Source organism: Heloderma suspectum, chromosome 3, assembly GCF_057233095.1.
Source record: "Heloderma suspectum isolate Gila_16-S chromosome 3, 16-S_ref, whole genome shotgun sequence".
In the NCBI taxonomy this organism is placed as follows: domain Eukaryota; kingdom Metazoa; phylum Chordata; class Lepidosauria; order Squamata; family Helodermatidae; genus Heloderma; species Heloderma suspectum.
In genome coordinates, this window is record NC_139460.1 from 85,787,800 (window position 1) to 85,911,411 (window position 123,612).

The 123,612-nt window shown below is 44.0% G+C and overlaps 2 protein-coding genes across 7 annotated transcripts; both read left to right on the top strand.

Moving 5' to 3' along the window:
• The first annotated feature begins 35,913 nt into the window (after window positions 1-35,913).
• On the top strand, window positions 35,914-73,587 carry IFNAR2 (interferon alpha and beta receptor subunit 2). 6 transcript variants are annotated; one of them, XM_084843632.1, is made up of 11 exons: window positions 35,914-36,235; window positions 44,551-44,650; window positions 50,313-50,354; window positions 51,743-51,869; window positions 53,847-53,924; window positions 55,604-55,711; window positions 56,395-56,567; window positions 57,876-58,018; window positions 60,457-60,619; window positions 60,857-60,978; window positions 65,401-68,504. In XM_084843632.1, the coding sequence occupies exons 2-11, from the start codon at window positions 44,611-44,613 to the stop codon at window positions 66,052-66,054; spliced, it is 1,650 nt and encodes a 549-aa protein (XP_084699758.1). In that variant the 5' UTR covers window positions 35,914-36,235; window positions 44,551-44,610; the 3' UTR covers window positions 66,055-68,504. The 6 variants fall into 6 exon arrangements, with proteins under 6 accessions (XP_084699758.1, XP_084699762.1, XP_084699763.1 ...); XM_084843636.1 differs by lacking the exons at window positions 60,857-60,978; window positions 65,401-68,504 and adding exons at window positions 71,820-71,864; window positions 73,467-73,587 and having other exon boundaries at window positions 35,940-36,235; window positions 53,790-53,924; XM_084843637.1 differs by lacking the exons at window positions 60,857-60,978; window positions 65,401-68,504 and adding exons at window positions 71,820-71,864; window positions 73,467-73,585 and having other exon boundaries at window positions 35,940-36,235.
• A 6,763-nt stretch (window positions 73,588-80,350) lies between these two features.
• Window positions 80,351-106,176, top strand: IL10RB (interleukin 10 receptor subunit beta). The gene is made up of 7 exons (XM_084843646.1): window positions 80,351-80,831; window positions 85,691-85,814; window positions 88,498-88,658; window positions 96,906-97,078; window positions 99,672-99,831; window positions 104,253-104,395; window positions 105,583-106,176. Exons 1-7 carry the CDS (start codon window positions 80,780-80,782, stop codon window positions 105,802-105,804), a joined length of 1,035 nt encoding a protein of 344 aa, XP_084699772.1. The 5' UTR covers window positions 80,351-80,779; the 3' UTR covers window positions 105,805-106,176.
• The last annotated feature ends 17,436 nt before the right edge of the window (window positions 106,177-123,612 follow it).

A 123,612-nucleotide genomic window follows, 5' to 3' on the forward strand; every position in this document is an offset into this window, starting at 1 on the left:
TCCCCTCTATACACACGTACATACACCTAAAACCACGTCTGAAGAGTTTAGGCCAGGCTAAAAGTTTCCTTTTCACCATTAGAAGGACATAGCTGAGTGGCAGTGCATCAGTGCAGGCCAGGTTTGGTCCACAGGCACCAGCTGCCTACTACCAAGTGACGAGAGGAAGGGCTGTAGCCTAGTGGCAGAGCACCTGCTTTGCATGCAGAAGGCCCCAGGTGCAACCTCTGACATAGGAAAAGGAAAGACTCCTGCCCGAAACCCCGGAGAGCTGCTGCCACTCAGGGTAGACAATACTGAACGAGATGGACCAATGGTCTGACACAGTAGAAGGCAGCTGCTGTGTTCCTGTGAGCTTCTTGCGGTTACCCTTTCAGATCACAGTGCGCGAACAGCTGGGGCTTTGCCTTTCAGCGCCACACAACAGAGGCTGAAATTTTCCTTCAAAATTGGGCTAGCTTTCAAAGAGTTTCCTTTTTCTGATAAGGGAAGTCATCTGCAACTGTAAGTGCCTTAGGCACAAATCTTTGTTGTTTACCGTGGTGCACGTTCGAGTGTAAGTGTTTGGACTGCAGGCCTTCACATTTCTAGTTTATTTCATTATGGGTTGGATACAGGATCTGCCTTCCAGGGGAGGCTGGTGGCTCCAGTTTCAGAGGGGCGGTGAGTCTCTTCTGGGTTTTAGTTAGAACCTACCAGAACTCTAAAGGTGCTGCACCCTATCCCCAAAATGGGCTCAGTACCTTAGATAACACCTTTAGAGCTCTGGCTGGTTCTAACTAAAACCCAGAATGGAATCTCTGACCCTCCAAAGCTGAAGCCACCAGCCTCCATTGCTGCCTTTGTGGAAGGAAGGGCTCTGCCCACAGAAGGTGCCTCCACCTGATTTGAGGGGATTCCCCCCTGCATCACAGCTCACTCTATTCAGAAGGGTCCCCCAACCCTCCCTGTAGCATTTTCAGGGAGCTGGAGAGGATGCTGTGGGACTGGGAAGGAGAGGAATGGGAAGTCCGCTTCTGTCAAACCAGTTGCACAGGCCTCAATCTGGATCCAACCCATTGATCTTTAAAATATATTCTTATTGCCAATCAGTTACTAGAGCTAAGCCAACAGGAGGGTTTCTATAAAGGTTAAAAATGCATAGCTTTTAAACAGTTTATCTATTTTATATTACCTTGCTATCAATCAGTCACAAATGTAGCTATGTCTGAACTAGGACCCTCATCCCAGAAGCCAACCTTAGAGATGGCCAAGCTGAGCAGGGCTGTGCTCATCTCAGTACTAAAAGGTATGCCACTCCCAGCATCCTCAGAAGAAACAGACACAAATGGCACAGTGATGGGCTTGGTAGTCTTAGTTCCAGCCCAAGAGGGAAAGGATCCTCCACTGGAGTCCTGGAGCCTCTCCCTCTGCTTCCTCCCCATCTCCCTGCCCCAGGTAAGCTTCCGGGCCCACAGGGGTCAGGAGAAAGGGGAGGCAGCAGTAGTGGTGGAGGCGGTGGTGTAGTGGTAAATGTTGAAGTGCAAGGGATCATCATGATAGTCCCCATAGCCACACACCCCAAGGCGAGTCCAAAAATGAAGGCTTATAGATGCGTTCTGTAGGTCTTTTGTAGAGCCGATGGGTCTTAATTGCCCATGCAAGACCAAGCTACCCCAAAACACTTTGCATTGCAACAAAGATCACTCACAGCAATATATTGTTGCTGGGAAAATCCATTTTCCCACCAATTACTCTGAGGACTGCAGCTAAGCTCAGAGAGAACAGGGAACCCTGAAGGGTGTGGCTGATGATGTTTGTTTGTTTGTTTGTTTGTTTAAAATATTTGTATCCCGCCCTGTATCATTAAGAACTCAGGGCTGTGCACAGATAAAATCAATTTAAACAGTACAAATCAATAAATAATTTAAACAGTTAAAAACGTATTAAACCATTAAGCAAGCTCATATCACCCCTGAGAATCAAAAAGTCTCAGCGCTTCAACCCTGTGAGCCTGGGTTCCACTACACTGCTTGAAGGAGGAGGCCGTTTGCAGGACTGAGGTGAGCACAGCCCTGCTCATCCCGCTTGAGCGCCTTGAATAGGTGGTGGCAGAGGGTGTTTCAACCATCCACGAGTCTTTTACAAGCACTCAGATCGAGGGTTCGGAAAAGGCTCGACCCCTTATGGGTCAAACAAAGAAATGCTCATTGTAAGGAATTTATTTTAGTCATGCCATTGTGCTCACGATCGGAGACACTTAACATGCTCTGGCCCTGCTTGAGGAGTCTATAAATCTCACCCTGCCAGCAAACCTGGTCCAGGGCTACCTCCTGTTCTAAGGACTGAACCACACAGCTGCTGAACCCCAAACAGCTACCCACAACTTGTTGCATTTGATAGTTTTACTGACCAAAAGTGCTGTAGCGCTACAAATCAATACATGAATTAAGGTACCATGGTACTAATCGGCCAAACATAGAGCAAAAAAGTTTAATAACTAAGTTTTGAACAAGGGATGAGAGACCACAACATACAAGTTTACAACAACACATCTCAAACATTTCCCCTTACAGATCCTGCTAGCAGAAGTGACCCCCGCTCCTGCCAACAGAGGGCAGGGAGGGGAGCTGTGGAGAGGTCCTTGTTAGAAATGGTGCCAGGGCCAGCCCAAGTCACTTTGCTGCCTGAGGTAAAAGACAACACGTTGCCCACTTCCATTCCATGTACAAAAGCTGGCCAGAACCGCTGTTAAATTCTACTTCAGCATTGGCAGCAGGAGAACATCTTCCACTGCACCTGAGGGCAGGAGGCTTGCTTAGGGGGTACAGGGCAGGCCAGGTGGCACACAGCTTGTCCTTCAACATTTTGCCACTGTTCCCTGCCCCCCCCCACATCTGCCTCCTGAGGCAGCTGCCTCACTCCACCTAATGTTAGAACCGGACCAGAGTGGTTCCAAATTTATGGACCGTTATACCCAGGTATTCTTGATTGGTGTAGAATATAATGGCTTTTAGGTGACAAGTGAAGGCTTTTTTTGCTTGCCCAGACTATTTAAAATGCATGATTGCTGCTGTCTTGCCGCTTTTCATTATTTACAGTGCAACCCTATGCATTTTTACTGTGTTCAATAGGGTTAACTCCCAAGTAACTGTGCAAAGGATTGCAGCATTATTTTACCTGCTGTGCGCTCTTTTTAAAACTGTTCTGTAGGCTGTATTTGGGGGGGAAGGGTATTGTTTTAAATGATTATTCTTAAATTGTAAGTTGCCTTAGAAGTTGTTAAACTTCAGTGAAGGCGATAATTGTTTAAAACAAGCAGACAAATAAATACAGCATAGTTTGAATCCTGGTCTTTTAAAATGACTAGGTTATCTTAATATCTTTTTCTCTTGACCTCTTATCCAACTAGCCTTGTAAAACTGTTTCTATAGACACCTACGCCAGCCCTGAAGAAATGCTGTTGCAGGTTTCAGTATATAATGGTTCACAAATGCCTACAACTGATCCCTTAGCAAACAGAACCACAGTCTCCTGAAAGAACAAGATCTATAGAAAGTGCCCTTTAAGGTGCAGAACTATTGCTTACCCATTGCAATCATTTTCCTTGATCTCTTTGCTTGGTGTGTGTCTTTATTCCCCTGTGTGCATTTGTGTGTTTGCTTGATTGCTTAAAGATTACCATGACAAAGAACAAAATTAAGATTTCATTGTTCGAAGCCTTTATAATGACATTTTAGAGAACTTATAGTGTTTCACAATTATGTACATAGTCCATACCATACACACAAGACATGAATGCAAATACAGAGAATGCAAATCCAAGTTATCCCTTTTTTCCTGCACAAATTTAAAAATGCCATACTAGGGCATCTGATTTAGCTCTTAGCCAAACAGATATAGATTGTAAACAGTTAGCACTTTACTGTCCAGGGCTTAGACACCATGGGAACTGATCTCAAGTATATTTTTTGTAAAGTTCAATTTATTAGCTAACCAATAAAATAGATTCAATCATTTTTCCCATGATTAACAAACATTGTTTCCATTCAATATTATTACACTAATTGTGATCTTTGCTGAAAACTAGATTGTCTATGGCAAATGGTCCATTTATCACAGTTCAAAACTGCCTCTTTTTTTTAACCATCTTAACTTTAAATACAATAATCATATATTTATTCCCTGTTGATTTCAATGGGCCATACTTTCAATTACTTGGGTTTAAGATTTGGTATTTGGCATTCTGCATATTAGTATTCTAATTGGTTAATTCTTACCATTTTCTTATAGGTGACTGTAATTTCCTAAAAGTAATTTTGCTCTATGTTAGATTTTTTGTGGAATTTAAGACAGATAAAATGGAGTGTTCCTTTTCTAAAAGTAAAACTCTTCCACTTAAAATAGAATAAAATAACGAAGTGCTCTTTTTGTCACTTACCCTGTGGACTTGAGGCTAGGGGTTTGCTGTTACAAAGATATGACAGATTTGTTTGGTTAAAAAAAAAAAAGAAAGCAGTGAGAATGGCAGTTTGACAGTGTCCTGTCACCGTTAAAATGGGTCCTTCATGTGACCCAGGCTTGGACGCTGATGCTCTGTACCCATTAACAGCTGAAACTGCATCTGCCATGTTTCGTGGTCCCGCCACTCCATGCTGTGAGGCCAGCTGCTTCTGTTTATGCTAGACTCATTGCAGCCTTCTGGCTGGGCTACAGTGTGCAAGAGCCTAATATTCCATCACTGGCCGTCTTCATTTTTCCTCCCTAAAGGAAAAGCCGCGTAGATTGCTTCGATACAGTGAAATAAAGTCAAGTTACATCTTAAACTGACATTTCCTTCTTTCAAACTGGGAAATGGCATTAAAAAAAAACCCAGTAAAGAAAAACTGCTTTATGGAAGTGAAATTCATATCTATGAATTAAATTAAGTGAATCATCCGATATAGGTTTAGCACTGTTGAAGCTGAAAAGTGTAAACAATATATCTCTGTTTAGTCAGTCACTTATTTTCATATATAAAATAAAATAAGAGCCAGTGTGGTGTAGTGGCGAGAGTGTTGGACTGGGAACCGGGAGACCTGGGTTCTAGTCCCCACTCGGCCTTGGAAGCTCACAGGGTGACTTTGGGCCAGTCACAGACTCTCAGCCCAACCCACCTCACAGGGTTGTTGTTGTGAGGGCAAAATGGAGAGGAGGAGGATTATGTACGCCGCCTTGGACTCCTTAAATGAGGAAAAAAGGCAGGATATAAATGTAATAAATAAATAAATATGTTAACCTGCTGTTTGATAGTATCCTACTAAAATTCAGAGCTGACTTGTTTGTAGTGCAGTTCGGCTGTTTTTAAGGCAAAGAAAAAGAGGGTAGCTGAAGTATTTAAACCTTGTTGATTACAATAACATTCTATTTACAAAACCAGTTGTTGTGCCTTAATGACACGGATTTCACAGTGTTGACAAACGGAAATAAAATCTATGTGATTCTAAACAAAGGAGAGGCTTTGAGGCAAGTTTCATGTATATTATATACAGGGTCATTTTTAATATAAGTAGCACAGCGGCAAGAGTTCTCATGATTGGATTACAAATTTATCAACATTTAACAAATCATTAAAGTGACCAATGTATCTCTTCAAAAAAGATGAGGAAACAAAGAATTTTGGGCACAATCCATCAGGATGGTTTCCTGAGCAAGGCCCTTTAAAATGAATTCATTTAAATGGGGCTTGTGAATGAAAAACTTCAGCATGGACCGTATGTGCCCTTTATCGGTGTGCAACTTTTGCTACATTGTACAAATCTCAGTTAAAGAACGATGGTTAAAGAACATTTGAATAATTCTGTAGGTCCCAAAATTATCCATCCCACTATCTTCAGAGATCTTTTTCAATACTTAAAAAAAAGAAAGAAAGGAAAAAAGAAAATGGCTGTGGTGGAATCAGTGAACACCACTGCAGCTTGATTAAAGACTTTGGTTTCATTGTTTCCCCTTAATAAAAGTTTAGCTGTCACCAGTTTTCTGAATGATTGGACTGATGTCCCAGGTTTTGGATTTGTTTGCTCATTTGAAATGTCCCTTTTTCCAAACATCATGGCTCTAGAGCATCCCTTAATTTGGAAATATTAACCTGGCAATATTCCTACGGAAAATAAAGGGGGCAACGCAGCTGACATTGTGAGTTTCCCCTTGAACGGAGATTTTCTATGCCAGGATAAATTTGTTAGTCTTTAAGGTGCCACAAACTCTTTGTTGTTTTTTCTGCAATAGTTGAACATGGCTACCTTCTGGGAACTAAATATAATGTTTGAAATTAATACTATTTTTACTCAGCATGTGAGAATCACAATATTGTTTGAAGACATTGCTGTTGGCATCCATGTCTCAGCAGCCTTCACAGTGCTGGCTGTAGTTTCTGAGGGCCCTTGGGCAAGGCACCCCCAATGGGCCTCCTCCCCACCATTGTCCCTAGCTGACAGGCAGGAAGCCAGTGAGTAAGTAAGCAGTAGCATCTCCTGCTCTTCCTTCTCACCACCAACGTTGCCTGGGCCAGAGTAAAAGGCACATGAAGAGAAGACGCAACTCCAGGGGCTCTTGTCATATTCCTGCTGGGGTATGGGCCCTTGGCAGGACCCTAGTTAGGCCTACTTGTCATGCCAGCCCTGAGTGTTCACCAACCGAGTGTCCACTGGATGTGTTGGACTCCAGCTCCTATCATCCCCACAAAACATGGCAAATGGATTATGGGAGTTGCAGTCCAATGCACCTTGAGGGCACCAGGTGGGAGAAGGCTGTCTTAACGTATCAGCAAAAATAAAACATGTGAAGGTGAATACCAGCACCTTATTTCTGAGACAGCACAAATTGATTTCCTGAATGTTGACCTACTCATGTCTTCTATTTGAAATAGATTGGACAGCATTATTCTTTCCATATTACATTTTTCACACATAAAACACAGATGTGTAGACCTTTGTCTTCTACTTGTTTGTCTGCATCCCAGAACAGTACAAATTAAATTGGTTGCATATTGCTTCATAGGGGTTATAGTCTAATGATGTTGTGCCATTGACTGCTTTAAGGATGCAGTTCTGGACACTGCACTTTAATCAGGATGCAGACAAGCTGGAGCGGGTTCAGAGGAGGGCAACAAAGCTGATCAGTGGACTGGAAACAAAGCCTTATGAAGAAAGACTGAAAGAACTGGGCATGTTTAGCCTTGAGAAGAGAAGACTGAGGGGATATATGATAGTGCTCTTCAAGTCCTTGAAAGGTTGTCACAGAGAGAAAGGCCAGGATCTCTTCTCAATCATCCCAGAGTGCAGGACACGGAATAAGTTACAGGAAGCCAGATTCCTGCTGAACATCAGGAAAAACTTCCTGGCTGTTAGAGCAATACGACAATGGAACTAATTACCTAGGGAAGTAGTGGGCTGTCCCACACTGGAGGCATTCAAGATGAGGCTGGACAGCCATCTGTTGGGGATGCTCTGATTCCTGCATTGAGCAGGGGGTTGGACTCGATGGCCTTGTAGGCCCCTTCCAACCCTACTGTGATTCTATGATTCTGTGGTGGTATCATTTGTTCCCACATGGATGAGAAGAAAGGGATACCTGTCAGTGGGCTTTATGAGTGGAGGCAACCCTTCAGTCACATCTCTAATCCACCCTCCTGGGAGACAGCATACCTGGTAAGTCCATGGGTTTTCATGACATACTTGGGTTTCAATCCCACACAGCAAGGAGTCTCCCACAACTACTACTCTTCTCTTCTTGTTGTTGTAGGCCTTGGTTTCATTGCCTCTGCTTGACTGACCTTCAGCCTCTTGCTCGCTCTCATGCAGGGTACCCTGTAATTCTTCCTCTGCAGGCTGTCCTCCAGTCTCATCCTCAAGTACCTGAAAATGGTTCTATAGTTCCACTGCTTCCACTGGTGCAGAGTGGCTTCTAGTTCTTCTGCTCCTAACTGTCACACTTTTCCAAGGAGTATCCTCTACTTAATTTTTCCTTGCCTCAGTATTTTCCTCTTCTGCCTCAGCTTGCTGTTGCTCTTCTAGCTTCTGTACTTTGCTTTGCTGCTGTAGTTCTACTGTTCTGTCTAAGAACTCTTCGTCTTCTCTTATTCTCTAGAGGGTCAACACTCGCTGCTCCAGTCCTCTTACTTTTTCTTCAAACAGTGCAATCAACTTGCACTTGTTGCACGTGTAGGCCATGTTGATCTCAGGCAAGAAAACAAACATTGCACAGACCTTGCAAGTCACCACCACTGATGCACACACCATTGCACATACCTTGCAGGTCTTTCCCTTCCATAGCCTCTATTCCCTTTATGTTTCTAGCTTTCTGATTGTACTGGGATAGCCTGTGCTATGTCCTCTATTCACTGGAGGTTAACAACTGAGTCTCACTGGCATGGAAGTCTGTGTTACAAGAAAAAGAAATTTTAAAAAATTGTTAGGGACCTTCCCCTTGACCTCCACTGCTGAACTCCCCTGCCAAAATCCAGTTTGCTCTCCCTGTTCACTCACTCTCTGGGAGCTTGCTTGCTTGCTTGCTTGCTTGTATAGCCCCTAGACCAGCTGAAGCAGCTTCCTGCCTTCCTCTGCTCTGCTCAGCTAGGAGACAGGAAACAGGTTCCTTGAGGTTTGCAGGGGAAGTTGGTAGCATCTGATGGCAGTTAGCCTGATCAAGGCAGGAAGACCTTGGATAGGACCTTAGATAGCTCCAAGTGGGTCCTGCTGGCTGGAATGCTCTCCTACTAGAACAATAGGAGGATGTTGTCTCAGCAGGGACCTAAAGCCAACTGAAGCCTTATGTAGGCTGACAAGACTGGTAGTGTGGTCCACTCCATCCCTCCTGGAGGAGCTGACAGGACTGGCAAAAGACTGGACTGGCCTTGCCTGATTTTGTAGCCTGAGACTTCTGTGAGGCTGGGAGACAGTGTTTCTGCTGGGGATTCATCCTCTGAACCAGAGGACAATTGCAGGACTGTGTCCTCTGGCCAGGAGGGCCCTAAATAAGGCACTGACTGCCCTGCCCCCAAGGATATAGCCTGTGCCTCATCCTCAATAGAATCTTCCACTCCACACTGGAAGGTCTGAAGGTTGGGAGTCACGACAATTGCATCCATGTGGAAGAGGCTCTTCATGGTAAGTGTGTGTGTGTGTAGTGGCTTGCAATATGATGCATTGGTTGTCACCTCATAGTTTGCCTTCACATTTCTGGGAAGCATGCCTATCGGTACTTTGCAGTGGCATGTGAAATAGCCACAGGCTATGGCTGGTCAACATAGTGAGCTATGTGTAATGGCTGACACATGGCTACAATTTTAAGCAGTCTCCACATGGTGGACATTGAAGATGAAATGGGCTTCCATCAGTCACATCTTTGGAGAACTGAGAGCCAATTCACATGTAGCATTTTCTTGACAGCAGAATACAAATGGATTTGGAGCCATGAACAGGAGTTGGCAGAAATCTACTATCCTGCTTGAGGAGTATCCATGTGGATTTTCAGTCCAACATATTGAGTGTGTAATCCTCTGCGGACCCAAAATATCTCAAAATAATCTTGAAGAAAGTTTTCCCAGCTAGGTCAGAGTGTGGATAAAGCAAGCAAAATGTCCCTGTCAACAGATGGCCCTTGCTAAGGCAACTGGCTTAAATTAACCAACAGGACATCCGGAAGGCCCTAAGCAGAGGAATGGTATGAAGGACTTGCCATCCTGCTGGTAATGGGTACAGCCTTAGCAGCCAGATGTTCAGCCAAGGGGATCCCTAGACTCAGCAGGGCAATAGGAGAATGACAAACAATGCAGCCGTGTCACTTTTCCCCCCACCTTCCCCGCTGCTTTTTTACTATTTCAGGCTTCCAGTGGAAAAGGCCACTCAGCAAAAAAGAAAAGAAAAAGGTTTTGCAACAACCCAAGGACATTCCCCACTCATAATGTGAGGTGGAAGACATGCTATACTGCAGAGCAAGCACCACCATCCACCAACCTCAAATGCTGTCAGTCAACGCCCCCTCGCTGCCTATCCAAAGTGACAAGTTAGAGATGCAGAGTTAATCGGAAACAGATCAAAGAGAGATCAGAGCTTTCCTTCCCTTTTAAAATGCACGTGAGTGCCTTTTAATTTGACCAGTTAATAATTTCCTCTTCGCTCTCAGCTCCGCACTGTGTATGTGGTAAACAGCCATTCTACTGAGTATAAAGTGAATGTCCACATCCTCCTCCCTTTGTCATGTTTGTCCTTCTTTCTAGCTGTCCTTCATTGTCCCAGTAATTTTTGTGTGTTTACTTAACACATGCACTTCCTCCTTTCAGGACTGTGGGCTCAATAATTTTAAAAGTGTACATTAAATTAGCATTATCACCCATCCATGAGTGCATATCATTTTGCTCCTATGCAAAATAGAGGTGGGGAACCTTGATATATCTCCATAAGAATGTGAATAAGGCCCAGTTCATATGTTAAACAGGCCTGGGGTACAGCACTTAACTATGTAAGCATTCCATGTTCACCCCATCATGTTAATGCCCTTACCATGTGCGTTGGACCATTTTTTGTGTAACGTTGGCATGCCCATGATTAGTAGCCCAGGTGGATATTCTGCTGCTATGTTAACACTAGAAACAAATGTGCACATGGGAATAAATACATTAAAACATGATGAGGGCACATGCAGAACATTTGCCTTTCCTGTGGCCCAGATCACATGTAAATCGGACCTTGGCTCCAGTTGTGCATGATTAGCAGCAACTCTTCCCAAAAAATTAGCAAAAGTAATCAGAGAGGTTTCTATAGCAAATTGGTAGATATGAATATAAATTTCACTAACATCATTTATGAAAGATAAAAAGATTCCACTAATAACTGAGCAAAGGTATAGGGGAAATGAATGGGTGAATATGCACAAAACCAGTTTTAAACAGTAGTGTAGTGGCAAATTCAGACGTGCAAAGTCCCCTCGTGACAGTCACAGCCACGCCCCTTCTAAGATTGTACAACCTTATAAGATATACAGCCTTCAGCTGGGATCCAAAAACAGTGCAGCTGAGAGTAAGGCAGTGGTATTTCAATTGGACATCTGAGACAAAATGCAGGGGTGTTAAAATCTTTTTCACCCACTCACTCACTCAAACACAAACATTTTAGGTTTTCAAAATATGATACTCTATGAAAGCTTCACCATCTCAGCTCAGCCCTCATGGACAGATCTCTTTTCATTTAAACAGCCCCCTTGCACACTCCCTTAGCACCCCAACATTACCCATTAGCCTTCCCTAAGCTCCTTCATTATATGTCCCCCTCCCCCTCCAACAGAAACATCCTCACACCCAGCTGGATTGAACTACACACACACACACACACACACACACACACACACACAGAGTGGTGTAGTGGGAAATCTGGAAATGCAGGAGCTCATTGTGACAGTCTCTAAGGGCAGTCCAAACATTTCAGGCAGCTGTGTTGATCCATATCAACAAACCAGTTCTAGGAGTTTTCATCTCCACCAGAAGCATGTCTTTGGTAAAGAAACAGGTCTGAATTGCCCATTCTAGACCAGGTCATCCCAAATACTTTGCATTCCAACATGGAACAATATACTGTTGCTTGGAAAATTCATTCCCCCCACAGGTACATTGAGGATCGCAGCTAAGCTCAGAGGGAACAGGGAATTCTGAGGGGGGTGGCAGATGACATCAGAGCCCCTGCTGATGAAAACATGCTGGGGCTGCATCCCTGCGAGCCCCGCCTCCACTACACCACTGGCTTTAAACATTTTAATGTGAAATGGACTCCAATAACCAAGGACAGCATATGTGAAATGAGTGGATATGTGCAAATGCAACTCTCTGTCTTTACAAAAAGAAAAGAAAATGGTTCTGACAGTGAAAGAGGACAGTGAGACAATGGCCAGAGTGAGGAACATCATGAGTCCAAACATAAGTATTCAGAGACCATGAATAGCTTTAGAGTTCTGACTGAAACCTGGGGCGGATTCACCACCGCACTGACATCAGAGCCAGTGCAACAAAGGAAAGGCAAAACCATGAGAAACAGCATGCTAATTGGGAACAATCCATTCCCAGAAATTGGGATGAGGCTCAGGCTGCAGCACGTCCTCCAGGGCTGGCCCTGCCATGCAGTAGGTTGAAGCAACCCGTTCCAGGGGGTGAAATCAGGAATCGGTGTCTGAATGGTGCAGCAAGACTTTTTTAAAGTCTCAGCTCTAACTAGGTGTGGGTCAAAAGCACTGCCTGCGTATTCCAATTCCCCAACCTGATGCCCTCCAGATGTTTTGTACTTCATCTCCCATCATCCCTAGCCAGCATAGCCAATGGTGAGGGATCATGGAGTTGTAGACTAAAACATCTAGAGGGCCACAAGCTGCCAAGCCCTGCTCTAGACAGAACCACTAGACCAGCCTTCCCCAACCTGGTGCCCCCCAGCTGCTTTGGACTCCAGCTCCCAGAACACCTGACCACTGGCCATGCTGGCTGGAGCAGATGGGAGTTAAAGTCCAAAACATCTGGAGGGCACCAGGTTGAGGAAGGCTGCCCTCGACCCTGACTGTGAAACTGTGTTTTTGCACACAAAAGGACAATTCCACCAATTGCAGCTTCTATTGTCACTGAAGCGTTGTATACTGGTGACCCTATGGTCACAAGAGGGCAAATAGGACCAAGAAGTAGTATGGGTGTATGGGAGGGATGAATTTTACATATTGATTTGTTCTAACCAGTCCATTATTCCACTGCAGGCTTCTGGTATTATTGTAAAGTATTTAAGAACCTTGTTTACCAAGAGTCAACAATGCATATAGAAGGGCACTTGCAGAGTACTTCTCAAATCCTAAGAGTGCTCAAGGGTTTTGGACATAGAGATATATTTGAAACCCACTGACAATTTGTTCCAAATGTATGGTAATGATGGGATCATTCTGGACAAAATATTGTTACGGTTGGCAGCTAATGACGTGGAAAGTTGCTTTTCAGTTTGTTGATGCTAATCCAGCATGTTGCCTGAAGATCAGCAGTTCTTGGGATCCACTGTCAGCCCCTGTCACAGCATCACAGTAATGCTGAATCACACAGTTGCAAGGTGAGATAGGGGGCAAAGAGGTGAGATCGTTCCATTCCAGGCAAAGATGAGGATCATCCAGCTGCCTCCAACCTACCATAAACCTACCACAGATCAACACACATAGAAAGCAGACCACACAAGGAGATAGCAGGTGTCTACCAAAACCTGCTTCTGGCACAAATAGCTCAAACCAGCAAGTCAAGACGTAATAAAGCAGAAAAGAAGGGGGTCACAAAACGAACTGATGAGTTTCATTGATGCATCAGCTTCTGGACAGGTATCAAGAATAGCACACATTAGCAACATGAATAACTGTCACTACATCTGAATCAGACAAACCTTGTGGAGTTGATAAACAGTTGTCCTGTCCTGACAAGAAGCCCACAACAGGGCCAGGCAACCAATAGTTACTGTACAGACCCATATTTATTGATTGATTAATAATATTTGTATACACCTCCCTATCTAAAACAGATTTTGGAGAGGTGAACATAAAAGGTAAAATACTAAAAGGATAAAAAGATTAAGACACCATATTAAAATTATGCTTTTTAAAAACAGAATGCCAATAAAAACCATGGCTGGTCAGTTAAGGAATGCCTCCTGGAACAGTGTTGTTTTCAGGAGGCACCGGAAGCAACCCAGTGTTAGTGCCTGCCTGACCTCCAGGGGCAGGGAGTTCCAAAGAAAGGGGGCCGCCACACTGAAGGCACTTCTCCTGGTGGACTCCAATCAGGCCATAGGTCCATGTGGAACCACCAAGACCATGCCCTCTGATGACCTCAGTGACCAGGCAGGTTGGTAAGGGGAGACCCATGGAGAGCTCCAACGGAGCAAATTGCTTGAGGACCAGACTGAAGCCTCCTGACCACATTTGCGCATTGGGTGTCCAATGGCAGTGATGGATCCAGAAGCATTCTGAGCTTGAGCATCTCCAGATGTGTTGGACTGCAGCTCTCAGGATTCCTGACCATTGGCTATGCTGGCTGGGGCTGATGGGAATTACAGTCCAATACATCTGGAGGGCACCTCCAGGAAAGGCTGCACTTCATCCAGAATACTCGGTGATTCTATTACAGGACCTTCCAAGGGAGGCTCTTAAAATGATTTCAAGTCATTACTTGTCTTTGCTTTTCGGGATTATCCTGCTCAGAAAATTCTGTAAGGAAAATTCACTCCTGTAGTCTTCTCAGCATTTAGTTAAATATACTGCATTTAACCAATGTAAATGTAATGTCAGGACTTTGTTATTTCAGTTTAAAACAAAAACCCTCTCACAACCCAACAACATACTTTGTAATAAATGCTGACTTGTATGCAAATCAGCATCTAATTGTATAGTACTCCCCTGTGGTTCTCTGCATGCTGTAACTTTACAGATGTTCTCAAATCGCTCCGTGGATTATATAAAGAAAAGGCAACAATTAAGGGTTGTCTTATTTAAGGTCCACATGCACCATTAGTTCCCGCCAGCTTATGTGCCTTCAATCAAGCAGAGATTTGATATACATCTGCTTCTATCACACCATCCTTCCAAGATAAAGAACAACAACAGGATACTTGTTTGCTGTTTCTTTTCAGAATAAAGAAACACTTGTTTCTTTTGTTCACCAAACAATAATTTCATGGCTGGAGAGCTGCCAGTTCGTTCGGCAGCCTGTTTGCAGCCGAGAGATGCATTGCCTTGAGTAGGTGTCAGTTGTGGGCTGGATAGGAGTGCGTCTGTTACTCTACAACTAGTGAGCGTTGTGTCTGTTCTGACTTTAGAGTCACTTTGCTAATACTACAGCTAAGTTGTTTCCAGTCATTGGGATAGCCCAGACAACATAAGATGCCTTCCATTTTTATAGGTGGTTACATCGAGACCTGCTTCTCCTGCGATGATACAGGGGATCAGATGGTAACTGGAGGAATAAAAATGAAAGTGATAATTCAGAAAGAGAAAGCGACATGGACTCAGGGCAGCAATTTCATATCATAAAGTTTTTTAAAAGTATTGAGGTGAGGTCTATTTTTTTTATTTTTTGTCTTGCATGACAGTAATACATGATTATGCCTTGCACGTTACAAGACAATTGAGCACATTTGAGATGTTCATTTTAATCAAGCAGCATTTACATATGTGGGGCTCATTTGTTGGGGTATGCTTCTGTTTCAGGGACAGTGCATTTTCCCATTTATCCAACCTATATATACACATTTCCCCAGGAGAGAGAGTGAGAGAGAGAGTTGTTGCTGAAATGTGATCCTTTCCCCAGCTATCAAGGATACTGGAATTTGGTGTGCTGTCTGAAATCTTGTGTGAATGCTATGGGCACCTGCTGGACAGTGCTTGTGACCTCAGTGTTGAGAAGACTCAGCTCCTCCTCTGCCCTGCCCCACCCGCATTGACACACCTCTTGCTCCATGTTGAATTGGGAGACTTAACCTTGTTGTTATCTTCCCATGCACAGAGATGAAGCTTTCAAACAAGCCATGACCTACATTCCCAAAAGGGAAACCTTTTGGCCTGCATTCCCCATCAGCCCTAGCCAGCATAACCCACTGTTCAGAAACTTCAGCCAGTCCAGAATGCTACACCCAGACTGTTGACCAGGGCCAGTTACAGGGCACATGTGATTCCCTTGTTACAGCAGCTTCACGGGCTATTGGTCCATTTCCAGGCAGAATTCAAGTGCTGGTTTGACCTCTAAAGCCCTTTATGGCTTGGGACCAGGAAGCCTGAAAGAACGCCTTCTCTCATACAAGCCTGCCTGGGTCTTAACATCTTCTGGAGAGGCCTTTCTTTTGAGACCACCACCTTCAGAGCTGCATTTGGGCCTTTTTGGTAGCCGTTCCCAGACTGTGGAACTCTCTCCCAAGGGAAGCTAGGTTTGTTCCCTCTCTGCTGTCCTTCTGCTGGCAAGCAAAGACCACATTATTCAAGAAGGCCTTTAGCCTGTAAGTGCGTCTGTTAGGTTGGGTGCTGTTTTTAATTCTTAATTTTTTAAAATTTTGTTTTTCTGTAATTGTTATGTTTTTATTATATTCTAATGTATTGTTTTATTGTTTTTATCCATTTTAATTGTGTAAGCCACCTTGAGTGCCATTTTTTTTTTTTTGTAGAAAGATGGGGTACAAATCAAATCACATACATACATACAGTACATACAGAGGGCCACACATTGCCCACGCCTGTTCTACATGCATATCTGACTTGGTACAGCCCTATGGGGACTGTACCATGCACTCTACTGAATCTTCAGTTCTTAGTAACTTTACAAGGCAGCTTCCAAGTATGTAGAAAGGAAGCAATGCTTCAGAGTTCCTTTACTTTTTATACTGTTTTCACAAGTGATGAGAAGGATTGTGTTCCTAATTAATCTATTTAATTTATTATCTGCCTTTCCACTACAAGTGTTCAAGGCAACGAACAACAATAAAACATGAAATAATATACAAAATGAAAACATAAAAAACAAATAAATTAAAAACACATCCATAACAAAAGAAATAGATAGTACCCACCAATCAAACTTACTTCATCAAACAAGTCAGCTTAAAAACCCAAAGCCTTTCTGAATGAAAATGTGTTTGCCCACAGAAGGACAACAAAGATAGAGATAGCCTGGGGGCAGGGGGATCTTCACGACAACAGAATAAGTGTGTTGGAGTATTACCCAGATTTTTATGGGATCGGCTTTGGTCCATCAGGGGCACATGAAGCAAGAAAAGCCAAGCATACCGTACTTTTAAAATCCACTCTTCATGGGTCACACAGTGCTTGAAAGCAACATACTTCCAGGTTGGGTGTGGGGAGTAGAACTGAACGTCATCAACTCAGCAGCTGCTGCTCAACCAATGTGAGAGGCTTATTTCTCACCCCTGTCCAGGCTCCCCCCAGCTACGACATTTTAATCTCCAACAGCATCTGAAGGCTCCCCATGAAAGCACCCCACCAGCGCAATTTTGCCCCTTTCCAGCTAACAGTCAGGGAGTTAGAGCTCCCAGCCTCTTTCTCCTTTTCCAGGGAGTAAATACAGGGATCTAGCCACTTCACCCAGCTTGTGTTGTCCAGTCATATGCCCAGTCATAAAAGTTGCGTACTTCCAGGGTGTAAATACAGCAATCTAGCTGCTTCACCCATTCTCAGTCTGTTGCCTGCTCCCCCCCCCCTTGAGAATCTGTAGCATCTTTTTCCCACTGAGAAAATCAGAGCCACAATGTTTCAAGCACTAGCTATCTAGCAAGAGGAGGCAGCCAGAGGAGCAGAAGCCTGCAGCCCCAGTATTTTGCTGTATCAATAAGGCGATACAGTGGAAACTAGAGAATGCAGGAGAAGGAGAGGAGGCAGCTGGCAGAGGAGGCAGCAGCAGCACTAGCAAAGGAAGGCAACTCCAGCCAGCCCTTTCCCTCTGTGCAGAGAAGCAGCAAAATAACACAAGCATCAGAGAAGCGCATAATCATGGCTCCCAACAGGGATGGGCTAGGAAATGGAGGCTAGTTACTCCCACTGGCAAAAAGGAAGAACAGCACAATTTTGAAGGCAAGGAAGAGCACTCTAGTGCTTTGATGAGTTGGAAAGGCAGGGTAGTTACTCTAATTACCTAAGTTACTGATGGCCAGGAGAAAAACACACCCCTAGGAATGCTACATCATACTGAATTTAAAGCGGAGGGATGGGCACAACAGAGTAAAAGTACTCTGCAAAAATGTAGCTTCCCCACAGGTAAACTTCAGGGTGGCTGTGGACTGGCCAAGATGTGATGTGCCGCAAAGGACGTCCAAATGGTCCCAATCGGTAGCAAATCACCCTTGAAGGCCCCTAGTCTGCCTTGGCAGGGAGTTTCAGAGCCTGGGAGCAGCCACCCAGAACTATATTCCCACCAGTGGAGGCTGGTGGCTCCAATATCAGTGGAACAGTAAATCCTCTCCAGGTTTCAGTCAGAACCCTAAAGGAGCTATCCAAGGTATGAAGCTTTGCACCAGCCTCCACTGGTTCCTGCCAGTGATTCCCTCTGTTGGTGGCAGGAGAGAGAAGAGCCTCTCCTGGGGATCTTAACATCCAGGCAGGCTCACATTGAAAATGTGTTCTGAAGTCGGGGTGGGGGGTTAAAATTGCTAATATGGTTGCTGTGGTATGTAACACCTTTAAAGTTGAATGTTGGCTCTAGAAATATCATAAGCATGCAGGTTTCCTATTCCCATAAATGCACATTATTCCTTAAATATGTGCTTATTTGCCATCAGGCACTGTGTAACCCCATAATCTCAGAGAGACTTAGAATATGGATAATTTTCCTGGCCTCTTTTGTATTAGAAAATAGGGGTTGTGTGATGTTGTTGAGAGCGTCCATGCACCATACAAGTTGATGTGACAGCACTGCACAGATAAACTCATTTCTTGTGTAAGTGCCCTAAGGCAGGATATAAATGCGTTTTAAAAAAAAAATTATAATCCATGTACTCATAGCAAAATAAATGTTCACATTGTGCATTCTGAACATAAGGGAAACTAAGAAAATGAACAATCTGGAACTTTCCTTTTGGGAGCAAAAATGCAACAAGTCTGCAGTGTGGACACTTGTCCTACAGGTGTTTGCAATGTCTTCACAGAAATCCAGAGGATATAAATGGCCAGACTACCACACAGTTAAAATATTTCAGCTTTAGGGCACAATCCTAAGCATGTTTACAAAGAGAAAAGGACTACAAGTCCTAGCATTCCCCAGCCAGCCTTGCTGGGAGTTGTATGCCTTTTCTCATCTGAACATGCACAGGATTGTGCCCTTAATAATGTAATCAACTGATTGATCAGTTAAATTGTGCAATTAGCATAAACTTGCATATTGCCCAAACCACAAGATTAGTGTGTGGTGATTTCAACTTCACCTGTGAAAATGCCATTGGGCTGCAATCTTATGCACACTTACTTAGAATAGCGTGCATAAGATTAAATTGAATTAAGTTGTTGAATTGTTGAATTAAGTGGGATTTACTTCCAAGTAATCATGCACAGAAATCAGGCTGTTGGTCTTTTTCAAACAGCTTTGTATTGATCCACATTTTCTTAGTGATCTTCCATGGAACAAGTTTGCACACAACCCGTTCCAGAGTTGCAGCTCAAAAATGAATGGAAGCACTGGTGCCCGGCAACCCTAATCACCACGTGCATTGTGAAGTTTCACTGAGGCTGTTGCACCAAAGTGGCAGAAGCACACTTCCAGGCTTGATATAAAGCAACTGTTAAAAATTAAAATAATTACCTGAAAACACTGTACATGTTTCTTTCAGCTAATTAGGCAAATTGCCCAGGTGTTTAGCACCAAGGCATCAGTGCCTTAATTGGAGCAGCATTAATCAAAAGCAGAAGTCTAGCAATAATTAACCATGTATCATTACCATAATCCAGTCCTTTTTATATAAGATTCACAAATTTCTTGATGTATCACAATAACCCTTGTTAACAATTATTTCCTGACAAAACTACAAATTAGCTTTTAAATTAAATAAAAGCTGATAGAACCAAATATTGTATATAAGAATGTGGATCACTCCAAGGCCAGGTGAATGGCTGAAAGGTGAGGAGATTGTTGCTTGTTTTGTACAAAAAAATAAAAATTTAAGAAACATACCTTCTGCTATTTCACCCTGTGTGATATGGGAGACAGGAGGACAAATTGCTGACCCCTCTCATTTCACAAACACGTATATATTTATCCACACCACAGACACAGTCCAGCCAAAAGCAAGCACCTGTTTTCAATGGAAGAGTTATCCATGTGCCTAAATCTTTCTCAATGAAATCAGTGGAACTTAAAAAGACTTTAACATTGGCTGGATCATGCCCACACAATTGTAGCTTCAGGTCGCCAGCCTAGGCACTTTCTAGTAACCCAGTCTTAATGCTCTGGTACATATTCTGCCTTAATGTGGTTATCTTCTCTGTTCCACAGGTCAATATTTTTAAATTTTAGCCTGATCTTCCTATACATTTGTTCTGTATCCGTGTCCAAACTAAGCTCCTCTCTTTTTGCTTTGTGTGGCAAAAACAAAGAAATATATACTTCTGCAGGGAGCTGAAAATTATTTTCACGTGTAGAAGGGCTGCAATCAGTTCTTGCCGGTTGAGCTGTAAATTACATTATTATAACATTAGCCATGATTTGCAGAATGCTGACACACCATTAAGTGATTATTCACAAGAAGGAACACAAAGCAGGACAGAAAGAATTAAAATGCTTATAGTCCAATTTTGGGGACCAGGGGATCTAATTCTTCAGACTAGCACAACATGTACAGATGGTCTTTATTTATTTTTTAAGCAAGTGGAACAACTTTTCACAGAGCTCTAGCGCTGATCCCACAGCCATACATCTGTACAAACATAATGGAAGTCGAAGGAATCTTGCTGCAGGAAAGGAACCCTGCACACCATCCTAAATGTGGATTAACAGTGGCATGCCAAAGCTAAATCTTCTGCATGCATGTTGGTGGATGAACTAACTGGCTAGTGGTGGCTGGAAGTCCACAGATAGGATTTTCTCACAGGCACCACATTCTGAAAAGGTTGTCAGGACTGGCCATTAGATGTGATGGCCATTTGAACCCTCCACCACGTCTGCCACCTTTCCATGGGTTTTCTGTTCATTCTGCTACACATTTCTACCTGCTAGCCCATCTCATTTTTCCTACTAGTCCTCCCACTAGGACAGCAGATAGACCTGGCATCAGCACCCAGCATACTCAGGCAGTTGGTAAGGCCCAGCTATCCTGGCAGGGCCCACTGGGATTGATGGCTACCCCCCCTCCACCATTGGGTCCCGTCCCATCTACCACTGTTGACCATTGCCAACAGTTGTGGCTGCCGACAGCACTGCTCTTTGCTTTCTTACCTGCTCTCTCATCAGCAGTGGCACTGCTTTTGTGTGGGAGTGGGAGCCAAGCAGACGCCATCTTATATCTCCCCAAATGTAGTATGTAACAAATTTTATCTCCCCAAACGTAGTATGTAACATCGAAGGGCATTGTACTTTGGGAGATGTAAGATGGCAGCTTCCCAGCTTCAATTGGAGTCAAGTGACCGCTCAGCTCCCACCCAAAAGCAACCACTGCATACGCAGGGGAAAGCAGCAATTCTGCTGGCAGCCCGTTTTTGTGGCAGCCAATGGCAATGCCAGAAGGGGTCCGATGGTTCAGCATCAATGGAGAGACAGAGGCAGGGGCCCAATAAGCATGGTGGGAGTGGGAGCCTGAGAGGACAGGGGCCCAGGTCAGCACAAGGGGCGGTGGGAGCATTGGCAGCACTGAGGGCCTACTTAACCCTGGTGCCAGGCCTAGCAACAATCCTCCAGAGTAATCTTGTGAAGCAAAATGTTGTTTCTTTGCCTCCATGACCTTGTTGATCTATTGTATGCTGAGAGAGCCTCCCCACCCTCCAGGGGCTGAGACCTCGAAACAGAAATATACAGAGAATGCCTGGAACAGTGACAATAGTACCATGCTCTGGGAAGTCATTTTATGATGACCTTGGGAGGCTTTTCAATTCTCTCGCCTGTGGTCCAAAGCAGTTTCCTTCTAAATGTGCATCCTGCATCTTCTTCCTGTTGAAAAGCTTCAGTAACAGCATCATTAGTGGACTGTTCTCCAGAAGTGGACAAAGAAAACCCAATGTAAAATAGCTGCAGTTATTAGGTAGCCTGACTACTGGAGCACGTAAGGGATTTATTTGTGGTTTTAAAATCCAGTAGCTTGTTGTTATGCTTCAGAAGAAGAAGAACTAGGAAGAGAAACCAGCCATTTCAGTTGGCCTGTGTACTAAGAATAATTGCCATCAATACTGATTAGTCCTTAGGGGCCAAGCTGAATTTGAAAACTGCAGACGGTGAAATCCCAGCTGATGTGTACACCACTTATTATGGTTCCTATGTTTAAACATCTCCGAAAAATGTGAAACTAATGGCCTTGGTTCGGATAAAATGTGTTATCATGCAGCAAGCCTGCTGTTGCTTGCCATCTTAATCCTGTCACCAAATAACACATTCCAGAAGGATAACCACGTTAGTCTATAACAGTAAAAAAAAACCCAACAACAACCCAGAAACAAAGACATCTTAAAGTCCAGCCAATTTATTTTGGCATGTGCTTCTGTAGGCTAGAGCCTGCCGCATAAGATGCATGAAGCGGCTTAGAAAGTGGGCAGATGTATAGTAATGGGTAGTGTGAAGGAAAAACGGTTTTACTAAGTGAAGGTAAACCAAACGCAAGAGATTACAATCAGACAAGTCCCAATGTTAATTATGCCTATGGCTGCAATATTATACCCACTTACTTGGCAGTAACCACACTGAAGTCAATAAAACGTATTGTGATTGCACTGTAAGAGCCAATTTCATGTTTTGAAATCAAGTACAAAATATGTGACTAAAGGCACAATTCTATGCATGTTTAGACAGAAAAGATTCATACCACTCCCAGCATTTCCAAGCTGGCGACTTAAAAAAAAAAAAAATTAACTGATGCACAAATGAGAAAAAAAATCCACCACCTATGGCCAAAATCTTACTAGAGAGTAGGCCTCATTGCGCACAGAGGGACTTACTTCTGAGTAAACACGTACAGGTTTGTGCCGCACAATAGCAGCATAATTCATGTTTCCTCAGAAATAAGATCCAGTGTGTTCAATCAGACTTACTTCCAAGTAAGGGTGGTTCTGATTACTGTCTTAATCAAAGACAACATCCAAAACAGAGTTCTCACAAATACTTGCAAAGCATACAGGGCTTCATCAGACATCTATAAATTTCAATAGAACAGGCCTGAGGGATTTCCCTAGGGAGTGAATTTCATAATCAGGGGACTGGACTAGATGATCTTTGAGGTCCCTTTGACCTCTGTGATTATAGTATAGTACATGAAAAGGCCCTTTTCCTAGTGGAAGAGCACTCAGGGCTGGCCCTACCATTAGATGGAGGCAGCTACCTAGGCAGCTGATTTTGGGTGTCATGAAAGAGCAGCAAATAGTTATTTACTTACCGTTGTTGTAATTTTATTGCCATTGGAAGGGGAGAGGTGTTTGTGGGATTTTCTACCTCAGGCGCCAAAATGACCTAACTGGTCTTGAGTACTATGCTCATTGACTTGGGGGTAGGGACCATTTGTACTCTGGTTCAGGCTGCAAAATATCTTGGGTTGGCCCTGCTACTAGGGATGGGGAAGAAATTTCTTTGGTTTGCATTTTAATGCCAACTATTTTTGCACTTTTGAACCTATATGAGAACCAAAATTCAATTATCCTTCTAAATTTGCACATCATTGAATTTTGCAGTGGACTTCTCCAATAAAAACAAATGCATACAAAAATGGGTATAAGGGGGAAACATGCACAAAAATGCATATACCAGGGAAAACACCATTAAAAATGCATTGGATTCGGGGAAATTGCTTGCAAAAATGTGTATATTAGGCAATATTGTGTACAAAAGTGCATGTATTAGTAGGGCAGATGCATAAATATGAGTATGAGTTTTCATGCAAACTTTTTTTTAATCTCAACCTAATGTAAAAACAGCACAAACCGATTTTGAGATGGAAAAATTAGGAACTGAGAGAAACTGAAATTAACAGATTCATCTATCCCCTTTCTCACCTTGATCTTCATTCATGTGGGCAAGTTTAGGTTTATATATGGGACAAGGCACTCCCTCAGGTAGCTCAGGCTATTTGGAACTTTAAAGGTTATCTAATCCAGGTGGTGCCCGGTGAATACCTTATTTTCCCAGGCATTTTAATAACTGTTTCTTAGTGCTTTTAATATTTTATTCTGCTGCTGGTTTTAATTTGATTTTATGTGCCAAGTCGGTTTTATTCCTTGCTGCTGGTTTTATCTTGGTTTTATTCTGCATTGAGCAGAGGGTTGGACTCGATGGCCTTGTAGGCCCCTTCCAACCCTAGTATTCTATTCTATGATTCTGGGGTGGGGGGGGTTGTTTTTTGTTTTGTTTTAATGTTTGTATTTTGTTTTTAATGCATTGTACACCACCCAGAAAAAATCAGTTATTGGGCGGTTTAAAAGTACATTAAATAAATAACATAACGTAACATAAGCAAAAGCCAGTTTGTCATGTGAATATATTTAAGACTTCTTTCTTTTAGTAAACTACTCTTCTCCACTGAGGTTTTTCTAGAGAAAACTAGAGAAACAGTGTCACCTACAGGCCACAACCGACTCAGGCATTAATTGGAAATCAGTTTTCTTAACAAACAAGGTCTAACCACATGCAAAGTGTATATTTCACCACAGCAACCCCTTTTGTGGGGCTAGAAGGAGGCATAATTTACAGTGGAGAAGCTGCAGGAGGAATGCTTAACCATCCATGCACATACCCATCCTCATGGCTGTCCTGGTGCAGTTACTCCTTCTTAAGGTGGCTATTCCTGGGGGAAAATAATGGCCTAGTGGGGTTCAGTTTCAGTGGTAACTTCTAGTTAACCCCTTACCAGTGAAATCATATACGTTACTACTCAAGAAGTACCATTTGGTACAGTTGGGCTTTCTCCCAGGTAAAGGGCACAAGACTGCAACCTAAGCATATTATTTTCTCCCAGTTTTAGCAATAACAAAGCATATAGAATGTTGACTGTTCATGTTTAATTTTCTCCATATTTGTACAAATTACAGACCTGATTACCTCCCCTCCAACATTATTCACAGTAAGGGATGTAAGTGTAACGTCTACCACATCCCATTAAGCTACTGCTGGAACCATAAAAATGTACATTTCCTTATTTTTGGATATTTCCATTCTGTACGTATTTTAATGTGTCATGCAACGTCAGCTCTTAAATGCCTTTGTTTTCAGAATTGCAATACATAAAAATAGAAAAGCTTAAAAATGCAATACCCCAAAAAAGGGAGGGTGGGAAGCAAACAGCATGACACAGAGACAGAATAATTCGCCATATACAATCAACTATGTTATTGACAACGCTTCTCTAGAAAAGCATAGATAAGTGTAGTCATGTTTTGTCGCTTTATGGAGAGAGCCAGAAGGTCCAGTACAAGCAGGCAATCTGATCAGTGAACCAGGAGAAACCGTTCACTTTTGCAGCGGAATCCTCTGTGTGTGGTTAGGCCTGCATAATCTCCTCAGAAACAGAACAATCCTGAGCCTAGCTTTATAAATTCACTCCCATCTCCACAGTGCTAAAATCACATTAAAAACTATTTTAATGGGGAAATGGGAAAAGCAGAGAAACACTGGGGTAAACTAAATGGTGGATCCACTTAAAAGAAGATGGAAAAACAGCTGAGGTGTCTGAATGCAGACTGACTCAAACACATCGAATATTTCTGTGTTTATCTCAAACATCCCAGGGGAATTCTGGGAAGATAGAGGGGAAAAATGGAAAGCAACTAGAATAATCATGACTTACCACGATGTTACTGGGACTCAGCAAGATTACAGTTTGAAAAACGAAAGTGACACAAAGAACTGCAGAATGCTCCTCCCTTCCGTTATCTGTTAGTCTGGTTATCACCCAGACCAAATGTCTTTAATATTCTGAAAGTGCCACTGTTTGCCATTGTCCAACATTACCTGTAGCCCATTCTTATTCAGCAATATTGCTGAAGTGTCCTAAACAATCAGCAGACAGCACCATTCCTCAAAGTAACAGTGAGAAAAAGCATTAATGCGTTTGATATCTGTGCTTTCTTAAATGCCTTAGATTTTCATTAGCATTCCACATTCTCTTTGCTCAGATGCTTACAGAATATCCAAGTTTTTTAATATGTTAAAGTAACATAATGTTGCAGAACTCAGAGTCAGAGAGACCACAGAGTGAAGGAAAAAGAGTTTCTTTATTTAACGCGCGGGCTTAAGGCTGGAATCACTTCCAAAGAGCCAAAAGCCCCAAGGCACATTAACACATTGCTTTTATAGACATTATGACACATATGAAATGGCTCCTCCTCTCCCTCCCTTGTGGGGTTGCAGTCCTCAACATTTCTTCTCCTAGCACCATTGTTTATAATACAAGAAATGGGTTATAGGGTAGCCATGATAAGTAGAGAACAGCAGAGAACAGCAGAGAACATGATATACAATTCTATGACCTTAGCCTTTGTTGACAAGATAAGAAATTCCTGTGTCTCGTCAGCTTACAAACATATATTTCAGAGAGCAAGAGCTCAGCAAGAACATGAAGCATGAGACTGCATGAGGCTACTTAGTCTGACCCCCGATATGGCTGCTACAATAAGAACTCTTTTGAGTTTCAGTTTTGAATAAGTTCCAAAGTCCAGGGTCAGGCAATATTTTGTGCCAACCCAATACACACAAAATAGCAGGCAATCTCTCAAAAATCTCTTCTTTGGGCAAGAAGTTACAAAAACTGGGGAGGGAGAGAGAAGCGGGGGAAGGTTGCCTTGATTTTGAAGTCATGAAGTCTGCATGCTCAGAGTCTTAAGATGGAGTGGAGGAGGAGGCACAGACCTAAAGGGATTAGACTCTACTAGGTGTCACATAGGTTTCAGGTTACACCTAGGGCTGTTGCGACAAACGCGTAATTTCCCCACTGTTGAAAATGTAAAATCCAGTTCTTTAGAGTTCTCTCCAAACTTGGGCAAACACACACAGGTCCCTTGGTAGGTGGATAACTGAAGTAAAGAGAAACACAGTAGTTTTTATGTTAGCAAAGCTGTTATCTGTTAATGAGAAAAGACTGATTCACAAGTGACATTGAGATAGTCTCTTGCTGACATCGCTCTCAACTGAACATGTAACCATTTCCCATTGAAAAATATGGGTTCTGGAATAATATGAATGTTTTGTGTCTGTGATTTTTTTCTGTGATGGCTGATTCATACACGTAAGTCATCACATAAATGTGTCAGCTCATACATCTGACCCTTCACCTCCACCCCTCAGTGGCCATGTGAGAATGAAAAGCAGGAGAGGGAGGCAGAAAAAAAATACCAACACCACCATCCTGGAATAGCACCTTCTACTTCCCCATTCCTTCATGCTCAGATGAACTAAATATCCCCATGTGTGGGAGGGTTTTACTATTATTGTTACTGCTGCTGCTTTCTAATTTGTATATAAATTCATTGTTTTTAAAATTCTGATTGTAAACATGCTTTTCTCTTTCCCCACCCTAATTATTTTCCTTATGGATCCATTTCTTTCCTTATGGATCCATTTCTTTCCTTATGGATCCATTTCTTTCATGGTTTTATTTATTTGAACAGCAAGGTTTTTAATGGGATGATTTATTTATGAAAATTCTAAGCCACCGTTCACCCATCAAATTGGATTCCATGGAGTCTACACACATAAAATTGGAGTATACACACATAAAATTACACATCAAGAACATAAGAATAACACAATAGAACACCAATGCATAAAATTGAGAAGAATTCAACAAGATTCATCAACCACACTGAAGCATATCTGGAAGAGCCAAGTACATAAAGGTTTAGGAAAAAGATTATTGTTTCATGCACTTACAACCTGATCGTATACAGCAGGGGTGGGCAACTTGTGGCCCTCCTGTTGCTTTCGCCTTCAACTGAAATGGCACACTTTAAAGCCCAATTCCTTAAGTGCGATTAAGCGATCAAGCACGAGCTCGAGGCTCCAATTCATTGCCTTAGGAAATAACTACTTCAGACTTCCGGTCGGAGCCAATGTCGCCCTGGCAGCATTCCACGGAGCCTCCACAGAATGCTATCTCAAACAGCTTTTAAAAGGTTGAAAAACCTTTTCATCTTCCCCTGGAATGAAAAGGGGAGGCAAGAGAAGCATCTGGATGAAGTCTTGGAAGAACAGCCCTCACTGCAAAGCAGCAGGGGGGCTGGGTTCCGAGGCAAGTCTGCCAGAGCTTAATCACCACTCAAAGTTGTTTTGAAAATCCTAATTAGGAGAAATCAAGGCTGACGTGCTCCAATGTAATTTATGAATTAAGAAATACCAACAATATTTGAGGACCCACAACATTTGTTTGAAGAGAAGGATGTCTACATCAAGGAGGAAAAAAGGAGCAGGATCTCCACGTACCCCCCCCCCCAATACCTCCCATGGCAAAGGCTCCGAGAAGTGAAAATACAGAGGAGTTACTTGCTCTGATAAAAACTTTGTCTTTGCAATTTGTTGAACAGGCTAAGAGACTGGATACAATTCAAAATTTCATCACCGCCCTGCAAGGGGCTGTGGACTTAACACTTCTTGGCAAAAAATGGAGGCGAAGGTTAACAAGTTGCAAGATTGGGTGGCGGCAGACAAAACTGCATCACAAGCTTTTTATAGCAATTTCTCTGCCAGAATCTCCCAACTTGAAGCTCTCACATGCAGGGCAAATGTACATATTATTAGGGATGGCGGAGAATTTCTCCCCGAAACTTCGGGGGGCCAAGCGCCAACGTGTTCAGCCCCCCGAACAAGTTTCGGGGAGAAATTCTCCGCACCCCCCCCGCACCCCCCCCGGGACGGGACTTACCTTTGCCAAATGTCCCTCCCGGCGGTGGGTCCGGCCGGCAGTTCGGCAGATGTTCGTCCGGGGCGGGAGCGGCAGCCGGTCTTTCGACTGGTTGCCGCCCCCGCCATTCCAATAAAAGAAAGAAAAAAAAACGCCCCCATGATAGGCTACGTGACGATTAACGTAGCCTATCACGGCTACATCTGCAAAGTCAGCCGTGATAGGCTACGTTAATCGTCACGTAGCCTATCACGGGTGACTTTAAAAAAAAAAAAAAAAAGCGCGTACGGATAATGGCGGCCCCCATAGGGAGCCGCCATTCCCGTTCCTTATTTGGTCGCTGTAGTCTACGTAAAGATTTATGTAGACTACAGCGAAAATAAGGGCAATGCTATTTGCATTGTAAGTAAGATCTACCTACTGATGTAAATTTGTCTACTTTTGTAGATAAGCTTCTGCATGAGATACTCCCTGTGTCATCTGGTTATTTACTTGATATTGAGCAGACATTCCGTGTGCCAAATGCCAAAGGGACAGGTTGTACGATTATAGTCCAAGTTGCAAGAGTTGCCACAAAAAATTATATCCTGCATTTGGCAAGAGGGGGTGGAAGTCTTGTTTGGGGATCAAAATGAGAAAAAGTCATGTTATTTCCGGATTACATCAAAGACATTGCTGATAAAAGAAGGCAATTTACCAAGGCGAAAAACCTGGCAAAACAAATGAACTTACAATATCATTTAAAATATCCTGCTACATTTTGTATTTTTTCTGAAGGTGAGATGAAGAAGTTTCTAAATCACAAAATGGCGGAGGCGTGGCTAATTGGAAAAACATGTGAGACTTCTGTTCCAGCCCCATGAACTGGAATTTATAAACATGTTTTGTTAACTGGCTATGTTTAGTCTGTAAGATCCAGGCTAGGCCAGTGAATTCCAGTGAATTCGGCCTCCCGGAATCCATGGCGGAACGGAGCAACCCGCCCCACCACCCCGCAAAAGCCCCCCGGAATGGAGCCTACCTGGCGGTGTCTCCAGCTGCGGCTTCAGCTCCAGCGGCGGCGGCTCCAGCCTTTGCTGCGGACGCAAATGGTGTCCTGAGTAGGGGATGCCATCTGCGTCCCTATGGTAGCCCGTGATAGGCTATGTCACGGGCTACCATAGGGACACAAATGGCGTCCCCTACTCAGGACGCCATTTGCATCCGCAGCAGCCCGGCAGCGGTTGGAGGCCCCACTGCAGGTTGGCCTGGCCACGGACTGGAGCTAGCCGGGCAGGATTCCAGGGGGGAGGAGCGGATCGCCTCCCCCCCCCCCGTCAAGGATTTCAGGGGGTGGGACGGAGCGCCTCCCCCCCACCGTGGATGTCCCTGGATGAAACCAGGTAAGTGTTTCATACATCCCTACTGGTTAGTAATATTTTAAGCTGGTTAAATTGTTAAGCTCTACTATTATATGTTAACTGAAGGGCAATATATGGTTATTGGAAATGAATTATAGGCCTACTTCCTTGCTTTAAGACTGATTATATGGTATTGAAATGTAAGGTTGATTATCTATGCTGTACTGAATTGTAATATCACCAGTGTTATAGGTATAACTTTTAAGGAGAATGGTATTTGAAGTTTGTGTGTAATGGAGTTTAAATTTAATCTTTTTAAGTAACTTTTTAATATTTTTTCATTCTCTTTCTTGATTTCTTCTTCCTTCTCCTTCTGTTTTCTTTTTTCTCTCTTTTTCATTATTGCTGCGTCCTCTTAAGAATACTATATTGTTGGGAAACTGTAGATGCTGATTAAGTTGTTGGTACTGTTTATTTCATCTATAAAGATAAAAATAGAATAAAATGTGTTTAAAAAAAGAAAAGAAAATAACTACTTCACAGCTTTATTATAGGCTCTCTTCACACTTGAGGTTTTTTTAGCAGGATCATTCTTCTTTAATCACTGCTTTTCACAGGAGCTTTAGATGACGCGTCTGCTCTCCCACAACTTTTCTTCCCTCTTCTTGTGTTATCTGAGGGAAGATAACCCGGCATCTTCTGTGCTTGTGATTGAAATCATAATTTCCCCCCTGTGTATTTCCCCTTTAGCGCTTTGTGTGGGTGTGTGCTCGGAGGTGTTGCTGGATGGTGTTAAATAACATTGTCATGACAACAAATTGGTGGGAAGGGGGGGCAGGTCACTGGTGACCGTTTCTGCCTCTCCTCCATTCCACTATGGGCTCCGAGATCCCCTTGAACACAACAATGCTTACTTCCGAGTAAACTCATTGGCTGTAAGGCTTTCCTTTCCTGGGAGTGCCACTGAAATCTGTGTGGCTTGCTTCTGAGTAGGAACGCATAGGAGTGCACTGTAAGTCTACTTAGAGTGGCAGTCTTAAGGTCTCCCATCCCCTTCAGTGAATTAACTTGGAACCTCCCCCCCCATTGATTTCACTGACTGCTTCTTCTCCCTTTTGCTCACCATATTGAAGGGCATTTTTCCTCCCAGGGTGGATGGGGGCGTTTCTCTTCTCAGCCACGCGGGAGAAAGGCTTGACAGTTAGGATTTCAATGGGTATTAAAAATGCATTTTCTCCTCCCCTGAATAAATTAATCATGCAGGGTCGACATGGTCATTTTTAATAGTTTCCTTTTGGGGTGTGGAGTTGTTTTAGATAAGGCAGTAATGCTGAGGTGGTTTTCCATAGTACTCCCTCCCACCTAGCCAGCCACTATCTCTTCTCCCAGCCCACCTTGCAGGGTCATTGGGAAGCCAAAATAAGGGGAAAGAGCAACAACAGCATGAGGGGGGGAGATCAAATCAGGTCTAATGAAGGTGTCCCCCATGAAGCGGTCACCTGTGGGGGTGGGGGCTGCTAGGGGTGGCTTGGTGCATAGACTGTATACAAGTCCGTTTGTTGATTTCTAACTTCTGTAGTTGGGAACCCAGAAATCGGTATACCCTTCAAACTCAGTAGTGCAAGCAACATACTGCATTTAATTCCATCACACACTGACATATTTAGCAGAGAAGGACTAGCAGCACAGCAATGCCAGGGTAAGCCACCAGGAAGACTCTCTCTCCCTCGGAGGAAGGAGGGGACCGGCTCCCATAGCCCCCTATCCAGGCCACTAGAAGTGCTTCGGACTTCCCTCCTGCTGTGGAGGAGTGAAGGGATGGGGCGGAGCCATCAATCATGTTACAGGAACCAATGATCAGGGGAGGGGAGGGGAGGGGAGGGGAGGGGAGGGGCATGGGGCCAGCAGTCCCCTTCTGTCCTGATTGTTCCGTGCAGCTCAGCCCAGCAATTAAAAGATATAATGAGGAGGGAAGTGCTATGAGAGATGCCTGTATACAGGGCCAGTCTAAATCCCAGAAAGGATCAGGAATCAAAAGGAACAGTTTGTGGTGGAATAAAATGCCAGGTGTGAAGAGAGTGTTAGAGGGACTCGGACCATGAGTCCCTCTAAGGACCCCTCCTGCAAGGGATACTATCAAAAGTATGGGGAGGACCACAATGAAATGTTTGCCCCGGCGGTAAAGCACACCAAGATTAGAGTGATGCTGAGCGTAGCAGCTAGCAGGAAGATGCAAGTTCAGCATCTAGACATCAAAACAGCATTCCTGTATGGTGAAATAGAGGAAGACCTCTACATGATGCAACTGCCAGGAATTGTAGATCCAGAAGGGACAAGGAAATTGCACAAATGCATTTGTGGACTTAAGCAGGCTGCCAGGGCCTGGAATGAGAAAACTAATGGAGTCCTAGTAAATCTTGGCTTCACCAAGGGGAAAGCAGACTCCTGCCTCTATACCAGACAGAAAGGGGGCAGGTGGGCATACATACTGGTGTATGTGGACCATTTGGTCCTATACTATGAGTGGGAAAGCGATGGCATGGAAATTATGCTCAGACTGAAGCAGAACTTTGAAATCAAGGACCTGGGTCCGTGAGTATACAGGTCGAGAAGGGGGACAATGGGAGTTTCCTCCTTAGTCAAAGACAGAAGATTGAGGGGATGCTGCTGGAGTTTGGAATGGCAGAGGCGAAGGGGGTCAAGACTCCCATGACCACAGATCACCTGAAGGGGCGAGATGACATCCCACTGCTGCTATTCATTGCAATAGTGACCAAGCCAGACATAGCTGCAGCCATGGGCATCCTGAGCAGGAAAGTGGCCCAGCCATCTCAACACGACTGAAATGGAGTGAAGCGTGTGACGCGCTACTTGAAAGGTACCACACATACAAAGCTCAAACTGCCCAGCAGCATGCATGCAGGGCTGATCAGGTTTGTGAATGCAGACTGGGTGGGCGATGAGCCAGACCGCAAGTCCACATCAGGAAACTGTTCGCATACAGTGGCAGGACTATCAGTTGGGCCAGAAAGAAGCAGGAAGTTGCGGCCATGTCTTCGACAGAAGCAAAGTATGCGGCAGCAGCCAGTGCATGTCAGGAAGTGATTCGGCTTAGACAATTATTCACTGATATGGGACTGGAGAACACTCAAGCCGCAGTGCTATATGAAGACAATCAGGGGTGCCTAAAGCTGGCATCGAGCGAGAACCTGAGGCCATGGACAAAGCACACTGACATGAGGCATCAACTTAGTAGAGCAAGAGGTGATTGAACGACGTATTGCCCAACTGAAGAAATGGTGGCAGATGTGCTGACAAAGCCTCTGCCGAGAAAACTGCAGCAGTGCCACCCGAAGGGCATGGGATTAGTACAGTGACCCATTGCCCTCGAGAAGGGGCGTTAGAGGGACTTGGCCCGTGAGTCACTTAACCTGGACTTGAAGGGTTAATATGTACCTGGGTCAGGTGGGAGGGGCTCTCTGGGAGATCTGATTGCCTTTTCCTTATCTTCTTCCCCTACTCTGGTGTTCTCTTCCTACTTCCTTCTGCAAGAGATGCTGTCCATGAGGCTGACCTCAGCCAACTTACCTCAAGATGTAAGCTTGTTATATATCAAGTAAAGTCTGTTCTTAACCCACCACTCGAGTGTGTTTTGTCTACATCCGTGGCTACTGACTGGGCGGGGGGGGGGGGGCTGATTTGGACTTCAGAGAGCCATAGATATCCTGTGGGTTACAATGGGGGCTGGTTTCTGTCTTTGGGCATCCCTACACCGGCCTAAAATCCTGCATTTAAAACAGGGCTTTCTGCTTCCGTTCTAAATGCAGGATCATGATGACTCCCTTTTTCATGTGCTTCCTTTTCCCCCACCCCCTTCCCCCTCCTTCTCCCTGTATCTGAGTCTTCCATTATCTTTCATTGGTCTTGCTCCTCTTGCAGCTTTTCCTCTTTTCATGGAGGGAACTCAAGCCGAACACAAGGGGGTAATTTGATAGCTCATTATCTGTGACCTATTTAAACATGGAACAGAGAACATTTAGCGCAGGAGACACCTTGGATGATCACGGTGTCATGTAAAGAGTCCGCAAACTTCTGTGTGAAGGAGCAATCTGAATCGCAGGATAAAAGCTCCATGTGAAGAAAGCCTTTGTGTTCACTGCTCTTTCCCACAACAAATCCATTACTGTCTCCTCAGAAGTAACCCCTATTGTGGTCAGTGAGGTCCTGTGGGTTAAAATGGGGGCTGGTTTCCATCTGTGTGTTCTCCCCCCACCTTTCCCAGCACAAGCATATGTGTGTGTACTTAGAAGTAACTCCCATTTGCTCAATGAGGCTTACTCCTGAAATGCAGATGCATCTGCACTTTAAAGGGAAAGGAGAAAGGGGGGAGGGGAAAAGGCTCTCTTATTGGTTGAGCAGCCTCTGCCAGTCAGATGAAGTTCACTCCAACCCCCAGCCCCACCAGGAAGTATGTTCTGTGAAGCGACTTTTACTGCTGTGGAGAATCTGCTTGTGAAACCCTGCTCACAGCAAAGCCGGTTCCTTTTAACAAAAACCCCATATTCCTCCATTAGCTTCTCCTTCCGTTGTCATGGAAACACAGCCCTACATCCATGTTTTTGTGCCATGCTGCTGGTGCTGTGAATCACCGCACATGATTTTTACCATGCAGTCTATGGGCTCAGCTGCAATCTGTGATTTGATTATAGTTTTTCAAGGAACTATATAAAAATCATGCAAATTCATAGGGATCTGTGCCTCAGATCCATGTTTCTGTGCTACAGTGGCACTCCAAAGTACAGGATCCATCGTTTTTATGGTCAGTCCATGGGTGCAGATGTGATGTGTGCTTTGACACTAGGCTGGGTGGCATGCCATGTAAAAAAATCATGAGTATCCATATTTTTTCACAATGGTAGTGCTTGAAAGCCCTGGATACTGAGACTGATATGGTTACAAGATGGGGGATACGTGGCTCAACCACACTACAAGCGAGAAGGATCTTGGAATTGTTGTCGATCACAAGCTGAATATGAGTCAACAATGTGATGTGGTTGCAAAAAAGGCAAATGCTCCTTTGGGCTTCATTAATAGAAGCATAGCTTCCAAATCCCAGGAAGTACTAGTTCCCCTCTACTCAGCACTGGTTAGGCCTCATCTGGGGTAAGTACTGTGTCCAGTTCTGGGCACCGCACTTTAGGATGCAGACAAGCTGGAGAGGGTTCCGAGGAGGGCAACAAAGATAATTAGGGGACTGGAAACAATGCTCTATGAAGAGACTGAAAGAACTGGGCATCTTTAGCCTTGAGAAGAGAAGACTGAGGGGAGATATGATAGCACTCTTCAAGTTCTTGAAAGGTTGTCACAGAGAAGGCCAGGATCTCTTCTGGATCATCCCAGAGTGCAGGACACGGAATAATGGGCTCAAGTTTGAGGAAGCCAGATTCCGGCTGAACATAAAGAAAAACTTCCTGTTACAGCAATATGACAATGGAACCAATTACCTATTACCTAGGGAGGTGGTGGGCTCTCCCACACTGGAGGCCTTCAAGACGAGGCTGGACAGCCATCTGTCAGGGATGCTCTGACTTGGATTCCTGCACTGAGCAGGGGGTTGGACTCGATGGTCTTGTAGGCTCCTTCCAACCCTACTATTCTATGATTCTGTCTGCAGTGACAGTCCTGATCTGATCTTGGCTTTGGGAATATTGGGGGGGGTACAGTCACAAATTGTGATTTGATCATAGTTTGGGGAACAATTTGTGTGTGGTGGGGGACCCATTCAAATTCAAGATGATCCATTTTTGAGTAAAGTACTAGATCGAACTTTCCCTGGTATTCCTTACACCCCAATTCTATACTTACTTACCTGGGAGTGCACTCACCGCCACTGAACTCAAGAGGGCGAGCTTACGTCTTGGCAAACTGGGGGCACAAAAGAGATGCCAACCAGTTCAGACCTTAGGGACCAGCGGGGGGGTCGAACTAGTATGCGGGTTCAAGGACCCAGAACCTCTTATGTAACATCCGACTAGGCGAAGCTTGTCTCTGCCGGGGAGACGGAAGCGACAGGCGCGGCGGGGCTGGAATCGGCCGGTGAATGCAAGAATCGCTTCCTTCTCGCAGCCAGCCCCCAACCAGCCCCTCTTCTTCAGCTTCCCCGGACACGGCCCCGGCAGCAAAAACAAGACCCGCCCACTCCCCCCCTCCGCCCCTGGCCTTTTGCTTTCGGTTTGGACCCGCAGAAGCCTTCGCCGCCAACTCGAGCGATGTCGCGTCCGCCTTGAAGAGGGCGCCGGGCTGGGTCTCCACAGCCGCGGCGCAGACGGGGTCTGAGAACCAAAGGACGAGCTCGCCGGCCTGCAGGTACGCTGGGGCTGGGCGCGCTGCCCGCGAAGGAGAGAGCGGGATCCCCGCCCGGAGGGAGCAGGCGAGAGTGGGCCTCTCGGTCGCGGGATGCGGTTGCGTCTCGCTGAATTCCCCACCCCAGCCACGGGGCTTTCCTTGACGCGCTGGCGGGGGCGAGAGCCGGCCTTCCAGCCTCCCCGGTCTCTCCCGCGGCTCAGGCGTTCCCGCGGGACCAGCTCGCAGGATCTTGGCACGGGACAGGCAGGACCAGCTGGCTGGCTGACGGGCCTCGCCCGGGCGCTAGCGCCGGCTGGCGGCTGTGCGCCGTTGGGAGGCGGACGCCCATCCTAGCGAGGCCCCCGCAGGAGGGCGTCGCTTGGAAGGACAAGCCTCAGCCTTAGAATAGCAGGGGAGAGGACGGATGTCGGGCAGCGTTAGGCAGACTTACACCCGTTGATCTCGGCAGGCGTAAGTGCGCTGAACTTTTATGGGCTGGGCTTGCAAGAGTTCTGCTGAGCCTGTGCAGAGTGCATTGCCCTCGCCTCTGGGAGGAAGCCACAGGCCCGCGCATGCACCTGGTCGTAGAGAAAAGATGCCTTTGCCAGGGAGCTGTTGGCGTCTCAAGCAAAAAAGAAGACATACCGCACCACCCTAAACATGTTTATTCAAAAGGAAGGGCTTCTGCTTTCAGTGCACACACATTTCCGGCCGTGTCTCTTGTGGTGAGAAGGCAATAGCCGCCTTCCGCTTATCTTTAGGTGCTTGAGCTAAGGTGCATCACCATGCCTCCTTAAGCACAGACAATGTGTCCTTAGATGTATTGTAAAATATATAAAAAGAGAGCTGGCCTTTGGTCGACTGAGGGGCCTAGGTAGACACAGGTACGATGAATGGGCTGTAGTTCAGTGGGGAAGGGCTTTAACTCAGTGGTAAGAGCCCGTGTTTGCTTCCAGAAAGTCCCAGGTTCAATCCCTTGCATAGGAAAAGGAAAGAATCCTTCCTGAAACCCTGGACAGCTGCTGCCTGTCAGTGTCGACAGTACTGACCTAGATAGACCAATGGTCTAACACAGTAGAAGGCAGCTTTCTATGCATCTACAATTAATAGACATTTAAAATCTGCTGCTCATGTAGTCCAGAGCGCTCAGATTTCCAGGAATGTCTGAAAATGGGATATTTGTACATCAGACTGATAACAGTAACTTCTGCTCATCATAGCAGCCAGCTAGCATTCCAGCCAAGAGCAAGGCAAGTCATGTGACAGGATGCAGTGGTTTTGTAGCTCCCCTTTCACACATTTGAATTAGCCTCAGATTACAGAAGGGAGGATTTGCAGTGACAGAATACGTTATGGTGCAGAATATATTGTGGTGCTGATTATTGTGGTTCTGATATCACGTGATTCATATCTTTTGGGAGGCAGTACTTGTTTCAAACAAGTTTGACTCCATTGTTGTTCAGACTGGTTTGAATTAGCACACAGAAACTGGTCGTGTGAATGGGTTTGCTACATACCCACATTGCAACGCAATTCTGGAATCTCACCAAACTCCTCGCCTTAGGCCCACCTTGTTTTATTTCTGGAGACACCCTGAAGATTGTGTGTTGAAGGACTACACATAAATGTATATAACAGACTTATAAATAATAATTCAGAGGGCTTTTCACTCACTTTGTACTTCCCTCACTTGAGTTCCTGCATTTTCCAGGGGGCTATAAAACTTCCCTCATCTACTGTTAAGTTCCTGCTTCCACTAGGGATGTCAGAGAAATCTGCAATGGCTTCAAATGAGATAGGATTTCTGTGAATCTGTGGATTCCACAGAGGATAGGCTTTAACCGAGTTGCATGGATTCTGTGGGCTTGCAGACCGTGGGGTGGGGGGATTTGTGCACTTGCACTAATGTGCATTTGCAAACGAACACAATTCTCGGTCAAGAAATCTGATTCTGTCAATGAGCAGGTGATGGAATGAAAGACGCCTGATAATCCACAAAACACAGATGGAATGGATTTAACAAAGTCCGTACATCCCTAGCTGCCACAGCACTACCTAAAAATCTTTTTTAGAGTTGGGACCTGCAATATGAATTACAGACTATTGTAAACTCCACTGAAGTTTACAAGGAGGGAATGCAGGCCATTCTGATGGTTGTATGTGTGGCTTCCTTGGTCTCCCTTTTGCTGAATACGCCAGTTTCAGAGTAGTAAGAGACTGAGAGCCCTTTGTGCACAATCCAAATAAGACTGCGCAGCTCTATGTTGCCTACAATAAGGGTCAAATGAGATGCAGTGGCAGCAGTTGAAAATAAGGTTCTTTCTTTGCCACAGTGGAGGAGAGTGCGTAACCAGAGATGACATGAGGCTGTTTACAAGTGCACTATATTTGAAAGATTTAGGGCGCAATCCTATGGCTGCTAGTCAGCGGCTAGACGGACATAGGATAGGTCGGTTCCCTGAGAACTGACCTCCACCCCCTCCCGCGCTGCCTCGTAGGCAGCACAGAACGGCTCCGCGCTTGGAAGGAGCACGGGCATTCCTGGGAGCGTGTCGGGGCAGGGAAGTCAGAAATGCTGGCACGACACATCATACGTGTCGGCCAGCTGCCACTTCCCACGCTCCGAGGTCCCATGGCTAGACAGCCAAAATTGGCTATCTAGCTGTAAGTGCAGGGCGGCTGAAGCACGGAGGGGATGATCCCCTCCGTGCTTCTCCTGCTCTGCATTGGACAGTCGGTCGTCTCCTACCTCGATAAGATTGTGGCCTCCATGCACAATCCTTTGCATATCTAAGCATGCGATTTAATCACAATGGATAAACAGGGAATCGGGTCTATGAAATGAAGGCAAAATATGCAAGAAATGAGAGGAAAATAAATGATTTTTAGAGAAATATAATACAATGAAAAGTTCAATGTGGAAAAATTTGGATTAAAGCATAAATTGAAATGGCACTTACATATAGGGCTGACAACATGCAAATTAGCTACAGTTAGCCATTTATAAAAATCCTACATTTGCCCCTAATCATCCTCCAGTCCCCTAACTAAAGCTTACTACTATCCCAGCTGTATAGCAGACTGGTATAAAGATTGAGGAAGAAAGACGTACAGTTACCTACCCCAGTTAGGGAAAACAGGCTCGTGTGGTCTTAGATGAAAGTCTTAGGGTCCAAGGTACAGGATCCAGATAAAAAGTAGGTCCATGTAGGAATTGAAGAAGAAGTTTAACAATGAAGTAGTGAATTCTGAGCCTCACCAGGAAATAAAATAATAGGAAAATAAATAAAAGAAGGAGAAAAATAAACCTAGGAAATCTAAGGAACCAAGAAAGGAGTGAAACCTTCCCAAAGAAGTAAAGATGAATCAGAGCTGTGCAAAGAGTCTGTGGAAAAGTCAGCACTGAAAAACCTAACCTATTGTAAAATCATTGTAAGCAAAAATAATTAAATCTTAAAAGCAAAGTTCCCTTCTCTCTGTGTCCCAAAAAAGACAGATTGTTTCAGCACATGCAAGGCGTTGGGCAGAGGTGCAGTGATGACCCAGCTTGTATGTGAAAAAGTGAAAAGTGAAGCTAAGATGGAGTCCAGTGAAGAAGAACTGAACTTTCCATTCTGCAATACCCCAAAACCTCTTCCAGCTCTCTGATTAGTTCTGTCTCTCCTCTCATAACTAAAACTTTGGTCCTGTATTGGTAGATGGCAGGTCAAGAGGAAAAGTTCATTATGCCACTTTTCTTTTCTGCCCAGAAACAGTTTCCCTCTTGCCTTGGGGCCACTGATGTAATCCTAGGGTCTTATCAGGGAATGCTCCAGGCACTGAGCCTTTGGAAGTATCCAACTTTGTACCTTCTCATACCAGTCCATTGTCTCGTAGCTTGGCCAAGGCCTGGTTACCACAGCAACCATTTATCTCTCTTTTCCTGCATTTGAGAATCCAGAAGTCCAGGCCAAGAGAATCTCTGCCCTGTCTTCCAACAGAAAACATACAGTCATTGTGTTTATGAGCCAAATCAAAGATTTCTTCCATTCCATAGCTCTGTAGGCCTTGTCCCCAGTACTCCCTAAATAGGAACTGAGTAATAGGAGCCATGCTGGTTTATTCATGTGCCCCACTCACCTAGAAAGGAGGGGTAGGAGGATGTGTGTGTGTTTTAATCAAAATGTGTGCCTGGGTGATGAGAGCTGAACCCTTCCCCATTTTATCTTTGGACCATAGGATACACCAGGTCAGACTCTTTCTTCATCTGGTCGAGTATTATCCCCTTCAACTAGAAGCAACATTCCAGGGTTTCAGGCAAAGGGCTTTCCCGACACCTGCTACTTGATCCTTTTCACTGGGGATGTCAGGGATTGAACCTGGGACCTTGTTTACACAAAGCATGTGCTCCCTACAACTGGGTTCACACAATCACAGAGGGGGAAATAAGCCACGGTAGCTTATTTCCCCCCTCCACGCATGCCTGTTGCCCATGGGCTGTTGTAGAGTTCTGGGTGGCTTTTTCCCCACGGCAACAAGTCACCCAGGCCAGGTTCACACAACACGATAAGCTGCACTGTCGAGGGTATATGTTAATCCCACCAGCACATGCAGAGGGGGAATAAGCCACCATGGTTTATTTCCCTCTCCTTGGTCATGCGAACCGGCCCCACCTCTACTACTGAGAAGTAGTAACTTACCATCCTCTGACTTCCCAAGCATGTTTCTCCCAGCCCATCTTCTTTCTGTTATTGGAGCTGGCCTGGGAGAAAAATGCCTTGGGTAACAGAATGTGAGAAGGTAAGGCAGAGCAAGCTGAGAGTTCAGCGGCTCTTATCCTCATCTGCCTTTTCGTCAGACTCTACCCTCTGTGTTACTTGTTAACAAGGCAGACATGTGAATAAGCAAACATGGCTGCTGCACAGTGCACTTCCAATACAGCAGAGGTGTCTTCAGTCAGCTTCCATCTCCCTTTTTCCTTAAAGGACTATTGGCCTTTCAAACAAAAGAAAGACAGAGTTAGAGATGTAAAATTACTGGAAATTTTGAAGCCATTTTGAAGGAACAAAAAACTGTGGGGGGGATTTGGGGGGAAATGGAAAAATATGCAATACTTCTTTTTAGCACCCTTTACAGATCTAAAGTCACTTTGTTGCTTTAGGACAGCGTTCCCCAATCTGGTGCCTCCAAGATGCTTTGGACTTCAGCTCCCATCAGTCCCAGGCAGCATAGTCAATGGTCTGGAATGCTGGAAGTTGTAGTCCAAAGCATCTGGTGGGCACCAGGTTGGGGAAGGCTGACTTAGAAACATAAAAACACATTGTGTATAATTTAATTTGCTCATAAAATTATCATTAAAATTGAAAACTTTAAAAAAGTAAACTCAGTAAATTTGTAATTACTGTCTGAATAAACTATACGTTTAAATTTATTATACCAAACATGGTAATTTTATGAGCAAAGCAAGTTATATCTTTTAGGTTCCTATTTTATGTCTGACCAGAGGGAGCTTCAGCAAATAGTTCCTGAAACATCTGAATCATCCTAGAAGCCAGAAGAAGCAGGAAGAACTAGAGGCAGAGAAAGACTGGTGTACAGAATCTGTTCCTGTTTGTAAGGAAGTTTAGGGAAATCCCTAAACCTGTTCATGCTTGTGGAGTGGATTTTAGGGAAATCTAGGGCTTCTTCACACAGAGCTTTTATCCTGCTACTGAGATTGGTTACTCACGGAAGTTTGTGTGTCCTTTAGATGACATCATGAGCCTCCAGGGCGTCTCCCACACCAGATGACCTTTATTCCATTTTTAAATTATCAAATTACAGCACTTGAGTTCTGCTTGAGTTCCCTCGTGAAAAGAGGAAAACCGACAATAAGAGGAGCTAGACCAATGAAACATAGGGAAGACTCAGATAAGGGGAGAAGGAAGCGGGGAAGGAAGTGCATGTAAAGGGAGTCTGTCATGATCCTGCATTTAAAATGGAAGCAGAAAGCCCCGTTTTAAATGCAGGGTTTTAGGCTGGTGTGGAGATGCTCTTAGTCTGAAGGAAAAGCTGCTGAGATTTTATTTAGCTGGCTGGGAAGGACTGTCACCTATTAGGAATGGTAAACAACCATATTTAATTTAAGAACCTCTAAGCAATGTCAACCTATTATTTGAAGAGTGACATTTTATCATCACTTGGAAATAATTTCTGTTAATAAAATCTTTTTGTTGTTCATTTTGAAAGTTTGTCTGTAGTGGCGGTGTCAGTCCCATGCCTACGTCATAAGAACCAGGCTACTGAGTTTCTTTTAGATAGAGAGGATTTATTCTAGTGCCAGCAGTTAAAAGTTTTATAGCTGAGGCAGCATTCTCTAGTGGTGAAGTCTAATTGGGAACTTTATTAAAAATTGTGGCAGTGAGTTCCATAGACCCAAGCTGCAAAGTTTTTTTTTTTTTTTAAGAAACATAGGTAGGATAGCCCACATGCTGTTCTGTTGTATTTGGTAATAGTGGAGGGATAACCTATTGCTTTCACATGTGGGCTTTAGATTAGAATTGCATTAATTGACTGCTACAGCAACTAACCAGAACAAACCCAGAAGCACAGGATTCTATAGAACAAAACCCAAACTGTCAAGAATGTACATTTTCTTCACATATTGTAATATGGTGACTCTGTTGGGAAACTGAGCATGACTTGGAGCATCCTGAAATGTCTATCAGTAAAAAAAAAATTAGATCAATAATTTTAGCAAGGAATGGAAGAAAAAACTATGCTGGAAATCTTACAAAGATTACTAAAAAAAAAAAAAAAACAATTTCCCCCAATAGCTTCATTGTTTCCAGAAGTTTTACATCCCTAGTCTTTCTATAAAAAATTTATTACATACTTTTTAGAAATCATCTGCGTTGAGTAAAGGCTGGATAGCAATATATAAATACCTTGTCTTAAATATTGTATTCATTATCTCAAAGCAAATATTTCATAATACAAAGCTGTTCAATTTTTTCAGAAAAAAAAAAAACAAAAATGGCCCTGGGGAAAAACAGGAAAACTCATTTTTTCCCAGAATTTTCCCAGTTTTTTTCTGGGTCTTCACATTTCTACATAGGTTTGGATCCCAACTAAGTTAGCCACACTTCAGTCACATTGAAATCAATGGGATTTATATAAGTTAGTCATGGGATTACAATGTGATTTCCTTTGAGTGCTTCCAGATGAAGCTTTTATGGTGCCATCGCCCTGCCTCATTCACATAATTTTGTCAGGGGTCTAGACAACAACATCTTCCACTTGTAACTCTCCTGTGTTTTCCCACTGCTATTCCCCATCTATTTTTCTTAGTGGAGAAAAAGATGTAGTAGCTGAACGATGCTTCCAATTAGGAACTCTCTGTCTGAAGCACCCCTAGTCTGAATTCAACTCCTACAGTGCAATCCTAAACATGTTTACTCAGAAGCAAGGCCCTCTGGTTTCAATGGGACAGCCTCCCATGTAAATATGCTTAGGGTTTTACTCTGAGAGAACTGTGCATGTGCACAGCCTATATAAAACTAGACTGACTAGTGTGTTTCTGACTAGGATAGTTCCAGGATTGATGGGACAGTTCATTGTGCCACTCCTCTATCTTTTAATTGCTGGGTATGTCCCATGAGTTGCATGATGACACAGGTAGGAAGGTGGGCTGCAGTGACAGCTTGCTACATGTCTGCTTTTGGGGGATATGAATGATGGCATGTCTGGCCTGTCTTGATCATGTTTGCAGAAGCTTTGATTTAAACTAGAGTGAACAGTTCAGCTTTTATCATGTGTTTTCATCTTGTCTGGATGTTTTTAGTGCAGTGCTTTGAGCTATAGCCACCCTAGATCCTAGGAAGGGAATGGACCAAAAATTCAGGTAAATACCATGTTGATCTCTCCTTTGAAGTAGTGTACAATAACAGACCATGGCTGACAGTTACAGTGGGTTGTATCCAGCTGTGCTCTTCCATTGACGGAAGGCTCTTTGATCCCATGGAGGCCTCCATCAATGGAAGGGGAAGGGGCGATTTTCACAAATTCCCCCTTTCTCCTGCATCCTTCCATGCCACCGGTCACGCTGTCCCAGAATGTCCCCCAACACTCTGGAACAGATGCGGGGGGCACAGGTGGCTGCAGAGGGAAGGGGAAATCAGTGAAAATCGCCTCCCCCCCACTCCACCACCACCCATTCACAGTCTCCGTAGGATCAAAGAACCTTCTGTGAACGGAAGGACAGAGTTGGATACAACCCTTTACCTCCTTAGAAGCCACAGTAGAAAAGTTACATTGCACTTTAATGTTAACCATTCAGAATGATTATTGTTAGCTAAGAACAATTAAATTTGTTATAGTTGCAGATGCAAGATTAACATCAGCACTTGACCACCAGTACGATGAGGTTTTAAACTGTGATGGCACTTTTCATGGGACCACTGAATTTCTACAAACTTGGTGAGTCAAGTCCAGACAGAATTTAATATTTTGGACCTCCATCCTTCCTTTTTCTTCTTTTTCTTATACTAGATTTTCTCAGCTGTTCTTAGGAGGCTTCCTTTGCCAATTACATTTTAACCATCAATTTCTGCCATGTTTTTAAAAACAAATTGTGCAGCCAAAGTGGAATATTAATAAACAAAAACAGGAATCACAGGAGTACTTTAATTTAAATAGCTGCAATCCTGCCTGACCACAACAATGACATGGTCTGCTGTTTGTTTTTAAGTTGACTTTGGTAAAATATATTTATTGGTTGTTTTAAAATATTTATACCTTCCTCGCTCCTCCTTCAGGAATCCCCAGCAGCTGTTTAATCTTCTTCTCTTTTTTTTTTAAAAGATGCACATCCTGAAGTCAGAACTGCAAAATTTCTTATTACTATTTTTAATCCTGGTCTGTGGTCTTGAAGTTGTATGGAGATTTAGCTCTTCCGCCTAAGAGCGAAATTATTGGGTGATGGGGGATACATTAATATCGTATTATTAATATTAACCATTGGTAGGTTTTTGTAAGTTGATGCATTGTACCTCTGAAATAAAAACCGTGTATTCTATTTTTCCATGTTGTTTATGCTGTGTTTAAATATTACTTTCACTTTTACTTTTCATGAATTTATCATGGTCGTCTCATTCTAATAATTATGATGGAGATGTGCAATTGTTCATTTCTCCAAGTTTTAAAAATTAAAACTAAATAAATGTGTCTGAGAGGTTGGCAGTTCCCATATACACATCCTTGGAACAACCCCATTGCCTTGGCATAAACTTAGAAAGGGAAAATATTTTATTGGACCAGCTGTCTCTGCAACTCAACATATAATCATTCCGCTCATTTCTTCTGTAGATTTTGTACAATTGCTTTGAGGGAACTGTACTTGTAGGTTGCTAATGCGCTACCCTGGAAGGAGGAGACACAGGATCCCTTAGAACACCCTTAGAATTCATTAAAGAGATTAGCAGCTGTTTGCTATTGTAACAGAAAACAGCTTTGCCTTTATACCAAAATATGGGTATAACAAGAAGCTTAGGCGGTGATTTTTATTTACTATGTAAAAGCCTATTTTTAATTTGCAGATCTCTCTGTCCCTTAAGCTTCGTATCTCTCCCTCTTTGATTTTAACTTTGCATCCTGTTTGTTTTAGCTCTTTCTGCCTGTTCAAATTTGGACAGAAAATAGCTTCTACAAATAAATAAAACCTGACATAAAGGAAATGCTAACAGAGATTAAAAGAACAAAAACAAAACATGCAGCCAAAGTTAAGCACTTTAACTCTCATTGATTTCAAGGGGAGAGACCTATAGACTGTTACATCTGATACTACACATGATTACCCAGAAGCACATTTGACTAAGTTTAGTGGTTCTTACTTCTTGGTAAGTGTGCTGAGGACTGCACCCTTAAACGTGCTTAACTTTAATGATCCCACCATGAGCATGGGAAAGGGAATTTTACCCAGCTGGAAATTTAGGCTTGTCCCTTTAAAAAAAACTTAAGACAACAATATCTAAGTGTTTTGCCAGTGTACTGGGGGAGTTCCACCAGTGTATCTGTCATGCCAGAGGCATTGCAGGGCTTTGGCTGTCTCATCAAGCCCCTCAGCCAGCCAGTGGATCTCAAGGACAAGATTTCACCCTGAAAGTGGATTTATTTTTGTCTTAAAAGCCCTACAAACCTGATGTCTACAGTCTGTTTTTTAAAGTCTTTTATTAGTTCTTCATCAGTTTCTGGATTTGTTCCTATCTCTGGGTTGGATCCAGACTTTGTCATGCTTAGCAGAGACCCATTGAAATCAATGGAACTTAAGTTAAACGTGACTAGCTTGTCTCATTCATTTCAATGGGTCTGCTCTAACCGTTGTGTTATAGTTTAGAAAAATGCTAAGAAAAGAAAAGAATAGTGACTAATTGATTTTATTGAGCTATGTTAGGCAGAATCCTTCAGCCTTAGATGAATCAGAACCAATACCTCTGAAGTCGCAATCAGTTAGGTTGCTACATGACAGCATTGTATGCATATGAGTGGGAGAATCTCCAGATGTGTCTTTCATGTTTTTAATGCAGCTGTGCTTTCCCAGCTGAACTGCGTAGCCAAAATAAAAAACAGTTTCTGTCAGTGGCTGTAGTAGAACTTCAATGGCACCTCTAGCTGTATGCACCATTCTGCCCTGCATGCACATACCACAGCTTGGTAGGATTGCGGCCTCAGCTTCCGGTGCCACAGCACTTTTTGCCTCTTTATTCTACAGCAGCCTCCCCAGCCCGGTACCCAATGGACGTGTTGGACTGCAACTCCCATCATCCCCAGCCAGCATTGGCCCTGCTGTCTAGAGATGATGGAAGCTGTAGTCCAAAACATCCGGAGGGCATCAGTTGGAGAATATTTTTTTACAGATTAACATAATTAATTCTACTGGTAAACACTAGTTATTTATTTCAGAGAGAGATCAAGAGCAGGAGGGATAGTAAACCTTTGTGATCGTAAGAGAGTGGCCAGAATATGCCGTACCTATACTTATATTTTTAAGGAAGATGAACCCATCTGAATAAATTTGCAGTCTTGCTTCCAGTTAATGTTTATGTAACTCTCTTAGCAAATGTCCTTTACTACAATCTTGTGACTGTCATTTCTTTTTGCCAAAATAATGAAAGAGGAAGGAGGATCTGGTCAAATCAGAAAGTAACACATGCCACACCATACCTTTGTTTTGTGATCAGTTGCGCTTCTTTACTAAAGTTGCTGCTGGGTGGATCAATGTATTATTTAAGTAATACTGAGTTATGAAGAAAATACCTATAAATCATACACTGTCTGTGCCATCCTACAGATCATTAACAGGACATTTCCTTTAACTATGGAGACATTATCTTAAGAAACAGCATCTATTTCACTGAAATGGTACCTGTCTTTACACTCTGTTAGATTGAAGCTGCTCTTCCCCTTTAGTCTCCTCACTGTTTGACCAGCCTGGAGCATCCCATCCCTTGTAGCCCCCTCCCAGCAACTGTCTCAAAGACAACACGCCCACTCTATTGTAAACACTGGCCAGAGAGACAGATGGTTCCTCAAACGCAACCGCTGTAGTTAGGGATGTCAGAGAATTCCGCGACGGATCTCGGTGAGGCCGAATGCCAGTGCATTCAGCCTCCCGAAATCCGTCACGGAACGAAGCCTCACCCCACCCCACGAAAGTCACACGGGACAAAGTCCCTGCCGCCCCCACCCCACGAAAGGCGCACGAAACAGAGCACTTACCTGCTCCCGTCCGCGCTGCTTTGCAAATGGCGGCCGTCCTGTGGCTGCCATTCGCTTCCTCCTCTTCATAGCCGTGATAGGCTACGTAAATACTTACGTAGCCTATCACAGCTAATGCAGGGACGCCATTTGCGTCCCTGTGGAGGCCGTGATAGGCTACTAGGGATGTCAGAGAATTCCGCGACGGATCTCGGTGAGGCTGAATGCAAGTGCATTCAGCCCCCCAAAATCCATCACGGAACGAATCCCCTGCCTCCCCCAACCCACGAAAGTCGCATGAAATTGAGTACTTACCTGCTCCTGTCGGCGCCAACTTGCGAATGGCGGCCGCCCTGCGGCCGCCATTCGCTTCTTCTTCACGGCCGTGATAGGCTACGTAAATACATACATAGCCTATCACGGCTTACGCAGGGATGCCTTTTGCGTCCCTGTGGAGGCCGTGATAGGCTACGTAAGTATTTACGTAGCCTATCACGGCTATGAAAAGGAGGAAGCGAATGGCAGCTGCAGGACGGCCGCCATTTGCAAAGCAGCGCGGATGGGAGCAGGTAAGTGCTCTGTTTCGCGTGCCTTTTGTGGGGTGGGGGCAGCGAGGACTTCGTCCCGCGCACCGTTCGTGGGGTGGGGGGGCGGGGGCTTAGTTCTGTAACAGATTTCGGGGGGCCGAATGCACTGGAATTCGGCCTCACCGAGATCCGTCGCGGAATTCTCTGACATCCCTAACTACAGCGGCCAAAAAAAGGGGAATGCAAATGGCGCCCACTACATCATTTGCGTTCCCCTTTATTTCGCCGTAATAGCCTACATAAATATTTACGTAGGCTAAAACGGTGAAAAATACAGAACGCAAATGGCGGCCGCTGTAGCTGCCGCCATTTTCGTACGCGTTTTTTTTTTTTTAAGCCTGCCATGATAGGCTACGTAAATACTTACGTAGCCTATCACGGCTCACTACAGGGACGCAAGTGGCGGCGGCTATGGCCGCCGCCATTTGCATCCCTGCTGCCCAGCGGCCGGATGTCCGGCCGTGGGCGGAGTCAGCCAGGCAGGATTCTGGGGGGGGCGACCGGAGCGCCTCCCCCCCGTCGAGGATTCTGGGAGAAGGGACGGAGCACACCCCCCCGCCACGAATGAATCCGCGAAACGGTGACTTTCGTACATCCCTAGCTGTAGTTCCAGGCCATAAACAGGAAACAGAAAAATGGGCAAGACCAAGCAGCTTTCAGGAAACAAGCTTAATAACCATCCAGCAGATGAGCGGTGGCTGTCGTGTTCCTTTTTGTAGCTCACATTCCACTTTAAGAAACACGCTCTCCATGTATACTAAATGGACAGGTGCAAGATTTATTGATGTATTGTTTATTATTAGCACTGATATACCACCGCATCTGCTAAACAGCAATTAAGGCTGTGTATAAAAATCTAAAATAGGAAAACAATAAAAACAAGAACATTAAAAATGGTAAAAACATTAAAACTACACATTTTAAAAGGCTAAATTTAAAAGATGTGTCTTTACACCCTTTCTAAAAGCCTTAGCTTTTAGAGTGGAGGCCAAACATAGTTCTTTAGGGAGGGTGCATTCCATAGTTTGGGAGCAATACAGAAGAAAGCCCTTTCACACGTGCCAACAAACAGGCCTCTGTGGGTAATGGCACCCTCAAAATGCCTTCTCCTGCAGATCATAATACTCAAGACAGGTTCATAGCGAGCTAGGCAGTCCCAAATGCACTGACACTTTGTTTATTTTTATTTATTATTACATTTATATCCCACCTTTTTTCCTCTCACATGGAACTCATGGTGGCTTACATGGTTCTCCTTCTCTCAATTTTGTCCTCAGAACAGCCCTGTGAGGTAGGTTAGGCTGAGAATCAGTGACTGGCCCAAAGTCACCCAGTGAGCTTCATGGCCGAGTTGGGACTAGAACCTGGGTCTTCCTAGACCCAGCCCAACACTCAAACACCACACTGGCTCTCAGACATGCTAAGCTGCCAGACTGCTTTTGTGCAGCATTTAGGATTTGACTGTTGGCTGCAGCATGCTGGGAGTTGTAGAACTTGTCTCTGTCTAAAGATGCATAGGATTGCACCTTAAACTGAGGAGCCATGGAGAAGGACAGGAAGAATAGACCTGCCCCACCACCTTGGAGATAACTGGATACTCTGCGCAAGGTTCCCCAACTTAACATTATTTATCAAACTTCTCTGAACGACCCCACCCCCCAGAACAAAATCCATGAATCTCAAATTTCGGGTTCTGTATGAAGTACATTGCCGTCAGCACTGAGATAGTTATTTATGTAAATGTTGATGATCAAACAGGTTTTTTATATTATTTTCTAATATATTCTTTTAATTTATAGTGTACATCAGTGTTATGACTTCTACTTTGTACAACATACTTGGTAAGAGTTTTAAAACTACTTCAAACTACCTTCTTTGGAAAGTATTGCTATTGGGAGCAATATCCCTGCTGCTATCAAGTGCTATAGACCAACCTTCCCCAACCTAGTGACCTCCAGGTGCATGGGACTACAACTCCCACCTTCTGGACCAAACAGTCTCAATGGCCTTGTTAGCTGTGCATAGTGGGAGTTGTAGTCCAACGTACCTGGAGGGCACCAAGTTGGGGAAGGCTTCGATAGACCTTGTCCATCAAAATAGTTCCTGCAGAAGCCCCATTGTAAAGACTAAGAACTGTCCTTGTTAACTGGCCAGCTTTCCTTCCAGTGGTGTTTGCGAATAAAAGCCCCTGATAATTGTGCCTTTTCATTCAAACGAGTCACTTAAGAGTGCATAGAGACACACATAATTTTAGTGATGAGTTCACTTTGGGTACGCCCTCACTGGCTGTCACACTGAAACATGGTTTTGTGCAACCTGCACATGCTGCAATGAGCCCCAGCCTTGGGCTTGCAAGTGCCCTCCTCTCTGCTCCCATGATGGCTGGGAGGAGATCTTTGCTTGTCATTGCTTGCAAACCTGAGATCAGTTTCGAAACAAGCCAGCTTCAAACCATGGGTTCCAAAGCTAGCTTGTTTATGCTAACCATGGTTAGTATAAACCAGAGCCCTGGGATTGCATGCAACAACAAGCCGACTTTAAAAAAGAAACTGAAAGTAAATGCTGCAGGTCCTCCTCCTGGCCACGCAGACCCTGAGGCTCACTCTGCTCATTCCATATCACGCATTTTGTACTGAAGTTTAGTGACTAAACCATGGTTTAACATGAAGTGCAGCTGCAGCCTTTGTATTGTGGTCAGCTGAACAACCTGTCCCAGAGAAGTTCAGGAAACCCATGCTTTCTATTTGCAGCAAAAATCAGTTCTGCTAAAAAGCGGAAAGTGAAATGGATGGGTATTTAATTGACTAACTGTGCATGCCATGGTTTAAAAATGTAAGAACAGGGCAGGCAGCCTTGTCTGAAGCACAGAGGCAGGAATAAGATGGATCACTCAGAGTTAGCCGCTGCCCATGTTTTATCAAATGGGTTATGGAGCCAGGCTTCTTTGGGAGAAACAATGGCAGCATCGCCCCCCCCCCCCCATTTTTTGTATGCCTGTACACACCTAGCTATATCAATATCACTATATAGCAAAATCCTGTATGCCAGTATTAGTGCTTCCAATTAAGTTAGCATGAATTGAATCAGTACAACATTCACGGCCATGTTTGCACTGTATTTTATTCGGGCTGAAGGGCAAGATGCAGAGATGTTTATGCATGATTAGTAGGGTTGGACTTTTCCGTTTTTTGCTAAGCTTTGTAACTGTTCTTTTTTCCCATCCCACAAGAAACGTCTGTGTCACCGTTCACTGTGGACATTAAATCACAGGATTTTGAATACATTGTATCATGGAAAGGTGGAAATAATACAGGGACACCACCATGTGTTCATGTGATGTATCTAACAAATCCCAGGTTTCTATTTTTTCATAATATTTATTTGCTTTTTGTAAATGATTGATATAGTATAAGACTCATTATTGGTTTATGTATATCTACTTAAGTTCCTGCTACATAAAAAATAGAAATAACGAAGATTCTGTACAACCTTAAAGACTAAAGAATGTCTTATGGCATAGCTTTCGTGGAGTAGAAGCTGCTTCATCAGATGTTTGGAATGTTATCCTCTGCAGGTTTTTTGTTTGTGTGTTTGTTACATTTCTATACCATTCAATAGGCAAAGCTTTCTAAGCAGTTCATAAAAATTAAAACCCTAAAATATAATTAAAAACCTTTACAACGTAGTAAAAACCAGGGTAAAAACCAGTAGCAGTGTAAAGATGTAAAAACATAATAACATATTTAAAAACAAAACTGAAGGACTGAAAAGCCTGAGAAAAGAAAAGAAAAGAAAAGAAAAGGTCTTCACCTGATGCTAAAAAGACCACAATGTAGGCACTAGGTGAGCCTCTGTAGGAAGGGCATTCAAAAACCGGGGTGTCACCACTGAAAAGGCCCTCTCCATAATAGCCACCCGATTCACCTTGGTTGGTGGCAGGGGGCACTCAGAGGAGGCCTCTGAAGATGTTCTTAGGGTCTGGGCAGGTATATATGGGAGGAGGTGATACTTCAGATAATCTGGCCCCAAGCTTTTTAGGATTTTAAAAGTTAATACCAGCACTTTAAATTGGGCCCAGAAACGTACTGAAAGCCAATGCAAATCACAGACCCCTGGCATAATATGATCATATCAACCAGTCCCTGGTAACAATTTTGCTGCCCTGTTTTGGACCAGCAGAGGTTTCCAGAGCATTTTCAAAGGCAGCCCCATGTATAACACATTGCAGTAATCCAGATGAGAGGTTACCAGAGCATGGATAACTTTAGCTGGGCTGTCTCTGTTCAGATAAGGATGTCGTTGGTATATCAGCCTCTCAAGCAGCTTGCCCAAGAAGGGGATGTTGGGAACCAGTCTGAGCTATTAACATATTCCAGATCCAGGTCAGGCTTCTTCAGGAATGGCATAATTACTGCCTCCTTTGAAGAGGCCGGTACCACCGCATCTCTCAAAAAGAATTTACAACCTCCTGGACCCAGTTGGACATCCCCTTCCTATTAGATGTAATAAGCCATGAAGGGCAAGGGTCAAGCACACAGGTGGTTGACTGGACTTGGCCAAGCACTTTGTCCACATTCCTGGCCCTCAACAAATAAAAGTCATCCAATAAAACTAAACCAGTCAGTGCTCTGAACATGTCTCCTAATGGAACTGCACTAATTCTGGTGTCCAAGACATGACAGATTTGAGCCACTTTATCTTCAAAGTGTTGTGAAAACATTTCACAGCATGCTACCAAGGTTTCCACCATCTCCTTGACCCAGATTGCAGCAGTCCACAAATTACTAAGAAAAGCTCCACTGACAACACTGAAAAGATGCAACGGTGATGAAAAAGAACTCCCTCTTTTCCATCATCACTGCCACAAAGTAGACTGATAATGAGCTCTAACCTGTGTTGGGTCAAACTCGGCATGAGCCATCCTCCAACTGTGTTCTAGTCTGAGTTCATTGTTCTTGGCTGAGGTATATACCAAGGAACTGCCTGGACTCTGCATTCCCAGGAGAAGGGAGAGGGCACTTGGGTGTGAGCATATCAACTGCCCAAGTTATCTCTGCATTCCCCCTCAGCATCTCTGACCCTTGGCCATGCTGGCTGGGGCTTATGGGAGTTGTAGTTCAAAATATCTGGCAGGCACCAGGTTGCCTACTCCTGATGTAAGCCAACATCTGGCTGTCTGGTTGCCATCTGGTCAATTAAGGAATTGGCTAATTTGCACATAAACTAACATATGGGAGGAGTCACATGGTTGAGCTTTTTTTAAACTATCACCACAGGAAACAGATCAAGCAAATTAATCCTCCAATATACCTTTCCTCTCTCCATTATGAAAGGCCGATTTGTCGCATTAGAAATCAGTCAAAGTCATCGGAGAGAGGCCAGGTACCAGATGTTTCTTCCAGCAAATCCAGGTAAGTAAGGTGTCTCTTAGAAGTTGGTGCTCAAGTATAAGTTCGTCCTTATGGTGTTTCCAAATCAGAGCAACCAGTGGATAATTTGGGGCCACCTCTGTTCAATGTTATCCATTCCTTCTTTGCATCTACGAGCAATAGGGCATCTTGGATTCAAACATTATTAGCCTGGCTAATGCTTAGCTGCTAAGCATTACTGCATTTTATTATGTTTACTTTTGAAAGCTGGCTTTTGTGGCTCAGGGTTAAATCAAGAATGGTAGTTGGGAAAACATCAATAAAATTATATTCTGTTCCGGGGGAACAGGGATTGCTTTTGATATCCACCCCAGTCCTTCCATGTTTCTGCATTCAGCATAAACTACACTGCCCTTCCCTGACCTGGCACTCTCCAGATGTCAGGATTGATTCTGAGCTCAGGGGGATCATTAGCAGCTCAGATTCAGAAGAGGCACAGCCAGAACCAGGGGATGCATTTTCCCAAGCCAGTTCAGATATGGGTAGGCATGCTTCTCAGCTTACTAACTACCAGATGGCTGGACCTGAAGCCCCCCCTTGCCCCCCCCGTGAGAAGCTGGGAGGAGGAGGAAAGTGGGGGCTGTGACCTAAGAGATGCTAGACTACAGTGCAGAGCTAAGAGGGAAATATCAGGGGCGGAGCTCAGACGGTCGACCCGGTTAGCGATGCGTGAGAGGTGACATAGGGAAGCATCACTGGAAGGGCTGAAGCCCCCCCCCCATGAGAAGCTGGGAGGAGGAGGAAAGTGGGGGCTGTGACCTAAGAGATGCTAGACTACAGTGCAGAGCTAAGAGGGAAACATCAGGGGTGGAGCTCAGTCGGTCGACCGAGTTAGCGATGCGTGAGAGGCGACGTAGGGAAGCATCACTGGAAGGGCGGGACATCCCTCCCTAAGTTAGTCTAGCCAGCAAGCCTCACTTCAAACTGCGGCAACATGGGTGTTCCCATTTGAATCCCCTGGAGGCATTCCTTTGTAGCCTGAGAGTCTTCGAGGATTTGCATCTGTAATGAACCTGTTGATAATGAATTAAAGGCCTGAGACTTAAGCCTCTCTATTTGTGTGTGTGAGTGCATCAGGAAAGAGGGGGCCCAAGGGAAACGTGACACCAGATGTGTTGGGGTACAACTCCTATCATCTCCAGCCAGGGTGGCCAGTAGCTATGCTGGTTTGGGATGACGGGAATTGTAGTCCAGCACATCTGGAGGACACCAGGTTGGGGAAAGCTGAAGTACACAGTGGTGTTCATATTTATTTAGATTTGAAACCTGTACCATGCTGAGGGATTAGGACAGCCCACTAGGGACATAATACATGTTGTGATGTGTATACACTATATCAGTGGTGATCACCAAAAAGGCAGTTCAAATGTGAAAAGCCTCACCCAGCATTTGAAAGTTCTGGTCACTATTAAGGGGAAGATTGCTCCCCAGTTGTGGAGCACTCATCCAGAATGCACCCTATGTCTCCTGACCATTTACACTGTCAGACTCGGAGGCCAATTTCCAGGGGGAGCGTGACGCATTTATGAAGAAGGGGCACACGTGCGCGAACTCTGGGACCGATCATCAGACAGTCCTGGAAAACAAGGAATGACTGGTGGTTGTTCCTTCTTGGAGGCTTGCTTCTTTGTCACACATTCTTTCTTCTTCCCCTCTGCCAGGTCTCAGCGAAGTGAGGCTCCAGACCATCAAGTTCCAGGAGCAGGGGAGCTGCCTCCCTGTCCAGCTGTGTCAGGAGCCAGTGTGTGGTCGAAAGCAGGCAATGACAGGTGTGTGGTCAAAGGCAGGCACAAGTCAACAGCCAAGGCAACAATCGGGAAAAGGAAGCAGGAGCTACAGTAGGCATAGTCCTCGCACAAGGGACTAGCTGCTTACACTGAGAAGCCAGCTCTTTGCCTAGACCTTCATAAGTCCTGGTGCACAGGGATTGGCCTTTGGGGTCAGCTGACAATACTCAGGAAGTCTAGTACTGCAGCCTAGATGTGACCTTGAACCACAGTGTTCAGTCTGCGCAATGTGCAATGGAGCCAAAGTGCCTTCCCACCATCCCCCAGTACTCTTTCCTGTCCTCCCTCACTGGAAGTGGCAATAGAAGAAAGAGCCAAAGGGAGCATTTTTTGCCATCTCTCTATCCTCTCACCAACTCTCTCCATCACACAGACTTAAAGAATGATAGGGTGTGATGGACTATGGTAGCTGCAGTTCTTTCAAGAACTTAGAAACAGAATAATTGTGAAAGATAAGCAAATATATGAAAATGCACCAAATATGCATTTTGCACTAATATCCCCAGTGCAGAATTTGACTTATCATATCAAATTTGGGCCAGAGAGGAGTATATATAAGCTTCGTTGGGACACACACAGCGTTGGTTTGCATGCTGTTGTTTTGAGTCGCTGCTTTAGATCCAGTTGGAAAATATTTATTTGCTCCTCCCTATTTCCATTTCAAGTTCACACAAATCAAACTTAAAGACCGTCGTGGAATGTTCCCATATCAGGCGTTCATTCTGTAACGTGACAAAAGAGCTCACAGATCCTTGCAAGAGATACATAATTTTTGTGGAGCAGGTCACTGAAAGTGGAGCTCAACTTTCATATAAAGAGTTCATTCCCTATTTAAACAGTAAGTTACTTTTTTCTTTATTCATGTCTGAAGCACTTGTTCAGTCCCGCTTTTATGTTCATCTCACAGACTTCAATGCCTTCATGGATGTCCTACCATTAGACGGAGCGAGGCAGCCATTTCAGGTGGCAAAATTTGGGTTCCATTAAAGAGCACGGAGGGAACAATCCTATGGCTCCTAGACAGCGGGGGAGGGGGGGAATAGGATATTTTGGATTTCCAGCACAAAGGTTGTAGACAGAGCTACAGCCTCGGAGCTGGGAGTCAGAGCTCCCTGCCCGCTCTCCCTTGCAGCCAGCATAGAGAGACCTGTGCCAGCTGCCTGTACAAGCTTGCAAATGCGAGCCCAGAAGGAGGGAAAAGGGGCATGCCAGTGGGTGAGGAGGTGAGGGGACGGCTTACATCATATCCCCAGCCTCCAGCCCTCCCCAAAGCCTTTGCTAGATGGGTGAAAATGCCTGTCTTGTTAAAATGCAGATCAGGAGGCACAACGCACCTCCCACTCTGCATTGGATACTTGTAAGCCTCCAAATTCAGGGGCTTACGCATACCCAAGTGGATCTAGTAGGACTGCACCCTTATTCAATGTATTATTTCAAGTTTTTAATTTATTACTATTTTTTTATTGGGGGAGGGGGGCACCATTTGTTTTTCCTGCCTTGGTCCCCAAGAGATTTGGCCCTGATGGGCCCTACATGGGTTTCCTACAGGGGACTGAGTGGCAGGCTACAGCACAAGCTGCCAGGATTAACGTCTTAGCAATTCAGATCAGACAGGACTGTTAGACTTAAAGTTGGCTTTCAGGATCAGAATTTACATTGAAGATGAAATCAAGACAAGCATCAAAGATAAACAAAGAAAAAGGCTTAGGGCACAGTCTTACGCATTTTTAGACAGAAAAAAGTCCTATGCTAGCTGGGGAATGCTGGGAGTTGTCGGCCTTTTTTCTTAAAGGTCTATTTTGGAAACCTCAGAGCTAATTATTTTGTACAAATTTACTCTTGAATCCTAAACAGACATATTTGGAAGTAAGTCAAATAGATTTCGTTTGAAATCTCTCAAAGTCAGTTTTGCTTGAGATTGTTACTTCATTAAGGGTGTAATCCTATGCATGTTTAGACGGAAAAAAGTCCTACAACTCCCAGCATGCCCTAGCCATGCTGGCTGGGGTATGCTGGGAGTTGTAGGACTTTTTTCCATCTAAACATGCATAGGATTGCACCCTAATTTGACTTATGAAAATCTAGACCAGAAATGCATGATAGCAAATGTCATTGATAACTTTCTTTTGTTTTATTTGTTAACTAGCGTGCCTAGCGCCAGCTCACTTTACAATTTCTGCTTGTCCAAACTGCATAAATGTGACAGTGAAACTTTCATCGGTATTACTTGAAATATACCAAGAACTTGACTATATAATCACAGTGGCAAAAGAAGATTTCAAGCAAAAGGTTGGTAATTTATTATTAAAAGGAAGTTCTTAGAAATTATCAAAGCAAGTTCACTTCATCATTGAGAAAGGTGCTAACTTTTCAGCTCCGTTACATCCTATACTTAGAGAGCAATCTTATAGTCCCTTGAGAGCATCCCAGGGACCATAGAATTTCTTAGTTCCCCCTCCCAAAGCCATAGACACTTTGGGAAGGGGCTATACAATCCAACCATGCCAGCTCCTTTCCAAGGTCACAAAAGCAGCCTCTGGGCACCTTGTCAGGGTCAAAAAGGGGACATTCTGGTAGACAGAGAGGGGAGAGGCCTGGATACGAAAAATCCTTGGCCTCGCCGCCACCATTGCATCTTTGCTAGAGTTTAAAAGGAGGATGGAGAAACAAAAATAGCCTCCTCCATTGCTCCTCCCTCCTTTCTGGCAGCAGCACAGCATTGGATATTCGGAAGCCCCCAAGATCAGAGGCTTCCGCCTAGTGGATGGCAGTCCCATAGGACTGTGCCCTTCATGGTATTGCTCCCTGATCCATTGTTCCCCAGTGCATGGCTGGAATTCTCTGTGCATAGGTTTCTCCCATTCATTTCCATGAAGGGGACAGTTCAACATGTGCATTCCTTGATGCTGAAGTGAATGGACAAATTAATTCAGACTGACAAGCTTGCTTTGTGTATGCTTCAGAGCATCTGCAGAACTTGCTGGATTGAGATGGTTATGATTCATTCAGGGCGCAATCCTATGGCTGCTAGTCAGCAGTTAGATGGCCATAGGATTGGTCGGTTCCTCGGAGCCAGCAGTCCAAGGTCAGTTCCTGGAGAACTGACCTCCACCCCCGCCCGCGCCACCTCATAGGCAGCATGGATCGTCCCCACACTCTGCGCTTGGAAGAGCAGCGCAGAGTGGGGAAAACAGGGCGTTCCTGGGGGCAATGCGGGCGGGTTGGAAGTGCCAATACGACACTCCCCATGTGTCGTCCGGCAACCCTCCCCACACTCCAAGGTCCCGCGGCAAGACAGCAGAAATTGGCTATCTCACCACGAAAGCAGGGCACCGGGAGCATGGAGGAGATCCGCTCCTCACCACTCCTCCCGCCCTGCAGTGGATAGGTGGTTGCCTCCGGGTTTGGAGGTGACCGTCGATCCGCATAGGATTGCTCTCTTAGTAGACTAATTCCTGTACCAGCATCTAAGAGTATCAGAGTGGGCATGCCAAAAGCTAAGTCAGCAGAATGTGACTTATGATGCTACCCTGACATTGCAGTGCCATCATGCTGTTATTGCAGGAAGAAATGTCACTCGAAATATTAAGCAAAGGAATGCAAATGTTGCTGTTAATATTGTTATTTATTTTATAATCCTCTTTGTATATGCAAAGCACTTCACCTAATATCTCCGTAATCCTTATAACAGCACTAGACTAATTTTATTATCCCCCTATATTGAAGACAGGGTGCTTAGAGTGAGACCGGGTTTGCACAATCATGGAGGGGGAAATAAGCCATGGTGGCTTAATTCACCCCACCTGCATGAGCTGGTCACATGCCATGGGCTATTATAGTGTTCTGGGTGGCTTATTACCGACAGCAGGAAGCCACCCTGGCCAGGTTCGCACAACAAGCTGCGCTGCCAAGGGTAATTACGCAAATCCGCCCAGCACACACAGGAGGCCTGGGGGAAATAAGTCACCGTAGCTTATTTCCCCTCTGTGATCATGCGAACCAGGAATAAGTGAGTGCAAGGCTTATATTGGCTTCATGCTAAAGGGAGCAGATCCAAGCCATAGTTTACTAGATTACACCAGCTCTCAAATTTGTATCTGTTCTTTATAGGGATGGACGGGCGCACCCCTGTCCGGGTTCTCCGGGCACCTGCCTGCCCCTGCTTGCACGTCCCCAGACCCGCGCTTGAGCCCCACGCCTGCTCACCAAACTGTCCAAACTTACATGGGCCCCATCCACCTCCACCGCGATCGCCATGTTTTGAAAAAACATGGTGATTGCAATACTGGACCCATAGACTTATACACAAAATGGTGCCGTGAATGTTGCATATATGGGCGATTCATGGTGCCATTTTTCATATAAGTCTATGTGCGAAAAACGTGCACATAGACAAATACATAAAATGGCGCTGTGAATCGCCCATATACACAAGGATTCATGGCACCATCTTGTGTATAAGTCTATGGGCACAGTATTGTAATTGCCATTTTTTTCAAAACACAGCGATCGCGACGGAGGTGGACGGGGCCCAGGTAAGTTGCGGGCTGCTCGGTGAGCTTGGGAGGGGGTGAAGCGGGGACAGGGCCTTGGCAGGAGTGGCTCAGAGGGCGCAGGTGTGGCTGGTCTGCTGGAATCCTGGACTGAGACGGGCGCCTGCACCATCCCTAGTTCTTTATAGTACATTTTAAAGCAATTGTCAAAATGAAACCATTTGTCTTTTACAGCATGCTCGTAAAACAACCAAACAAGAAATTTTCCACACTATTATTGAGGATTTGCTTCCAAATACAAATTATTGTATTGCTGTTGATGTGTTTTCAAGTGTAACCAAGCAGTGTGCTCCATCCCTCCTAAAATGTATCGTCATCGGCTCCGAGAATAAATCAGGTATCATGAGTTAGGAAGGGAGGAAAGGAAAGTGGGTGGGAGCCTGTTTTTATTTTTGATTAGTTGAAAAACTATACAGAGATAGATTGATTGATTTTATTTTAGTGTGTGAGGTAACATGCGCTTTTCCTTTCGCATTTTCATATTATGGTGCGCTATATAGTCAACAAAACTATGATACTTCGTAATAACCACCAAATGCATTGTTGTTTAATCAGATATCTGTTTACTTTGCAGCTCTTATTATCTTCCCAACCTTGGGTGGCATATTTGTGTCGTTGATAACAGTATTCACTCTGCTTGGTCTGTACCTAACAGGTGTTATTTGCTTTAAAAGGACAACATGGCCAAAAGCCTTGGTATGTAGTCTTGGCGAAGGTTCTAGCTACTTTTCATTAAATATACATTACTCAACTGATCCAAAGCAACCTTCCCCAACCCGGTGCCCTCTAGATGTTTTGGACTTCAATTCCCATCAGCCCCAGCCAGAATAGCCAGTAGTCAGGAATCCTGGGAGTTGTAGTCCAAAGCACCTGGAGAGCACTAGGTTAGGGAAGGCTGATCCAAAGGATTCTGTATCCTTGTAGGAGGGTTCAGCTCTGTGATGAGGAGACAGAGCCCCCAGGATGAAACATGCGTCCCCTGGCCTCTATTCAAGAATCAGCTAGCTCAGTCTTTTGGCCCTTTTAGACTTGAGATGGTTTAGCCTCTGTCTTGGGTCAACTGGGAACCTACAGGAAAGACAAGGCACCTTCACCCTACCTGCTGTGAGCTACGTACTGCTTTTCAGTCTAACCCTCTTCTCATGTTTGGCTCTACAAATTTGGTCAGTGGGCCAGTTCGCACAATCACCATAGCTTAAGCAACCCACAGTAGCTTGTTTAAGCTCTGCATGCTGGGCACCATTTGCCTAATCACCCACTCGGGCACAGTTTGTCGTGTTGTGCAAACCCAAGCGGCATGGCTTCTTTGAAAGGGAAACTCCCCTTAAAGAACAGCCCATGGGTTATTTGAGGGCTGCTTCCCCCTCCAGCAACCCATGCCACCCAGGTTCAGATGACACAACAAGCCACACCCAGGAGGGTGATTAGGCAAATGGCACCCGGCATGCACCATGGCTTGTTTAACCCACGTTGATCATGCGAACAAGGTCAATATGTGGAGGAGGGCAGGATTGTGGCTGCTGGCTCCACTCTCCTCAGACATGCATGTAGCTGCTAGCCTCACTCCCAACCTCTACTCATGTGGCGGAACATGAGAAAGGGCTCTATGTGCATGCAGTTGTACACATGTAGGGCCAGTACATGCAATCTGGAGTCCTGGCCTGGCTAAGAAGGCTTCTTTACTGAACAGATACTCCCTTCAAACTTGCTTGTGGGTGCAAGACCAATTTGGCCGTTAGACAACCAGCCGACACTCATCTCTGGGTCGGATCTAGACTCAGTCATACTTAGAGTTAACCCATTTAAATCAATAGGTCTTAAATTAGTCATGACTAGTTTAAAGCCCATTGATTTCAGTGAGTCTACTCTTAAGTAGGGCTACATTGGTAGCCAACCCCCGTGTATAGAGACGTGCGCCATAAAAGGTCAGATATTTGCTGAAGTAGTTACTGCAGAGCCAGCAGTATCGCAAGAACCCCCTTTAAATTGTACAGACACAGCCTAGAATCTTAGTCTGTTGGCTTGGTTGAAGGTTTTTGTTCCAGCATCAAGAGTTCTTCTTTTACACCCAGTCCCTGGGAAAATGTAGTAGGTACAGTATTTCTAAGCCTATGAACATCCAAACAATTCTCTTTCCAGACCTCTTTAGTCCCCTTTCTCCCAAACTGCATTAGTAATATGCCCAGTGGAGGCTGATGGCCCCAGTTTTGGTGAGGCTGTGAATCCCCAAATTAGGTTCAGCACCTTGGATAACCCCTTTTAGAGTTCTAACTGGTTCTGAAGAGAAATCAGATATAGCTGTAATAGAGAAAATAAAACATTACAACAAATCCTTTACATGTCTTATCTCCTGCCATGCCAGGTGTTACTTTCAGCTAAGGCAACAATACTTTTACTTACAAAATCAAAAGGAGTTACTTTCGCAATAAAAAAAAGTATATGCATTTTCCCTGTGACAGAGAAAATAACTTGGGCAGAGAGGCAAGGCCTAGAGGAGGGATGAAGGAGAAATTAGTTTGGTTTGCATTTCAGTACAAACTCACTGAATTTGCACTTCCCAAAGCAATACACAAACCGGAATGTAATTATCCTTTAGTTTTTACGGTTCTCCAAATTTTGTGATGTAGTTCTCTAATTTAAAAAACTGCTCCAGCCAGGAGAATGAAATGAGTGGGAGTCCTAGAAGTATCAGCAATTACTCTCAGGACATATTTCTAGTAGAAATTTGATTTTTGAAGGGAACAGTTCAGATATTCCAGCAATCATAAATAGGTTCAGCATTAGAAAGGACTCCTTACAAGAGGATGTTGCCCTCTTGAAGCAAGAAGGCTGTCACAAGGACATATTTAGACACAATGGTTTATAGATTTGTAGAAATAAAATACATGTGTATTTCATAGAGCTGTCTCAGGCCTTAACTGTGTAAGAAGGTCCTGAGTGTTCTACATCTTAGAGCTTAACTAAGTCTTTGTTCACAATAACAGCAGATGAGGGAATAAAACTGGGCCTGGAATGTAGTACTTCATACTGCACATAGGGCAATCATGACTGAATGCCTCCCCATGAAAAAATTCCTTGCAGACACAAAACTAGCATATCGGAGGGAGGCTAGGCTAGTACTCTTCCCCCTGACATCTAATTTTCTTAACATGGAGAAGCTTTTCCAGGATAAAGTGGCCCAGCCCAGGGCTACCCCCTAATCTGCCTTTTGTGTGAGCATAGGATATTTTGGATTCCTGGGTCCGAGGTCAGAGACAGCACTCTGACCTCAAATCCAGGAATCCACGCTCCAACCCCTCTCCCCGTCCCAGCTGGCACAGAAAGAACTGTGCAAGATGCTTCTCCAAGTTAGAAAAGCAATCTTGGAGAGTGGGTAGAGCAGGTGTTCCTGGTGGGGGGTGGAGAGGAGGGGTCTGGAGAGGCCAGGATGCCTCTCCAGCCTCCTTCCCTCCCCCTCCAGTGGGATCTAAGCTAGCGGTGACTGACCAAGAAAGAGATCTTGGGGTTGTGGTAGACAGCTCGATGAAAATATCAACCCAGTGTGCAGATGCTGTAAAAAAGGAAAACTCCATGTTAGGCATAATTAGGAAAGGAACTGAAAATAAAACTGCCAAGATCATACTGCCTTTATACAAATCTGTGGTGTGACCACACTTGGAATACTGTGAACAGTTCTGGTCACCACACCTTAAAAAGGATACTGTAGAGCTAGGAAAAGTACAAAAAAGGGCAACTAAAATGATCAAGGGGCTGGAACATCTCCCCTATGAGGGAAGGTTACAACAGCTGGGATTGTTTTGCTTAGAAAAAAGGAGGGTAAGGGGAGACATGATAGAGGTGTACAAAATTATGCATGGTGTGGAGAATGTGGATAGGGAGGCATTTTTCTCCCTCTCTAAAGTACTAGAACCCAGGGTCATCCCATGAAGCTGACTGGTGGGAGGTTCAGGACAGATAAAAGGAAGTACTTCTTCACACAACACATAGGTAAACTATGGAATTTGGTACCTCAAGATGTAGTGATGGCCACCAATTTGGATGGCTTTAAAAGGGGGTTAAGATAAATACCTGGAAGAGAAGCCTATCAATGTCTACTAGTCCTGATGGCTATGTGCCACTTTCTAGGGAACCTGAGCAGGAGGGTGCTCTTACACTCGTGTCCTGCTTGTAGGTCTCCCATAGACAGCGGGTTGGCCACTGTGTGAACAGAATGCTGGACTAGATGGACCTTTGATCTGATCCAGCATGGCTGCTCTTATGTTGTTATGAAACACCCCAGCTAGATGGACAAAAGAAGCCAATCTAGCAAAAATGCAGAGCGGGCAGAGCAGGGAGGTGAGGGTCTCCTCCACTGCTCCTCCTGCTCTGCATTTGACTGTAAGACTCTGAGTTACAGTCAGCACAAGCGGATTGCACCCTAAGTGTTACAGTAGAATTACTGGTGTGTTGTGTTTGCTTTTTTTCAGCTACATTTTGTATGGGAGATGAGTAAACATGCAAGTTGTGATACTGAATGCAACACATTTTGGGGAGGGACTTCAGCTCAGTGGTAGAGCACCTGCCTTGCACGCAATGGTCTCAGGTTCAATCCCAGCAATTCGAGTTAAAGAGAAGAGAGAAAAGTTCAGGCATTGAGTGATGTGAAAAAACTCTCCCTGCCTGAAGCTTTGCCTGGAAAGTTGCTGCCAGATAGAGTAGAAAATACTGGGTTAGGTGGACAATAGTCTGACCTAGTATAAGGCAACGTCCTACCCTATTAAAGTTCATAAGTCTTATAAGACTAGAGCATTGCAGCATTCACTTTCAGCCCTGTGTATCAGCTATCTGACCTCAAGGCAATGAAGTGGAGGGTTGAGTTTATGAGGAAGAAAGTATTCTGAATCCTCAGGGATTTTGCTCAGTCAAGTCCCCAATTTTTGACATACAGAAGTGCAAACTGATCCCAGTGAAAGCCTTGGGATTTGCATGTATGTATGGGTTTCCGGGTTAGGGCCATATTATTGACATCAGATGTGATCCATTAATTACCATCTTTGTATCACACACTGTTTTGCATGCATCCCTCCTGATTTTCCATTTGTAAATTTCAAAACTGGTATGTTGTGGGTTTTTTTCCAGAAAGTGAAACCTAGACCTTATTCCATCTTCCAATCAGATCCTGAAGAAGTGCATACCATCCAGGTCACTCAAGAAAGTAAAAAAAAAGTATCGGGATACAATTCTGAGGAGGACAGCGAAAGCGACATTGAAAATGAGGATTTATATTCTAAGCGTAGCTTCTTGGGCAAGATTTCAAAACCCTGCTCTGAAACGGATGTTGTAGAGCAGCTGTCTGTAGACTTCTCCTCTACTACAAGTGACATAGCTGAACTTCTAGGTGATATAGCAGAAAACCTTCAGAATGATACTAACAAAGAAGAAAGCCCAACAAGCCAAGTATTTTACCCTTCTTCTGAAGTGAACGGTACTAACAACCCCGAGTCGGAGGAGCACAACAGCTGTTTAAATGTAAACTTAAATACGGTGATGCTAGGAATAGCTGACAAAATGTGGGATGTTTCTGCAACACCAGTTGCACCAGAGGAGGCAGCGGACTTGAAAGAGTCAGGTGTTTGTGATGAATTTGAGCAAAACCATTTCACTGACATACCAGATATACAGAGCCCTGATGTCCGTAATCTCTCGTGTATGTGGCGAAATTCTAGTGGGTCTGGAGAAATGGAGTCATCCGATTCAGAACCAGACTGTGTTGGTGACTACATGAGCCGATGAATCAATGAAAAGACACGTTACCACTTTACAATATGCCAACTTATTCCCACCTTAAAGAACTGAGCAGCATATGTTCTCTGACACTGTCAATTGTATTCAATTATGCAAAAAATGCAGCACTGTTCTGAATGCCCATAGCAAGAACATATGACTGGGTATTTGATTTTTTTTTGTGAGCCACAAACCAATCTACTTCCAGTATAACTGAATACCAACAACCACTCCTGAAAGTCTAGTAATGTGTCTAGAAAAATAATTCCAGCTTTTGGTATAGTTTGAGTAGAATTAATTGAAACATATAGGCCACAATAACTGCCCTGTTGCTGAGTGTAGTTTTACAACCTATCTTGAGTCTGGATGTTTCAGTCACATCTAGTATAGTTGATCATCAGTACCACTTGATTATCAGGTGCAGTTAGACAGGTGGAAGCATTTCAGTGGTAATGAATTTCTTCAAAATGGATGTCTGTTTTTGGCAAGTTATAGCCAAAGACCATCCAGTTGGCAAATTATAGCCAAAGACCATCCAGACCCCAAGGGTGCTATCCTTTTGTTTATACCTTATACTTGTTTATTTGTGAGGATGGAGAGTTCAGTGCCATTGCCTTTTCTATGGACTTTTCTACATGAGGCTTTTAACCCTCCACTTTATTGAGACATCTGCTTTCAGATTCTTTGTGGGATTAAGATCAGCTCCTTTACACTTGTTTTTTTCGGGGGGGGGGCTCTCGGCCTTTCTATACATTCCATTACACAAGCACTAGGTGGTGCTGTGGTATAGCGGAATTGCACAAATACACCAGGGTTTCATGCCGCTGTTCAGAAAAATACCAGACCTTCCTCATTAGGAAAAAAACACACCATAATGGTTGCAAAGCACGGGAGAGGTCCTAACGGATGACGACACCGTGTAAAGGACCTGCAAACTACCATGAGTGAGGAATCATGAGCTCATAATAAATGCCTTGTGTAGAAAGGCACCATGTGTGAAAGTACAGTTTGGTGCTCCTAGTTTGCTGGTCCCATATCATACCCATGCCTGTTTTTTCTTCAGTCAAAATGAAGTAACCTCTGCCCTATCTTGTTTCCTTATATCGTTGGAAGCCTGCATGACTCTTTGTGATCTTTAGACTCTAGTGATGTGGTTGGAGAGGCAGCAAACAGATAAACTAAACGGGCTTGAGCTTTTTTCTGCCTATCACCTTGGAATAATTTTTTATCACTTTCTCATTCTAAAGAATCCTGTGGTATCAATGGTCTGGAATGGGTGTTGCCATTTCAAATAGTTCCTTGAGTTGCAAACTTTTTTTATACTACTCATTTTAAGACGCTTACCCCAACATTCATATAATCAAGACAAAACTAGGGTGTTGAATTCTCTGAGTTGTGCAAGGTCATCTTATTTAACAGCAATAAATTTTGATGATAAATGCACAGGGCACTTACTATACCATGTTGGATCTCAAAGGCATGTTGAACTTATTCTATGTAAGTTGTGTTGATTGTCACAGTTGTCAGGGCTCTGCTATACAAGTCTGCATGTAACATGTACTTAGGCCTGTTAAATGACTTGTTACATGCAAACTTCTATAGCTGGGCCCTGACACAGTTGTTCTGTTTTTTTATCAAAAGCCATTTTGGAATGATGGAGTTACAACAGCAGAGTGCTAAACCCTTTCATCATCTCCTGTTTGTTCACTCCAACTTTCCCCTGAAGTAGTCAATATAGCATGATTAGACTTATTACATCAACTGTAATTCTACAAACCTGAGTAACAGTTACGGTTTGCAGAGCTTTTATGACTGCCAAGTAAGTTTCCTCAAGGCCCTGCATGTTGTTTCTGTAGCTACACACACACATTACTAGATTTCTCTGTTTCCCATTCATACAGAGTCATGGTATTTTGAGAAGAACTCTAGAATTTGGCTGGCTCCTCAGATCTTGTGGTTCTGGACTGTATCTCCCACTCCGACCAACTAGTAGTACCTAGTGTTAAGAGTAGTGAAAGAACTCTTTTTGCCTAGCTGGGTAAAAAACTACCTTAAATTTCTTATTCTGGGTCTAGTTGCTGTCCGATTAATATTCCACTATTGAGTGTTATTGTGTGGAAGCGACTCCTTCATTAATGAGGAACTAGCTTCTTTGCAGCGTTCTGGGTGATTTCTGAACAGACGTTCTGAGAACAATTGCTCACTTCCTTGGGAACAAGGAGCCCAGTCTGCTGCTTCAGATAGTCCTTCCCAATCAACACAAGAAATCCGTCCTATGTTTGTCCGTTCATTTCCGATAGCTGAAGGATAAATAATGCCAGAAGATTTCTGAGCACTTCCACAGTGGAAGTTGTTATTACAGTTACCTCAGTATTATTTGTACTTTTCTTTGCATTTTTTTCAAACTGTACAGAATTTAGTATGTTTTAAAGCACATTAAATATACTACTCATTCATAACAGTCTGTCGTTTTTTCATCGGGTATGCTTCTAACTGAATAGGTATCTGAGGATGCAGTAATGCCTGTATGAGGACCAATAAACAGGCTGCCATTAATCCACACAACACGAAACTATTGTTAGCGGGTGATTTGTCTGCCCAGTGGAGTGGTATTCAGTGTGTTCTGGAGGAGGTTTCACTTGCCCTAAAGGATCAGGCACAGGTGGCCTCAATGGTTCAGGGTACCTTTTATCAGCTTTGGCTGATAAACCAGCTGTGGTCCTAAGTGGGCGGAGACAGCCTGGCTACAGTTAGCCTTGCTTTGGTAACCTCTTGTTTAGATAACCGTAACACCTTTTACATGGTGCTGCCTTTGAAAATGGTCTGGAAACTTCCATTAGTGCAAAATAGGGCTGAAACTGGGAATGGGCATTTTCAACATATTACACCAGTGCTTTCTCAGCTCTACAGGCTTCCAGACCATTTCCAGCCCCAATTAAAAGTGCTGGTCTTAGCCTTTTAAAGCCCTGAATAGTTCAAGGCCAAGTTATCTGAAGGATTGCCTCCTCCCATATGGTGGGAGGAGGCAGTCCTTGATGTCATTGTCCAGAGTGCCACTGCCCAGTGAGATCCAGTGGGTGGCTGCGAGAGAGGGCCTTGTCTGTGACGGCACCCCAGTTGTGGAACACCCTCCCTAGGGAGGCTTGCCTGATGCCTACTTTGCACTTTCCCAGCCCTTTTAGGACCCCTGTAGGAACTTTTTAAAGGGTATCAAGGTTTTGAAAGGATTAAGACCTTTCTTAAGGGAGTTGGAGGCACTGCACTACAGTGGTTCTGCTCCTACTTGGATGGCCAATTCCAGAAGGTGGTGCTGGGGGATTATTGCTCTGTGCCATGGCAATTGTGCCATGGGGTTCCACAGGGCTCTGTTTTATCCCCCATGCTGTTTAACATCTACATGAAACCACTGGGGGAGGTTATCCAGAGGTGTGGGCTGAGGTGCCATCAATATGCGGATGACACCCAGCTCTACCTCTCTTTCTCATCAAAACCAGGTGAGACAGTGGCTGTTCTGAACCAGTGCCTGGGCACGGTAATGGACTGGATGAGGGCCAATAAACTGAAACTCAATCCAGACAAGACGGAGGTACTGTTAGTGGGTGGTTCGTCTGCCCGGCTAGGTGATATTCCACCTGTTCTGGAGGGGGTTGCACTCCCCCTAAAGGATCAGGTTCGTAGTTTGGGGGTGCTCTTGGATCCAGAACTGTCACTTGAGGCACAGGTGAACTCAGTGGCACGGAGCACTTTTTATCAGCTTAGGCTGGTATACCAACTACGCCTTTATCTGGACAGAGATAGCCTAGCTACAGTTATCCATGCTCTGATAACTTCTCGTCTGGATTACTGCAATGCGTTATACGTGGGGCTGCCTTTGAAAACGGTCCGGAAACTTCAGCTGGTCCAAAATAGGGCAGCAAGATTGTTAACAGGGACTGGCCTGCGAGCTCATATTACGCCAGTGCTTTTCCAGCTGCACTGGCTGCCAGTCCATTTCCGGGCCCGATTCAAAGTGCTGGTGTTAACATTTAAAGCCCTTAACGGCTTGGGGCCAGGTTACCTGAAGGATCGCCTCCTCCCATATGTGCCTGCCCGGACCTTAAGATCATCATCAGCGGCCCTTCTCCGTGAGCCCCTGCCAAAGGAAGAGAGGCGGGTGGCTACTAGGAGGAGGGCTTTTTCTGTTGTGGCACCCCAACTCTGGAATGAGCTCCCTAGTGAGGTTCGCCTGGTGCCTACATTGTACTCCTTTCGGCGCCAGGTGAAGACCTTTTTATTTTCCCAGGCATTTTAGCATTTTAGCATTTTAGCTTTCTAAATTTTTATCTTTGCTGTTTTAAATCTGTATTTTAAACTCCTGTACTGCTGCTAGGTTTTATTGTGGTTGTATTGTTATATTGTGGTTTTAATGTTCTATATATTTTAAATTGTTTTATTGTGTGTTGTTTGGTTTTAATTTTTGTGAACCGCCCAGAGAGCTTCGGCTATTGGGCGGTATAGAAATGAAATGAATGAATGAATGAATAAATGAATAAATAAAGACCTGGCTGTCTTGCTTTTATGGCTTAATCTTTGTTATGCATTTTATGCTGTAATTATATTTTTTATTGTTCATATTGTTTTTTAACAACTTTCTTTGTACACCACCCAGAGAACTTCAGTTCTGGGGCACCTTTGAAATACCATAAATAAATAAGTAAATAAATCGTGCTCTTTGTTTGCTCTTGCTTTTTTTCTCATCGCACATAATCTCTAGTGGGGAAGGCATGGGCTGATCTATTGGGAAGGGTGGCCTTTGTGAGAAGGCCCCGAGAGTCGGAGCTAAACTAGATGCTATGCTACATCTGTAGTGTGGAGGTGATCAGCATTTTTTTATCTAGAAGTAAGCACATGGGGCCCTAATCCAGATTGGGACCATCATGCACAGGTTGGGGAGATTTAAGCCTTCACACCCAGCCACTTTTCCCCCTTAGTTGCCTTAAACCTCTTAAAACACACCCTTTGCAGGGTCTTATAAAACAACCCTCCATTAGCACCAATGGCGGTTTTTCTTTTTTTGCCCCTCAGGGGGATCAAATTTAGGAAGGAAAATGGCTGTCAGGGGAGATTTCATCTTCCCCTCCCAACATACAGTAGTCCTAATCTGGATCAAGGCTTTACATGATTATTTCAACGTTTAAAAAATGGTGAGGATCAGCTGCACACTACATATTTAGCGTAGTATCTAGTTTAGCCCTAATGTTTATATGAATGTTAAGAAGTACTTCTAAAATGCTTAAAACTGTGTATGTATTTGTTAATTTGTTTTTCAAATGTATCTCCTAATTAAAACTTTTCTTTTTAATAATATTAGAAAAGCATTTGTATGTGACGTTCCAGTGGTGGAAGATAGGGCATAATGGATTAATTGGCTTGGATGTAAAGATTCAGGGACGGGGGTGCTAATTCCTGCTGATTTTTCCCCTGCTCAGTAAGGCTTCCCCCCATGTTCCATCACATGCTGCTCTGGAGGGTCCCCTGCCTTTTGGGAGCGGGTAAGGCTGCAGTGGGAAAGGAGCTTGGGAATGTTCCTTGGAGCCAAGCCACTGACTTTTAGATCTCCTCGCATGCTGCAGTTTTAAGAGCACAAAATAATGGAACTGTTGCTTTTTAATTATAGATGAAGGCTACATATTCTATTAATTTTGTGGGCTAGTTTGAAAATTAAAATGTGCAAATTCCCTAAGTTTTCATGACCTTTTTTGTATTTGCTTTTAATTTGTTTTTGTTTTTTCCAGCTGATCCAGGCCAGGACCAGTTCAGCAAGTATATCAGTGATGCTGGTGAGCTGCCATGACCCATTTGCTTTGGCAACAAGACCTGGGTGTGGGCTGGACCAACATGCTATTTTGGGGACAGGAATGCGGTGGCATACATAGCAGTGTGTGCACAAAGCCACCTAGAGTTGCTTTGAAATCTTTGCTCAGGTAAAAATAAAGACAGTTGGAAGCCCACATAGCTGAAAATAAGCAGGTACACATTGTAATCTAATTGTGAAGTCTTGCCCTAAAAGGCAGGGTGTAAATATATTAAATAAATAAAAACACAATTTTAATTACATGTTAATTGCTGTGAGAGAGGAATCTGGTCACTAGATACACCTGAATTATAAGGGACAAACCCATGTGTCTGTTTTCCGTGGAGTGTTTGGTGAGATAAGCAGCATAATGATATGAAGATCAATACTAAAGCAACATGGGAAAAATAGGTTAGCATTGCTTTTAATGATGGGTAAATGAGTGGAAGTTGTTACAGTTAATGCAAGTGTGTTACCACGCACACTTGGGTAATATCCAGTGCCAGACCTACTTCAAGTAAACCCATTGAAATGAATTAGACTGAAGTTAGTCATGATTAGCCTAAGCCCCATTTATTTTAGTGGGTCTACTCTAAGACTAACATAGGATACTACCCAATACCCCTACCCCAAATATGTAGTTATGAAAGGCTTTTATCTTATTTGTTTAGGGCTAAACTATTGTTGTTGTTGTTGTTGTTGTTCAGTCGTTCAGTCATGTCTGACTCTTCGTGACCCCATGGACCATAGCACGCCAGGCCTTCCTGTCCTCCGCTCTCTCCCGGAGCGTGCTCAAGTTCATCCTCACTAAACCATCCAATCAGTAGCTGATCCTAACTTTTTTTTTACTTTAGTGTAAGTATGTAGGGCCCTGATCCAGATTGGGACCACCATGCTAAGGTAGGGGGGGTTCTTTGTTTAGCCCCCGCATGGGGTGAATTTGGGAGGGAGAAGCAGATGGGTTGGAAGGTTTAGCCCCCCCTACCTATGCATGGTGATCTGAATCAGGCGCCTGCATGCTTCCACTAAAAAAAATTTAAAAGTTGGGATCAGCTACACGCTATGCATTTAATGTAGCGTGTAGTTTAGCCCTTCATCTCACATTTCTAGTGCACTTTTTGATAGAAGCCCCCAGTGTGGCTCACAAAATACAATAACTCAGTTAAAATAATTATGAAGTGAACAATGAAGAATGCAATTTATTAAAACAGCATTAGCATTTCAGGGTGCAACTGCTCACTCACAACTCATCAAAAAGTTCAGTTCCATTCATTTGTATCTGAACAGAAACAATGGCTTTCTATCCCACTACAGGTGTTAATTTACTAAGCAATGCAAAGATGACAGTGTTATCACCAATTACTGCTGCTGTGAAGGGTCATTTTACATTCATTTATGCTCAGATTTAATTGTTATAGACTGTACTTTTTGCATTCCATTGCTAATTAATGCCAACTTTTATATGGTCTTTCCTCCTTTTTAACCTTGTTTATACATACCTGACAAATGCAATTAGATTCCATGTATCTGATAAATTTGGCTGTAGTCCATGAAATGCTATGCCACAATAACTGTCTTCATCTTTAAGGTGCCACAGGACTCTTTGTTGTTCTTGCTGCAACAGACTAACATAACTACCCCCAACACCACCCGGAACTGGTTTGACTACTAGACAATGGAAAATAAAAAAATTTCCTAAAGGAACAAGAACTTTTCTGTGATAAGGCAACTAACTGAATTGTTAACCTATCCAACCATACTCATTGGCCCAGATCTCACATAACACTAAATCATGATTTAGAATTACAAGGATGAATTGCAATGAGCCTTCTGCTTGCATGCTATCCACCCCACCCCTCTCTTTCAGCACAGCAGCAAGGAGGAAACTGGATGCTTCCACTTCCATTTTAGATTAGGTAGAGTTTGGTATTCTGTCTGAACCCTAAATTGTGGTTAATCTTATCCGCAGTTAGTAAAAACAAGCTACTTTCATAAATGATGGTTTCCAGTAATACTTTTAAGGTGGGGGTGAGGGAGATCATCATGACGAGGAGGAGGAGGAGGAGGAGTTACATTTCCATAGCGCCCCATAGTCAAAGCTCTCTGGGCGGTTTACAAAAGTTAAAACATTACAATACAGTATACAAAGTTTAAAAACCATTTACATAAAAAATATACGGACAATGTATACAAACAACATATAACTAAAAGCAACTTTGAACTAAAAGCCATTTTTAAAAAATCCAACAATAAAACACAGCTTAAAACAACACTGCTTAAAAATAGTATACAAGAGTCAGCAAAGGGAACAAGAGTTCTAAAAAGGGCAGGCCTGCAGGAATAACAGAGTCTTTAATGCCTGCTTAACCTTCAACAAGGTCAACAGGTGCATTTCAACCAGCGGGTAGTTCCACAACTGAGGGGCAGCAAAGGAAAAGGTCCTCTTGCGTGTGGCTGCCAGTCTCACATTAGGCAGCCACAGCAGTTAGCCCTCAGAGGACCTTAGGTGGTGGACTGGGACATAGGGAGAAGGCGCTCCCTAAGGGGCCTTGGACCTAGACCATGAAAGGCTTCAACGGTAAGAACCAGCACTCTATATGTTGCTCTGAACAAACTGGCAGCCACTGTAAAGATTTTAAAACCAGTGTAATATGGTCTCCACGGGATGTCCCAGACCAATCTGACTGCCATATTTTGTACCAGTTGAAGTTTCCAAACTAAATATACAGGCAACCCCAAGCATTACAGAAATCAAGCATAGAGATTATCAGCACGTGCACCACCATTACCAGGCCCACATGTTCCAGGAATGGGCATGGCTGGGGTATCAGCCAAAGTTGATAACAGGCACTTCTCACCATTGCCTCCACCTGGGGTGCCAGGAGCAGGGTTAGGTCAAGAAGCACCTCCAAGCTATGAACTTGCTCCTTCAGGGGGAGTGCAACCCCATCCAGAACTGGTTGACATACCTCAATACCCGAATTAGGACCCTTGATGATGCAGATTGCAGTTGGCTGAATTTTCCCCTTTAAGCTGGTGGTTCAGTGTGCTATGTGCTCCGTGCAAGGCCTTACCTCTTGCAGCTTGAGGGCCAAATTCCATTTCACAGAACCTCTTGGAGCCCACATTCAGGGGGGAGCGAAGGCAAAAGAGTGGGGCCAAAATACCAAAAATACCAGCATATTTTAACTTAAAGCTCTTACTGCCAATAGTTAAGCTTTAGGAGAGGCATTTCAGAATGGGAAAAAAAACTGTACAAGCGTATACAAACCACCAAATGATCGTTGGTGGGGGTAACGGGGGTGGGGCCAGGGAAGGGGAGCCCCAGGGGGGTTGGATTTGTCCCCCAGGCCTGATGTTCTGCACCTCTGCTATACAAATGTAGTGGGCTTCTTCAGAAGTGCACCAGGGGAAGATGGCTAGGGTAACTACAGAGGGGGGTAGCAAAACCATGGCGCACCCGCCCATCACATGACCAGGAACCACACGGCACCGCGTGGCTTCTGAAACCACTCCCCCACTCCGTAGTTTACTTAGCCACCCTCCTGCCACTGGTGATGGTGATCCCAGCAGCCCATGCATCGTGAAAACACATGCGCTGGCTACTCCAGCCATCGCTATGTGATGGTGACCATAGAGAAAGTATGCACCGGCCAATGCATTGCTGGAAGTAGTGGATACTCTAGGCCGTCGTCTCTATGGTCATGGCCTGAAAACCACGCAGAGCCCACTTTAATCACCAGGGAGCCTGCCACACATCACAGTAAGCCACCCCAGGGCCCTTTAACCCTGCTGCAGGGGGAGTGTTTAGCTGGGGTGGTTCCAGAATCATGGTCAGCAGGTTTGTCTCCTCCCACATGACATGCTAAGCCACTGTGGTTAGCGCAAATTCCCTAACCATCATGACTTAGTGTGATGTCTGAACAGGGCTAGTGTCTGTGTTTCACAGGGTTTTACATGCCCATTTGTTATAACATACCGAACATCTTGGTAAAACAATGTTGTGTGTCTCCAGCTGCACCTGTTAATAACGTCACTCCCACCCCCACCCAACAGTCTTGCTGCTTGGGGGTTCCATGGTTCCCTGTCTGGTGGCTGCTGGTGATTACGCAGGCTCCTTTCCACAGTAAGACCAAAAAACAGAAGTGCCAATACTGAGCTGCAATATCAGTTCCTTACTTAACTTAGTACAGCAAACATTATTATGACTCTGATCATATTAAATGGTATGATTTGGGGTTGGCCCCACATAAAGCAGTCAGATTGGATATTTTAAGATAAAAGAAGGTGATCTCGACCAAATGGTACCACTTTCAGCCATGTATCTTATGATGTAATTAACGGTCCCATTTTTGGAGGGGTCAGAACCCCATACACCGTAACAAAGTCAGTCAGATTGGACATCTGGAATGATATACACTAATCCCCAACAGATGCTGCTTGTTTCATCCATGTACTTTATGAAGTACTTATTGGCCCCAAAAAGGGGTTTGGGGGGCTGCCACCCCTTAAACGCCCCAGCAGTTGCACATTACATTGGCACTTTTGGAGATGCCAGACTTTGGTAAGATGTCTAGATAGTCAAACCGTTTGTACCTTATGACTTAAGTATTTTGACACAGGCTCTTGAACTATATAATTACCACTCCACCAGCACACTATGGGCTTCTTCACACAGAGCTTTTAATCTGCTATTGTGATTGGTTACTCATGGAAGTTTGCGGGTCCTTTAGATGACATCGTTAACCTCCAGGGCGTCTCCCGCTCTAAATGACCTTTATTCCATTTTTTTTTAAAGATCAGAGATAAAGAGCTGTCAAAGTACAGCATTTGAGTTCTGCTTGAGTTCCCTCATGAAAAAGGAAAGCCGCAATAAGAGGAGATAGAACACAGTGCCATCTAGTAGGTGTATCATGAAACATATGGAAGACTCAGATAAGGGGGGAAACGGGGGGAGGAAGGAAGCACGTGTAAAGGGAGTCTGTCGTGATTCTGCATTTAAAACAGCAGCAGAAAGGCCCATTTTAAGTGCGGGATTTTAGGCTGGTGTAGAGATGCTCTTTATTTACAAGGTATCACTCCTCAGGCACAAGCCTCTAAAGGCATACATGTTCCCCTTCTAGTGTTAATCCCTTTGTCTTCAGTCATTGAAACAAAACATTAACAGTTGACCATATTAAACTTTTACCTCACAAAACATCAGTTATTTCACAGTAGCTTTAAAAGAGGATTCAACAAATTCATGGCAGATGATCTATCAACAGCTGTTAGCCACAACAGCTAAATGGAGCATTCTCATTCAGAGGCAATATGCACTAAATGCCAGTTGCTGGCCTAGTACCATCATGCCTAGTACCATCAGGCTGTGGACTCCCGGGAAACATCAGACTGGCCACAGGATGGTAGACTAGATGGAGCCTTTGTCTGGTCCAGCAGGCCTCTTCCTAGGCGCTTATCTCCAGCATCTGATATTCAGCCTCTGAACCTGGAGATTTCATTTGGTTATCATGGCTGATAAGGCAGGAGGGATTTCCATTGGCAGCGCTGAGTGAAGCATGCAGAAGGAGACTTAGAATAATATCACTGGAGTGGCTAGGCAGGGTGGGAGGGATGTGTAGAACACCACTTTTTGGAGGCACCAGCCATTCCTAGGCCTTGCTAAAATGAAAGGCAATTTTAATTTATTTATTATATTATTAATCCGCCCAGTAACCAATATCTTAAGCATTTAGAAAGCACCAAAACTGCCATCAGCTTGCTATCTTAGAACTTCCAGAGGGTGATTTTTCATCTAAACTGTATGTTTCATCCCTAGTGCTTTGCAAGTATATATATATTTGCATCTTTGTCTGTGTTTTCCCCAACCACTGCAAGGGGACTTCTTGAGTTTCTGTTGCAACACAGCAGCTGGTTTCTTTTCCTGTTTTGTGCTTAATAATCTGTGGCGAGAAAAAACAGTAACAACCCCCTCTGTCACACCACCTCCTGTGTGAAGCAGGAGAAAGGTGTAGCATTCAAATACATGCTCAAAGCAAAGCTGAACCAGTTTTCTTTATGCTTGTTAAACAGTCCTCAGCGCCTCTGTCCTAAAGAAAGGCGACAAAGTGGCCCTGTTCCTCAAATGAGTGCTCTTAAAGAAACTCCCCCTGCAAACATGCAGAGGCATTTTGTCCTTTGGCCCATTTCCTAAATATAAAGTGTGTGCGCGCGCACACACATTGAATCACCTCTTCTATCTGCCAGAGAACCAAGGGCCACTGGGAGGTTGTGTCCCCTGTCTCCCAGAAGAACATCATGGCAAAGGGGAATGGAATTGCTGCTGGTAGAAGATTAAAGAGAAGAATGGGATTTTGTATAACTAGGCTATCAAAAACAGCATCCTATCACATTTTGGTATCTGTGTTGTTGTTATTTACATTTCTATACTGCTCCATAGCTGAAGCTCTCTGGGTGGTTTACAAAGATTAAAAACATTAAAAATACAATATAAAAAAATTAAAAACATAAAAAGTACAATAGATAGTGTACACAGAGATAACATATATCTAAAAACAACTTTGAACCATCAGCCAAACCATAAAATGAATCCAGGATCAATTAAAACTCATCACCTGCTGCCTAATGCCTGAGAAAAGATAAAAGTCTTGACCTGGTGCTGAAAAGATAGCAGTGTTGGCATCAGGTGGGCCTCATTGTGTTGAAGGAGATTTATTATAACATTTGCCAATTGTTTGACACCACATATTTATTTTATTTATTTATTGCATTTATACCCCACCTTTTTTCCTCTTGCAAGGAACCCAAGGCGGCTTACATTATCCTCCTCCTCTCCATTTTATCCTCACAACAACAACCCTGTGAGGTGGGTTGGGCTGAGAGTCTGTCACTGGCCCAAAGTCACCCAGTGAGCTTCCATGGCCGAGTGGGGACTAGAACTCTGATCTCCCAGCTCCTAGTCCAGCACTCTTGCCACTACACCACATAGATATGAATGGCAGCCAGAAACCTTAAAAAAAAATCTTTACAGGGTGTCAATACCAAGGGCTTCCACAAGGGCAAAGTACCCTCACCAAAGGAAGGAACACTGAATTCCCTCCTTTTCCCTGTAAAAACAGCCTTCCTCAACCTGATGCCCTCCAGATGTCTTGGATTTCAAATTCTCATCTGTCCCAGCCAGCATGACCAATGGTCAGGATCCTAGGAGTTGTAGTCCAAAACATCTAGAGTGCTCCAGGTTGAGGAAGGCTGCTATAAAAGTAACTGTGTACACTGACTAGCCTGGGGCTGTGACCTGGGGGGAGCTGGGCGGGGAGTCTATGGTATACAGCAGCCTTTCCCAACTGGATGCCCTTCAGATGTGTTGGGAATTGTAGTCCAACATTTCTGGAGGGCATCAAGTTGGAAACGGCTGGTGTACAGGATACAATTGTTCCCACTGCAGAACTTGGTGCAATAGGGAGTACAGTAGTGGGCAAATGTGCTTTCCCCGTCAAGGGCTTTCTAGATTACATCCCTTTCCCTCCTCCCCTCCCCAGGAGAATGCACTGAGAATTCAGATCTTGATAAGGTGTCTACAAATATTGGTCCCATTCTGCAGGAAGGTGGAAATAAAGGGACAGGCCCTCAAGCTAGAATACCTACTCTTTAGGGAAAGGAGGTAGTTGAAATGTAAATTATTCACTTCCCCTCCGCGAAATGCTGTCGCATACTAAGCATTTGTGTGTGAGTGTGTGTGTGTTCTACTGGAATGAGATCACCTAACTTCTGTTTAACATTTCTGACAAAGTTATTCCCCTTTTTTGACTGACACGGCGGGACAGGCAGAGCAAGACAGTGACTGCAATGGAAGAGAGCCTGAATATGTTGTGGTCGTGCTAGTTCTTTGTCCTATTTCCACCATTCTAGATTTTTTCACAATAATCGACACTGCAGGGTTTTTTCCCCCCCTCTGCACATTTTAGTCTTGCTTGGGTGTCCACTCGCAGCCTCTGAACACCTTACCCTTAATGTTTTTGTTGAGGCAGCGACGGCGGCGGTTGTTATTGTTATTACATTTATATCCCACCTTTTTTCTCTTGCAAGGCACCAAGGTGGCTCACACGGTCCCCTTGCTCTGCATTTTACTCTCACAACAACCCTGTGAGGTAGGTTAGGCTGAGCGTCAGTGACTGGCCCAGAATCACCCAGCGAGCTTCATGGCCGAGGGGGGACGAGAACCCAGATACCCCAGTCCAACACTCTGACCGGAGTAGCGGGTTCTCTTTGGCCGCATTTTCGACCGAGCGCGGAAGTCAAATTCCCACTGTGGGCACCAAAAGGGCACAGACGGCTTCAGTCGCTGCTACTGAGCAGCTCTGTTGTACGCGGCGTAGGAAAAGGGGCGGGCAGCAACACCTGTACAAGTCGCTGCTCCGGGAGGAGGAGGCGCTTTTGCTCTGCGCGGCTGGGCTCGGTGGCGTGCCGGGGGGGGCCGGGGGGGGGCTGGCGGACAGAGCCGAGCGGTTCGCCGCCTCTCTTTCCGTGGGCGTCGAAAGCGGGGAGTTCCTGGGGCGGCGCCGGGGCGGCGTGGTGTCTCTGGGGATAAGGTTCACCTGGCTGCTTTCAAAAAGGAGGAGGAGAAAGTGGGCACACTGGCTGGGCTGAGGAACGAGAGTGCGACGAGGCTCGCGCTATGAGGGGAGCTAGGCGTAGAAAGGAGAGGGAGGGCGAGGGCGACGGAGGCGTTTCCATGGGGCGCAGCGTTGCCAAGCGAGAGCTCTAGGCGTGCTCCGGGGGACCCCTCCGAGGCTGAGGGCGGGCGGCAGCCGCGGCAGCCGCGGCAGCAGCAGCAGCAGCTTCTCTCCCTGCCTCCCTCCGGCGGGACGCGAGCGCGCGCGCCTTTCTGGTGTCGTAGCCCGGGCGATGGCCCCACGCTGCTGGCAGTGCCTGATCTGCAGCTGCCTCTTCTGGTCAGGTAAGGCGGGAGGGGAAACCCGTCTAGCCTGGGGCTTTCCTTGGCGACTTGGGGGACAGGTGTGGGCAGCAAGTAGAGCTCCAGGAGTTTTGGACTTCAGCTCCCAACAGCCCCTGACGGCATGGCAAATAGTCAGGAATGCTGCGAGTTGAAGCCCAAAGCACCTGGAAATCTACTCTCTGCCCACCCCTGGCCTAGGAGGCCTGGCGAAGGTTGTGCGTGCCTGACTGGGTGCCCTCGTTGCCTGGCATAAGGCAGAGGGGAGCGGGGCGGGGGCGGCTGAGGGCGGGGCCCTACGAAGAGCCTCTGACATGAACAGCTATGGCACAAGGGATGACATTCCGATCGCTCATAGGCAGCCGTCCCCAAAGGGATGACAACTCCCGTAATACCCAGCCACGATGGGAGTTGTCTAACACATCTGGAAGGCACCAGGTTGGGGAAAGCTGTCATAGGGTGGCCAAGAACTCCTTGCCTTCCATGGCTGGGTAGAAGAGTAATTTGTTGTTCAGTCGTTCAGTCGTGTCCACTCTTCGTGACCCCATGGACCATAGCACGCCAGGCCTTCCTGTGCTGCGCTCTCTCCCGGAGTGTGCGTGCTCAAGTCCATATTCATTGCATCAGTGATGCTATCTAGCCATCTCATCCTCTGCCATCCCCTTCTCCTTTTGCCTTCAGTCTTTCCCAGCATCAGGGTCTTTTCCAGAAATCAGTTCAGTTTTAGGTCAGACCATACCTTACCATGTACATTAAGCATGCTTTAAAAAAAAAACAAAAAAAAACCAAGCTTAATAAGAGGGTGACTTTACTTTTCAAGAAAAAGCAGCTAATCAGCAGGAGACCCAGATAAGCTCTCGCAGGAGCCTTGCAACCACTTCTTCCAGCTGCACAGCTCTCCGTAGACCCTACATGGTGGTGGCAAAAGTAGAGGAGGCATGATGAGGGAAACAAAGGGTGGGTGGCAGCTGCTCCAGAGAGCCCCACTGGTCGTTGTCTCACTGCAGCAAATGCCATGGCAGAAGAGCAGCTGGTAGGGCTCTCTAGAGCACCTACTGGAGGCGGCATCCCCTCCTGGCAACGTAATTCTCTGCTCCTCCCACTCTGCCACCTGATGTGGGTGCCTCACCCTTCAGCTACAGTCAGCATAGCCAATAGTCAGGGATTATGGGAGCTGTGGTCCAAAACATCTGGAAGTCACTAGGTTGCCTATCCCTTCTGTAGAGGTTTGGGGGACATTTCAGAATGGTGTGGGATGGAGTTTGGAAGGTTGTAGTGGGAGGGGGAATTTGCTGCAAATCAGGTGGAGGTACTTTGCACGAACTGAGCTTCCGTTCATGCAAGATGCTTTTGTCTAATTTTTGGTGATTTCCCCTCTTCCAGCATTCCCCTCTCTTTGACATATTCCAGTACCCCATCCCTTGCCATTCTAGAGGGTAACTCCAACCCTTTGGAGAGGCCTTTGGGAAGACAGAGGACTACAGAAGGATGACCGGCTGGGAAAGTCCTGCTACTCAAATGCCCTTTCGCTCATGCTAGTCTGGATCCAAGCCATAGAGTATCATATAAAACTAGAAGGAAAAGCATTTTAAAAAGTGAAAGAACACCAAAAGTAACTGAAGGAATGGGAAACTGTAATTGAATCCTGTTGGCATAGAAACGGGACTTTTTGAACCTTTTTTTGCCGTTAACTGTGAAGAGTATCAGTAGTTAGAATGTACTTCCTCTTGAAACCCTTTGGGCCAATGTAGTTACAGAGGTTTTTGAAGAACATGTGGAACTACAGAAACATCCTAGGTTGTTTACACAATCAAGATTCAGATATTTTCTGGAGTTTATTAGCCTAATTATTCTGTTGCAACTTTCCCTCCCATTAACAGGAAGTTTCAACTTCACACCCTGATAGGGAATTGTGACATCTGCCCACCATAGATGGCAATCCTGCTATGGGTTAGGTCAGGACAGGGTGTTGATCCTCTTTCAGGCTGAGGAACAAGGCCAAAGGCTAAGGGGTGAGGCCAATATACCAGCCTATTTTAGCTTAAATCTCTTACAGCCAGGAACTAAGCCTTAGGAGAGGCATTTCCACCTTTTAGAATGGGGAAAAATGGCAAAAAGGTGAGACACCACCAGACAATCAGTGGTTGGGGGAAAGGGGGTGGGACCATCTGGGGAATCCCAGAGGGCTGGGAGGGCTGAATTGGGACTCCAGGTGGGCCAGATTTGGCCCCCCAAACCTGAGATTTTGCACCCCTGGATTAGGTGATTCTTTATCTTGTGGTGAAAAAAGGTTGAGAGCCTGTCCCAACAGGAGCTTCTCCTTGGAGTGTCTTTTGTATTGCACCACTAAACTGGGAGTTTGAGAAGGGGAAGATACTACAAGAAAGTGGTAGCAGTTGGTGTTAAGAGTTCTGCTCAGCCATAACTCTTTTGGGGTGTGTTGCTTGTACTCATCCTGTTTGTCTCTGCTCTGTTGTTTGGAGTAGCAGAGAGTGCAGCATGGCACTGGCACAATCCTTGAGTGACTTGGGCGTGTGTGTGTGTCAGATGAACTGAGTACTTGCACCCAACATTCAAAACACCCTCCATCGGAGAGCATCCTGAATTGCTAGCTATTTTTCAGCTCATTTTAGTATTACCACAAGGTGATGTGATGACCTCTGAGTTAGATCGCATAAGATAAAGGGTGAAACAGATTTATCCTTTGTGAACTTATCAGTGGTTCTTGATGAAGTTGGCTAAATGGAATACTCCTTTTCAGAGACAGTGTACACCTAAGGTTCTAATGGCTTGACCACTGCTAGAGATGGAGCGCTGAATTAGATGTATTTCTGGTCTGATCTAGCAAATCAGTTCTTGTGTACACAACTCAAAAGCTGGAGTGAGGGTAGGGCTTATTGTGTACACTGCCAAGGGTCTAGCATAGGGGTGGACCACTTCTGGCCCTCCAGATGTTTTGGCTTACAACTCCCATTAGCACTAGCCATCATAGTCAATAATGAAGGTTGATGGGAGTTGTATGCCAAAACATCTGGAGGGCTGCAAGTGGCCCACCCCTGGTCTAGCGGTTCATGATACCTGCATTCTACTAACCTGTGGGCTTGAAAGCAGTACGGGCTCTAGGTTTTCAGAGGGTCACTGGGCATCCTCAGTGGGACACCCAGCCCTGAGTGTGTTGGCCTGCCTCCTTGCCACGGTCACCACTGCCCATTTACTGTCCTGCTCCCTCTGGGCCCAGTCTGCACAGCTGCCCAGAGGAAGAGTGGAAGATGTGTGGTGACTGCTGCTGCTCGTTCTCTTCTCTCATTTCACTGCTTGCAGGCTTGAAGAGGGCAGAACTTGGAGAACTGGTACTTGCTGTTGCTGCCTGAAGTAACAGGCTCTGGAGGCTGGCAATGGAACCTCTGCTGGAGCATGGGCCTCAGCAGATGCCACCACGGCTGACCCCTGGTGCCGCCCTGGTTGCAAGACAAAGTTATGAAACTGATCTCCTTATTCTGTTGCAGCCCCACTGAGTTCAAATGGAAAATTCAGACATTTTTGAATCTCACAGTCCCAAGTCCAAGAATATTTGCAATTGCTTTCACTCACTAAATCCCTATAACCAAACTGTTAGATACATGCTCCATATTAGTCCTGAATACTTGAAAGTGTTCTTGCACTTAGAAGGTAGTGCAAGTGACCATGATTCCAGGCACATTCATATTTGGGGTTTAAGTGTTCCTAAACCCTTAGGCTGTGACAATTATGTACAGCTGGAATTTTCATTTTTTTCTTTTCAAATAACTATGCTGTTCATACATTTGGATTATACTAAATGGTTCTGATCTGACAGCTCTTAGGAGGAAAGTAAAAAACTGTTTTGCAGTATCTAAGTACTAGATAGGGTTCCTTTTGCTTAATTAAAATCAAATTTAAAAGACCTGCTGAAAGACATGCACTATAAAAATAATGGAACACTTTGTAGTTTTGGTTTTGTAGCAGCTAAGATGTATATTTTTTTAAAATCCAGAAAACGGTAAAGGACAACTGGTGACTTCGAACAGACTAGTGGGTGTAGTGAAGTATTTTGGTGATTCAGTCTAGATTCATAGCAATACCAACGTTCATGGTATTTTACAAGACTGGGTAAACTAATTGAAAGTTCACCACTGATCGGCTTCTTTTGTAGACCATAATGGAAATATTTGCACAAATACATGTCTTATTGTATCATATTCTTTTTTTAAATCCTATTTAAAAATCCATATATTTCCATGTATATGGAAACCTTATACAAGGGCTCCCTGTTCTTCAATAAAGGGGTCAGCTATGTGCACGTTCAGAAACTTCATGTGCCTGCTGGTGCATTCACAGAGCTCTGAATTTGGGCATCTGGTTCTTACTCATCACCAGCACAGCCCTGGATATTGTGGGAGCTGAAAATCCTGATGGTGTCCCTCCTCTCCCTATGGTAGAATTATAACAAGTAGTAAACAACAGTTGTGTTCAGAAGGCCTCGGTTCAGATTTATTTACATACATTGGACATTCTGGCTGGGGATAATGGGAGTTGTAATCAAACACATCTGGAAGGAAGCAGATTGGAGAAGGCTATTCTAGACCTTCCATTTTTTAATAACCTCCTTCCGCTGTAACTTCCAGAATGAGTGTTCGAATAAGATTGTAACTTTGTAAGAAGACAGCAGGAGTGATAAATATATTTTTGTTGTTGTTATGTACAGTATGAGGACTGAGTAAGAACACTGAAAGAATTAACCACATTTATATGTTAAACAGATTTAAATATATGTTTTTTTCCAATTAGTAAAATAACTTCAAGATCACATATTAAATAGGATATTTAATATTTCTGCATTACAGTACATGGCATGGTTCCAGAACCTCAAAATGTAAGAATTTATTCAGTTATGCTTGATAGTGTTCTCCGATGGGATCCACCTAATTTTCACAAAGAAAATGTGACATATACAGTTCAATATAAATGGTAAGTGTGAGGCGAATGGCTAATAATTGTAATACTTTATTTTTTTTAAAGGTTTATCTTGTACCATTGTGTTGTCTTCCATATTAATGGCTAGGCCATTTACAGCTGAAAACATATGCAATGCATTATCCCATTGGACTGGTTTTTTTCAGTTCATTCACATGTCCGTCCATCCCCCTTGTTTGGATAAAGAATTGTATGTAATATGACGTTTGAGTGACATTGTGCATATATTTACAATAGCTCTTTTACTTAAAAACAGGATCCAGTAAAAATGTTATGGCTTACCACAAACATTAATTTTAGGATAATGCATATGCCAGAACATGCTCCACTTTACCATGGCACACACCATAAAAAACAAAGTGGTTACACTGTACAAACATCGTATTTTCTGGGGGTGACCTTCATCTCTTCCTTGGGGGAGGGGTCAACATAACCGCTGGGTTGGAGGGAAAGGTCCTTTTACCCCACCCACCCCTTTCCTCCATGCAGTATTTTGTCACACAATACAAAATACAATCATTGACTGGGCTCGGACAATCAGCAGAGGAAAAGAAGTCATGGTGGCTTCTTTTCCCTGCCCTGTGCATGCCGCTCACATGCCCTCCATTTCTGTAATTACCCTCCCTATGGCGCAGTTTAGACAAAATGGCAACCCGCATCATGGTGAGAGTAATTAGGGAAATGGCAGGCACTCGTGAGGTGGGGAAAAGATGCCACCATGGCTTCTTTTCCCCTCTGATCGTCCAAACCCAGCCAATGAGACCACTGCTAAGTTCTTCCATCAGGATTTGTAACTGGAGGCAAGTTGTAGTCTAATTTTAACATTTCGGGCTGCTTTATGTTGCTAAGCAGGGAGATGCTTATTCCAGCACAAGATTCAATTAAGTTACAAAAACACGAGACCCTCATCAGGAAGAAATGGCAGGATGCCCGTCTCCAGAATGAGGATCTAGAACTGTAATGCAAGTGGAATTATAAATGGACAAGAACCCTGCACAAGTTTGCATGAGCATTTAGATAGGACTGGAATGTAAATGTTTTAAAGTCGGTTGGTTAGAAGGGACAGAACTCCCAAGCAAGGACAATTGTCCATTGCTCAATCATCTTAGGGCCAAACTAAATGTTCTTCAAATCATGCATAGCAGAGCTATGCATGACTAGCTTATTTACTTCAGTGTAAGCTCATGGGGCCCTGATTCAGATTGGGACTGTGGTGCTCCAGGATAGGGGATTTAAGCTTCCCCCTGTATTTTTATTCCAAAATTCCACACACACACACACCACTTAAATCACACACACACACACACACACACGCACAGCATGCTTACATTGAACTAAGTATGACCATCACAGATAGCTGTGTTATGCATGATATGAAGAATGTTTAGTTTGCCCCTTAGTAGACGATTTAAGAGTCATTATTCCAGAAGCTCACCTGATGAGTGCATGTGCCATATCGGTTGGAGGGTTTTAGAGCATCCCTAGGTGCCACGTTAGTAAGAATTGCTTACCATATTCTAGTGCACTCATAATATGTGAGTCATTTCTCCTGTAGCTCTCTCTGCTTTATCGCATTGGTTTGTCATCAAGGCAAATCCCTTTCCAGTGTTCATGCTGCAAGTGACCTAGGGTGTTTCCACGCTAGGGTTATATTGTGCAATCACCCTTCCTCAAATACAGAATTTGATGGCAGGAGGGTTCTCTGCCACAGAAAATCCATTAAGGAGGGGAAGACGGAATGGCTGAATAATTTCATTGGATTGGTATTGCTAGGAACCATCCATCTGGAAGCATCCCTACTGCCCTAACTTAGTTGCCTCTGAAGAATTAATTAATTTAAAATTTATACCCCAACCTATCTTAAAATAAAAAGTGGCTAGCAATATTAAAAATAAAGCATCACATAAATTATAGAATAAAACATTTAATTTCAATATATAAAAACAAATGGCTTAGTTTAATAAAATCAAAACCGTAAAATCACAATCAAAATTTCAAAATGAACATTTTGCATGCATTTTGAAAGCCTGTTAGTATGTAGTCTTGACACATCTCCCCCTAGGCAAACAGAGCACTGGTGCCATCCCAGAGGAGGTCCTGATCCTTATAGGAAGCCAGTGCCATTGTTACACAGCTGCTTGATTCTGTTTCTGTCTTCCTATCCTTTCAAGATTGTGGGATTTTGTGCCAGTTAAAGTTCCTGGTCTTCAAAGGAAAAACAGTATTTGGGCAACAATAAGATATATCCCATTTTTTGCCCAAGTTCTCTTTTACCTTTGAAGACAGTTTGGGCTGTAGAGTTCCTACAGTCATGTTATAGGTAAGCTAAGGGCCAAAAATGCTGTTTTAAAACTGTGATGTAGGTCTTTATTATTTTAAATTTTATAGATGAGAAAGCTGGCTTGCTCAGTGAGTAGTTAGGCTGAGCAGGGACTGGAAAGAAGGCTGAAATGCACCACTACAGAACAATGTTGGTTTTCATCACAAATCAGAAGGACGTGGTTTTTGTACTTCTAGTTTTGTAATTAATTTTAATAATTGTTTTTAGGTGTTTTAGATAATTTATCAAATATACCAGGGTATGGATGAAAAATTATTTAACACTGTGGTTTAGTGTCTGAAATAAGAGAGAGCTCTTTATTCTCATAGATAATTAATTTTGTTTCCTTTTTTACAGTTTTCATAATCAATTCATTGACTTATGCCAAAGAATTAACTTCACAGAGTGCAATATTTCAAGTATACCTACATATGGTCCTTCTAATATAAGAGTTAGAACTGAGTTTGAGAATAAGCAATCAAACTGGGTAAACATCACCTTCACACCATTCACAGACAGTAAGTCATTCTTCTAGTTCACTGATAGATACTTTAAGGGCACAATTCTATGGAGATAGTCATCAGCTTCCCAACTTGGAGGCTGACGACTATCCAATGCAAGGTGGCCGAAGGATGGAGGTGATCCTTGACTCCATGCTCTGGCCACCCTGCATTTTTGGCTAGACAGGCAATTTCACCTGTCTAGCCAGGGAGCTTCAGAGCAGGGGGAGGGGGCTGCATGGTGCATAGGAAGCTGTGTAACGCAGCTTCCACAGTCTCCCCCCACTCCCAGGGCCACCCCCTTCTGCCATCTCCACACTCCATTTTCGAGTGCAGGGACATAGCTGGCACAGAGAGAACTGCTGTGGCTATGAGGGGTGGGGGAGGGGTGGGGAGCATGATTTCTGACCTCAGTTCCCAGAAACCGAAAAATCCTATGGCTCTCTAGACAGTGTCTAGTGGCCATAGGATTGCTCCTTTAATGTTGTATTGTTGGGCTTTAAAATATGGTACTCCGGTTCTTTTTTTAAAAAAAACACAATCGTGATGCGTTACAGTAAAAAGACATAATAAAGAAAAATACATACATTTGAGTGTTATATTGGAACATTATTCCAATACATTATAAAACAGACCATGGTAAACTTGTCCCTAACCCTTTTTACATTTAAAAAAATGGTCACTACGGGCAAACAGCCTATATGTCCCTGGCATTGGGGCCAATGAATAGCTAGCAAATACTCAAAGAGGTCTTAAAAGGGAAGGCTTATAAAAAGCCCATCAGGAAAGCGTAAAGTAAGGAAACTTCTGCCCAATGACAAAATGTAACATTTCAAATAGAGGTGAAGCCAGTCATACTTCTTGACAAGGCGTAATTAAGGGGAGAGATGTAATGAATTCCAATGCCAGCTGTGTCAGACAGAGCACACGAAGAAATGAACCATACTCACACATCACTGATTAAGAATTGGTTTTTTAGGCTTTCAGTGACTAAACCTCAAAAAGACCCAGGGCCAATATAGATGATGTTTGTCACACAAAGTTCCTTGGTTAATAGGGAGGCTGGGCTTGTTCTTTACTTGAATCTCTGTTGGGTATTTATTGCATAAGAAAGCTATCCAGTGGTCCCTGGGTGAGCATCCCAGGGACCATACCATTCAGATTCCCCTTATGAGGTCAGAGAGCACTCCAACTTTGGAAGGCAGAGTCAGAGATCCTCCTCCCCTGTCCCCTCACAGCCAGCATGGAAAGAACTCTGTTGGTTGCCCTCCGAGATTGGAAAAGCGACCTCAGAGGAAGAGGAAAGGAGGCATTCCGGTGAGTGGGGAGGGGAGGAGACTAGAAAGGCCAGGATACAAGTTAATCTGAGCCTCCTCCAGCCTCCTTCCCTCCCCCTCCAAAGCGCCCTCACTAGACGGGCTAAAAAGCCCATCTAGTGAAATCTGCAGTGTGGGGAGCCGAAGTGCAGGGAGCCGCTCCTCCTGTCCTGCATTGGATGATTGGACGCCTCCAAGTTCAGGGGCTTATGATCACCGAGGGCATAATTGATAGGACTGCGCCCTAAGTAACTTTAGGATAGGGCCTTTGCTCTACCCATGGCACCAGCCTCAGTGATAAACAGGAGGATGCAGAGATGGGAAGAGGTGCTGAGTAGGGGAGGTGAGATGTTAGATAGTAGGGATGCTAAGTGAAGTAGGAGCAGGATTTTGAGGACCCCACTGTTTCTAGGCACCCTACTCATGAAACCTCATGAGCTTTTAACTAGTTGTGTATGTATAAAAAGTAGTTCCTTGCTTTCTATCGTTTGGTGCTGCTGCTGTCCAAGTGTTACGTGGTCTCACATTTTCTAAGGTGTGTACACACACTGCTGCTTCGCTTTCTGTCCTAGAAGAAAATGTAACTAGTTACTTTCCCCACCAAAATGAATGTGCTGCACAAATGAATTTGCTATTTAGATAAGGACAAATTGCCCTTCCACTCTGGTGCTTGGGTTATTGTTAAGGGACAGGTCACTGTCTTTCTCTTTGGATCTACTAACTTTTTTGCCTTCTCTCCACAATGAGCCACCTGGGACTGCAAGAACTACTTTATACAAATGGAGAAGATTCTCTTTTCTGCTGGTCAGTAGTGTCAATAATATTGAATACTACTGATAATCATAGAATCATAGAATAGTAGGGTTGGAAGGGGCCCACAAGGCCATCGAGTCCAACCTCCTGCTCAGTGCAGGAATCCAAGTCAGAGCATCCCTGACAGATGGCTGTCCAGCCTCGTCTTGAAGGCCTCCAGTGTGGGAGAGCCCACCACCTCCCTAGGTCATTGGTTCCATTGTCGTATTGCTCTAATAGTCAGGAGGTTTTTCCTGATGTTCAGCCGGAATCTGGCTTCCTGTAACTTGAGCCCATTATTCCGTGTCCAGCACTCTGGGATGATCAAGAAGAGATCCTGGCCTTCTTCTCTGTGACAACCTTTCAAGTACTAGAAGAGTGCTATCATATCTCCCCTCTTCTCAAGGCTAAACATGCCCAGTTCTTTCAGGCTCTCTTCATCGGGCTTTGTTTCCAGTCCTCTGATCATCTTTGTTGCCCTCCTCGGAACCCTCTCCAGTTTGTCTGCATCCTTCTTAAAGTGTGGTGCCCAGAACTGGACACAGTACTCCAGATGAAGCCTAACCAGTGCTGAGTAGAGGGGAACTAGTACTTCCTGGGATTTGGAAGCTATGCTTCTATTAATGCAGCCCAAAAGAGCATTGGCCTTTTTTGCAGCCACATCACATTGTTGGCTCATATTCAGCTTGTGATCGACAACAATTCCAAGATCTTTCTCGCTTGTAGTGTTGTTGAGCCACATATCCCCCATCTTGTAACTGTGCATTTGGTTTCTTTTTCCTAGGTGCAGAACTTGGCATTTATCCCTGTTAAATGTCATTCTGTTGTTTTCTGCCCAGCGCTCCAGTCTATCCAGATCACTTTGAATTTTGTTTCTGTCTTCCAAAGTATTAGCTATCCTGCCCAATTTTGTGTCATCTGCAAATTTGATCAGCATTCCCTGCACCTCCTCCTTCAAGTCATTAATAAAAATGTTGAAGAGAACTGGGCCCAGGACTGAGCCCTGCGGTACCCCACTCGTTACCTCTCCCCAGTTTGAGAAGGTCCCATTGATAAGCACTCTTTGAGTCCGATTCTGTAGCCAACTGTGGATCCACCGGATCATTGTTTCATCTAGCCCACTTTGAGCTAGTTTGCTCATCAGGAGATCATGGGGCACTTTGTCGAAAGCTTTGCTGAAGTCGAGGTATATGATATCTACAGCATTCCCACAGTCCACAAGGGAGGTCGCTTGATCAAAAAATGAGATCAGATTTGTCTGGCAGGACTTGTTTTTGACAAATCCATGTTGGCTTCGAGTAATCACGGCATTGTTTTCAAGATGCTTCCAGATGGATTGCTTTATCTTCCGCATAATCTAATATCTGCTATCAAATATTGAATGTCAGATGTTCAGTACTGAAAGTCAAACTTCAAGTCAGATCTGAAGTACTGAGTTGTAAATATTCGGTACTTATCCACTCTGTGACTTGTAACAGTGAATAGTATAGTGAATTTGGGAAGGCAAATATATTTGCCTGGGTTCAAAGGGAAAAAAGATCTATCTCAGCTAAACAAATGGTTTTGAAAAGTAGATACCTTTGTTTGTTAGCAAAACCATAGAATTTGGAAGGGGCCTATAAGACCGTCGAGTCCAACCCCCAAATGTTGGTGTTCTTGATGGAAAATGAAGGCACTTCCCCTTGATATCCTTTGATCTGATTGGTATGCTGCCAAGATTCTACTCCTTTCCTTGTGCAGCTTCAGGGGGCCTCTCTGGCAGTTGTGCACTTTGGAATTGCTTCATTTTTTATTTGCATTTATCAGACTCATTTAGATTGCCTCATCCAAGTATATTTTAGGAACATGTTTTCAGAGCTCACAGTTACAGATTCCAGATTAGTGTTCCCAACAGATTTCTAACATTATGCCATTTACTGACTATGCTTTGTGTTCTTATGAAGTTGCATAGTACAATCCACAAACTTTCTGTAAAGGCAGGCACCCACACCCACGCTCTGCATGAAAGGGAAGTCCTTGCCCTGCTGGGTTTAAATAACCTTGACCCTAGGCCAGAAAGCAAGGGGCTACTTGTTCTGACAGTCATTTTCAAATCTTTCTCTTAAGCTAGTGTTATTAATTGCAGTTTGGGAATGTTTTGTTAGTTGGTGCATGCATACATTCATAAAACATGGGTTGGATCCAGACTTGGGATTCTTCCACATAAAGCTTTTAATTCTGCATCATCCAGCCTCAAACACAGACTTTGTCATCTTCCGTTGTAACTCTCCCATGTTTTCCAACAGATTCTTCTGTCTTTTCTTACCAGGACAGAACCAATTAAAGAAAAAAAGACAGAATAGCTGCATCGTGCCTTTTGATTGGTAGTGGTGGGGGCTCTCCATCTGGAAACATCCTTAGTCATACCTGCAGTAGACACATTGAAATGGAACAGCTCTAAGCATTACTAAGTCCAGATCCAACCCCATGACAGTAATATGGGCTTTTTTATAACACAAAAATGGGGAAAACAGTGTTAAACCATCTTAAACAGTGTTAAACCAGCCAGATGGGCGATTAATAAATTTAAAAATAAATAAATAAATAAATAAATAAATGCCATTGAAGCCAGAGAACGACTGGGCTTGTGCACATATTATCTTTTACATTTTCATTTCTGAATCAAAAAATAGTTGCTGGCTTTACTTCTCAGTAGTCACAAGCCTGCTGCTAAGCAATGGCCAGAGATAGGTGAGATGCTATTAGAGGAAATGCAGCCCAGTTCTAGTATAATGCAACAGATTATATACCTGGTGATGCTCTCTATTAAATCTTCAAAGAAAGAAAGAAAAGCATGGACTCTGATCCCAGAGCACTCCCAATTAGGGATGGCAGAGAATTCTGCCATGGATCTTGGGGAGGCCGAATGCCAGCGCATTCAGCCCCCTGAAATCGGTGGCAGAACGGTCTGCCCCCCCGCCCCCCCCCCGGGACGAGACTTACCTGGGGCGGATCTTCCTGGCAGCAGCGGCTCTGGCGGCGGCTCCGGCAGTGGCTCTGGCGGCGGCGGCAGCCAGTCTTCTGACTGGCTGCCGCTGCCACCATTTCCAGTTTTAAAAAAAAAGACGTGATAGGCTACGTAAAGATTTATGTAGCCTATCACGGCTGACTTACAAAAAAAAAAAACACACAACGCTCATACGCAAATGGCAGCGGCCACGGCCGCCGCCATTTGCATTCCTTATTTTGGCACGTTTTAGTCTACGTCAAGATTTACGTAGACTAAGTCGGTGAAAATAAGGGGAATGCAAATAGCGTAGCGTCCGTGCGTTGTTGTTGGGGGTTTTTTAAGTCAGCCATGATAGGCTACGTAAACATTTACATAGCCTATCACGGCTGACTGCAGGGACACAAACATTTTGCATCCCTGCTAGCCAGCGGCCGGATGTCCGGCTGCTGGTGGAGCCGGCCAGTGGCTCCACAGAATCCCTGCGGAGCACAGCCAGCCGGCCAGGATTCCGGGGGGGAGGGAGGAACGGAGCACCTCCCCCCCACCATCAACATAATCCGCGAAAGGTAAGTGACTTTCGTACATCCCTACTCCCAATGCCCAGAGTATCCATTCCAAGCCATGGAGATGGAAATTGGGTTCAGAAGTGACCTCAGGGAAGCTACTTGTGCAGGTGGCTTGGTGGAAAACACTAAGCCCCCCAAATTCAGGACCATTCTTACACATGTTTAAGAAAATCACATACTTGATGCAGTGTCTGTCTATTCAGTGTCAGCAGAGATGAAAGTGAAACATATGTAACCTCGTAGAATCATAGAATAGTAGGGTTGGAAGGGGCCTACAAGACCATCAAGTCCAGCCCCCTGCTCAATTCAGGAATCCATGTCAGAGCATCCCTGACAGATGGCTATCCAGCCTCCTCTTGAATGCCACCAGTGTGTACTCAAAAGAGATACAAAAAATGAAGAAATACTATTGCTGCTGTTCTTGGCAATGCCAGTGGGCCTTTTCCTAACAAGGGATAGTAGCACAGAGCAAAAAGTTATAAACTATGCTATAAAAGAAAACACAGTAAGAGTGCCAGAGATATACCTTCCTACCAGAAAGCCCTTTAAAGAAAATCTGATGTAATACAGCAATGGTTCTGCTCAAAATAACAAGCAGGCAAAAGAAGTAATATGCAACAGCAAGTACATTCTGTGCTGCTTCCCAGGAATGACAATTATCTGGGTAACAGTTGCTTAGTAAATAGGAGAAGTACATGACATACAGTCAGGGCCAGAAATATTGGAACAAGGATAACTGTTTTGGCAGCTGGCCTCTGTACACCACCACATTGAAGTTGAAAGGAAACACACCCAGATGGGAGGCAAGTCAGGACTTTCAGCTGTAATTCAAGGGGTTTGACAAAAGTGGGGCACCAACCGTTCTGGAAGTACAGCCAGTGGCATACACGCACCCCCATCGTTGGTGGCTCATAAGTAATGGAACAAACCAACATCATTTCAAACTTAAAGATCGCCTTTAATACCTGGATGAAAATCCTTTGCAGTCAATGACTGCCTGAAGTCTGGAACCCATGGACATGACCAAATGCTGAGTGTCGTCCCTCGAGATGCTTTGCCAGGCCTTCACTGTAGCTGCCTTCAGCTGCTGCATGTTTGTGGATCTTTCTGCCTTCAGTCTTGTCTTCAGTAAGTGAAAAGCATGCTCTATTGGTTTGAGATCAGATGACTGACTTGGCCAATGAAGAACATCCCACTTCTTTGCGTTCAGAAACTCTTGGGTAGCTTTTGCTATATGTTTTGTGTCATTATCCATCTGCAATATGAAGTGGCCTATCAGTTTGGCAGCATTCGGCTGAATCTGAGCAGAAAGTATAGCCCTATACACTTCAGAATTCATCCTGCTCCTTTTATCAGCAGTCAGGTCATCAATAAACACCAGTGAACCAGTTCCATTGGCAGCCATACATGCCCATGCCATAACACTGCCTCCACCATGTTTGACAGATGATGTGGTATGCTTTGGATCATGAGCCGTTCCTTTCCTTCTCCATACTTTTCTCTTCCCATCATTCTGGTACAAGTTAATTTTGGTTTCATCAGTCCAAAGAATCTTCTTCCAGAACTGGGCAGGCTTTTTTAGGTGTTTGCTGGCAAAGGCTAATCTGGCCTTTCTGTTCTTGAGCGTTACCAGTGGTTTGCACCTTGTTGTGAAGCCTCTGTATTTACATTCATACAGCCGTCCCTTGACTGTAGATGTTGACAATGACATGCCTACCTCCGCAAGAGCATTCTTGACCTGGCTAGATGTTGTGAAAGGGTTCCTCTTCACCATGAGCAGAATTCTGCGGTCATCCCCTTTAGTTGTCTTCTGTGGTCTTCCAGGCCTTTTGCTGTTGCTGAGCTTGCCAGTTAATTCCTTCTTTTGCAGAATGTTCCAAACTTTTGTATTGGCCACTCCCACTGTTTTTGCTATCTCTCTGATGAGTTTATTTTGTTTCCTCAGCCTAATGATGGCCTCCTTAACTCGCATGGACACCTCTTTGGACCTCATGTTGGGGGTTTCAGTGAACAGCTACCAAATGCAAATGTAACACTCAGAACCACCTCCAGGCCTTTTATCTGCTTGCTTGGTCATGGAGTACCCAGGAAACAGGCCACACCTGGCCACGCAGCTGCTTGTCAGCCATTAATTCCATTACTTATGGGCCACCAACGATAGGGGTGTGTGTATGCAACTGGCTGTACTTCCTGAATGGTTGGTGCCCTACTTTTGTCAAACCCCTTGAATTACAGCTGAAAGTCCTGACTTTGCTGCCATCTCGGTGTGTTTCCTTTCAACTTCAATGTGGTGGTGTACAGAGGCCAACTGCCAAAACAGTTATCCTTGTTCCAATATTTCTGGCCCTGACTGTATGTTTGTCTACAACTCCCATCATAACCCGACCCATTACAGCCCAACATGTCTGGAGAGCACCAGGCTGGGGAAGACTGAGATACATATTAAAGTCATTTTTGATCCATGTTCAAGGGGTTCATTGGCTGTTGTTCTCTCACATGAAGAAAAAAGCTGTGTCTGTGCCGTGGGCCATGCTGCATGATTAAATGGATCAAAAGGCAGAATAACACATGCAAGTTACCTTTTGTTTTTCTCCTCATTTAGCAAACATTGGACCACCTACTGTACAAGTTGAAGCCCCCAAACCTGGGGTCTTGAGTGTACAACTCACAGACCCCTTTTTTACACGTGATGGTGTCAAGTCTTCCTTACAGGACTTGTATGGTTCAGTGGTTTACAGGCTGCTAATCTGGAAGAATGACTGTGGTGGTGAGCAGGTAATGCTTGCTGGCATTTGTGGATCTATGGCTTCATGTGTCAGTGTCTGAATGTACTTCATAAGAAGAGGACAGGAAAACTCGACTGAGCTTTGTGTCTGAAAAGCTAAGATTTGATTGCCAGACAGCTCCAGCAACCCGAGTACTATAATTTCCAGCAGATTTCCAGCAAGGCATCCAGCCTAGCCTATAACTTTATATTATCATTATAGAGGTGTGCCACTGGTAGTGTGTAGTGAAGAATCTGTAGGCACTGAGAGAGGTGGGTATTTTAAAACAGAGATCCCTAAGGTCAGGATCCAGCACTTTGCTTTCTGTTCAGGGGGTGAAAAGAACAGGGTCCTCTCCCGCATGCATTTTGACCCATAGGATTTTCAGGCTGTGGCACAAAATAAAAAGATTTTCCAGGGAGTAGGTCAGGACCAGCTGGTTCCACCCAGCTCACAGGCATAGGATTGTGATTTAGGTGAAGAGAGAGATAGCAGGTCAGATAGCAGATAGCTTTTTAAAAAGTAAATTGTGCCCAAAGGCAGATCTTTGCAGAAGAATGTGGATTGTAAGGAAGAATTTATAAACACTTGAGGATTGTATGGTTCTGGGGGGGTGGCTGTTCTAAACCCAAGGAGCAGCATGACTGAACTAATGAAGGCAAGAGAGGGAGGAAGAAGAGGAAACATCCCTTCCCGGAATTATCTAGACCCATTCCAGTCTGGGTTTTGAACTGGTTACGGGACTGAATCAGCCTTGGTCACCCCGATGGATGACCTTTATCAAGAGAGGGGCAGGGGGAGTGAAACCCTGTTAATTCTTCTCGACCTCTCATCAGCTTTTGATACTATCGATGATAGTATCCTCTTGGATCGACTTGGTGGGATGGGTATCGGAGGCACTGTATTACAGTGGTTCCAGTCATACTACCTACGGGGCTGATTTCAGAGAGTAATATTGGGTGATTATTCCTCAACCTCTTGGCAACTGAGCTGTGGGGTTCTGCAGGGTACCATGTTGTCCCCGAAATTTAACATTTATATGAAGCCGCTGGGAGCAGTCATTAGGGGATTTGGAGCCAGTATGCTGATTAGGAGATTTGATGCTAAATGCCATCAGTACGCTGATGACACGCAGCTCTATCTCCCTGTGGCATCTGAATCAGGAGAGGCTGTGCAAGTCCTGAATCAGTGCCTAGACTCAGTCATGGGCTGGATGAGGGCCAATAAACTAGGGATTTACAAAAATCATTTACCTTTTGGGGATTATGCTGATGGTGCGGGGGGAGGCGTTCCATCCCTCCCCCCGGAATCCTCGCCGGGGGGGAGGCGCTCCATTCCTCCTCCCCCGGAATCCTGGCCGGCTGGCTGTGCTCCGCAGCGATTCTGCAGAGCCGCCGGCCGGCTCCACCAGCAGCCGGACATCCGGCCGCTGGCTAGCAGGGACGCAAATGGTGGCAGCCATAGCCGCTGCCGTTTGCGTCCCTGCTGTCAGCCATGATAGGCTACGTAAATCTTTACGTAGCCTATCACGGCTGATTAAGACAAAACAAAACGCGTGTACTCAAATGGTGGCACCCATGGCCGCTGCCATTTGCATTCCTTATTTTCGCCGTCTTAGTCTACGTAAACGTTTACATAGACTAAGACGTGCCAAAATAAGGAACGCAAATGGCGGCAGCCATGGCCACCGCCATTTGCGTACGCGCTTTTTTTTTTTAAGTCAGCCGTGATAGGCTACGTAGATTTACATAGCCTATCACAGTATTTTTTTTAAATCTAGCCGTGATAGGCTACGTAAATCTTTACGTAGCCTATCACGTGTTTTTTTGTTTTTTTTTTAAACCTGGAAATGGCAGCGGCGGTGGCCGGTCAGAAGACCAGCCGCCGGAGCCACCGCCGCCGCCAGGAAGATCCGCCCCAGGTAAGTCCCGTCCTGGGGGGGTGGCGGGCCATTCCGCCACCGATTTCGGGGGGCCGAATGCGCTGGCATTCGGCCTCCCCGAGATCTGTGGCGGAACTTTCATACATCCCTACAATAAACTGAACCTGAATCCTGGCAAGACGGAAGCCCTGTGGATGAATGGTTCCTGGGTCCAGGAGATAGGCTCATTGCCTGTGCTGGATGGGGTTGCACTCCCCTTGAAAGATCAGGTTTGTACTCTGTGGTACTCCTAGATCCATCACTGTCACTAGAGGCCCAAGTGGCTGCAGTGGCTCAGACTACCTTTTACCAGCTTTGACTGCTATGCCAGCTATAGCCTGTCCTGGACAGGGAGAAAAGTACCTTGCCTCACAGAGCAGTTGTAAATATGAAGTAACTTAAAACTTCAGAGTGGATTGTGTAAGCCATGATTCCAACTCTTCCCTTTTTTATCCCTTGCATTGGCAGTATTATTTCAGTGTCAAGCTTTTTAACATTTCACCATTGTTACCATTGTGGTACACCGGCATAGATCAACAATGCTGACACTGGGCTCCACGAACACAAGTGCATTTACTAGAAATCCTATCTGTATCCAGCCAGTGTAAACAGAGAATAGGGTTGCATTGTTAAGAGTCTAATTTTCAGTTTGTTGTTGTGACTTTGTATTCATTCCTACTAGGTTAGAACTGAGAATATGACACACACCTTCCACATAGTATCTGACCTGGATCCTGGGACAACATATTGCCTTAAGGCTCAAGCATTTATTGAAGGATTGGATAAAAGTGGGGAGTGGAGTGAAGATTATTATACCAGAACAGCTAACTCAACTGACACTGGTAATATGTAATGGCTTAAATGTGTATTCATAAAGGACAAATGTATGCATTCTGTACTCTTCCCGACCCCACTTTACTGATTAGATTAAAGAGAAGGATTGGTGCTTATAAAATCAGGTTGATAAAAACATTATTTTGGTTAATGTGATACTGTTGTTGCTCAATTTAATTTATTGACTGTTGGTTTTGGCTCCATGTGTTCTTACTGCTTTTAATCTGGTAACTCTTTTAATTATGGAATATTGTCTGTATGCTTGTTTTAATATTTTGTAAGCTGTTTTGAGTGACTCTTTTGGAGGGAAAAAGCAGAGTATAAATTTTCTATAAATAGAAATTTAAAAAATCTTCAAGACTAAGCAAAAACAAAGGCCTGATTTCTACTTGATATGGGCCAGAGGGACAGCACTTGACTGTGTAATTGTTCTACTTATGCCCGGTCATGTTTGAAAGTACATATCACATGCACTGGCCCATTCACATGTCAACATTTCATTAACATGTCAGCAGCTCAACTGTCTATGCTATCGATAGGTGGTGTGCTAATGTTGACACATGAATGGGCCAGCACACATATACGATTATTTAAATGTCTGCAGGCACATGTGAGACCTTACATGGAAAAGGCCTTTCCTCATGGCCAGTGTCTTGTATAAGTCAAACTTAATAGACTTTGATTTGAAGGTACAACAGAATGTTATACATAAGAAGAAATATCTAATATAGAATAGAGGGCTTCCACTTAATCTAAAAATGACTGACTAAAATGGGTCTTCCCCTTCATGGATCACTGCCTTGTTGTGGCAAAGAGGCTTGCATAACTCAGTGAAGCCATAAGCTATGCTGTGCAGGGCCACCCAAGATGGACAGGTCATGGTGGAGAATTCTGACAAAATGTGGTCCACTGGAGAAGGAAATGGCAACCCACTCCAGTATTCTTGCCAAGAAAACCCCATGGAACGTATCATAAGGCTAAAAGAGATGACGCCGGAAGATGAGACCCTCAGGTCGGAAGGTATCCAATATACTACTGGGGAAGAACAGAGGGTATTTCCAAGTAGCGCCAGAAAGAGTGAAGCAGCTGGGCCAAAGCCGAAAGGACACTCAGCTGTGGATGTGTCTGGTGGTGAAAAGAAAGTCCGATGCTGTAAAGAACAATATTGTTTAGGAACCTGTAATGTAAGATCAATGAATCAAGGTAAGCTGGAGGTGGTCAAACATGAGATGGCAAGATTGAACATTGACATCTTGGGAATCAGCGAACTAAAATGGACAAGCATGGGCGAATTTAATTCAGATGACCATCATATCTACTACTGTGGGCAAGAATCCCTTAGAAGAAATGGTGTAGCACTCATAGTCAACAAAAGGGTGGGAAAAGCAGTACTGGGGTACAATCACAAAAACGATAGAATGATCTCACTACGAATCCAAGGCAAACCATTCAACATCACAGTAATTCAAGACTATGCCCCAACCACTGAGGCCGAAGAAGCTGAGGTTGATCAGTTCTATGAAGACCTACAACACCTTCTAGACCAAACACCAAAAAAAGATGTCCTCTTCATCATAGGGGATTGGAATGCTAAAGTAGGAAGTCAAGAAATCACCAGGATAACAGGCAAGCATGGCCTTGGTGTACAAAATGAAGCAGGACAAAGGCTAATAGAGTTTTGCCAAGAGAACACGCTGATCATAGCAAACACTCTTTTCCAACAGCACAAGAGGCGACTCTACACATGGACATCACCAGATGGTTAATATCAAAACCAGATTGATTATGCACTTTGCAGCCAAAGATGGAGAAGCTCTATACAGTCAGTAAAAACAAGACTTGGAGCTGACTGTGGCTCAGATCATGAGCTTCTTATAGCAAAATTTTGGCTTAAATTGAAGAATGTAGGGAAAACCATTAAACCATTCAGGTATGACCTAAATCATATCCCCTATGAATATACAGTGGAGGTGACACATAGATTGAAGGGATTAGACCTGATAGACAGAGTGCCTGAGGAACTATGGATGGAGGTCTGTAACATTGTTCAGGAGGCAGCAACTAAATCCACCCCAAAGAAAAAGAAATGCAAGAAAGCCAAGTGGCTGTCTGATGAGGCTTTACAAGTAGCTGAGGAAAGAAGGGAAGCGAAAAGCAAGGGAGAAAGGGGAAGATATATCCAACTGAATGCAGAGTTCAGGAGAAGAGCAAGGAGAGACAAGAAGGTCTTCTTAAATGAACAATGCAAAGAAATCGAGGAAAACAATAGAATGGGAAAGACTAGAGATCTCTTCAAGAAAATCAGAGATCTTAAGGGAACGTTTTGTGCAAAGACGGGCATGATAAAGGACAAAGAAGGCAGGGACCTAACAGAAGCAGATGAGATTAAGAAGAGGTGGAAAGAATACACAAAAGAACTATACAGGAAAGATCTTAATGTCCCTGATAGCCATGATAGTGCGGTCACTGAACTTGAGCCGGGCATCCTAGAGAGTGAAGTCAAGAGGGCCTTAGGAAGCATTAGTAACAACAAAGCTAACGGAGATGACAGTATTCCAGCTGAGCTATTTAAAATCCTCAAAGATGATGATGTTGAAGTGCTGCACTCAATATGCCAGCACATTTGGAACACTCAACAATGGCCACAAGACTGGAAAAGGTCAGTTTACATTCCAATTCCAAAGAAGGGCAATGCCAAAGAGTGTTCAAACTACCGTACAATTGCACTCATTTCACATGCCAGCAAGGTGATGCTCAAAATCCTATAAGCTAGGCTTCAGCAGTATGTGAACCGAGAACTACCGGAAGTACAAGCTGGGTTTCGAAGAGGCAGAGGAACTAGAGATCAAATTGCCAACATTTGCTGGATCATGGAAAAAGCAAGAGAATTCCAGAAAAATGTCTATTTCTGCTTCATTGACTATGCCAAAGCCTTTGATTGTGTGGATCACAACAAACTGAGGCAAATTCTTAAAGAGATGGGAGTACCAGACCACCTTACCTGTCTCCTGAGAAACCTGTACAAGGGTCAAGAAGCAACAGTAAGAACCCGACATGGAACAACCGATTGGTTCAAAATTGGGAAAGGAGTACGACAAGGCTGTATATTGTCGCCTTGGTTATTTAATTTATATGTAGAGTACATCATGAGAAACGCCGGGTTGGATGAATCACAGGTCGGAATTAAGATTGCCGGGAGAATTATCAACAACCTCAGATATGCAGACAATACCACACTAATGGCAGAAAGCGAAGAGGATCTCAAGAGCCTCTTGTTGAGGGTGAAAGAGGAGAGTGCAAAAGCTGGTTTGAAACTCAACATTAAAAAAACTAAGATCATGGCATGTGGCCCCATCACTTCCTGGCATATAGAAGGGGAAGAAATGGAAGCAGTGACAGATTTTATTTTCTTGGGCTCCAAGATCACTGCAGACGGTGACTGTAGCCATGAAATTAAAAGACGCTTGCTCCTTGGGAGGAAAGCTATGGCAAACCTAGACAGCATAGTAAGAAGCAGAGACATCACCTTGCTGACAAAGGTCCGTATAATCAAAGCTATGGTTTTCCCAGTAGCAACGTATGGCTGTGAGAGCTGGACTATAAGGAAGGCTGAGCGCCGAAGAATTGATGCCTTCGAACTGTGGTGCTGGAGAAGACTCTTACGAGTCCCCTGGACTGCAAGGAGGTCAAATCAGTCCATCCTAAAGGAAATCAACCCTGACTGCTCATTGGAAGGACAGATGCTGAAGCTGAAGCTGAGATATTTTGGCCACCTAATGCAAAGAGAAAAGTCACTGGAAAAGACCCTGATGCTGGGAAAGATTGAAGGCAAAAGGAGAAGGGGATGACAGAGGATGAGATGGCTTGATAGCATCACTGATGCAATAAATATGGACTTGAGCACACTCCGGGAGAGAACGCAGGACAGGAAGGCCTGGCGTGCTATGGTCCATGGGGTCACGAAGAGTTGGACACGACTGAACGACTGAACAACAAAATGGGTCTTAAATGGGATAAAACACTGTCTAGACCAGGGATGGGCAACTTGTGGCCCTCCAGATGTTCTGGCCTACAACTCCCACAGCCATCACTACTGGCTATCCTGGCTAGGGAAGATGGAAATTGTGGGCCTCCAGATGTTTTAGCCTACAAGTTGACTACTCCGATCTAGACATTGAGTTTTGTGGAAGAATGAGACAAGCTTACCAATGGACCAAATTTTATTCTCATTTCTTCTTTGCAGCTAAACATCAAATGTAAATGTTGTCATAGTTGTATTTTTTATTATGAAATGTCTTATGAAATATTCAGATTTTAGAACTATAAAATGGGGGGGCTGGATAATTTTATATGCCTCTATTTAAAAGATATGTCTATCACATATTCCATAGTAAAAAAATAACTTGGGTTTTTCCCTTTTCTCATATAGGTATAAATCCAGTTCAACTGACTGTTATTCTGCTATCAGTGTTGGTATCATTTATTTTCTGCTGCTTTATTGTTTTTCGTGTTTATCGATGGACCAAATACATATTCTTTCCTTCTTATTCTTTGCCACAGCATTTCAAAGAGGTTTGTTTTTATGCCCTTTATAAATAAATAATTATTTATTTTATTTTATTTTATTTACAATATTTATATACCACTTTGCATCAAAAGATTTCGGACTGGTGTCAGGAGACACCATTTGTTGTTGTTCAGCTGCTGCTAAATAGTATTACCATGTATGTAATGTAATGTAAGAATATGTAATGTATATAAAAGCTGTTTGCTAAAATTAAGGAACATTTAAAAGATAGCAGAAAGCTCATAACTGCCATAGAATGTGACAAACATTTCATTAGCCGATCTGCTTCCCATGGACTGAAGATAAATGAATATATCTAGTAGAACTGTCTGTGGTTTTTTGTTTGATATAAGCTCAGTTCTCACTTTTTTTTTTTAATTTTGTCATGGAAAAGCTATGAGATGGTCAGATGAAATTAGCATTATTTCATGAAATTGCTCTGTGTGAATCTGTGGTTCAGATTATAACTGTGTACATTACTGTGCATTTGGACTATATGCACGCAGCTGAAGCTCAGTCAGAGAGTGGGACTTAAAAGGTTACATGAGAATTTTCTTCCATGGATGGATGGATAATACCTCTCATTTATTTTGCCTTATGAAGGCTTACTATGATGCAGTTTTAGAATTCTTCCCGTGGCACTGACCCCTGGCCCTGGGGAATGTGGCTTCTAGTGCAGTCTGTGTGGCTGTTCACAAAACATGCTAAGTGTGGCTGAGTGTGGGTTGTTGAACCATGGGTTAGCATATTGTCTGAACCCAGGACATTTTCTGCAGGGTTGCTTGTTAATCACCCTGAACAACCCGACAAGAAACCATTCTCAAGTTGGTGTATTCAAGAAGAATAGGCCACACTGCATGGTTAACAAGCCACCCTGCAGAAAATGTGCTGGGTTCAGACAACACGCTAACCTATGTTTCAACAAACAACCCACGATTCAACAACAACCCACACTCAACCACTGAGTGTGGGTTAGCGTGTTGTGTGAACCCAGTTTCTGTGGCATGAAGGCTAGAAAAATTTACGTGTATTTTTAATGACAATTGAAATTCTTAGGATTCTAAAATACCATTAGTCATCTGATTCAATTTTTCAGTCCTCTGGGACAGCCAGACAACAGGATTGGTGTGTCCACCAGAAACTGATAGAAATATAGGGGTACATTTTTATTTATTTATTTTTCTCCTCACAGTTTTTAAGCAAGCCATTTTACAGCTCACAGTTTCTTCCATCCCAGTCACAAGGAGAAGATCATGCCTACGACAAGATAATTGTCATTTCAGAGGAGTCAGAAGAGGATAATAATGAATCTGAGGAGCAACTGAACAACACAAAGGAGCAACTCCAAAAATCCCAAGAACAAACCTTGAGGCCAAATGACATTTCAGACTGCACAGTTTTGGAACAGCCCTAAAACTGGAAACAATAATGTGCTGCACTATTACGCACTGACTGGCACATACAAAGCAGCTATTCACACTTTGCACATTACAGATTTCAAAATTGTTAACTGTATGAAATATATATATATATATATATTCTACTGTAAGATATTTGATAAGAAACTTGTATGTACAATTTTTTATTTTAAATATTTATTTATGAATATACTGAAGCCTTAATTTTAGAACAAAATGTAGACAAAGTATTAAATAAGCAAATTCCACTCATACAAATGATGGTATAAAATTCCAAACAATAGTTATTAGAGTGGATGTGCATTGTACACAATAATTCAAATTCATTATTACAAGATATGTATTGCGATAAAATTATGTTTGTCCTGTAGTGTTATATTTCCCAATCCACATTTCCTTTTAAGTGCATCTGATTTTATTTCAAGGAAACATATATTCAAGTACATAAATATATGTAGAATCACACATTTTGACCTAGATAGGGATATCCATGTAAGCAGACTTCTGTGAACGTAGTATCACTTGCTGGATCAGGAACCATCAGTGTATATCTGATGCGCCTCTGGCATAGATAGTATCTGTCTGCACAGCCTTGCTTTCAATATGATCTGCATTTCGTCTAAATACTTTTAAAAGTTGGATTGGGATAAGTCTTCACACCACGGTACAACTAGAGGAGACATATGTACACTGATATAGGCTTCCATACTTTCATCTTTAGCTGTATAATCAACAATACACACACTGTGTTGTGCATAAGTTTATCCAAGCTGGAAAGCCCCACCAGGACCTGAGAGGAGGGAGGGCTGAATCCAGCCATCTGCTATTCCTTCTCACCATAACACTGAACAGAGGATTCATTCTATTGCTGATGAGTATAGAAGGTATAGCTCCTGAATTGAGCTTTTCAGCCTGGGGAAACATAAGCAACAGCCCACTGCTATCTGAACGTATAGCTGGAGCTAATAGGCACAATAAGTTATTCATGACTAAATCCCATTTCAGTAGAACTTCAGTCATGGATTGTCTTCATTACTTGGAAGTACTCTCCTTTTATTAATGGAAACGCTGCTGCTACATTTATAAAAGCACCATTTATTCCAGAAGCCCTATGTAGAGCACTTAGTTGATCCCAACTAGATAGTTCAAACATTGTACTAGAATTCATAAAGCTCTATTATATAGTATAATGGTGTGCTTATTTGAGCTGGTGAAATGGAAGAATAGGAAAATTAGCTACAACACATTGGCGGCAGTTCTTCAGCTTCCTATTGGGGAGGTTTAGAAAGATCTATTAGGAGAACTTTTGAGTTTGGGGGCAGCTGTTGAGAGTTATGATGATGGATTGCAGACTATCTAGGACATAGAGGAGCCAGAAAAGGGGTGGGGGGAGTTGAGCATTTTGTATGAATAAAAGTATTAGATATGAAGCGTATGGAACAATTTCAACTATATCTAAAGTTTCTCATGTTTACATTGAAGCTGTGTATGGTTTTCAACTGATTCAAATGGCACTCTGATGGGTTTAATTACTCATTATGGGCAGCAAGATTTTTTTTGCAAGGGATGAATCCTTAAATCCATTCAAATCAATGAGAATTCTGTCATTCTCTCCACCTGGATAAAGACTGAAGCCACCTGGTTCTACCTTATAATATTGATGATAGTGTTTATTTAATGGCTTTTGAGACACCTAAATGTTCCATATACCTTATTTCAGTAATATCAATAGCATAGTAATTTTAGAGATAGCTTTTATTTACTCAAATATTTCTAACCACCCTATATCAATAAATCACCTTCCACTTCTACTGACAGAAGCCTCTGTTGGATCAAAGAGCCATCTGTCAGTGGAGGATATAACCCAATTTATTTTCATTTATTTAAAAAAAAACATTTTTGTAAACACAGTCAAACCTTTTCCCAGCATTGTTTAGTATATCAGCATTGCAAGATGAAGGCAAAAGGGAAATCCCCACACTGACTGAGAAAATGGAGAGGAAACAAATCACAACTAGCGTTACAAAATGATTTACAGTCAATCTGAAGACTTATTGTGTCAGCCTGTATGCACACAGTACAGGATATTGCCACATAACATGACATTATACCACTTTTGTTGAAATCTTATGGTGTTGTAGAAGGCAGCTACCTGGTTTGTGTACCTAGGGTCAGCCTATAATATAGTTTGTAAAACATCTATAGCAAAATTGCCAATGTAAAGTCCTTGTTCAGGTATCTATCAGATTCTAGAACTAAGAAGAACAGTACAAAATACAATTAACATTTGAAAGGGGCAATACAACCAGTTTTTGCTTCAAAACTTGTGTTACCCCTTCCAAATGCTATTTGCTTGTCAGCGGGTTCGCTTGGCAGCTGGTGCAAAGTTTCTTCCTGAAACCACCTTCAGCCCCAATTGCAGTAAGTTCTTTTCTAAAAATGCTAATACAGGTTGGCTTTGCCTTCTGGATTCTCATTCATTACAGGTACGTTAGTAGCCAAGAACCTTCAGTGGGGCCAGCACTGAACTTCCAGTTTTGTCCCAATTGAATGAGGACGTTTGGCTTATACAGTCAGTGGTTTTCCAAAGAAACGATGTACAGCTTCTGAAGTGGCTGACTCATAAAGGTTGATACAGATAGGGTTCATAGTTTTTCTGTCTGAGGTGTAGTTGTTTAAATACTGCATTTGTGGTTATGATGGTCACTGCATTCCAGGACTGGTATCTTCTCTAAGTGAAATAAGTGATTGATATTTGCCCCAGGGCCTGTCAGACATGCAGCATCTGAGGCTACAGTCCCTGGAGAGGGAATCAGCTAGCTCAAACTTACACAAAAAGTTACCCAGCCTTCTCCAACATGGTGCCCTTCAAATGTACAACTCTGAGCATTCCTAACCAATAGTCATGCTGGCTGGGGCTGATGGTGTTACGGTTTTACTTTGTTTGAGCTATCTGTCTCTAATTCAGTACTTTGGGAGCCTTTAGCTGCCTGTTTATTCCATACAGCAGATAAAAACACATCTAAACAAAGTGTACGCTTAAGATTGTTTGGTGGGTTGCAATCCAGGTTTAGTACTAACAGTAATTACAGTACAGGAATCTTTGAATCCATGTATTTTATTGATACAAATATAAATTCCCAGTTAAAATACAAATAATAAAGCAGTTAAAAGCAGTTAAAGTTACATTTCCTAAGCATTTCTTGGTGTTACAAAAGAGAGAATCCTTTTCATCTCTGGTGATGAATTATAATTCAACATTCTCTCTTTGGATAATAGCGAAACTGTGTTGCCAATTCCATTTTGATAACAATTACCTACAGTTCATTGTGAACTCACTTCTTATTTTCCCTATTGGTTGTTGTTGTTCAGTCATAAAGTTGTGTCCGACTCTTTGTGACCCCATGGACCATAGCACGCCAGGCCATCCTGTCCTCCGCTCTCTCCCGGAGTATGCTCAAGTTCATAGTCATTGCATCGGTGATGCTATCAAGCCATCTCATCCTCTGCCGTGCCCTTCTCCTTTTGCCTTCAGTCTTTCCCAGCATCACTGACTTTTCCATTGACTTTTCTCTTCGCATTTGGTGGCCAAAATATTTGAGCTTCAGCTTCAGTATCTGTCCTTCTAATGAGCAGTCAGGGTTGATTTCCTTTAGGATTGACCTCCTTGCGGTCCAGGGGACTCGTAAGAATCTTCTCCAGCACCACAGTTCGAAAGCATCGATTCTTCAGCGCTCAGCCTTCCTTTGAGTCCAGCTCCCACAGCCATACGTTGCTACTGGGAAAACCATAGCTTTGATTACACGCACCTTTGTCAGCAAGGTGATGTCTCTGCTTCTTACTATGCTGTCTAGGTTTGCCATAGCTTTCCTCCCAAGGAGCAAGTGTCTTTTAATTTCATGGCTACAGTCACCGTCTGCGGTGATCTTGGAGCCCAAGAAAGTAAAATCTGTCACTGCTTCCATTTCTTCCCCTTCTATATGCCAGGAAGTGATGGGGCCACATGCCATGATCTTCGTTTTTTAATGTTGAGTTTCAAACCAGCTTTTGCACTCTCCACTTTCACCCTCAACAAGAGGCTCTTTAGATCCTCTTCGCTTTCTGCCATTAGGGTGGTATCGTCTGTGTATCTGAGGTTGATGATAATTCTCCCGGCAATCTTAATTCCAACCTGTGATTCATGCAACCCAGTGTTTCTCATGATGTACTCTGCATATAAGTTAAATAAGCAGGGCGACAATATGCAGCCTTGTTGTAGTCCTTTCCCAATTTTGAACCAATCAGTTGTTCCATGTCCAGTTCTTACTGTTGCTTCTTGACCCTTGTACAGGTTTCTCAGGAGACAGGTAAGGTGGTCTGGTACTCCCATCTCTTTAAGAATTTGCCACAGTTTGTTGTGATCCACACAATGAAAGGCTTTAGCATAGCCAATGAAGCAGAAATAGACGTTTTTCTGGAATTCTCTTGCTTTCTCCATGATCCAGCAAAAGTTGGCGATTTCATCTCTAGTTCCTCTGCCTCTTCGGAACCCAGCTTGTACTTCTGATAGTTCTCGGTTCACATACTGCTGAAGCCTAGCTTGTAGGATTTTGGGCATCACCTTGCTGGCATGTGAAATGAGTGCAATTGTACGGTAGTTTGAACACTCTTTGGCATTGCCCTTCTTTGGAATTGGAATGTAAACTGACCTTTTCCAGTCTTGTGGCCATTGTTGAGTGTTCCAAATTTGTTGGCATATTGAGTGCAGCACTTCAACAGCATCATCTTTTAGGATTGTAAATAGCTCAGGTGGAATACTGTCATCTCCACTAGCTTTGTTGTTATTAATGCTTCCTAAGTCCCACTTGATTTCACTCTCGAGGATGTCCGGCTCAAGTTCAGTGACCGCACCATCATGGCTATCAGGGACATTCAGATCTTTCCTGTATAGTTCTTCTGTGTATTCTTTTCACCTCTTCTTAATCTCATCTGCTTCTGTTAGGTCCCTGTCTTCTTTGTCCTTTATCATGTCCATCTTTGCACAAAACGTTCCCTTGAGATCTCCAATGTTCTTGAAAAGATCTCTAGTCTTTCCCATTCTATTGTTTTCCTTGATTTCTTTGCATTATTCATTTAAGAAGGCCTTCTTGTCTCTCCTTGCTATTATCTGGAACTCTGCATTCAATTGTATATATCTTCCCCATTCTCCCTTGCTTTTCGCTTCCCTTCTTTCCTCAGCTACTTGTAAAGCCTCATCAGATAGCCACTTGGCTTTCTTGCATTTCTTTTTCTTTGGGATGGATTTAGCTGCTGCCTCCTGAACAATGTTACGGACCTCCGTCCATAGTTCCTCAGGCACTCTGTCTATCCGGTCTAATCCCTTAAATCTATTCCTCACCTCCACTGTATATTCATAAGGGATATGATTGAGGTCATACCTGAATGGTTTAGTGGTTTTCCCGACGTTCTTCAATTGAAGCTGAAATTTTGCAACAAGAAGCTCATGATCTGAGCCACAGTCAGCTCCAGGTCTTGTTTTGACTGACTGTATAGAGCTTCTCCATCTTTGGCTGCAAAGGACATAATCAATCTGATTTCGATATTGACCATCTGGTGATGTCCATGTGTAGAGTCGCCTGTTGTGCTGTTGGAAAAGAGTGTTTGCTATGATCAGCATGTTCTCTTGACAGAACTCTATTAGCCTTTGTCCTGCTTCATTTTGTACGCCAAGACCATGCTTGCCTGTTATCTAGGTTATTTCTTGACTTCTGACTTTAGCATTCCAATCCCCTATGATGAAGAGGACATCTTTTTTTGGTGTTAATTCTAGAAGGTGTTGTAGGTCTTCATAGAACCAATCAACCTCAGCTTCTTCGGCATCAGTGGTTGGGGCATAGACTTGAATTACTGTGATGTTGAATGGTTTGCCTTGGATTCGTACTGAGATCATTCTATTGTTTTTGAGATTGTACCCCAGTACTGCTTTTCCCACCCTTTTATTGACTATGAGTGCTACTCCATTTCTTCTAAGGGATTCTTGCCCACAGTAGTAGATATGATGGTCATCTGAATTAAATTCACCCATGCCTGTCCATTTTAGTTCGCTGATTCCCAAGATGTCAATGTTCAATCTTGCCATCTCATGTTTGACCATCTCCAGCTTACCTTGATTCATTGATCTGACATTCCAGGTTCCTAAACAATATTGTTCTTTACAGCATCGGACTTTCTTTTCACCACCAGACACATCCACAGCTGAGTGTCCTTTCGGCTTTGGCCCAGCCGCTTCACTCTTTCTGGCGCTACTTGGAAATACCCTCTGCTCTTCCCCAGTAGTATATTGGACACCTTCCGACCTGAGGGGCTCATCTTCTGGCGTCATCTCTTTTAGCCTTGTGATACGTTCCATGGGGTTTTCTTGGCAAGAATACTGGAGTGGGTTGCCATTTCCTTCTCCAGTGGACCACATTTTGTCAGAACTCTCTGCCATGACCTGTCCGTCTTGGGTGGCCCTGCATGGCATAGCTTATGGCTTCACTGAGTTACACAAGCCCCTTCGCCACAACATGGCAGTGATCCATGAAGGGGACCCTATTGTTACCAGTTATTATTTATTTAATTCTCTGGATTGCTAATTACCTTCTGTGCAAAATGCTTAATTGCCTGGGTCTTGCAGCTCCAAGACAAGACAGCTTTTGCTTGGGAGGGAGGGGGAATAACCATTTCAGTAATCATTTTGAGCGCATTGAGAACTGTGCCACCAGCCTTGTGTGGCAGATCAGTGACAATGGGAGTTGCACCTTTAACACTAGCAACATTTAACACATTTGGGAATTGGTGTAGAAATAAGGTTAGTGTGTTTAATATTATTTAAAGAGAGCCATATTTTCCCACTTCAGCTTAGCATACTGTACAAATGTGTGTGGACTGCATTCTGGTACTCCAGGCATGCACTTAGAATTTGAAGATGGTCCTGGGAAAAATAAACACGGAAACATCTTACCCATAGAGGTTTCCAGTACAAGCCTACAAACTGGCATTGATCACTCACACACACAAAATATGCAGCATTTCATCCACAAAGGACACAACTCGTGGTGGTATGTCAAACCTCAGTATTGCCATTAGATACCAGGAGTAGTATGCAACTGTGTCATTCTGCTAGCACAATGAGGTTGCGCTAGCAGGAACTAGGTTCTGGAATACACGCAAGAGGAAAATCCAACTCAAGTTATATTAGTGCAAGTGTGGTTGCACAACCAGGGCTTTTGCTGACTTCAGTGTAAGCATTTATTGCTGGCATCCATATGTGAGAGTTCTGGGACCTTATGATATTTCTTCTATAGGCATGAAGCACAGATTTTGCCACTGGCTGTCTAAAACAGTGTTTGTTTCACTTCCTCTAGATTTTTCGGTGTTGCACCAGAGGAAGTTGTTACATTTACGCACTTACACACGCACTTTGTCACATTTCGAGAATTATTGTGTGGTGTGAGGGAAATTATTTATAATGTAGACTGACTGCACATTATTAAAAAAAAATGCTGCAGCTGAATAAACAGAAAGGAAACAGGTTCTGCAGAAAAAAATGTGCTTCACTGGGCAGGCAGTCGGCTTCTCCACATGAGGCTTTTATCCCACGATTTACCACTCCTCCTCCTTCCAGATTCTTTGTGGGGTTTTAAATTAGCTTGTTACACAGAAGGTTTTTCTTTACTGCATAATGCCACCTACCATTTATACTGGTGCATGGAGCCTGACAGGATGTTTTCGGATGCCAGCAGCATTGTACGTCCTGCTGTCCACTCCCTCTGGGGTAGCCCCTCCCCACAGGCAGCATGAATTTTTCATTTCAACTGTCAGGGAGTTCTAGCTCCAAATCCCGCTTTCTCCTTCTCTGGCCACTTCTGCCTGCTCTCAATGACAGGCTTCTCTGCTCCCATGGATCCCAAGACTGTGGTAGATCGCTACTGCAATAAAACCTTTATGCAGCTTTGTTTAAGGCCAAAGGAAAGAAGAGAATTAGGGGGATGGGGGGGAAATGCTAACTTTTCCATGAAGAAGCCAAAATCCCCAGTTATCCAGTGCAGCATCTGAAGGCTACCCATGACAGCATCCCACCATCCCAGTTTCGCCCCATTTCAGCAAACTGTCGTGGAGTTATAGCTTCCAAGCCCCCTTTCACTTTCTCTGGCCACTTCTCCCTGCCCGCAATGACAGGCCATGATAGATCACTACTGCGATTAAAATCTTATACACAAAAGGTCTTATGTCCTTAAGCCCTTGCTGCAAGTATCACAGAGAAGTGAAGTTATGAGACATCACAGAAGCAACTTCACACAACATCAGAGAAGCTAAGCAACACAAACATCCAAAAAGTGCATAATCATGGAGGCTAGTTACTTTCACTGGCAAAAAGGAAGTGCAGCACGACTCTGAAGGCTTGAAAGAACGCTCTAGTGCTCTGATGTGTTGGTAAGGCAGGCTAGTTATTTTAGTTACCTAGGTTACCAAGGGCACAGCCAGGTGAAAGACACACCCCTAAAAATGTCCTGATCATACTGAATTTAAAGTGGAGGGGTGGGCACACAGCAGCTGAACCACAGGGGAGCCAAATTAAAGAAAAACAGCAGAGTAAAAGTATTCTGCAAAAATGCAGCTTCCCCACAGCTAAACTCCAGGGTGGCTGCAGAGTGGCCATGATGTCATGTGTCCCTAACAACTTTAAGCCACAACAGCATTGGAGAAAACCTCCCATGTAGATGGGGGCCCCAATCGTTGTCACAGGCATCATCATGATAACTGTGCCCCCAACAACCGCCCACACAAAAGCAGATCATTGTGCCACGGCAGAAATACACAGCAGTTTGGTGGCACTACCTGAGAAAATACTGCATTTTCCCTGTTAAGAAATAACACAGGGAAATGGGGGAAGAGGCGGGACAACAGCTGCAGGGCAACAACATTGCGTAAAGTGAATGGGAAAAACCATGACAGAAGAATGACAATCGCCCTAAAAAAAAACTCCATGTGAAGGAGCCTAGTGAGAGAATTCTGTTCTAACAATACTCTACAAAGGAATGTTCATTTTGCCCGTAAAATGTACTATATGGGTGAAACCCATGTCATAAAGGAAGTACAGTAACATTACTGTGGACAAGGACAGACTAACATTTGTGACCATGTAAGCAAACACCTCTGGCAGTGTAATTACTAGTCCCTTAAGCCCTGTACTAAAAGGGAATTTGTTCAACACCTTTTAGCCATGCCTGGACCATGTAAGGCTTCTGTCCAGACCAGACACATAAACACTTTGCAGCTGTGCAATACAAGATTTTATTATTACATTTTCATCCTGCTCTCCCTCCAAGGGTAGCTTATATGGTCTTCCCTGCCCCCATGTTAGCCTCACAATCACCCTGTGAGGCACATGAGTCATCCAAAATCACCCAGGGAGCTTCATGACTGAGTGAGAAATTGAACCAGGAAGCATTGCACAAACATCAGTAACAGAACATGAGAAGAACTACTGTATACACTGTTACGAACTTTGCTGAGTCTTGTCAAATTATAGTTCCAATACTGAGGAAGGCTTTGGCTGCCAGTTAATTATCTATAGCTGATTAAGGGTGCAATCCTATGTATAGGATTGCCCATTAATTCACTTCAGACAAAGCATACATTAAATTGTTTTAGGTAGATTTATCCTTTCATGTTGTACTAACAAGTATTAGTAAAGAAAACATCTTTGGATCTATTTTTCATTTTAATTATAAAATATATACTCTCAAAGCATAACATCAAAATATAACATATTGCGTAAGATAAAGCATTTATTCTTATAATAAAGGAAAACATTGGTAAAAATCTTAAGATCTTAGTAGCTTAGAAGGAAATAATATTTCCTAAACATTACTGAGTCCCATATAAATATATGGGATATAAATAAATATAATTTAATTATTTCTTGTTATCAAAAAAATTCTAGTCTTAACAGTCTAAGGGTGCAATCCTATGCATGTTTAGGCAGAAATAAATCCTACAATTCCCAGCATGCCCCAGCAACCCATGACTGGCTGGGGCATACTGGGAGTTGTAGGGCTTTTTTCCTTTCTAAACATACATAGCATTGCTCCCTAAAAGGAGATATTTTATCAAAGTACCAAGTTTCCTATTCAGGTTTGAATAGACAGTTCAGCTGACAGGTACACCAGCCTGGTGAGCTTTTAAATGGTACATTTTTATTCCAAAAAAACAGAACATACTATACACTTTTTTTGTAGAGATTACCTCATAGCTAATAAGGTAATCTTATTATTATAATAAGATTACCTTATTACCTTAATAATAAGATTACCTTATTATTATTATAATAAGATTACCTTATTACCTTTGGCTGGGCCAAAGCCGAAAGGACACTCAGCTGTGGATGTGTCTGGTGGTGAAAAGAAAGTACGATGCTGTAAAGAACAATATTGTTTAGGAACCGGGAATGTCAGATCAATGAATCAAGGTAAGCTGGAGGTGGTCAAACATGAGATGGCATCGACACCTTGGGAATCAGCGAACTAAAATAGACAAGCATGGGCAAATTTAATTCAGGTGACCATCATATCTACTACTGTGGGCAAGAATCCCTTAGAAGAAATGGAGTAGCACTCATAGTCAACAAAAGGGTGGGAAAAGCAGTACTGGGGTACAATCTCAAAAACAATAGAATGATCTCAGTATGAATCCAAGGCAAACCATTCAACATCACAGTAATTCAAGACTATGCCCCAACCACTGAGGCCGAAGAAGCTGAGGTTGATCGGTTCTATGAAGACCTACAACACCTTCTAGACCTAACACCAAAAAAATATGTCCTTTTCATCATAGGGGATTGGAATGCTAAAGTAGGAAGTCAAGAAATCACCAGGATAACAGGCAAGCATGGCCTTGGTGTACAAAATGAAGCAGGACAAAGGCTAATAGAGTTTTGCCAAGGGAACACACTGATCATAGCAAACACTCTTTTCCAACAGCACAACAGGCGACTCTACACATGGACATCACCAGATGGTCAATATCGAAATCAGATTGATTATGTCCTTTGCAGCCAAAGATGGAGAAGCTCTATACAGTCAGTAAAAACAAGACCTGGTGCTGACTGTGGCTCAGATCACGAGCTTCTTGTTGCAAAATTTTGGCTTAAATTGAAGAACGTAGGGAAAACCACTAAACCATTCAGGTATGACCTCAATCATATCCCTTATGCATATATAGTGGAGGTGACAAATTGATTTAAGGGACTAGACCTGATAGACAGAGTGCCTCAGAAACTATAGACGGAGGTCCGTAATATTGCTCAGGAGGCAGCAACTAAATCTATCCCAAAGAAAAAGAAATGCAAGAAAGCAAAGTGGCTGTCTGATGAGGCTTTACAAGTAGCTGAGGAAAGAAGGGAAGCGAAAAGCAAGGGAGAAAGGGGAAGATATATCCAACTGAATGCAGAGTTCAGGAGAATAGCAAGGAGAGACAAGAAGGCCTTCTTAAATGAACAATGCAAAGAAATTGAGGAAAACAATAGAATGGGAAAGACTAGAGATATTTTCAAGAAAATTGGAGATCTCAAGGGAACGTTTTGTGCAAAGATGGGCATGATAAAGGACAAAGAAGGCAGGGACCTAACAGAAGCAGATGAGATTAAGAAGAGGTGGAAAGAATACACAGAAGAACTATACAGGAAAGATCTTAATGTCCATGATAGCCATGATAGTGCGGTCACTGAACTTGAGCCGGATGCTGTTAAAGTGCTGCACTCAATATGCCAACAAATTTGGAACACTCAGCAGTGGCCACAAGACTGGAAAAGGTCAGTTGACATTCCAGTTCCAAAGAAGGGTGTTTAAACTACCGTACAATTGCGCTCATTTCACATGGCAGCAAGGTGATGCTCAAAATCCTACAAGCTAGGCTTCAGCAGTATGTGAACCGAGAACTACCAGAAGTACAACCTGGGTTTTGAAGAGGCAGAGGAACTAGAGATCAAATCGCCAACGTTCGCTGGATCATGGAGAAAGCAAGAGAATTCCAGAAAAACGTCTATTTCTACTTCATTGACTACGCTAAAGCCTTTGATTGTGTGGATCACAAAAAACTATGGCAAATTCTTAAAGAGATGGGAGTACCAGACTACCTTACCTGTCTCCTGAGAAATCTGTACAAGCAACAAGAAGCAACAGTAAGAACCGGACACGGAATATTATGCCTCTAGGGTGTGCCTCAGACTCAGGACTCTGTGTGCTCTTTCTGAGCCATCAGCAGATTTCTTTAATTCTGGGCATATTCCATTAAGCCACTGGACGAGAAATGAGATCGTATCAGTGCCTTCCCTGTCTTTCTTAATCCCGTGGACATGAATGCTCAGGCATTTATTTCTACTTTTGAGATTGTTCATGCAAAGTTTTATACTTTGAACTGCAGTAGCAAGGCGTTTTGTTTGGTTTGGGGGCTTGAAGCCTAGCACCATAGCTGAATTTGCAATGTCAGAGACATCCAACAATGTCTGGAACTCACCCCATTGTTTCTAGCAGGACTGATACCTCTTCAATCCAGTCCTCCCTTAGCTGTTTAATTTTGTTGCCTTTGATGTCTGCTCAGGGCCTCACTCTTAAGTAGTGCTGGTCCTACCATTAGGCAGAGCGAGATGGCTGCCTTGGACAGCAGATGCTAAGAGACAGGGAGAAGCAGATAAGTGTTGGAGACCAGATCTGTATGTAGAATGCAGCCTGCCCTGCACCCCCTCAGCTAGCCTGCTGCCCTCAAGTGTGGTGGAGGATGCTGTCTTGTGACCACTGTTGAAGGAAGATTGAACAGCCAGTCTGACTGGCTTTTGTAGATGGAATGGGTAGAGGTGCCATTTTGTCCTTTGCCTCAGGTAGCAAAGAACTTCTCTCCCTCTAAGCACTCTGAGGTGCTTATCAGTTCATGGTGTTGAAAATAAGACCTCAGATGGTGTTTTTTGTTCCTGGGTGTTCTGCATTTTGCATTCCCTCTTCACCAAGTCAAGTTGATTTTGACAGCTGTCAAAGTGAGAGCGCTATCTTGGGTAAAGGTTGCTCTTTGGATCAGAGAGTTTGAGTTAAGGTGTAATTTTACCTGCTGCCAAGCCACACCCCACTGTGTTGGTTTTATTGTATTGGGGGGGATGTTATTGTTAGCCCATTTTGGCTTCTTTAGAAATAAAAGTGGTGTAGAAATACTGAAAAGAAATTAAATGCCATTCTGGTGCTTGTTCTGCATAGTAGTTGTTGTTGTTGTTCAGTCGTTCAGTCGTGGCCGACTCTTCGTGACCCCATGGACCATTTGACCAGACACTGATGGGATGCCCACAATCACAGACAAAAGGAAGTACTTCTTCACACAATGCATTTTTCTGCTACCACAAGATATGGTAAAAGCCACATCTTACATAGCTTTAAACTTAAATAGTTTTAAAAGGAGATTAGACAAATTACTGAACAACAACAACAACAAAGGTATCTAAAACTATTATTTATTATTATTTAAAATATTTCTTGGCCACCTTTCAGGGCAGAAGCCCTCCCAAGGTGGCTCACAACAATAAAATACATAAAAACAATTAAAATATTAAAAGTGATAAAAATATAAAAACAATAAAAAACAACAATAAAAGCAACAATGATGTTAACAGCAGCAACAGCAACAATAGCAGTCATATCAATAGAAGGCCAATGTAAAATAATATGTTTTCAAGGCCTTCTTAAAAGTCTGCAATGATGGAGCATGACGGACCTCAGATGACAGATTGTTCCAAAGGTGTGGGGCCACTGCAAAGAAGGCCCTCTCACGTGTGGTCACCCACCTGACTGCTCTTACGGGTGGGCAAATGAGAAGGGCCTCTCTTTCTGATCTTAAAGTGCAGGCAGACTGACATGTGTAGGTGGTCCTTCAAGTAACTTGGTCCCAAACTGTTTAAGGCTTTAAAGGTCAAAACCAGCACTTTGAATTGAGCTTGGAAATGCACCAGTAACCAGTGCAGCTGGCACAGTATAGGCATTATATGATCAAATCGCCTCGCCCCCACCAATTCTCAGGCAGCTGCATCCTGCACAAGCTGGAGTTTCTGAATTATCTTCAAAGGCAGCCCCACGTATAGCGCATTACAGTAGTCGCACCTGGACATGACTAGTGTGTGGATAACTGAAGCAAGGTCCGCCCTCTCCAGATAGGGGGTATACCAGCGTAAGCTGGTAAAAAGCACTCCTGGACACCACAGCCACCTGGGCTTCCCCAGTTAGCTCAGAGTTCAGGAGGACTCCCAGACTGCGCACTTGGTCTTTCAGGGGGAGTGAAAACCATCTAAGACCAGTGGTAAACCTTCATCTGAAGTACTTGGTTTCCCAACCCACAGTAATTCCATCTTGTCTCAAGTTTCAGCTTGTTCACCCTCATCCATGCCAAAACAGCCTCCAGACACTGGTTCAAGAGTTCCACAGCCTCCCTGGGATGTGCAGATGAAAATAAGAGGTAAAGCTGAGTATCATCTGCATACTGATGACATTTCATCCCAGACCTCCTGTTGCCTCCCCAAGCGGTTTCATATAGATGTTAAAAAGCATCGGGGACAAAGATAGAGCCTTGCAGTATCGCACAGGCTAATGGCCACGGGGTTGAACCCAAGTTCCCCAGCACCACCTTCTGAGACCGCTCCTCCAGAAAGGACCAGAACCACTTTAAAACTGTGCCTCCCAAGCCAGATCCAGATAAACGATCCAGAAGGATACCATGGTCGATGGTATCAAAAGCTGCTGAGAGGTCCAGAAAAACCAACAGCGTTGTCCATTCCCCAGCATAAGTCATCAACCAGGGCGACCAAGTCTGTTTCCGTCCCTACTACTAGTTATGATGGCTATATATACACTATCTGCTAGGGATGTCAGAGAATTCCACCACGGATCTCAGTGAGGCTGAATGCCAGTACATTCGGCCCCCCCGAAATCTGTGGCGGAACGAAGCCCCCCACCCCGCAAAATGGGCCCAGAACGGAGCACCTACCTGCTGCCGTCCGCGCTGCATTGCAAATGGTGGCCGCATCTGCGGCCGCCATTCGCTTCTTCCATATAGCCGTGATAGGCTACATAAGTATTTGCTTCCCTGTATTTTGCCGTGATATTTACATAGCCCATCACGGCAAAAAACCCCAAACAGGGAACGCAAATGGTGGCGGCTACGGCGGCCGCCATTTGCATTCCCTTTTTTTTTTCCATATGGCCATGATAGGCTATGTATTTTTTTTTTTTTTGCCATATATACTACCCTTTTTTTTGTGCCATATATACGGCAGCCGCCATTTGTGTCCCTGCGGAAGCTGTGATAGGCTACGTAAGTATTTACGTAGCCTATCACAGCAAAACTAAGGCCGCCATTTGCGTTCCCTTTTTTTTGCCATGTGATAGGCTGCGTAAATATTTAAGTAGCCTATTACGACAAAAGAGAGGGGCACAAATGGCGTAGTGGCCACCATTTGCATTCCCTTTTTGCCGTAATAGGCTATGTAAATATTTACATAGCCTATCACGGCAAAAAGGGAATGCAAATGGCGGCCGCCGTAGCTGCCACCATTTGCGTTCCCTGTTTTGTTTTGTTTTTTGCCGTGATAGGCTACATAAATATTTACGTAGCCTATCACGGCAAAATACAGGGAAGCAAATGGCAGCGGCTACAGCAGCTGCCATTTACGTCCCTGTGCAGGCTGCCCAGTGGCTGGATGTCCGGCTGCGGGCAGCCCTGGCCAGTGGCTCCATGGAATCTCCGCAGAGCGGAGCCGGCCAGAGAGAATTTCGGAGGGAGGGACGGAGCGCCTCCCCGCATTGCGAATGTCACCTTTCGAAAAGGTAAGTGACTTTCGTACATCCCTACTACCTGCAGGATCAGGGGCAGCATGCTTCTGAATACCAGTCATCAGGGAATTTCACAGGGTTAATTCTGAAAAGCCTTGTTATATGATGGGGATATTATTCCCATCTAGCCTTATGCAGCTTGTCAATTATGTGCAAGTGATAAATTTGGTTGGCTGGGCCAGCTCAAAACTTGGTGCTCCTGGCTACTCTGTTCCATTCCGGATGACTTCGGGGAGTTAAGGGGTTAAAAAAAGTATAACGTTGGAAGGGTTTCAGTTCTTAAATATTGTTAACACGCCCCACTGTTTTGGCCCGCTCACTTCTTTACACCATCTCTTATAAAAAGAGATCCCACACAAACCAGAACGCCGAATGCAGTAAGGTCAGATCGATTAAATTGGTCACCTCCATTCTTCAAGCCAGGGCTCACCTGCATGGATGCAGGTGCTGTGCTTCGGTTCATTTGCACACAAGCGAGCCACCCTCTAATCACACAGTATAAACAAGGTGAAGCTTCCACAGAAGACACAAAACCGGGGGGCGCATCTTGCGGTAACTCTGTCCCTTAAGGTGCAATCCTATGCATGTTTGGGGTCATATAATATACCACTCATTTCACATGCCAGCAAGGTTATGCTCAAAATCCTACAAGCTAGGCTTCAGCAGTATGCGAATCGAGAACTACCGGAAGTACAAGCTGGGTTTCGAAGAGGCAGAGGAACTAGAGATCAAATCGCCAACATTCGCTGCATCATGGAGAACGCAAGAGAATTCCAGAAAAACGTCTATTTCTGCTTCATTGACTACGCTAAAGCCTTTGATTGTGTGGATCACAACAAACTGTGGCAAATTCTTAAAGAGATGGGGGTACCAGACCACCTTACCTGTCTCCTGAGAAACCTGTACGAGGGTCAAGAAGCAACAGTAAGAACCGGAATGGAACAACCAATTGGTTCAAAATTGGGAAAGGAGTGTGACAAGGCTGTATATTGTTGCCTTGGTTATTTAATTTATATGCAAGGACATCATGAGAAACACCGGGTTGGATGAATCACAGGTCGGAATTAAGATTGCCGGGAGAATTATCAACAACCTCAGATACGCAGATGATACCACCCTAATGGCAGAAAGCGAAGAGGATCTAAAGAGCCTCTTGTTGAGGGTGCAAGTGGAGAGTGCAAAAGCTGGTTTGAAACTCAACATTAAAAAACGAAGATCATGGCATCTGGCCCCATCACTTCCTGGCATATAGAAGGGAGAGAAATGGAAGCAGTGACAGATTTTACTTTCTTGGGCTCCAAGATCACTGCAGACGGTGACTGTAGCCATGAAATTAAAAGACGCTTGCTCCTTGGGAGGAAAGCTATGGCAAACCTGGACAGCATAGTAAGAAGCAGAGACATCACCTTGCCGACAAAGGTCCGTATGATCAAAGCTATGGTTTTCCCAGTAGCAACGTACGGCTGTGAGAGCTGGACTATAAGGAAGGCTGAGCGCCGAAGAATTGATGCTTTCGAACTGTGGTGCTGGAGAAGACTCTTACGAGTCCCCTGGACTGCAAGGAGGTCAGATCAGTCCATCCTAAAGGAAATCAACCCTGACTGCTCACTGGGTGGACAGATACTGAAGCTGAAGCTCAAATACTTTGGCCACCTAATGCGAGGAGAAAAGTCAGTGGAAAAGACCCTGATGCTGGGAAAGACTGAAGGCAAAAGGAGAAGGGGATGGCAGAGGATGAGATGGCTAGATGGCATCACGGATGCAATGAATATGGACTTGAGCACGCTCCGGGAGAGAGCGCAGCACAGGAAGGCCTGGCGTGCTATGGTCCACGGGGTCACGAAGAGTCGGACACGACTGAACGGCTGAACAACAAATATACTGCAGCCGGTCACTTTCTGCCGGTAGCTGTTTTGGAAT

What these genes read in the sequence shown, in the direction of transcription:
- IFNAR2 (XM_084843631.1), top strand. Translation starts at nt 44,611, where the DNA reads ATGGCACTTTTCATGGGACCACTGAATTTCTACAAACTTG. An exon ending in TACTTTGTACAACATACTTG is followed by an intron (nt 50,355 to 51,742) that starts GTAAGAGTTTTA and finishes CCATCCCACAAG; the next exon opens with AAACGTCTGTGTCACCGTTC. An exon ending in GTTTCTTCCAGCAAATCCAG is followed by an intron (nt 53,925 to 55,603) that starts GTAAGTAAGGTG and finishes CCCCTCTGCCAG; the next exon opens with GTCTCAGCGAAGTGAGGCTC.
- IL10RB (XM_084843646.1), top strand. Translation starts at nt 80,780, where the DNA reads ATGGCCCCACGCTGCTGGCAGTGCCTGATCTGCAGCTGCCTCTTCTGG. An exon ending in ATGACTGTGGTGGTGAGCAG is followed by an intron (nt 97,079 to 99,671) that starts GTAATGCTTGCT and finishes CATTCCTACTAG; the next exon opens with GTTAGAACTGAGAATATGAC. An exon ending in TGCCACAGCATTTCAAAGAG is followed by an intron (nt 104,396 to 105,582) that starts GTTTGTTTTTAT and finishes TTCTCCTCACAG; the next exon opens with TTTTTAAGCAAGCCATTTTA.